A 144,179-nucleotide genomic window follows, 5' to 3' on the forward strand; every position below is an offset into this window, starting at 1 on the left:
GAGTAGTTTGTTATATTTTGATGATTTCAAAAGGAAATATAAAAAGAAGGAAGGAAGGAGTACACTAGAGAAAAGAGGAGAAGGGTGTGGAAAATTGTTTCACTAAACTGGCATATGCAAGTAGAAGATTGTATAGACAAGGAAGGAGAGGTATGGGGTGTGAGCAATGGTCAAACTTCATTTTTATCTAAAGTGATCAAAAGTGGGAATAATATTAACATACAGTTGGGTGCAGAAATATATTTCACTCAACAGAGAAACAAGAAGGAAAATAATGAAGGGATAAGAAAGAATAAGAGAGGGTAGAGACTGGAAGGTATTAGTTGTATGAAAATAAAACAAAAACAAATTCTAAACACAGCAGATGGATCATGCAGGGGGGAATAAAAGGAAACCAAGAACATTTTGTTAAAAATAAATAAATAAAGCAAGAAAAAGTAAGTACCTGCTATTGGATTCTGGGTGAGGGAAAGAAAAGAGTCCTGGGAGGAAAAGCACATCATATCAACCCAAGACTACTGCTACTGAAGATAATCCTTTTCATTCACCACTCCCTTCTTTGTAAAGAGGGAATGAGAAACAGAGAGGAAAAAGTAAGGGACAATAGTATATGAAAATACACAACTAACCCTAATAACTTGTATGTGAATGGGATATATTTGTTTAAAATGGAAGAGGATAATTTAAGACAGACACATAAATGCATTCTATTCCTGATTTGAGCCCAAGTGCAAATGCTGGCTCCAAATTCTTTGCTGACTAGCTATATGACTTTAAGCAAGTCACTTTGTGGCTCTGGTTGTCAATTTCCTCTCATGAAGAATAACACGATTGTACTCAATGATTTCTGAGATTTTTCCAGCATCATATGCATGACTAGCATCTCTCATATATTTTGGTAAATCTAATGCTGCTTTATCCTTCCTTTTCTTTTTCCTAACAATCACTGGTGCCATTAACAAAGCTCTGACATTTTCTTGTCCTTGAAGAACCATGGATAAAACAAAGAGAAACCATTCTCTGAGCACTCAGGCTGGAATGACTTTGTGAAGTGCTCATTTACCCCTCCCTTCTTCAGGTCTTTTTTCCCCTTTGGTGTTTAAATCCTTTCCCAAGTTGCCTACTGTTTAATCAACAGTATAATGTGGCAACTCAGCCACAACACTGGTTTCTAGCTTCTCAGACTGTCTGGAGCCTCCTCCCATCAAGCATAACTTTGTACTTAACACCTTAATGGTCTTAACAAAAAGCTGCGCAGAAAAAGAGAGATGTTCTGAAATGGGGATAATTAAAGACAGACACACAAATGCATTTGGTGCCAGATTTGGTTACCTCAAATGAGCAAAATTAAAGTAAGCATTTTATCTTCTACAATTACACAGAGTGTGTCTCTTGAGGAGAATTAGGACAAATGACTAGAAGGCATTAAAGGGAAAATTCTTTTTTTTTTTCCAGCCCTAGCAAATAGCTCACAATTCAGCTAACAGTAAGGATGATTCATGCTTACTCCATTCTTTCATTATTGTGGGATAAGTTGAAAGGTCATCCTTCCTACTTTTCCCCAAGTCTAACTTTATTTCAGGACTCAAGCTATGGTCCCAGATTTTCCCTTATATCTTCAATGAAACCATCTACACTTTAGTTAATTAGTATGTCAACAGCATTACTTAAATTACATTTGATAAGTATTACTAAATACTCATGTGTCAGTCCTTGTGCTAAGTGCTAAGTTTACAAATAAAGCAAAAAAAAAATAGTCCTGGTTTCAAGGCATATCATTTTAATATTCTAATAGGGGGACAGCATGACTATTCCCTTCCCAAGTTCATATTTATTTTTGGATAGGCAGCATTTTGTAGTGAAAGAGCAATTCTTAAGTATTTTGTGTGTGTGTGTGTGCGTGTGTGTGAGAGAGTACGTGTGTGTATGTATGATGTCATTGCCCATCAGGAGAAGCCTGTGGACTCCTCAGAATAATGTTTTAAATTTATAAAATAAAATACACAGCATTATGAAAGAAAACAGTTACATTGAAATAGTTATAAATATATTACAATAAATATAAATAAATATTTTACAAATAAATGAACAAATAAACAACCAAGTTCCGGGGCCCTCCCTCCCCCTCCCCCTTTAAAAAATCCTAGCTCAGTGGAAAGATTTGGTTAGGAGAATGGTATTCAGTTATTAGTTCTGACAATTACTAACCTTCAAAAATTATTGTTGTGTCTTGTCTTGTCTGACTTATAACCCCATTCATAACCCCAGTTAGGCTTTTCATGGGAAAGATACTGGAGTGGTTTGCTATTTCTTTCTGCAGCTCATTTGACAAATGAGGAAACTGAGGCAAAAAGGATTAAGTGACTTGACCAGGGTCAGATAGCTACTAAGTGTCCCAGGCTGGATTTGAATTCTGGAAGATTAGTCTTCCTGACTCCAGGCCTGGCACTCTATCCATTGTGCCACCTACCTGCCCCATAGGAAATTAGCTCTTAAACTATCTACATTCCCCAAGTCTCCACTAAAAGTCTTATAGCTCCAAATCTATGATATTACAGGATGTTTAGGGCTGCGGTTGGGGCCTTCCAACTTCACAGATGATGTAACAGGCCCAAAGAATTACATGGTTTTGCTAAGTTCTTAAGCTATTGCTTTGCTACAATTTGGGAAGTATAGCTCCAGCAGAGTTGAAAACAGAATGAGTTGTCAAATGGAGCCAGCAGCCTGAGAAAGCAAAACAACTTCTGGCTTTCACAGGGAGGACTGATTCTTTGGTTTGAAATCTTATAAATTCCTAGGTCAGAAATGTTTGTATTTTTGATGTGGGATGTTTTTTTGTAGTTGCGCTAGGATTTTCTTCTTTCGTATTCTACTCTCTTACTGAGGAACATTAAGATAAAATCAGATATCAAAATCTTCATCCACGCGTCTCAAATATCTATTCACTTTTTATTCATTTAGAGGTTATAATAAATATTATAAAATAATCATAGTTTTATTAATCCATATTTACTATAGGACTTCACAGTTTAGAAAGCATCTAGAGATAACATTTCAGCAATCATGAAGGTAGTACAGTTTACAGATGAGGAGCCCGAGCCTTAGGGAAACTAAAAGACTTGCCTATAGTCCCACAGTCAGTAAGGGTGGAGAGCCTAGGTAGGACCAGAGATCTTCTTATGCCAAATACAGGGCATTTTCCACTACTATATTAATGAATCAACACTTATGCCTGTGATTCTTAAATTGCACTGTTTTCACATCAAAGAGTCAATCGTGTAATTCATTATTCAGTGTCTCAGTTCATTGGTTTATTCATTCATTCCAATCACATGTTTTGAAGAAATGTGTGAAGACAGTTAGGACACCCAGTGTATTGCTAGATGGTTTATTGAGGTTTAAGAAAAACACATGCATTGTAGTGTTTCTAGGGGAATTGTCTCTCTCTCTCTCTCTCTTTTTCTCTCTCATAATACATATACATAGTATGTATGCATATATACATATACACACATATACATACATATATACATACATACAAATATACTTATGAACTTTTAGTTCTGCCTTAGTACTAGCACCCAGCATTCTAAACTTGGTATAGATAGATAGATAGATAGATAGATAGATAGATAGATAGATACCATTTCAGAGACAGACAAGTCAAAAAGGAGGACAATAGCACAACGGAATCTCCAAGGTAATCATGTTACTGTTGGGGAGCTAAAGAAATTTTCAAAGGGAGGAGCAGATTCATGATTTGTAATTTGTAAGTAGACCTGGGCATCTCATGAAATTGTGGTTTGGGTCAGAAAATGAGCTTCAGTAGTTTCACCCAAAAATGAGGAGACTAGACAGCATCACCTCTAAGGTCTCTTCTAGCTCTAAAATTTATCATCTATGTTTCCTGTTACGTATCTGGTAAGAACTAGACCAAAGTTCAGTTTTGAAGTGGACAAAATTATTCTTGGGCACTTTGAATTCGCTTTTGTGATTCTTCCCTTCATCTCCTATTATTCAACATGCAAGGGACCTAGAACTCACTTTATAGATAAGTTGCTCTAAGAGAAGGAGCCCATGTCCTCTCCCTGTTTCCATTAGTGTTGGCTGGCTTAAATGTCAATCAGCATCAATTGCCACGTCAACCTATTAAATCCATTGATGGCTGGCCTGATGCTGACTGAGAGCCCTGTAAACAACTGATATTTGAAGGAGCACCGAAGGACACTAGAATTGTTTTTTTTTTTTTCTGTTGCTCCACTGATTCAACAAAAGAAAGTGCTGGGCAATGACCTGCAGACTGCAAAAATGCCTGCTCTTCCAGAAAATCTGTAGCAACAGCTCACAAATCAGAATGATCAGACTGCTGCTCATTTTCCCACAGTAGCATATCATTGGATGTGAGGGTTTTGTGCTAGTGTCTGTAAGTTCCCAAATAAGGAAATACCTCCCCTCCCTCCATTGTGCTTATGGTTTATATATGTCTCATTTCCTCCTTCAGGGTTTAGCTCTAAACTCCTGCTAAAAAACCCTTCCTAATGGTAATCATATTCATATTTTCTTAACCCTTCCAAGTTTTGCCAGATGCTTGCCTCATAACAAAGCAGTGAAGTCCATAGTTCAATTTTTTTATGGTTCCCATTTTACAGATAAAGAAACTGTCATTTAGAAAGGTTAAGCAACTTGCCCTATACATAGAGCTGGGGCCAAGGATAACTTGGGTATTTAGACTTTAATTCCAATAAGCTATTGTTAGAGCAAACCAAACCTAAAGTATGAAATAGTTTTAGAAAGAAATTTATTAGGTCATTTGGTAGAGAAGAGAGCCTGAAAGGAGGTGTGGCTACTAAATAGGATTTAAACAAAGGTACCCACACATAAACCACATACAGTAAAGCAATTTTGCCTACAGGGTAGCCCGAAATCAAGGTAGATTGAGATAGATATGAGTAACTGTAATTCAAAACAGAAAGTTGGGGTGGACTTCTAAGGAATCCCTGGGTTTGGTAACCCAAAATAAGAATGTTTTGAGTGGATTTGGAGTCTGGGGGAATCAGGTGAGGGTATGGAGTTTGGTAGCTATTTCTGGAATTCCTAAAGAGTCACTGGGGTCAAGCGATATTCTGGTTGTGGACAACCTTCAATTACATAAGGTTGGATTTAAACAATATAAGGATTTTTTCCCCAAACAATATAACACATAATTTTTCCTTCACCACTATACCACATTCAATTAATAAACCAATCAATAAACATTTATTAAGCATCTACTATGTGACAGGCACTGTGCTAAGTGTAAGGATACAAAAAGAAGCAAAAATTAGTGTCTTAAAGGAGCTTACAATCTTTGGTTCAATGTTCTTACCTTCAAAGTTTACCTTTCAGTTTTAAGCAAAAGTATTCACTTATATAGCATCTCTCACGAATTTCCAATACTCATCCACAGATCCACACAAATGCAATCTCATTAGACTCTGAAAGTGTAGGGTTATTCTCTAATATTGAATAAACAGTAATGACTTCAGCTTTCCTAACAGAGATGTTCTGTGAATACATTTTATTGGCAGGGCCCCTCTTCCTTTGTCCAAATAGATTTCAACATGTATGTATAACTGGGCCTAGAGAAACCTCCATGTAAGCTCATATTCCCTACCTCCTAATCCTTAGGTTACTCAAAGGGATCTCACTAAACCTCAGTTTCTGGGCATTGTTCAATGGTCTTACAGTTTGTGCAAGGGATTCATGATCTTTCGTAATAATGTGTACTCAAAGGGGCATTTCTCTTGCTGTGAGATCTGTCTAGGAATCCTGAATCCAACAATTACCAACAAGTCTTTTAACTTCACTGAACTGTTTCCTCATTTATAAAATGAAGATAAGTATACTTATGCTACCTAACTTTCAAGTTCATTGACAGGAATGTGCTTTGTACTATTAAAGCATTAGAAAAAAGTGAATGATCACTATCATTTCCCCCTTAAATTGACCAAACAGAAACCAAAACAGTGAATGTATGCCTTCCAAATCCATTCCCTCTTGGGATCAAAACAGACAGACAGTTCACCTCACTACTGTGAGGACTAGGGGGGAAAAAGAGAATGGATCACATAGCGCCTTGACATTTGGGTGAGAACACTCTGTGGCATGTGGCATATGTCTCTCTCTAAGTGAAAGGCATAGCACAAGCTGGTTGTTCAGCTGCAGTACAGCTCAGAGCCCAGACTGAGTCTTTCCTCTCGCAAGCTGGCAGACAAACTCACATGTCCTCCTTTGTTTCAGGGCTCCTGCACTTTTGCTGGTGTTCTCTCAGAAACACACACACACACACACACACACACACACACACACACACACACATACACACACACACATATTGGGTGATATTCACACCTGATAAAATGTTGGTGGCTGCCACAGTTGGGACATTTGGATCCCACTGGTTTTGTAGTTTAGGAATTCTAGGCTGCATCTGGGGAAGGGGAGTGAAAGGAAGGGTTCTGTCCATTGACCTACCTACTTGTTAGCATGTAGGCTGTTTGTAGAAAATCATTATGACTTTTAAGGCTGGAGCTCCTGGTGGCCTTTCAATAAGAGCATGTAGGCTATTTGGGGTAAAAGGTGTACTGAGGTAGCTCCATTTAGAAACAATGGGCTGTTCTTGGAAAAATTTGCTGAAAATCCCAAAGAATTCTCATATACAGCAAGAGTCCTCCATCCCCCCATACATGTACTGGGGGGTGTTGCATGTGTCTCAAAGGGAGGCAGAAAAATTTAACCTTTTCTCCTCCTAGAAGGAGAAGCCAGAAATTGAGGCACAAAAGCTTGGGCACTCTGCTGTCCTCAGAGACAGGGGCTACCATGCTACAAGTATATCTATCTGATCTCTTAAATATTATTAGTTTAGGGGATGTACTTTTCAAGTTCAAGCAAAACTTCTGATCATTTTTCCTTAATGGGGAAAGGAGGAGCCAAGCTTTATATCCAGGGTCTAACTCCCTCCCCATCCATAACCAGCTCCACAATGAATACATATAGTAAATAGCAAAGAAACTTATTTATCCAAGTCAATAGGAAAACAGAAATCAAAGGAAGTATGTGTAGGACAGTATATGCCAGGCAATACAGAGGGAAGGAATTCACCCATTGGGCATAAGGCAATTAAAATCAACAAAGAACAAAAGAATAGCAGATCTCACCAAAGAAGAAATTCCACAAAGTCTTTAGTATAAAAACAAAGGGATGGGGCATATTGGAGACTGCTAGGTTCTCTCATGTTCTTCCCATAGTTTTCCTTCAGTAATATGAAGTGGGGTTAGTACCATCTATATTTTCACTGGAAGATAGAAACCAGAAGCACTTGAAGAGACTGCAGAGACCAAAGATTCTCAAAGTTAAGAGATGAAAGGTACTGAAGAAACTGAAGAGACAAGAGTTCTCCTATCTCTTGCTCTATAACTCCACCCCATCCCTCACGCAAGTGCTGGAAAATCATCTCCAGTAATGAGGAGACAGTCCTTTACCAGTGAGTTTTAAGACCTAGGCTACTTAGAAGTATGTAAATTATCCAAAGACACATTAGCTATTGATAAACCTGGCACTCAAAGTCATGTGTTTGAACCAAAGTGCAGTGCATTTTTCATTATATTATGAAAAGCAACCCATGGATTCAAAGGAGAGGGATGAAAAATCAGTTATTTGGAGTATGCAAAAAAGTTAGGCTTTTTCCATAGACTTTTCATTTTATAAATAGAATTTGCTTTAATGTTGGGTAGGCATAATCTAGGAGTAAACAGAATACAGATTTGCCACTACTAACTCAAATCTTAGTGCATATCAATTGATTAAGCATCTCCTATGTGCCAGGCATATCCATAAGACAAATTAGAAAATAACTAAATACACAAGTGAAATTAACAGAGAAGATAATGGATGAAAGCAAGGTATCATCATTTCTTGTTGGAGCTTCTTCAAAGACTTTATAGAGGAGAAAGCATCTCCTCCTAAGCTGGACATTGGAAAAAGAGAAGGATTTCAAGAAGCAGAGTTATAGGAACATATTTTTCAGAGACAGAGGGCTTGTATAAATGTAGAGAAATCAGTGACGACAAGAAGAAATTGGGGAATGGCAAGGAATGGAGTGTGCCTATAATCTGTACTGTGTGAAAGGGAATACTGTACAATAAACACAATGAAACAAGGCTGGGAAGGGAGGTGAATGATTATACCAGGCTAAGTAGGTTAAAAGCCATAGACTAGCCTTGGTAAATAGCATACAAAAGTGGTTTTTAAAGTTTGAGCTTTGCTTCTTCTTTGTTCCATTTAAACTCAGTTCATTTCAACAAATATTACAGAGTGTGTCTTTCATGTAGAATGCTGAATATTGGAGGAGATACAAGGTTTGGATGAAAAACAGTTACTGTTTTCATAGTTTCCAGTCTAGTAAGGTTAGAAGGCAAACAAACCTATAGATTAACATTATGTAACCCACCTTTTGGAACTCGAAAAGGCTTGGATATGGTGTAAGGTAAAATGAGAACAGAGCTGCCTGATGGCAATCCCATTTTCAGAGTTCTCTAAATGTAAGGGGATTGCAGTCTTAGCCCAGGGGTAAACTACCCAGAGTAAGTTTTGACTCTGATATTAGGAGGGATGTGTAGGTAAAAAGCCAAACCAAATCAACCAAGTTAGATTCAAAGGAGTAAGAAATTTTCACATTTGCTTACAGTGGAGAATGGTAGAGTTGAAGACAAAAGAACATTCTAGCTAACATCTACACATCAAATTTTTTTAAATTCCATTTTCTCATAGAGCAGGTAACCCTATCTAGGCCTACTAGGTAGAATAAACTCCCATTAGGGTATTATTTCCTCTTTCTTGACTTTTTCTCCACCCTCAACTATGGCCTGCTCAGACCCATCAGGGCTTCTGAATGTGAAAAGCAATATGGCTATTCATTCCACTTTAATAAGTTCGGACTCATCAAGTACCAGTTTTCCAGTGAGATAGAAGCCTTACCACTTGCCCTGCCATTGCATTCTAAATTCCTCTTGACCCTACTTCTGCTCTGCCTCAATGATCTCTAGACCCTTGGGCACTGTCATGTAACATATTGGTACACTCTGTCCCTAACCTACCACTGTACTCCTAGGAATTCTAGGCCTTTCCATCTGCCCTGCAGCTACTCTATTTTATATGTGTTATTTCTCCCAATTAGTGTGTGATCTCCTTGAGTAGGGACTCCCAATCTCTCTTTCTCTCTCTTACAATTTGAATCTCTAGCACTTAGCACAATATGGGGCATATCATAAGTAATTAAATGTTTTTTTTTCCCTTCATTTATTATGGGTCATGCTAAGCAAATTATATATCATTACTCCACAAGGGTTGAAATCAAATGACTCTTAATTTCCTCTAAGATACAAACTTCTTTGTTTGACTTTTAAATCTCTGCATAATCTGACCCTAAACAATTGTTTTTAGTTTCATTAAATATTACTTCCCTTCTTGCTTTTTGAATTCTAGCCAAACTGGCCTTCTTGCTATTCCTCACACAAGAACTCCACCTGGTTTCTACATACCTTTCAGTGGTTGTCACCCATTCCTAGAATGCATTCACTCTTCTTCTCCAGCTAAGAGAATTCCTCACTTCCTTCAAGCATTGCTTTCTACATGACACTTTCTTGATATCTCCAAATCTCTCCCTCCCTAAGTATCTTGTGTTTATTCTTTATATATATTTTTGTGTGTATATAATTATGTATGTGCAAGTTGTTTACACTTATAAGCACCTTGAGGGCAGGGGCTATTTCTTTTGTTTTTTTGCCTTTGTATCCTAAGTGCCTAAGACAGTGTCTGACATTAGGAGCTTAATAAATATTTATTGATTAATTGATTGAAGCTAAGTTCTCTGTTATTTAACCTAATATCCTTTCCACTGGAACAAATATCATGCTGCTTCATAGCCAATTTCAATTCCATATTTCAAATTAATGCCATTATAATTAATGAGCTTTTACTAAGCACTCAAAAATAATAGTCAACAAGTTGTATCATTTAAATAGTCATTATGTCTTTAATTATTTAAAGAGTTAACACATCCTCTGTGGAATATTGTGGAGTAAACAATGTGAATTCCAATTGTACCTACAATGCTTACTACAAAATGAAAAAAATATATGTAAAGTGTTGTCCAAACCTTAAGGTGCTATGTAAATGTCAGATGATCTATTTTTAATATCAATATTATTACTACTTGTGTAACATTTGGGCAAGTCATATAATCTTCTTAAGCCTGACTTCCCAACTCCATCGAATGAGGGTGTTGGACCCAATGGACCCTGAGGTCCCTTACACTTCCAGATCTGTGATCCTATATAGTATGACAAATGACAAGTTCAAGGGTCATAATTTTGGGGTAAATGATCATTTTATTAATTATTGCTAGAGAATAATTAATAAAAAGATGGCCATTTGACCATCTCTCATAAACCAAAAACCCATCCAGGAGTCCTCTTCATGCTTACATATCCTTAGAAAAGTGGGTGTTCCCGACAAGCAACAATCAGCTCTAATTAGTTAGCAATTAATGAGAAATGAATATTATTCTAATGAAGGACTGGGGGACAGTGACTCTGATCAATCAGTATTGAACAAAGAGATTCCTCTCTACTCAAACCATTCCTGCTGAGGGTTGTCTAGGCCAAAAGGGTAGACCTCCATTCAGACCTGTCCGACCAGAAAGCAATAATCTGGGACTTGCCTAGACTATAATCTCTTTACCTTTTGATCAGATCTAAGCTTTCCTAGTTGGGTAAATATTGCCCAAAATTTCATATCATCATCAGCCCTGCTCTTCAGAGAACTAAGCTTTGACTTAATCTTCAAAAGAGGAAATAGGAAGGGAAAAAACACCCCTGCATTTTCCTAATATTAACAATAGATTATTTAATAATCATTTAATATTTAAAATCATTTCTTTCAGTATAATCACTCATTAAATGTTTCTGTAATACAATCAGGAATATAAAGGAGATGCCACTGGCCAATAGATGAAGGTGCACACTTGCATTGGTTTCTCAAGTTTCTAATTTCTTGCTTTAGGAACTATTCCTCTTAAGCAACTAAGTCTGTACACAGAATAGAGCATAGGACTTCAAGCCAGAAAGATTTGAGTTTGAATCCTGCCCGAGATACTCACTTATCTGTGTGGCCCTCAGCAAATCTCTTGACGTTTGTTTCCTTCAGTTTTCTCAACTGTTGTTGCTATTCAGTTGTTTTTGGGTTACGTCCAACTCTTTGTGACACCGTTTGCGGTTTTCTTGGCAAAGAAAAAGGAGTGGTTTGCTATTTCTTTCTCCAGCTCATTTTACAGATGAGGAAATTGGGGGAAACATGGTTAAGTGACTTGCCCAGGGTCACACAGCTAGTAAGTGTCTGCAGCCAGATTTAAACTCAGGAAGATAATTTTTCTTGACTCTAGCCCTAGCACTCTATTCACTGCATCACCAAGCTTCCTTATTAATCTGTAATTTTTAGTTATAAAGTCAAGATAATAGTACCTATGTCCTAGGATTGCTGTGAAGATCACACGAGTTAAAATATATAGAATGCTGTTCAAACTTTAAAGCACTCCTTAAATACTAGCTGTTGTTACTTCCCCTTCTGCCGGAAAGATATAAGTATGTTAGGGAAGGTATACAGGTACAAGAGTGTTAGGGAAGATGAAAGTATAACTTCAGTACTCTAGCAGCAGCATCCTTATTTAAGCACAGTTCTGATAATTGCCTCCCAAGAACTCCTGTGTTATTTGGGGAAGCCAGATTTGAACAAAGCTCTGAAAGGCCTCTGATTGATTCCTAAACCCCAAGTGACCTTACTCTGACGCCTAGGTCTCAAGTGACTGTGACCTACAAGCTCACAGAGTAGAGGGCAAAAGGAGTGAGGTTTTCTTAAGGACCATTTAACTGATGGTTATGTCAGGTGTGGTGCGCTCTGGGAAGAGTACTAGGGAAAGCGCTAATGGACCTTTCCAGGCCCTGGGGGCTGGGGTTTCCTTTCAGCCATTTGGAGAAAGGGAAAAATAGCCTGTATACCATCCCCTTTGGGGAAACAACAACAGAACTAGGCTCCAGTAAACAATTTCTACCCTCTAGAATATGTTCTTTATCTGAACAGTAAATTTCCAAACTTCCACATGACACATGATGTTATTTACACTTCTATTATTCAATCCATGCCTATTACTGATAATAATAAACATAACAGTCTTTGATCATATTACATCTCTGATTCTACTTAATCCCCTACTCTGAGTGGCTTTGTGCTGGGCAAACTGACCATATAAATAGGATCAAGGATGGGTGAGAGGGATTCATAGATCAATAAAGAGTATTTACTATCTCAAAGATAATTATAGTGTTCTAGGACAGCCTATCTATTGATGCCACTAATCAATTGAATTCAGGAAAGTTTATTAGGTGACTAATATATGTAAGACCCTCTGTGAGGTTGTGATTAAGATATAAATACAGATATACACAGATATGCACACACATATGTATATATACAAAAAAGAATGTATATATATTATATATATGCATATGTACAGCTAATATACATATGTATGTTTATATATAATTGTCTTTGTATTAAGGTGCTCAGAATATACATATGTAAACATATTTGTAGTAGATTTAGAAACTGCTAGACAACACAGTGGATTGAGCACTTGGAAAACAGGGTAATGATGAGACAGACAAAAGGATCTTGCAATTGATCAGACATTAACCAATTATTACGTGATGATGAAAGTAATGTTACACTCATTTTACAGATGTGCAAACTAAGTCTTAAGGGAGATAAGAACTATGTTTAATATTACACATCTAGTAAGTATTTCAGGTGAAATTCAAATCCAGATTTCCTAATTCACAGATTTATACTCTTTTCACTTCAATATATTGTCTCTCTTGAAGATGACTCTACAGTCTCTATCATGGTTAACTAGAAATATAATGATGCCATCAGAAGAAACAGGAATGATGAAAAAGATTTCCTCTCCTCCACTCTGCCCTGGGAAGATGATTAGTTCAATTTTGAAAATAAAGACTTGTTAGTGGGACATTCTGGGAGTGGCATATTGTTGGTAGTTGTAAACAGAAGATTGGAGCATAGAAAGAGATGATAATGGTAACATAGGTAAAAGATGAAATAATCAATGCAGAAAAGGAGTGGGGTGTGTTCAGACATTGGATAAACATCATGATTAGAGGTCAGGGGGAGAAAAAGGAAAACTCCCTCATTTAATAGAAGAATAAACTGAGGCTCAGAGACATCATGTCTTACTTATTCAAATGCTAATAAGCTGAATAGCCAAGAGCTGATCCTAGGGTCCTCCAACAGCTCTTTTGACTCTTCCACATTTCCTTTTTGGAAAAAAAGAGAGTAATCAGAAGTGTCAAATACCGCAAAAAAAAGATCATAAGATTGAGCACTGCAAAGAAGACTTTTGATTAGACAATTACTGAGGACACTGATAACAACAGTTTCAGGAGAGTGGCAGGGAAATAAACCATATTGAGAGGGCTGAGAAATGATTGATTTGTGAGGAAGCAGGTGTAGTTCATGTAGACTATTTAATCTTTCTAATATTTTGTTTGTGCAGGAGAGGAATATGCAGGACTTTGGTATGAGGAGATAATATTAAACTAAAGATTTTATTTTTTATTTTATTTTTTTTTAGGAGAGGGGAAACCTGAGTAAGTTTTTAGGCACAGAAAAGACAGCCCTCTGATTTGGCCATGAGCAGGGCCATTCCTTCTCATTTCCTCTAGGATCTTTCTCCATCCCTCTTTTATCTCTCACTGGAGAAAGGTCTTGGAGGAAACAGAAGGGGATGAACTTATAGTCATGAGAATCAAAAGGTTTTGTCAATCACTGAAACAACAAGCACTTTTTAATCACAGGTTTAGCTTTGGCAAAGAGGAGGCTCAATTTGTTCTCTGATATCAAATGGAAGATTAATAAATAAGCAAAGGAAAAAACAGATGGTCATCTTGCTTGCATGGTAGGAGGTAAAATAATTTTCTAATAGAGAGGTTTAGTAATGAGGAATAGAGGGCTTGAAGAAGGTTGTTTTTTTTCAGCTTATAGAAGTTTTCCCTCATTTCTTTATGTTCTGCATATCATAATCTCTTGTGCACCCCCACCCCCAGTAATACTCCATTGCATTCATATAACATTCCTTGTTTGGCCATTTTCCTATCAATCTATCAGGAACTAACTAACACAATTAATAACTTCAATAAAAGTTATACAAAATAAACAGTATACAAAATAAACCCATGGAAAAATCAACTCCATTTTAATAACAAAAACCCAAGAGAAAATAATAAAAAGGGAAGTCTCACTTAAAATACCTACCATGTGCATAAAATACTTGAGGAAATTTTCAAGTTAGATACTATAAATTTATAATGGAGGCTTTTACAATGGTTTCTGACTCTCTCCAGCATTGGTCATCTGGAAGTAGGACAGAGAAGGCATATATATTGGGAGTTATCAAGGCTCCCAATATATTAATTAGATGGGAATAGCAGAAGGCCAAGGTGATATCTAAAACATTTATGGAAGAAAGTGAGTCATTGCAAAGTATAACCATAGGTTCAAGACTTTGAATGGAAGCAAGTAAGGCCAGAACAGATACACAAGATTGGGAGAACAGAGACAAAGTGAAGACCTCTCAGTCACTGTAAGGGCAAAGAACACATCCAGAAATGAGACATCAGGTTAAGAGGAAAGATAGAGGATTTTGATCACAGGGATGAATTTTGGAGCTCAGGACTGTGAAGGTATAGTGGTTTTAAGTGCTTATTGATACTAATGCATGGTTTTGGAGTTCCCCTAAGTTAGAAAAGCAGTGCTATTTATGGGGAAAATGTTGGATTCAGAATTAGGAAGATTTGAGTTCAAATCTGGCCTCCTACTCTTCCATTTTGATAGTTATTAAACTGGTCACTCAGAGCAAGATCCTAGACATAGTTCACCTACATTTTAGCAAAATATTTAATAATCTATTTCCTGCTCTTTCTGAGGTGGAGTGGGTGGGAAGAAATACAAAGATACAAGAGCTAGCTATTAGTACAATTAGATGGATTTGTAATTGGTTGAATAATTGGAATGATTTGGTGTCAGTTTGGACAGGTGTCTCCAGCGGAGTGCTGTGGGGATCTGTGTTTGGTTCTATACTTTTTAATATTGAAATAGAAAAAAAAAACCAATGACATATAAAGGCATAGATGGCATATTCATCTAATTTTCAGATGACGCAAAGCCAAGAGGGTTTGCTCGTTAACACGCTGGATGACGATAATGATCCAAATAGATCTCAATAGATTAGCTTTTGGCTCAAACCTAAAAAAAAATGAAGTGAAATAACAAATCATGTAAAGTTTTACACTTAGCTTCCCCAAAAATAATCTTTAGAAGTTGAGGAAGATACGGCGGGAAGGCCACTTTGAAAATGATCTTTGAAAACGATCCTTTGAAAATGTGTTTTAGTGAAGAGAAAACCTGATGTTACACAGTATTCCAGTCAAAAAACTTATGTCATCATGGGTTCCATAGTATTCAGGACTTTGTTGTTGTTATTTGGTCATTTTCAGTCATGTTCAACTCTTTCTGACCCCATCTGGAATTTTCTTGGCAAAGATACTGGAGTTATTTGTCATTTCCTTCTCCAGCCCATTTTACAGATGACTAAATGAGACAAACAGGACTAAGTGTCTTGCCTTGGATCACACATCTAGTAAGTGTCTGATGCCCAATTTGAACTCAGGAATATGAGTCTTCCTGACTCCAAGTATGTCACTCTATGCACTGTGCTACCTAGCTGCTCGGTGTACAGGATAATAGAGATGAAAATACTAATACCTTACTCATATCATATCTGGAGTACTATGTTCATTTTGTGGCCACTGCATTTCAAATAGGATGACTTGTCCAAATCATGCCATAACCAAGGTGGTGAAGAGCCATGCAGTTGAAGAAACTAAAGGCTTTTAGCATAGACATCAGAGTGTTAGGAAGAGGCTTATCTTAGTCTACAAGTATTGGAAGGCCATTCTGTGGAAAAGGAATTAGAAATTTTCAGCTTGGCCCTAGAGATCAGAATTAAGAGTACTGAGCTTAAGTGTTAGAGAGACAAATTTGGGCTTTATGAAGCCATGTGGGAGACTTCCTAGCAATTATGTCTATATAAAAACAGTGAGAGACAGGAAGCTAGTAGGACATCCCCTATTACTCCCACTCTACGCCCCCGCCCCGCCCCGCAAAATCATTAATCTAAGGGGAAGGTTGATCATTGTGGGGGGAGGGGGTTTGTTTTAGAGGACATTGTTTTTCAGATGTTGGTTAAATCAGATGCTGGGCTTCCAAGAGATGATTGTTAAATTTTTATTATGAGCATCTACACCTTACAAATTGGCAAAAGCTGCAAAGAAGTGAGATAGTTTTCTTGTTTGTATTGACTTAAAAAAGTGATGCAGAAAGTGTTAATAATGTAGATTAAACTTAAAAATGTGTCATGAGTTTTCAGAGAACTGGGTGTTAATATACCACCAGAGAAATGAGTGTTAATATTCCACCAGAGAGCCGGATGTTAATATAACACCATTCTACTGAGACATGCTTTCTGAGTTCCCTTTGATCTCTGAGATTTTATGATTTTCTCTTTCTACATCATTTTTTGTACCTACAAAAATCTCCATGTCTCTTGCCTTTTGTTCCTGTTTTTCTTACTTCTTACCTTAACTAAAGGAAATTATTTTCATCTTAAATGTGTTTAGATCTTAGAATATTTCCTCCTCTTGGCCTTTGTGCAGGAAATAGATTTTATTGCTAGGATGATTCACCAAAGAAACAACATATTCTCTCTCTCTCTCTCCCTGTCTCTCTCTCTCTGTCTCTCCTTCTCTCTCTCTCTCTCTCACTCCCTCTCTCTCTCTCTCTCTCTCACACACACACACACACACACACACACACACGTCTTTGACTTCAAGTTCTGATTTTTACATTTGTACTTGTCACCATCGAAGGTTTAAACTTTCTCCTTGCCTTATGTATCAGATGTGCTGCCAGACAGAGAGATGGACATAGGATCTATGAGATATATAGTCTTAATTATACAAAGAAGCCTCACCCGGCCCAAGTAGAAGCCACTGCTGGGCTTTAAAAAGTGCTATGGAAGATTTAAGCCATAATAAACAATTTTATATGCAATTTCCACAAACATATTTTCATTTGCCATAAAACAGTGAACACTAAGGGAGGAGAAATGTACACAAAGAAGGCCAAAAAGCCCAAACTCTCTACCTGTGCAGCTAAAACAAAATTATAGTCTATATCAAAATATGTTTATCTAATGGTTGTTTAAAGGGAAGTAAATATTTTCAGATAGTCTACATTCTGGTGTGAGGTAAAAATACCTGCTTTTTTTTTGTCCTCAGAAAGGTAGCATTTCAGACAGTTTAAGGTGAATAATAGTCTCTTGTCTCAGATATTGATTCCTAGCCATGTAAATCATGCAGGGCCATATAGGCATTACAGTGGTTTCTGAAGGAATTTTCACTAAATGTGTTTCTTTTAAAGTGAAATGATGGTGTCTGAAGAGAAAAGTAGTGCTGAAACTTTAAAATGAAATGCTATTGTTACACTCTTTATAGAAAAAGACAGTTAACTTCATCTAGCTCCCTTCCCAGTAGGAGAATTCAAGCGCTACTTGACAGGGCATTATATCTGAACAATTATATTTACTGATGGAAATTCGAACATATACCCAAGGTCTCCAAGAAGTTTTGATTGGGGTTAATTGCTCAAGCCTCAGTGATCTCCTGTGAGGTGAAGAAAGTTTTGTTTTATTTTTTTTCCTTAATGTTTTATTAAAACCTTAACAAGGATGGTCAATACAAACAACTGAACTTGCTAAGTAACTACATTTAAATTATCTAATTTCAATACAAATTGTATTGTAACACTTTCAGCCATTCCCTCTAAGTCCTCATTAAATTTTTTGTCCATTTGTAGCAATAGAGTAGGCCCCACATGTGTAGGGAGGCTCCATGTGTGCCTAAAGTCCTGTCTTTTTGTATGCCAAAACAAGGCAGAATAAACATCTATAGCCTCTTCTCCCTGCCTCCACCCTTCCCCAAGGAGATTTTCACTCCTGCCAGGAGGGGAAGCAGAAATGGGGGCCAGAGTCCATTCTGCTCTACTGAAAGAGGTCGGGTACTGATAGAGGTATATCTATCTGTTCCCTTAAGTATCATTTGTCTAGGGGATTTAACTTGAGTTCAATATAACTATTTATTGTTTTGTCATTTGAGGGGGTAGGGGAACCCCAAGTTTACTCTCTTCCTCAACAAGCATGCATATATAGATACGGATATATAGGTATAATTATATGTCTATGTGGATAAGTAGGTGGACAGACATAGATAGATAGATAAATGGATGGATGGATAGATTATATTCAGCATATATATTTCTCCATGAGTATAAAAAAAAGAAAAATAAAAAAAGTAGTTTAACAAAATCAACATATCAAGCCAAGATGGCTGCATGAAAACATGGACTTGCTTGAGCTCTCCCCCAAATCCCTCCAAACACCTGTAAAAATGACTATAAACAATTTCTAGGGCTATAGAACCCATAAAATGACAGAGTGAAAGAAGTCTCCAGCCCCAGATGGCCTGGATGGTCACTGGGAAGGGTTTATCACACAGTGCTGGCAGCAGAGTGCAGCCCAGCTTGGGCCATACCGGAAGAGACCAGGCCAGAGTAGACTGGGCACAGCAGTCCTGAAAGCCCTGAATCACTGTGGCAGTTTCCAGACTTCTCAACCCACAAACACCAAAGACAACAGCAAGTCAGTGGAAAAACTGTTGGACCTGGGTGAGAGAAGTATGGGGTCTGGGCCCAGCCCTGGGGTGGCCGAGGTGGTTGCAGTGTCTGTGACTGCTGCAGTGGCTTTGGCTTCTTGAGGGCTTCATGTCCACAGACAGTTGTGGGGAGGGTGTGGGGGGGCAGAATCAGGCAGCTGATCAGAGCAGGAGTACAGGGATCTCTTTGCTGGCTCTGAAGCAGCATTCTCTTGTTTTGCCCTGCTTGGATCTGGGTCACAATCCTAGTTGGATTGGCGGTCCTTGGGGGAGGAGGAGCACTGGTGTGGCAGAGCTTGTGGTAGCTGTGGAGAGGGTATCCTTCAGCTAGTTATGTGGCAGAAAGGAGTGCTTGCACTCCCAGACTGGAGCACAGGTCAGGAGACGAGTATCATACCACCTCAGAATAGAAGTAGCTCTGAAAACAGCAGTGCAAAACTCCTGAACCCTGGGACAGAGCAGTCTCCACTCTGGATGCAGTCATACCTTGACAAAGAACTCAAAAATCAAGTAATTGGCTGGGAAAATGAGCAGGCAGTATAAAAGGACTCAGAGTATAGAATCATTCTTTTGTGACAAATAAGATCAAAACATATAGCCAGAAGAAGTCAACAAAATCAAAGCTTCTACATCCAAAGCCTCCAAGAAAGATATTAATTGATCTCAGGCCATGAAAGAGCTCAAAATGGACTTGAAAAAGCAAGTTAGAGAAGTAGAGGAAAAATTGGGAAGAGAAATGAGAGTGATGGAAGAAAATAGTAAAAAATAAGTCAATGACTTGCTAAAGGAGACCCAAAAAATACTGAAGAAAATAACACCTTAAAAAATATACTAACCCAAATAGCAAAAGAGCTCCAAAAAGCCAATGAGGAGAAGGATGCCTTAAAAGGCAGAATTAGCCAAATGGAAAAGGAGGTCCAAAAGATCACTGAAGAAAATACTGCCTTAGAAATTAGAATGGAACAAGTAAAAGCTAGTAACTTTATGAGAAATCAAGAAATTATAAAATAGAACCAAAAAAATGAAAAAAATAGAAGACAATGTGAAATATTTTGTTAGAAAACCATTGACCTGGAGAATAGATCCAGGAGAGATAATTTAAAAATTACTGGACTACCTGAAAGACATGTTCAAAAAAGGACCTAGACATCATTTTCAAGAAATTATCAAGGAAAAGTGCCCTGATATTTACCAGAGGGTAAAATAGAAATTGAAAGAATCCACTGATTTCCTCTTGAAAAAGATCCCAAAAGGAAAACTCCTAGAAATATTGTAGCCAAATTCCAGAGTTCCTAGGTCAAGGAGAAAATATTGCAAGCAGCCAGAAAGAAACAATTGGAGTATTGAGGAAACACAATTAGGATAATACAAGATCTAGCAGCTTCTACATTAAGGGATCAAAGGGCTTGGAATATGATATTCCAGAGGTCAAAGGAGCTAGATTAAAACCAAGAATCACCTGTACCTAGCAAAATTGTGTATAATACTTCAGGGCAAAATATGGATTTTCAATGAAATAGAGGACTTTCAAGCATTCTTGATGAAAAAATCAGAAAAAATCACACACACACACATATGCAGAGAGAGAGAGAGAGAGGGAGGGATAGAGAGAGAGAGAGAGAGAGAGAGAGAGAGAGAGAGAGAGAGAGAGAGAGAGGGCACAGTGTGCGTTGAATAAGAAGGGACAATATATAAAAAAATAAAATTAAGGGGTGAGAGAGGAATATATTGGGAGGAGGAGAAAGGGAGAGATAGAATGCGGTAAATTATCTCTCATAAAAGTGGCAAGAAAAAGCTGTTACAATGGAAGGGAAGAGGGGGCATGTGAAAGGGAATGAGTGAATCTTGCTCTGATTGGATTTGGCTTAAAGAGGGAATAACCTACACACTCAGTTGGATATCTTACCCTACAGGAAAGTAGAGGAGAAGGGGATAAGGGAGGGGGGAGATGATAGAAGGGAGGGCAGATTGGGGGAGGAGGTAGTCAAAAGGAAACACTTTTGAAAAGAGACAGAGTCAAAGGAGAAAATTGAATAAAGGGTGACAGGATAGGATGGAGGGAAATATAGTTAGTCTTTCACAACATGACTATTACGAAAGTGTTTTGCATAATGATACATGTATAACCTATATTGAGTTGTTTGCCTTCTCAAGGAGGGTGGGTGTAGAGGGAAGAAGAGAGAGAATTTGGAATTCAAAGCAAATGTTAAAATGTTTTTACTTGCAACTGGGAAATAAGATATACAGGCAATGGGGTAGAGAAATCTATCCTGCCCTACAAGAAAGTAAAGGGAAAAGGGATGGAGGTGGAGTGGGGTGATACAATGGAGGGCAGACTGGGGAAAGGGGCAGTCAGAGTACATGACATCTTTGGGTGGGAGGAGGGTAGAGATGGGGAGAAAATTTCTAAAACAAAATCTTGTGGAAATGAATGTTGAAAACCAAAAATAAATTAAAAAAAAAGATAAAACAAAAACGAAAACAGAAACAAAATCAACATACCAACAGAATTTGAAAGAATATGCAATGTTCCACCCTTATCATCCCCTACCTTTGCATCACCTCACCCCAGCCCCAACCTATCTCTTCATAGGGAGAGAGGTATATTTTTTCAGCACTTCTCCAGGGCTAAAACTGGTCATTAAAATTACGTAACATTCATGTAATTATTATTTTTTATTTGTTTGCTTTATTTTGTTTTGTGACTGTTCTTTCCATTTACACTTTTAAATTTGTTGTGTATGTTGTTTTCCTGGTTCTCTTTACAGCATTCTTTACAAGTTCATATAAGTCTTTCCATGCAATATGAATTCTTCATATTTACCATATATTATGACTAAGTGATATTTCCTTTATTCATAAAACCATGGGATTTTTTAGTTATTCCCCAATCACTGACTGGATATTTATTTTGTTTCTAATTCTTTCTTAACTAACACACACACACACACACACACAGAGAGAGAGAGAGAGAGAGAGAGAGAGAGAGAGAGAGACATTCTACTTTTAATAATTTGGTTTATGTATTAGCTTTTCTCCTCTATTTAACCTCCTTGAAACACATGCCTAGGAGTGGAAACTCTGGTTCAAAGTGTATTTTCATCTTAGTTACATTCTTAGCAAAATTAAAATTACTTTTCTAGACAAGCCGAACCAGTTCATATCTCTACCACTAATGTATTAATGTTCTTGTCTTTCCATACCACCTCTAGGATTGATTGTTTCCATCTTTTGTCATTTTTTGCCAATTTGTTCCATGTTGGTTGAAGCCACAAAGATGTTTTTATTTGCATTTGTCTTATTATCAGTGATTTGTAGCAATCTTTCACATGGTTAATAATCTGTGAATATTTTGACAATTATATATATATTCTCTGATCACTTTGGGGAAATATTTTTTCTTATATTTGTGTTATTTTTCTTAAGTCTCCAAATATCTTGGACAGAAGCTGCAATGACACAATGGTGATTGAAGTGACCTCACAAGCAGGAAGATCAGGGTTCACTTATGGATCTGCCACATATTGGCTGCATAACCTTGAATAAGTCATTTCTCACTGCCCTCTAGGAAGCTGTTTAAGACTAGAGGGTATCCCAAAAGTCTTAGTGCAATTTTAACCTATTCAACCTTAAAATTATGGATGTCATTTCTTAGTGCTCTAGGAAACTCTTTAAGACTAAAGGGTGTCCCAAAAGTCTTAGTGAAATCTTAACCTATTCAACCTTAAAATGCACTAAGACTTTTGGGACACACTGTATAAATTATTGAGAAGGTACCAATCTACTTTGCTAGAGAGAATTTTCTCCCTTAAGAACTCCCTATGCTAATGAAATTGCAGGATCAGTCCCTATTCCCATATCTTGGCTATCAGATACTTATTAGACATATTTGATGCATTTTCCCCCAAGTACTGTTTATCCATCTTTTAATATTTTCAAAGCTTTTTGATTTCATGTGACACTGGATTTGTATTAAATAGCAATGTAGTGATTATAGATCACTCCTACAAAAATGACTTCTGTTCTCAGGATAGTGTAATACATTGGCCCTTCTGGCTCTAAATCCAAGATTCTGCAATCCAGTGATCTGTCATTCACAATGGCATAAATATGTCAGAAATGTTTAGGCCCTTATCCTCTCTCATTTGTACTCTTGCAATTGTCTAATTAGTCTTCCTCCCACAGGTCTGTCCCCTTTCCAATCCATACTAATAATCATGGCTGCCAAAGTGATTTTCCTAAAGTGAAGGTCTGTTAATTTCACTCCCCTGTTCAAGAATCTCCAGTGGCTCCATATTGCTTTTCTAATAAAATACAAATTCATCCATTTGGCAATTAAAGTCCTTAACAGTCTGACCCTATCTTAACTTCCCACATGTATTACATGTTATTCCTTTTTCATACACTCTTCAGTCCAACCAAACTTGTAGTATTGCACAGACATGTACCATTTGCCTCGCCACCCCCACCCCCAAAAGTACACTTTCCCCTCTACCTCTTAGAATCTCTACTTCCCCTTGGGCATCAGCTTAAGATCCATCCCTTAAATAAGGCCTTTACTTATCATCCCCTATAGTATACATATACATTGTACACATATATACATATCACATACTCGCATGTACATATACTTATACACAGAGGATGACTGGCAACAGCCTGGGATGCAGTGAATGACCTGTGGTGCCTTCAATGTCTTACCAGGCTCTAAGCATTCCATATTGTTTGCTTCAGGGCCTTCCTCTGAGATAAGTCTTCACATGCTTGGGGTTTGCATTGTCCTATAACACCAATGGGTTTAAAGCCTATCAGCTACCCTCAACCAGTTTTAGCTCATCTTACAAGATGGTTTACCAAGGTGTACCACTGCGTATGCTACAGCTTCTTGGAGCTACAGGTGAAAGTTGGGTGACAGGTAAGTGTTAAAGCAGCCCTGAAAAGGGTTCATCAAGCTCTCTCACCAGAGGTGCTAGTACTCCCTGAACACTCCATAAACCCACCTAGCTGCCTCTTGTTTTACAGATGAGTTAATTGAAAATAGAGAGATCAAGTGACTTGTCAAGTCTCCCAAAAAGAAATAGTAGAGCTGGGATTTGAAGGAAGGTCTTCTAACTCCAAACCCAAAACCTTTCCATTGTTCCATTCTGCTTCCTCTATCATCTAGATCAGGAATTTTTTTCACATATTTTCTTAAGTTTGTGTTTTATTTTACAATGTCCAAAAGGATGGAGTATAGAACAACAGAAGCACTGCTGGAAGGACATAGTACTGTCTTCTAGATATAAGGGCTAGGACCCTAATGAAGAACTGCACCAGCTGGGACTGGTCTCTTGTTCTTCCTACTAGAGCTTGGGAGCCACAATATGTCTTTGGAAACAAACAAAAAAAAAGAATATAAAAATCAAGACCAAACTACCTCAACAGCTCCCCTCACAGAGCCTTACGCATAAAATACACTTAATAAATGTTAGTTGAATGAATGAATGAATAAATAAATGAATGAATGAATTTACAGCTAAAGAAAGTGTGGCAGGGCTTTCCCCACTGCCTCTCTTCCAATTTCTGGCTCATTCAGTCTCTATATCTAAAGTGAACTAGATCCAGTTCAAGTTCAGGTAATGGAAACTGCTCTAGAAAATGATGGCCAAAGTAGCATTTTAGTAGCTACCTAACCTAATCCCTTCATTTTACAGATAAGAAAACTGAGGTCCAAAGAAATAGAGTGAAAGGTAGTGCTCAGACTACAGTCTAAGTGATCTGGCACCCATTCTATGTGTGCCCTTTTCTTCTGAAACATCTTCACCACTGGAAGAACCCAAAGTGCAGAGGCATCCAACCTCTCTGAGGTTCAGCTGGGGAGGTCCTGGCCAGCTGGGGTTTGCAATGAGGAAGTTTCATTCATTAGGGGTTGTGCTGGCTTTCCCGGTGGTACTGGAGGTCTACCTTGCACTGGAAGCCCTTGGCACCGAGGTCATGGCCAAAGGGTTTGAAGCCCCTGTGTTTGTGACTGTGGGTGATCAGGTTGGAGCTCTGGCTGAAAGCCTTCCCACACACCTGACACTTCAGAGGTTTCTCTACAGTGTGAATATAGGTGTGCTTCTTCATGTCCAACTTCTGGTGGAAGCACTTGCCACAGTACTGGTAGGGGTAAGGCCTTGTGTCTGAATGGATGAAGAGATGGGTGGAGAGGGTAGAGGAGCCCCTGAAAGCTTTGCCACACATCTCCCCTGCTGGAGGAAATGGGGTTCCAGGGGTTCAAGTGCATGAGGGATCTCAGGGTCATTTATTGTGAACATTGGAGCAGGACTGGACCTAGCTGGGATCCCCTGGGAATGTATATGAGCATGCTGCTCAAGGCTAACTGAGTGGCCAAATGTTTTGTAAAGTCCCACTGTGGGTTCTCCAGACATGAGCCTCCATCCTATGGCAGGGTAGGAAAAACTTTATTGCATTTGACATAGTGATAGACTTCCATGCCAGGGGAGTAATGTAGACTGTAGTCCAAGGGAGGGGCAGAGCTGGGCAAGCTTACTGAGTTCTCTAGGAAGGCAGATTGCATGGTGGAGGTAATCTGTCCATAGCCATAAGGGGAAGAAAAGGTATCCCAAGAGAAACTGGGTTTGTAGTAGGGGGGTGAGGCAGGAGATAAGCCACAGTGTTGGGCCTGGAGAGTCAAGATGGAAGTCTCTGGAACTGACATTGTTCTGATCAGACATTGGTCCTTTTTACAATCTCTTTTGGAGTCATCACACTCTGGACATTCATTTGGGCTATTAAAGGTTGGGGTGTCCCCCAGGACCTGATTAGTGGTAAGTGAGGAGGGATGTGAGCCCAAAGTAGATCATCATTCTAGGCCTGATGATCTAGACTTATATTTTGATAATTGTATTTTGGTATAATTAATTTTATTTGTAGTACTATGCATTTTATTTGGTATATTTTGAAACATTTTGAGAAGGAATCCAGAGGCTTTACCAGATTTTCATTGGGATAGGTGACACAAAAAAGCAAAAAACCCTCAATATAATTGACACATTCCCTTTTACACATGAGAATTCCTTCATTTTTTAAGATGAGGAAACTGGGGCTGAGTGAAGTAATTTTCTCATATTCATATACAAGTAATAAACAATTCTTTTTACATAAAAGCTCTTTTGTGGTGTCAAAGACCAAGAAACTAAGGAAGGACCCATCAATTGGGAAGTGGATGAACAAAATATGGTATATAAATGTGATAGGATACTATGGATATTGGTAAGAGGTTAGAGAAAACTGATGCTTGTGCTTATTTGTTCTTCATTTTTGAAGATCAGTGATATCATGAAGTGATGTCTTCTTGACTTGTATGTATGCATTGGATTTAAGTGAGACAGAGTCACACAGTTATCAACCTCACTCTCTCTTCCAGAGAGAATCCAAGGGCAGAACAAAAGTCAAGATGACTGATGAATGGCTCCACTTGCAATAGATGACCTTGGAGTCTTTGATGTCTGACCATGCTCTAAGCTCTCCACAGCACCTGCTCCAGCTGCCTTCACGGCCATTGGAACAAATTGTTCCTATATGCCCATTCTGCAGGAGGACTTTTTCACATGCTTTGGGTAGACATGGTTTAGCCCATCTGAAAGAGACAGTTTTATTTCAGTGGGCCTGCCGTACATGTTAGAAGTTCTTGGAGCCACAGGTGAGAGTTGAGTGCCAGGTGGACACTAAATGTGGGTGAATATCCCTGGAAAGAGCTTGGCAAGCCCTCACATCAGAAGTTCTAGTTTTCCCTAATTACCCCACAAATTCCTGTGAAACCTGGTATGGCTTTTATGATGTTGAATGTAGTGAGCGGAGCCAAAAGAGGACCATTGATGAAGCATGCTATCTACCTTCTGATGATGAAGTGATAAACTCAATACGTAGAATAAGACATACATTTATGGACATGGTCAATGTGGGAATTTGTTTTGCTTTACTATGTCTGTTGAAAGTTTTTTTTTTTTTCTTTCTTTCTCAATAATGGTGAGGATGGGAGGAAGAGAAAATAAATGTTAATTGGAAAGAAAAAATAAATGTAAAGAAATTAATAGTGCTACAGCCAGGATTTAAACCCAGATATTTTGAAATCATGCCTAGATGTTTCATATCCTATTTCCAGAATAATTCCCCTGCTGATATCAAGCTAATTCTGCAAAATCTTTTCCAGTGGGAAAAAAGAAAAATGAAATCAACACTTAAATTCCTGGAAATGAAAATTTTCATGAGTAAATGTCATCCAAATGTACTATATTGTTTGGATATTTACTTTCAGAGAAAGAAATGGAAGACCCCTCTTCTATGAGTCATATTTCAGAATTTGAGATTCCGGCTTGATTTTTATATTGTCCTGGCTATCTATCTCATAGTCTTAGGCAGGATGCCCTTGGCAAGGGCATCAAATGCTGCCTTCAATTACTTATTTTAAAGTGATCTTATCTCTTGCAGAAATATTTGGGGTGGGGAAACAACATTCACATTTTACAGTTACAACGTACTTCCTGAACAGTTTTTCTTTCTCCTCTCTCATTTGAGCCTCATAACAATCCTCCTTGGTAGAAAACGACAATTCATATTTATCTAAATGTGTTGTTTTAAAGTTGGCAAAGAATTTTCCTGACAGTCTCTGAGAAAGGTGTTTTAAGTGACAATGTGCCCACTTTACAGATGAGGATGCAAAGAATTGAAGAGTTCAAGTGGATGATCAGAGGTCAGCAGGCTGTCAAGTGCCAGAGCTGGGACTTTGGGTCAAGATTTTTAGATCCTCTAGAGATTCTTTCTTCTCCTATTCCACACATTTTCATCACTTTCCAACAAGACTGTAAGTCTCTAAAAGGCATAGAACAGATCTTAGCTACTATAGATACTAGCAATCAATAATAATTTTTAAAGTTAATGATTGGATTGATTATCTAAAACAGTTTGTTTATCCCTTTCAACTTTGCCAGGAATTCTAGTACAGCCTAGATTTTAAATGTCTCCAACATTTACCCCAGCAAAGTTGGTCTTTTTAAATATGGTGTTACAGACTCCCTGTTTTTTCCCCTCTTTTTTATGGGACAGATTTACTACAACATTAGTTTTAATGGTTTCCTCAGAGTTGGTGTGTTTTTTGTTTCAGGGTTGCCCATCCCTCGATTGGGTTTCATAGCTCGGCAGTTATCACCCCCTAATTTATCGTCCTAGAAGTTATAGTTTGGAGACTTGTTTCCAATCCATTATTTTTTCTCCCTTAAAATCTGTTACAACCTGTCATTATGATAAACAGAAGATGGAAGGTGGAGATAGCTTCCTTTTCTTTGATATTTTTTTGGCTTGTCTATCTGCATCTTAAAAAGTAAAATAAAATAAATAAAATAAAATAAACCAATTAAGTTGCAGGGACTCTGAATATTTATGACAGGAGAATAGATTTTGGAGGAGGTATGTAGTCAGAGCATTTTGCCTTATTTCCAAGTCAGAGACTCAGCAAGGATCATCAGTTAAAAATATTTAAATCAAATGCACACTGCTGGGAAGGTGGAGATCTGGTGTTTAGCCCCTAACCCACCACTAATTCACAAAATCATACCTCCAGAGTTAGAAGGGATGTCAGATGCCAAGCAATAGCAGACCAAGAGAGTGCCCCCCATGGTATTACATAAAAGGAGCTGTGCTTGAAGTCCTTCATTAAGTGGGGAGCCCAACGAAACTCATACCACTTCCAGAAAACTTTCATATTTAGCAAAATTTTCCTTATACTAAATCCTAAATGTTCCTCTCTTCAGTAATATGTTGTTATTCATTGATGAAAAATTTGCTAAGAATTTCTTATGGGCAGAGCCCTATGCTAAAAGCTCAAAAAGAAGAAAGGTCTTGTCCTCACAGACTTCATAATCCAAGCAGTGGATAAAGCGTAATAACAGATAATTTGAATCCACCAGGGAGGAACAAAGTATGATGCAAGGAAATCAATGAATGAAAGAATCAACATTAACTAAGCACCTATCATGTCCTAGTCTGCAAATTAGGGAAACAAAGACAAATCAGAATGAAAGATTTGGAGTGAGGCTTAAAGAAGCTCAGGGAAGCCATGAGATAGAGATGAGGGAGGAGAGCACTCCAAACATGGTGCACAGGTGGAGTAAATGTTGAGTCAGAAGATAGAATATCATATTTGAGAAATAGTGAGAAAGCTGGTATTGCTACATCATAGAGCATGTGGAGTAAAGTATAAGAATCATGGAGATGTAAGAAAAGTTTGTGAATGGCTTTAAGTGCCAAACACAGCACATTATATTTGGTACTGGAGTTAAAAGGAAGTCAACAGAATTTATTGAGTACCAGGGTGTCACGGCTAGACATGTGCTTTAGGAATATCATGTAACGAAGAGAAGAATAAACTGAAATGAGATGATATTTGAAGCAGTGAGACCAACATGGAGGTTGCTTCAATGGTGTAGGTGAGAGATGATAAGCGGCAGCAACAAGGTAGCCACATATATGTTGTAGAGGTAGTAATAATTTGAATTGCAACATATTAGATTTGTGGAGTGAAATGTGAAAGAGGAGTTGAGAATGAAATAGAAGTTACGAGGCTGGATGACAGGGAGAATGGTGGTGTCTTTGATAGTAATAGGAAGTTTGGGAGAGTGGAGGATTTAGAAGAAAAAAAATAATGAGTTTTGTTTGAGATGGTAATTGAACTTCAACTTTTAACTTGAAGTTAAGAAAGTTGATGATATCACTAAGAAAGATAGCATAAAGGGAAAAGAGAAGAGGGTCCAAGATAGAGCCTTGGAGAGCACCTCTAATTAGTGGACATAACCTAGATGAAGATTCAGCAAAGGTTATAGAGAAGGAACAATGACACAGGTAGGAGGAAAATCAGGAAAGAACAGTTTTGTTAAAACTTAGGGCAGAATATCCAAGAGAAGAAGGTGATTAATAATGTAAAAGGTTGCACAGAGGTCAAAAAAGAATTTAAAAAAAAAAAACTTTTTTTTTTTTGTGGAGTGGGGAGACAATTAGAATTGAAGGGACCAGGAAATACCTCAAGTAGAGGCATTTGAGTTCAGTATTTAAGGAAAGTGGGCATTATAAGATGTGGAGTTGAGAAACAAATGCATTTTAGGAATAATGGCTAGCCTTGGCAAAGTCATTGCAATGGGAGATGTAATGCTATATGTGAGAAAAAGCAACAAGGCTGGTTTTGGCTGCTTTGTAAAGTAAATCAATGGAATAAATATATAAGATTGGGAATGGTAGATTGGAGCAATGTAGTGAAGGATTTTAGATGTTAAATGGAGGAATGTGGTTTTGATCCTAGAAGTAATAGGGGGTTACTGGAGTTTTTTAAAGCATGGGTCAGATGTATGATTCATAGTTGTATGGAGTATGGATTAGAATAGAAGAGAGATGATCTGGGGAGACCAATTAGGAAACTCTGGTAATGATCCTGCCAAGAGCTGATGATGGTTTGATTTGTTTCTTTTTTATATATAATTCTAAGTTTTATCCTTCTAATTAACAAATCTAATTAGTTTGTGTGTTATAGGGATTATTAGAATTTCAAAGAATTAAGAGAGATTCTATACTGCTATAATAGCAAGCACCCTAGCATACCCAGGATGGCCTGCTAGCACAGGTTCTTTGATCTGCTGTCAAAGAAAAAATAGCTTTCAAAGGGGTCAACAATCTTGCTTTAATCAAGCATATATATATATATATATATATATATATATATATATGTATGTGTATATGTGTGTGTGCATATGTGTATGTATATATATGTATGTGTATATATCAGTGTATATGTGTGTATGTATATATATATGTATATATGTGTATACACACACACATACACACACACACACACACACACACACACACATACCATTCACTTAATGCAGAGGAAAGGTCAGCACCGTGAGCCCAGAGACAAACAGAGCTAATCCAAACAAAGAAAATAGCGCAGATCAACAGACAGATCCAACTGTCTGATGAAAGCAATACATACATAGTTATCAGAGAGAGAAGGACCAACACCTGGGTTTTCAGAGCTGAGAACATTCTTCCAATGAATGAGTCCCCAAAGCAAAACCTCACCTCAGAGTATATATACCCTTCTCAGAGACAGAGGGCATCACAACCCTCTACTCAGTGCCTAATTAGAAATTAGCAAAAGGTATGAGCTTTCCTGCAAATAAGCTTCCCCCTAAGCAAGTCCCTCCCCCAATGGCCTCCATGCAAGGCCTATTCATGGGCAGGGAAGATCTTCAAATCCCATTAACATTACAACTGCATAGATTCTTTCCTAGTCACTTGGCTCTACCTGGAATCCTCAGCTTCATAGGTGAAATTTTCTACTCTTGGATTGGACCACTCTAAACTGACTCACTGCTATTTTAAATATAGATTAATTGTCTGTTACTGACCAGTTAGTTAATAAAATCAGTTTATCCAATGACAGAGATTTATGCCTCAAAAAGAGATCACAGGATATAAACCATCTTTTCACAGCCTGTTTCATTGATTGATTATGAAATTCCACCCTTTCCAAAGATTTAGATTCCTATAATATGGAATGGCTGCTTTGGTTGTATGTTAAGAGTTGTATTTCATATTAATTAGAATGGAATCCATGGAAACAACATAGGAAATCCCATGTTACATGGGCTAGTTTTTCTCTAAGAAGCGAATGAACCTATCATCAAGACTTCATTAACACAGGGGATTAAGGCTACAACCATTAACAAAATTCTCCAGTTACCTAGGGCATAAAACCTCAGGCCAAGGACTAAGTTACACTCATACTTGACAGGCATCCCACTGTCAATAGACCCTTTTCACTGGGCAACATCAAAACAAATGCAGAGGTGAGGGAGCTGCACCTGAATTAGCAAATAATATTTGTCAGTTTGTCAGTCAATATGCATTATTAAGTACTTATTAAGCATTTATTAAGCACTCACCTTCATCATCATCAACATTTATTAAGTGCTTACTATGCCAGGCATCATGCTAAGTCCTGCTGATACAAAGAAGGGAAAAAACAGCATCTGCCCTCAAGGATCTCAAATTCTAATGGAAGAAACACAATTGCAGCAATGACGTACATACACGACATATGCAGTATAAATGGGAAGTTATCTCAGAGGGAAGGACAGCAATGGAGAGACTGGGAAGGGCTGGTTGCATAGAATGGGATTTGACCCAAGTCTTAAAGGAAGTCAGAAAATTCAGGACAGAGAGGGGAGGAGGGGGCACATTCCAGGAATGGGGAGGGGATGTCATGATATGGAGGAGCAGGAGAATGCCAGAACATGTAATTTGAGTGCTAATTACATTAGATTTCTAATTTTCCTTCCATCTATAGGACTCTGCATTTGGATTTTTGGGGGTGGATTGGTACTTTTTAATCTATCTATCTTACTGACTCTAATCATCAAAACAGTTATTGATATGTGCATTTGTGTAGACACAGACTACCAAGCATACTAGATAGATATTAAATAAAAATGCCTCAGGAAGATCCAAGGGCAGCTGAATGTCTTTTCAATAGATACCACTGGCAGCTTAGGAAAAGTTATTGCCTTATTGTGCTTTGTAATGTAGGTGGCAAAGTGGTTTGCACACAGTGCTTTATTGGCAAATAAACTGACTGTAAAAACCCTTCCTTGTGTAGGTGGGCCAAAAATAGTAACATAGACCTCACTAAGGTGACTTTCACAGGGTCATCCACAGAGACAATGGCACTGCAGTACATTTCCTCTGAATTTCCTTGTCCCATGTTATCTAATGTTGTCCACTTCATGAAAGCTCCTGTTTTCTGCCTTACCAGTTTCTGTGATTCAAAGATATTTGATGGTTGCTATTTCAGCGGCAGCAACAGAAATGCCCTGATTGCTACGTAATCTTTCCCCTAGGTAAGCAGAAGGAGGCTCCTTGATGACTTGTCGTCTCTTTAACAAAGGTCTAGGAGAAACAACCAAGCTTTTCTGACTAAAGAAAACACTTCGGGAGGCAAAGAGTTTGTCTTTTTTCTTCAGGGGCATGCTCAAAGCTGTAATTGCATGTGTTTTACTCCCCACGAACCTCAGTAAACAGGCAGCAGATTTATTTTTTTATTAACACCCCATTACCTTACACGGTAAATTTCCTTTAAAAAAATGTATGTGCACTGACTGTTAACGGGAACACACATAACTGCAACATAAAGGGACATAATTGCAAAGCAGAAACTGCAGGAGTTGACACATTCTGTAATGTTCTCTTCTTGGATGCAAATTCCTCTTAATGTTATTCTTTCCGGAGAAAGAGGTGGATATTTCCTCAGTGATGCTGCAGTAGAAAAAGCAATCAGAAGACTTTGGCTATAGTTTTGCTCTGCCACTAACTCATTGTTTGACCTTGGGCAAGCTCCGTGAACCTCAGTTTCCCCAGCTGTAAAATGAAGGGGTTTAGACTCAATGATCTCCAAGGTGAAAAGATTCTATTTTCAAATGTTTTATATTTTAAGGTTCCTTCTGGCTTGTATATGCTTTTATGTTTTAAAATTACATGCTTTAAAGTCCTTTCAAGCTCTCTCTATGTTCTATGTTTTATTTTCTAATCCTCTGCATTCTGTGTTTTATGTTCTAATACTCTGTCTTATAAGGTGCCTTCCAGCTCCAACATTCTGCTTTATCTTTTTCACACAAATGCTAATAGTATAGAGAAGTAGCCAGGTGGCTCAATGGATAGACCACTGGGCCTAGAGTCAAAAAGACCTGACTTCAAATCTAGCCTCAGACACTCACTGTTTGTGTGACCCTGAGCAAGTCACTTAATTTCTGTTTGCCTTAAGAAGGAAATGGCAAACCATTCTAGTATCCTTTTCTGCCCCCTCCCCCCCCCCAAAAAAAAGCATGGACAATGTTCATGAGGTCACGGAGAGTTGGACTAAATGACTAAACAACAACAAAAATAAATATAATATAGAGAGCATATACTTTCCAGGAATGTTTTGATTTGAGTATGCAATAGTTTGATAGATGAGACTACAGTTACAATTAAAATAAGGGGTGCTCATTCTCCATAAGTTTCTCCCTGGCTGGGTTTCATTAAGTAGACAAACCTTATACCACATTTCTGACCCACATCCATTTATCCCAGCCATCTAGTATTTTCCCTGCCTCTGGATCTATTCCTGTCTGGATCCACATTCTTCCAACCATAGCTTCAGGAATGATTGCCCCCTTCAGCTTTATCACTTTACTTGTGGGCTGAGCTCTTACCAATAAGAAGTGAGTGAACGAGCACAAATTTAACTAGCCCACAAAATCTAGCTGTCCTCAGATGAATTATATCCATCTAGTCTAGACATATTATAAACTGCCCTGCTGCATTATTTGCTGCAACCCTCAATCTCCAACCCTTTCCACCTTATGTTCTCTGAAGAGGAGTCAAATTAATACAGTTGTTGTTTCTAGAAGTAGAAATGGTTTGACCTATGGCTCCACTCACCATTCCTGTGACTCGCCAGAACAAAACTTTCTCAAATAGCTGAACATTCAAGCTTCTTATGCATATGGCCAACCCTCTTACAAACGAAGAAGAAGAAGAAGAAGAAGAAGAAGAAGAAGAAGAAGAAGAAGAAGAAGAAGAAGAAGAAGGAGGAGGAGGAGGAGGAGGAGGAGGAGGAGGAGGAGGAGGAGGAGGAGGAGGAGGAGGAGGAGGAGGAGGAGGAGGAGGAGGAGGAGGAGGAGAAGAAGAAGAAGAAGACAAACAACAAGAAAAATAACAAGAACAAGAATGATAACAAGAACACCAACATTTCATCAGTATAGAGATTTCCAGAGTTTATGTTTAGCCCCAGGTTGGCTTCTAGCCTGTAGGTTATAGTCAAGTGAAGTCAACAAGAAGAAGAAGAACAGAAACAAGAAGAACAAGAAGAAAAAGAACAACCAGAACCACAAGAGGAACAAGAAAAACAAGGAGAATAACAACATGAAGGAGAACAAAGAGAAGAACAAGAACAAAAACAAGAAAAAGAGGAACTTATTTTTCACTTTAACTTTCACAAGCTAGAGAAGTCAAAAGAAAAGCTTTGTAGAGAAAGAACACCAGTTGAATTCAATTCAATTCAATTGAACCTCCTATATCTTAACCTCTGGATGTAGCAATAGTTGATCAATTTATACAAACTGATCTGACATATCTATCTACATATCCATCTATCTATCTATCTATCTATATCCCTATCCATCTATCTATCTATCTATCTATCTAACCATCCATCTATCTCTCTCTCTATCTATCCATCCATCCATCTATCCATCCATCCATCTATCTATCTATCTATCTATCTATCTATCTAACCATCCATCTCTCTCTATCTATCCATCCATCCATCTATCCATCCATCCATCTATCTATCTATCTATCTATCTATCTATCTAATCTCTCTGAATAGGACTGGTCCCTTGATTTCATTAGTATAGAGAACTCCTGGTTGAAGAAAGTTACTTTCCCCATGAAGGTCAATAGCTTCTCTTCAGTTTAATAGTCCTTTTAGATTAATGAGTTGCCTAGATCACTGAAAGTTTACATAAATTGTCCAGGGTCACAGAGCAAGTACTTTTCAGAGGGTAGACTTGAATACCTGGTCTTCCTCACTTTGAGGCCAGCTCTCTATCCACTACTCCATGCAGCACTCTGTTCATACATATATACATTCTGAATTTATTATTTTTTTTTCAGCTAAGGAGTGGCGAAGTGGAAATAGTGGATTCAAATCTTGGCTCTGACAATACATTTATGAACTTGGGCAATTAAGTTTCTTTGTACCTCAGTGTCTGCATCTATAAATTATCATAATATCTAAGGTCCCTTCCAGCTCTGAATACTATAAAAATCAGTTTGTACTTCTAAAAGAAAAGAACTTTAAAAATTCAAATCTTGAATTAGAAATTAAATGTGAAGTGAAAAGAAATAGCATTAACTCGACTGAAAATGTTTAGTCTAAGAGAAGTAATACATTAATAATCTTTAAAAAGAAGTACATTTAACAACTGAATAGGGTCCATGAATATGTGATATTACCATTACTTAATGGGTCTGGGGTTTTTGAGACTATGTCTATATGGTATAATTATTTTCCCTCAAGTCCTACGTTTATAATTCAGTTACAGGGTCATACTCCCTTGAGACAAGATTAAAAAAAACTCAACTAGCTAATTGGTTTTTTTTGTTATTATTATTTCCAGACTTGGATAACTGAAAACAAAGAAGCATGTGTTTGGGTCAATTCAGCTTTTTTTTCTATTAATGGCTTAACAAGGCTTCAAGTAATTAAAATACCTAAGTAGGATTTCTACTAGAGTTTTCTTGTGATGTTAATTTAGAGTATGCAACTTTTACATCTCAAAAACTTGACCTTGGGAACCTAAGATCTGGCAAGTCATGCCAAGTTCCAAAAACTTTGAATGTGAGTCTCATGAAGGACTGTGTGTTTGCTGTCCATGGCCTAGACTTTGGACTCTCAGAGAAGCTTGTGAATAGAAAGCTTGCTAAATGGTGATGGGTTTTTTGGCCATGAAAATCTGGCAAAAATCTACTTATGCAAAGAGGGGGTATCATCTAAAATAACATTGAGCAAGCCTACATAAATAAAATCAGAGGATTTGACAATCTCTCAATTGCTTATTTTTTTTCCTTAAGGCGATAGGGAAGACAACCTTCTCTTCCTCCAAATCTGCTCTTACAGCTTGGAGATTTCCAGATTATATGTTTAGCTCCAGGTTGGCTTCTAGCCTGTAGGTTATAGTCAAGCAAAGTCAACAAGCATTTAGTAAGTGCTTAATATGTGCCAGGACCTTTGATAAGTACAGAGAATATTAATACAAACAAAAAGAAAGAATAGTTCCTGCCATCAAGAGATTGCTCTCTGGAAGGGGGAGGGGGAAAGATACTGGGAGAAATTGTGATGATGTTTCAAAATAAAATCACTAAAATCTCGATTAAATAAAACAAACAAACAGACAGGCAGACAGACAGACAAATAGAAACAAGCATGAGGACAATGAAGTAGGACCAGGACAGCAGCAGGGGCTGGAGTATAAATTTGCTATATCACTAATTTTTTTTGAAGCACTAAGGAAACTTACTATAGAGCTACAGATCATGTCAGTTGAGTCAACTGCCCTTTTGGCTACAGCAAATTAAGTCTATTTGCCTAAGATCACTGAACTTGAATGTTCTTTCTGGATTTAAGAGAACTTTCTGATTTCTAACCCAACAACTGTTTTGTTTAAAAAAAAAAACCTCTGATAGGCACACTTTCTTCAGACTGAGAAGGGGACCCCAAGAACTATCCAAATATCTTGGGTTTCTAGATCTGGACTCTCAGCTTCTTCTTTCCTTTTACACTACTGCTTAATACCTATGTGTCACTTGGCAAATCATTTCCCCTCTTGGGGCCTCGGTTTCCTTATCTGTAAAAGAAGGTGTTTGAATGAATACGCTATAAATTTCTTCTCAGCTATTATCCTGAATGTGGGTCCACTTTTCAGCCATATCCATTATTATAACATTGTGGGAGGTAATTGTCTCCTAAACAAAAAAAATATGAGTCTTGACTGAAGCTTCTTTTACCTGATCAAGCCTGCTGAATATGAATTCTGAGCAAATATCTAATGAAACAGAAAACAAAACAAAACAAAACAAAAGCATTTAAATAAGGTATTAACAACTCTCATTCCCATTTCCAAATACTGCCATGATCTTACATGTCTTTGGGGTAGTACTTGGTCACAGATCTTGAGGCATCTAGGGGGTGTTACAGTAGATAGAGCCTTGGGCCTGGAGTCAGGTGCTACATAACTCAATAGTACGAACAAAATAGAGAAAATTAACAAATGTTTACAGGATTAATTTGAGCTTTAGTTAGCTCATATAGATTTAATCCAAGATTTTTTAAAGTTCTATAAGATTTGGGTAATAAAGACAAACATTCTATCTCAAACAGTTGTCTGATTCATACTTCCTGTGCCTTTCCTATAGCCTTCCTGTCTCCAGCAGGAAATTACGATAAAATGAATTATCCCATTGATCTGCTACTTGAACTAAGAGGAAGTGTAATAGAAAATGAAAAAGCTATATAGATGAGTGCCATTTCTTTTGTAAACCACTGTCTACTAAGGATAATTTTCACATACGTATAGCTGCTTTTATCTAAAAGGAATCTGACATGGCTTACAAAAACAGCACCAGGCACCATAGATTCAATTATTTTAGCTACCTACGGCTTAATGTTATACAAAATTGATAAGAATTCAAAGTATAGATTGCCATTTTTTTCTTATTGAAATTTTATATATATTTATGAAAAATACTTTGGCTCTTCATTTATCTCTTTGCATAACATGTCTGTATGACAAAAACATTAAAAAAAAAACTTCTAAGAACCATTGGTGGCAATAAGGTTTGGGGGTACAAACCATAGGAAGGCAGGTATTATTCCAGCTTAATGTTATTTTTCAAGATGGTTAAACGACCATAACATGGAAGACCAACTGTCTCAGACTTTCAGAGGAGTTTAGGGAATAGAATGCACGAAAGAACCCTAGGGAAGCATGATAAAATTACAGTAGGCAATTACCATAAGCAAAAAACAATGTGGAACTTTTATAATTATCATTATATTGCCTGTGTATATCTACTTAGGCTAAAATGACTAATTCATAGATCTCAGGATGTTAAAACCAGAAGAAATTTAAGAGGAAATTTAGTCTAACCCTCACATTATATGAGAGTAGAAATTGACCCTCAGAAAGGGGAAATAACTTGCTCCAATAAGGAACAGTTAGGACTGCAACCCAAGTCTTCAGTCTCTCAGCCCAGTCTAATGGAGTAGCATCAATATTACTAGTGAAAGTGAAAGACCTGAGTTCAAATCTTATAATGAGGGATAAGTATCAGATCTGATAGAATCAAAGTCACTTAATTCTCTCTGAATCTGAATTTCGTAGTATGAAAAGGAAATAAAGGAGGAAGGAAGGAAGGGAGGAAGGAAGGCAGAAAGAAAGGAAGGAAGGAAGGGAGGGTGGGAGGGAGGAAGGAAGGGAGGGTGGGAGGGAGGGAAGAAGGAAAGAAGGAAGGGAGGGAGGAAGGGAGGAAGAGAGAAAGAAAGGAAAGAAGGGAGGAAGGGAGGGTGGGAGGGAGGGAGGAAGGAAGGGAGGGTGGGAGGGAGGGAGGAAGGAAGGAAGGAAAGAAGGAAGGAAGGAAGGAAGGAAGGGAGGAAGGAAGGGAGGAAGGAAGGGAGGAAGGGAGAGTGGGAGGGAGGATGGGAGGGAGGGAGGGAAGATGGGAGGGAGGGAGGGAGGAAGGAAGGAAGGAAGGAAGGGAGGGAGGAAGGGAGGAAGGAAGGGAGGGAGGAAGGAAGGAAAGGAGGAAGGAAGGCAGAAAGAAAGGAAGGAAGGAAGGGAGGGTGGGAGGGAGGGAGGGAGGATGGGAGGGAGGGAGGGAGGAAGGAAGGAAGGAAGGAAGGGAGGAAGGAAGGGAGGAAGGGAGGAAGGGAGGGTGGGAGGGAGGATGGGAGGAAGGAAGGAAAGAAGGAAAAAAATAAAAATGAAAGGAAGGGAATGGAGATGGAGGAAGTAAGCATTTTTTAAGCAACTACTATATATCAGACACTGAGTGTCCAGCACTAAGTGCTTTACAAATCTCCTTTTATCCTCACAACAATTCTGTAACGTAGGTGCTATTGTTACCCCTGTTTTATATTTGTGGAAACTGAGGCAGACAGAAGTTAAATGACTTGCTCAGGGTCACATAACTATTAAGTTTCTGAGGTCATATTTGACCTCAGGTTTTCCTGTCTTCAGGCCTAATGCTAGATTAGTCCAATGCTAGATTAATCAGGGTTTAGGAACCTGCAGCCTCCAGTCCACATGTGACCTTCTAGGTCCTTGAATGCAGCCTTTTGACTGAGTCCAAGTTTTACAGAACAAATCCTTTTATTAAGGGGATTTGTTCTGTGAAGCTTGGATTCAGTCAAAGGGGGTCACTTGAGGACCTGGAGGGCCCCAAGTGAACTTGAGGCTACAGGTCTCCCACCTCTGGATTAGGTATATTCTAATCCTACTTCAGACTCTAAATTCTATGATTCTAGTAGCCTAAAATACTTCCCTTATTCAAACTTTTGCAGTAGGATATCAGGACCTGCCCAAACAGAGATAACTGAACCATCAGAAACTGGAGGAGGTGTGGTCATTTTGTAATCCTGCCAAGGCAAAAGGAGTGTTCAAAACTCATAGCCTTGTCATGGAAATATTAATCTTGATTATGACAGTAGAACAATATTCACAATGATTGCTATAATCCAAAATAAAACAACACTAAATGGCCTTTAAGATCTGATTAATCAGTCTCTGTCTCTGAGAACTGAAGATGAAACACATATCGCAGGATTGATCTCATTCCATCTCATCTCCTCCAGCAGATTCCCCCCTCTATTTTCCTCACTTCTCACTTATTTTCAGTGTCTCATGATATCATCCTTCACGACCTCTGCAGGTCTGTTGATGAGCCTCTTCTCAATGGTACTCTCTTCTCTCCAGTTTTTTTGGTTTTGTTTTGTTTTGTTTTGTGTGAAAACAATTCTCTTCTACTTCTCTTCTTACCTCTTTGACAAGTGCTTCTCAGATTCCCTTGTTGGATCTTCATTGAGTTCATGCCCACTAACCATGAATCTCCCACAAGATCTTTCCTGGATCCTCTTCTCTTCTTCTGTGCTGTTTCACTTGCTGATCTCAGTTCTCATGGAGTCAATTATTATCTGTGTGGTAAAGATTCTAAAACCTTCTTTCCTGGCCCTAATCTTTCTGCTCACCTTTGGTCTCCTGCTTTATTGGACATGTTAAATCAGATGTCTTATAGACATCTTAAATTCAACATCTTAAATATGGAACTCATTATCTTTCACCTCAAACCCTGCTCTCTTCCTAATGTCTCTTACACTTGAGGGTCCCACTATTCTCCCAGTCATTCAGTCTTACAATCTCAAGTTAACTAACCACTCTGTCATTCTCTTGCTGCATATAGAATCTGTTGCCAAATCCTTTGATTTTACTTTCTCAAAAGCTCTTGTACAAAAGCCTCTTCTTTCCTCTGATGCTGACACCATCCTAGTGTAGGCCCTTATCACCTGATGATTAGACCATGGCAATAGCCCACTGTTTATTGTCTTTGTCTCAAGTTTCACCCCACTCCTGTCCATTCTCCACAAAAATATCAAAATGAGATTTCTAAATCGCACATCCCACCAAAGAAGTCTTTGTTCAATAAACTCCAATGGTCACCTATAACCTCCAGGATCAAGTGTAAAATCTTCCTTTTGGCAATCAAAATCCTTCATAACTTTCCCCAGCCCATTCCTTTCCAGTCTCCTTACATCTACTCACCCCCCATATCCTCTTTAATCCATTGACACTGGCCTTCTAAAATAAGACAATCTATTTTCCTACTCCAGAGTTTCACTGGCTATCTTCTAATTCTGGATTTTCTCCTTCCTCATCTCCAGTGAACTCTTCCCTGATTTCAGTCAAAACTCCTGAGTGCAGTTGAACTAGATTAAAATGTAATTGAGAAATGTTTAACAAAATAAGTAAAAAAAAAATGTATAAGGCAACATAGATAGTGCTAATATGTGGTCTTCTAAGCCAATATGCTGCCTCAGGGATCTGTTTCTATTTGAGTCTGACACCACTGTTCTGCAAAAAGCCTTTCCTAATATCCCTTAGTTGTAGGGCCTTCCCTCTATTAATTATTTCAGTCTTTTTCTTGTATGTAGCTTATTTATCCTAAGTTTTTTCATGTTGTCTCTCCCATTAGACTATAAACTTTTTGAGAACAAGGACTGTCTTTTGCATTTTTTTGTATCCCCAGTGTCTAGCACAGTGCCTTTGATATAGTGGGTACAAAATAAATGTTTATTGACTGAATGAATGACAACCTTGGGAGGTGGTGCTATTTTTATCACCTTTTTACAGATTAGGGAAGTGAGGCAGGTAGAGATTAAGTGATGGCCAGTATCATATCACTAATAAATGTCTGAGGTGGTTATTGAGATCAGGTCTAACTGACTCCAAGCCCAGAGCTATAACCATTGCATACACACACATAATATACACATACATGTATGTATATATGTATGTATATATATGCATGCATATACATATATGTATGTATATATGCATATGTATGTGTATATATTATGTATATAGACACATGTAATATATGTATGGATGCATGCATGCCTATATGTATGCATGTATGTGTGTATGTATATATTAAATAAAATGGTGTCAAGATATTAGGAGACACCCTGTTTTCCAGAGCTCAGGACCAGCAAGCAAACTGTGTCCTGAGCTTGGCACAACAACACTACTTTGTCTTCACTCTCTGAATGATCTTAGCCCCAGCAAAATCTCAAAATTGTTCACACCAGCATCAGGTGGTCTCTTAGCTTGGAAAAAGCACCTGGAGTACTTATGTTCCAGTTATGAAGTCCTGCTATGAATCAAACTTGTCATATTGTTGTGGTTACCCCTCATCTTTGGGCCTTATAGCTCACTGCACAGCCATCGGTTTAAATATTGAGATCTCCCCACACTGCCTCAGGTCCCTCCCACTAGGAATGGGGCCTCAGTATATGTGTCCTTGCTTGCAAACCATTTTCCTCACTTAAAAATTTAACTTCTGTTTGATTCCTGACTCTCCTGTCTCTTTCCTGCTTTTTTTGGCTCCAACCACCCACGGGTTTGAGACCAGTTCTAGTCTGGTTGACAGTGCTGAACCATAGACAAGAAGAATAACCCTTTGCATGGGCACTTTTCTTTATAGTTAACTATACCATACTATATGCATGTCCTCTGGCCTTTCAGGAGTTTGATACCATACTGAAAGAATTAAAGATACTGTATTTAAGCTGAAGAAAAGAATATTTAGGGGAACATGAGGACTGTCCAAGTACTTTAAAAGTCATCATATGTTAGAGGAAATAGAGAAAAGATGAAGAAGCGGTAGAAATTGCAGAGACAGGTGTTTCCTTCCCCCAAATAACAACCCTGTCACTATGAGCTCCCTGCTTCTGGAAAATCAAATGATGAACATACATATATACTCATATTCATATATTTCTATAAATATATGCATAGATGTATATCAAATATACACGTATATGTTTTTATGTATGTGTGTGTGTGGGAGCTACAGCTAGATGGTGCTGTGAATAGAGCACTAAGCCTGGAGTCAGGAAGACCTGAATTCAAATGTGACCTCAGACACTTACTATCTATGTGACTCTGGGCAAGTCACTTAACCACACTTAACTCTGTTTACCTCAGTTTCCTTATATGTAAAATGAGCTGAAGAAGGAAATGGCAAACCAGACCAGTATCTTTGCCAGGAAAACCCCAAATGGGGTCATGAAGAGTTGTAGAGAACTGAAATCACTGAACAACAACAAAGTATGTGAATGTAGGAAGGAAGGTAGCAGTCAAATGTGGTGTCCCCAAAGTCAGTTCAGTTTTGATCTAATAGCACTAAACTACACTAAGACTTTAGGTATACTCTGTACATATGTATATACCAAATATATGCAAAATGTATCTTTTGTTAATGAGCATTTGATGGCCATGCCAAGATCAGATGGGATGCCTGGTAAGATGTGGATTAAGATAGAATTCAGAACAGGAAGAATAATACCTTCAATGAGTCATAAAAGGAGACTTTAAAAAATAGGATAGTATTATGAATAAAAGTTCTCTCAGGAAATGTTATTTTTATGTTTACTCTAGTTGTTCAATACTAAGGCTCATTTATGCTGTGACATTTATTTCTATGAGACATAATCTCTGGACAATTAGTCATTTTATTAACAACGCTAGCATTTTAATACAAGAGTTCAGTGGCACTCTTGAATACCAAGCTGAGGGCTCAAGGGCTACATGGCCTTGGAAATGTGGGCATTTGTTTTAAGAATCTGGCTAGCAGCTTCTGTGGGGGTGTAAAATCCACCCACAGCCAGCACCCAGAAAGCTGCCGGCACACCGGGGAAGCACAGGTTCTTTTGATCTGCTTAACCAAGGAAAGCAAAGTGAAGGGGTTGACAAGCTTACTTTAATCCAGCATACAGACAGTATTCAGTTAGTTCAGGGGAGCATACAGACAGCATTCAGTTAGTTCAGGGGAAAAAACAGAACCCTGAACTTCAGAATAAAACACAAACAAATTACAAATATTAACAGACAGACTCCAACACAATTCATAGTTACCAACATCTAGGTTCAGCCCGAGAGCTCTGAACAAGGACTGGCCCAGAGTCACGCTCGCCGCCACTGCTGCTCCAACCGAAAAGGGATCTTCAAGCTGTCTTCTCTCCTCTTATAGAGTTTTTGACATCATCAAGTGTCACCTGAATGACCAGAGCCGATTGGTTCTTGAGTTGGCCCCTCCCCCTAGGACCCTGGGAGGTTCACATCCACATAGACTAGGTTAACATCCAATAGGGTATGGCTCTGGAGTCAACACCTCCCCTCAGCCAGCCCCATGAATCGTCACAAAGAGGCAGACCTAAACCCACGTGGTCTAAAAGCCTCTGCTGTCCCAGACATGTAAACTAGGCCCTCCCTGGAGTTAGCCCTACCTTGGGCCCCACCAAGGTTCCACACCTAACAGGGCTCTGGGCCTGGGGCCCAGCACCCAGCAAGGCTCAATGAGATAAACTGAGTCACTCAAAGAAAACAAAGGCCATTCTGCTTACAGCATTCCAGAGTGTGGCAATCATATTGGCTAACAAAAAATGAGAGAGAATGAATATCACAATGAGGGTCTGGACCTATTCTAATGAACTTTGATTATGTCATTTACTTCTAAACTGTCCCCAGCCTTGGGCAATCTAAATAAAGAATCTATAGTCCCCATTTCAGCCTGGGCAGAAGACAATGGGCCTGGAGTTTCCCTTTAGATTAGAAGTCAGATATAGTTGGGTGGAGTTGTAATATCTATAATGAGGACAATGTTAATCCTCTCTTCCATCAGCCTTGTCCTTGAGAAATTGAATCAGGAAATGGGGAGGGGGGGGAAAGCTTGGGTCTCCCCAATTTTAATAATTAGCTATTAATGTTAGAGAGAAATAATCATTTCTCTCAATACCATTCTTATAATATTTCACAGAATAAGATTGCAGCCTCATGCAGCCTCAAATGATTTTAACTAAGGAAACAAAATGGGTGATGTGGGTCTCATGGACATCCAAAATGTATGAATTAAAAATTGAGATTTTAGTCAGTCATATTAAGTCAGTCAGTCATATCTGATTAGGTTTTGTGTGTTCATTTTCCCCTCTAGTCTAGCCTCCTAGGTTTTTCTTCCCTGAAGGCTAGAACTGATGAGTAAGTGTGGCAAAGCCAGGAGAGGGCTTTCTGTAAAGAAAATTGATGGCTATGTAAATAAAGAGATTATAGATAAACATCCTTAATGCAGTCAATGATTAACTGTAAGAAGCCTTGGGTGTTGTGGCAGCTTTCATAATTTATTCAGAGCCCAGGGAACACTCCTCTTGACTTCAAGGTTTTCAGCCGGTAGATGGGCCCACCCAGGAGCATATTCTTTTATCCTTGAAAATGATTGATTTTCTATTATGTAGACAGATGGAATAGGTTTTTGGACAAAACATTTGAATCAGAGGTTTTTTGTGGTGAAATTGCAATCTACATTAATGATAGGTAGAGGAGGCAGTTGGGCATAGTGAATAGAGTGTCCTGGAAGGGATGCCAATGTGGTTTCAAGTACCTTAACACATAATTGTGTGGCCATGGGAAAAATTACTTAATTTCTGAATCCCTTTTGAAAGTAGCTAAGCTCTTTATAACCTGTCCAGTTCTACCTTTACAATCTTCTTGTACCTTTTCTACTTACTCTGCTATCCAGTGATACAAGTCTCCTTACTATTCCTCACATAGGATGCTCCAACTCCTTGGAATGGTAATTTATACCAACTGTTCCCCTATGCCTGGAGTATTCTCCCTTCTTGTCTCTACCTCCTAGACTCCCTAATTCTTTCAAGTCTTACCATCACTGTCATTTTCTACTCTAAGGTCCCTTCCAGCTCTGACATTCTACCTTCTGTGTCCTAACTTTCTCCGATGTAAGGTCTTTTTAATATTCTAAGGACCTTAGCCTAAAAGGGCCAGGGTCTCCCATTGCATCCTGGGCCACCTCCAGTCATCTGATGAATATCAGGCCACTGGGCCCAGATGGCTCTAGAGGAGAAAGTGAGACTGGTGACCTTGCACAGCCCTCCCTCATTCAAATCCAAGTCAACTTCAAGTCATGTCATCATTTCCCTGATGTCATGGTCCTCTTTGAGAACAAAGGACAAACACAATAGCAACAACAGAATTCTACCTCATGCATTAGGAAACTTTGCTGGTCTTTTTTTAAAATTAATTAATTAATTAATTTTAGAATGTAGTTTACAACATTCAGTTCCTCAAGTTTTTGAGTTTCAAATTTTCTCCCCTTACCTTTCCTTCCCCCAAGGCAGCATGCAGTCAAATATAGGTTCTACATATACCTTCACACTGAATATATTTTCATAATAGTCAAGTTGTAAAGAAAGAGAGCAAAGGGTTTGCTTCAATTTGCATTCAAACTCCATAATTCTTTCTCTGGATGTGAATTGCTTTTTCCATCATGAGTCTTTTAGAGTTGTCTTAGAACCTTGCATTGCTGAGAAAAGCCAAATCTATCAAAGTTAGTTATCAGAGAAACTATGTGTCTGTAATCATGTATAATATTCTCTTGGTTCTGCTCCCCTCACTCAGTTTCAGATCATATAATTCTTTCCAGGTTATTATGAAGTCTGTATGCTCCTCATTTCTTATAGCACAATAGTATTCCATCACATCCATATACCACAACTTATTTAACCTTTCCCCTATTGATGGGCATGCCCTTGATTTCTAACTCCTTGCCATCACAAAAAGAGCTACCATAAATATTTTTGAACACATGGGTCCTTTTCCCACTTGTATGATTTCTTTGGGATACAGCCTTACAAGTGGTATTGCTGGGTCAAAGGGCATGTACCTTTTTATAGCCCTTTGGGCAAAGTTCCAAATTGCTCTACAGAATGGTTGAATCAGTTCACAACTCCACCAACAATGTAACAGTGTTTCAATTTTCCCACATCCTCTCCAGCATTTATGATTTTTCTGTTTTGTCATGTCAGCCAATCTGACAGGTGAGATGTGGTACCTAAGAGTTGTTTTGATTTGCATTACTCCGATCAATAGTGATTTAGAGCATTTTTCATATGACTATAGATATCTTTAATTTCTTCCTCTGAAAACTGCCTGTTCATATCCTTTGACCATTTCTCAAGTGGGGAATGACTTGTATTCTGACAATTTTGACTCAGTTCTCTGTATATTTCAGAAGTGACACCTTTATCAGAGACACTGGTTGTAAAAATTCTTTCCCAATTTTCTGCTTCCCTCCTAATCTTGGTTGCATTGGCTTTGTATAAAACCTTTGCAATTGAATGTAATCAACATCATCCACTTTGCATTCCATAACACTCTCTATCTCTTGTTTGGTTATAAATTCCTCTCCGTAAATCTGACAGATAATCTATTCCTTGCTCTCTCAAATTGCTTATAGTATCAGCCTTAATATCTAAATTGTGAACCCATTTTGACTTTATTTTGGTATATGGTGTGTGGTCTTCTTAATGCTAGTGTCTTCCCTCTGAGATTATTTACAAATAACTTTATGTACATCTTGTTTGTACATAGTTGTTGGCATGTTGTCCTTACAATGTGAGCTTTTTGAGGGCAGAGACTATTTTTGCCTTTCTTTGTATCCCCAGTGTTTAGCACAATGCCTGGCACAAAGTAGATATTTAATAAAGGCTTGCTGATTTGACTTAAAGTCAGAACTTGGTCTTCCTCAGGTACCTATGCTGATAAAATCAAATGTTGGGGCAAGAAGAAAGGTGACAAACAAACAATAACAACAACAAAACACAAAGGCTGTTGCTAAACATTAAAGTTTTTGCTCTAACAATGATTTTCTATGTCTTTGTGCAAATATAAATTCAGGGTGCACATCTTTGAAACTGAGCGAGGGAAACCTAGTGATTCATGGGCTCAAATCTTCAAGTCAGCATCTTTGTTAATTAAGGTTTTTATGTGGAACTCCTTCAAAGACCACATCCTGGTTCCCCTTCTTTCCACTTCTACCTTACTCTACCTGCACACACACACACACACACACACACACACACACACACACACACATCAGGTATTTGAGGGTTACATTTCCCAATTTCTCTCTAAAATCAAGGCCGCTTAGTAGGTAAAGATTCTCACCGTTGAGAAGAACATGAGAATACCTCTACCTTACCCTGGATATAAAGAAATAGGGAGAACTGGCATGCACCTTTCACATGTAGAATAACTCACATTGTATGAGGGAAAAAGTGACCTTCAGGGAGAGAGACTCTTAGACATGATCCTGGTGCACCCAGGAGATAATTCTCATTAGGGAGAATATTCCCAAAATGTCATACCCAAGAATCCCCTCTATTGCATTCCTACCTTCCTAGTCTTCTTACCTCTTTCTCTTCCATCCCACGTACTCTTCCCACCAGTGACTATGGCCTTTTTTTCTGTTTCTTGCATAAGATATTCCATACCTCACTATTTCTGTCCCCCTTGTCTGAATTTTCTCCTTCCTCACTTTGACTTTCTGGCTTCTATGGCTTTCCTCCAGTCTTATCTGAAATCTCCATTCTGCAAGAACTCTTTCCTGGTCTGTGTTAAAGCTAGCATCTTTCCTCTAAGATTTTCTCCAATTTATCTCATCTATAAATTTGTTTGTCCACAGTTACATGTATGTTGTCTCTCCCGTTAGACTGTGATGTCCTTTGAGATCAGGAACTGTTTTGTGGTTAGTTTTTTGCCCCTTTTTGTATCTCAGTCCAGTGTTTGGCACATAGTAGGTACTTAACAAATTATTGTTGACTAACATACTGTTCCGTGTTACCTTCTATACTAGTGTAGGGTTGGGGCCTAGTGAGAGGTAGGGTGGTTTTCATTCACTCCTTTCTATATACTACTTATAGTTTTATCTTCTTAAAAAACAAGTGACAAGCTCCATCATGTTCATAAAGACTTCATTACCTGAAATGAGACTTGAAAAAAGGTATAAACATAATACTTAATAAGACAGAGTTGAAAGGTATGTGTGGGGAAGAGGATAAATTTCAGGTGATGGGAAATGGCATGAACAAATTCATACAACTTGATGTTGTACCTGCAATTATTGATTTGATGAGGGGAAGTAGGATGGTAGAGCAAAGAGTACTTCACTGGGAATCAGGAGTTCTGGGTTTAAATTCTAGCTCTGTTGTTTCTCATCTGAGTAACTTTGGGTAAGTTAGTCTATTTCATTAGTCCAGCTTCAGTTTCCTTACCTGTAAAACAAGGGATGACTTTAAAGATCCTTTCCAGTTCAGACAATCTGAGTCTGTGTTCTATTTGGGTGTCTTCCCCATATTTCAGTCAATAGGATCAAAAGTGAACTCAGCCCCTTCTTCCCGAACTCTTTCCTAGTCCCAGACACAACTACTCCTAGTTATAATGACTATATGGGCATCACCTTTGATGCTTTTTTTTCTTTATACCTCTTTCCCACCACCTACTTTCCAAGATGCTACCTCCATGTTATCTCTGGTATGTATCCCTTTGACTCTATTCTTGTTATCAAACTCTAGTTTAAGCCATATTTTTTTCTGAAATATATTAATAACTCTCTAACTGGTATCCCTATTCCCAGTACCTCCCTTCTCCAACTCTCCAATCTGTCATTTACCATCTCAAACATTCTTTCTAAAGCACTTTTCTAATTGTATCGCTCATATTCACAAAGGTTCAGTAGTTCCTAACTTCCTTTCAAATACAGTAGGAACACTAAATCTTGGCAATCAAGACTTCAAAAAAAAATGGATACGACCTAGAATTCTGGCTTTATCTCATCAAATTTGTAGTGTAGCCAACCAGGCTACCCTAAATCCTTCTTTCATGATTTTCCATAAATTTGCTTATTCCATCTCCCACACCTAAAATTTATCCCCTCCACACATAATTTTCAACTCTATCTTATTAAGTATAAAGTTTATATATTTTAAAATTTCATTCCAGGAAATAAAAGCAATGAAGCCTTCCCTGACACCCCAGATAAAAGTTATTTTTTTCCTCCTCAAATTTCTCCATAGCACTTTGGCCTTTAGACTATTCTTATCTTGCTATACCATATGAGATAACTATGGGCATATCACATTATGGGGTTGAAATTTCTTTGACAACAGGCCCTGTGTAATGTATATTTTTTCATATCCTCATTTAATATCTTGCATGAAATAAGCAACAAATTTAAATGGATCATAGAGTTATAGGAAAACATCAAAGGTTTAAAGATGGAAGGGACACTAGAAATTGAGCCTCTTTCACTTCATAGATGAGGAAACAAAGGCCTGTGGACGTTAAGTGAATTGTTCAAGGGACACAATTAGTGAGCAATAGAGTTGGACCTCAAGTCAAGTTCCTCTGCCTCAAAAGTTACTGCTCTTTTCATAACATTGATTGATAGCCCCTCATTTTATGTGGGTTCAAATAAGTTTCCTCTTCCTGATATTCAAAACTATTTACAATTGCACCTTATATTATTGACCAAATTTAATTTCCCATTAGTCCTCAAATATAAATCGTGCAAATCAGACCAGTCTTCTCACTTTCTGTGAATATCTGCCTGAATGGTTTTGTCCCTGTTCTATACTTCAACCAGAGTTCCCTTCTTTCCCCTTTCTAATTTTCAGTATTCTGATTTTCAGGTAATTAGGTGGTAAAGTAGAGTACCTGATTTGGAGTCAGAAAGGCCTGAGTTCAAATCCAGCTTCAAACACATAACCTAACTATGTGACCCATGGCAATTCACTCAACCTCAGTTCACCTTAGTTTCCTCAACTGTAAATTTGAGAAAATAGCAGGACCTCCCTTACAGGTTGCTGTTGTTGTTGTTGTGAGGATCAAATGAGATAATACTTGTAAAGTATTTAGTACAGTGCCTGGCAAATAGTAGGTGATATATAAATGCCTATCCTACCAACCACACCTTCTATGGAGGCTTCACTCTAATAAATCATATAGCTCTGTTAATAAAAAGGGTCACATTTCAACAATGCTTTAGGTTTGCAGAGCACTTTCTTCAAAATAAACCTGTAAGTTAAGGAGTAATGCTTGTTATTCTCATATTACATAGAGAAAGAATAAAGGTATAGAAAAGTGCAATGACTTGCTAAAGGTCACATAGTCATGAAGGTTAGAGTGGGGATTCAAACCCATCTTTTGACTCTAAGTCTGTTATTTTTTTTTCTACTACACCATGCTGCCTCTCTTTGTCACACTCCTGCAGCACTAAGGATACATAACATTGCTTTTAGAACATGGTATAGTCTAGAGGATAGAGGACTAGTCTCTAACTCCTGGGTTCAAGTCTTGCCTCAGACTTGTTTTTAATTTTTAATTTTTAAAAAAGATTATTGCACATGAAACTGCAAATCTATTATGCTATTCCTTTTAAATATATAATAAAATTGTCTTGTAAATTTTTTTCCCTTTTTTTTTCTTTCCCCCTGCCCCACTTTAGAGATGACTACCATTAGACACAAATAAACACACATCTTTGTGTGTGTGTGTGTGTGTGTATGTGTAAAATTTTTTCTGTATTAGCTGTGTGATGCAGGGCAAGTCACTTAACTTCTCAGTGCTCTAGGCAACTATCTAAGATTATAAGTTGCAAAGAAGATGCTGCCCTGAATTTGTAGAAAGATTTTCCTCACTTGGGAGTTCCTTATGCCAATAAAATCACAAAACCAACTCTTGTCTTATTAACTATTTATTATTATTTTACTGTTCTCTGCCTTTTTATGTATGGATATGTTGTTTCCTCATTGAAATGGTAGGATTCATGAATTTGTGGAATGTGCCAAATACTTCTTTTTACATACTCGAGGTATGATGGTTGGCATTCAACAAGGATTTAATATTGTAAATAAATTCTGAGCCAGAAAGAAATAGCTTAATGTCTAAATTCTTCCAGATGCTTGCCGTGTGATCCTGGGTAAGTCATTCTCTCAGTGCTCCAGGGAAATATCTACAGCTAGGTGTAGAGAAGGGGCAGAATTACTTTGGTAGGGAGTAATTCCACACTAAGAAGTTCCCTATACCAATGAAATCACAGGTCCTCTCCCTTTTCTTTCATTTCGCAGATGATCCACAGTAACTTTGTGAGTCAGTGGCAAAGATGGGGACTGAACTCAGGTCTCTATATGCTAAATAAAAATATCTTTTCAATTATCTCGAGAAGTAAATGTTTTGTGAAACAAAAAAATCGTAACTGTTAAGGGAGCCTACTTTTTACAAGGGTCATAGTGGTGAACTCCTTTGACAAATGTGAGAAATAATTTGAAACTGTGAGTAATCATTCTCTAATTTATTATTCTGCCATTTCAATTTTTAGAATGTTAGAGGAGCATCAATTTATTTTTAGACATTTTGACAACGCAGTAAGTTTGAAGCTGAAAAAGCCTTCAGAATTAAATGCACTAGCTTTCATTCCAGGCAGGTCAAACTTCCTGGGGTCACTGACATTTGGGCCCCTTCCATCTCCCCTTTAATGATTACTCTTTAGTGCTGCTTCCATGAAATCTATTGAATTTAAAGTCCGACATTCACACTGTCTCCTCAGCCTCGATCTTGTAATTTAAAGGAAAGTCATTTATTCTCCAGTGAGTCTTCTGTCAGAACCTTGTGAAAGCTTTCAAAGGCATCATTTAAACAGGGCATCCATCACTGGCAGCCAGGCTCCTTCTTGGCTGAAGATTTTCACACAGTTGTGACTGGGATGTAAACAGTGATAATGCATTTGATTTTTGTATTGATCTTTCAAGGTCTAAGAGCCTGATCATACAAAGACCCCCTTCCAAACCAACTGCCTGTCATTTAGCTCTGACTCAGGGCATCTGGTGCCTCTTTTAGATCCTTTCCTTTTTCAGTGCAAGATTTTCTCTAGAGCTTACTCCAGTCCTGGCTCCCATTCAAACCCAATGACGTACTCCCTCTCTTTTTCTCTACCCTAATAATAGCTGATACTTGTACAACACTTTTAGCTTGGTAAATCACTTTGCATATGTAGATCAAGAACTGGAAGGGACACCAGAGACCATTTAGCTCAACCATCTCATTTACAGATGATGAAAATGAGGCCCAGGGAGTTTAAGTGACTTATCCATCATCACTTAGATAGTAAGTAGAAGAACCAGGATTTGAAGGTAAGTTTTCTGACTCTAAATCCAGTACGTTTTACACCACATCATGAAATTATTTTTGTACCTATTTTTTTTTGCAGATAAATAGATTGAGATTAAGTGAATTGTTCAGAGTGGCTTAGCCAATCAGGTGTTTGAGGATAGGTATGAGCTCAAGTCAAATGCCATGGAATAGTGGAATGAGTGGGCAGATAGGTGGTGCAGCAGACAGAGCAACAGGCTTGGAGTCAGGAGGACCTGAGTTCAAATCCAACCTCAGTTTCCTCATCTGTAAAATGAGCTACAGAAAGAAATTGCAAACCACTCCACTATTTTTGCCAAGAAAACTCTAAATGGGGTCACAAAGATTTGGACATAACTGAAGATGACTGAACAACAACAATGAAGTGGGATGAGCATGGGCTTTGGTATCAGAGAACCTCACTTCAAATCTCTTCTTTGATGCTTATGATGTTGGGCTAATCACTAAACCTCACTGAGCCTCAGTTTCCTCATATATGAAATGAAGTAGGTAGATTAGATGGACCATATGTTTCTTACCATTACAGATCCAGGATCATTGAACTCTATCTACTTACTACTGTTATCTATCTACTGGAATCTTGCTCCTCAGTTCTCCAGTCCCTCCTAAGTTTATTTCCTTTACACTGTTGAGTTTACAAAGCTTTTTCATTATCCCATTTGGTACTCACAACTTCTCTGGGATGAAGGGAGATTAGGGTGGTTATTTTACAGATTGAGGATTCAGTGACATAAAATGATTTACTCAAATTCAAACATAGGTTGATGGTGATCAAGAATACTCTGGTGGCTCCTTATTGCCTCTAAAACTTGGAGTCTAAGAGACTCTCAAACTAAAGATGAAACACATGTTTCTCTCTTTGGAATTTAAATACCTTCACAAAATAGCTTTATTCTGTCTTTCCATGCCTGTTAGTCAGTCAATAAGCTTCTCGCTGTAAGCAGCAAGCAAGTGCCTACTATGTGTCAAAGCTTGTGCTAAGTGCTAGAAATACAAAAGCACTCTGATTCTTTTCTTCATGCCTTTGCACTGGCTGTTCCCCCATTCTCAAATGTAATCATTCCTCATCTCAGCCCCACAGAATCCCTTGTTTATTTCAAGACTTGGGATAAATATTACCTTTTTATTAAAAATTTTCCAATGTCTCCAGCTTTTTGTGTCCTACCTCTAAAATATATATATTTTTGGTATATACTCCATATTGAAGCTGCCTGGCATAATGAGTGGAGTGTTGGTCTTGGAATGAAAGGCACTTGAGAGCAAATGTTTCCTCTGACAAAGACTGGCTGCATGACTCCCGTCAACTCACTGAATTTTGCAGTGCTTGACAGTCTCTTAGACCCCCAAGCTGCAGGAAAAGGTGAAGATCTAATTTATTAGAGGATGTTTTCCCAAAACAGCAAAGTTACAGGTCTCTATTTCTACATTTTGTGAATGTAGGGGTAGGTCATACATTTTGGGGTAGGTCATACATTTTTGTGCCTCAATTTACCCATGTTTATAATTATGGGGTGTGGGACTAGGAAATCTCTTTTTTTAAGCTGTTCTTGAGAGTACAATGCTATGACTCCCCATCCAAACTTCTTTCCACTCAGTCTTACTGCCTCTTCTATACTATAACTTCTTATTTTGTTTTTAATCAAATACACTTCTAAGCATCTAAAATGTCTCTAGAGAGATGCAAACTTTAGATAAGAAATGTTCTCTATGTACACAGACTTTACATTTTAACAGAAAAGAACAGATTCAGATAATGATAATACAAAATAATAAATGATAAATGCATTATAAGGGAGTATAATAATAGGATTTTAAATCATATTCAACAGAAACATTCAAAAACCTAGGAGTAGAATTCAGATTTGAATGGAAGACATTAAAGTTATGCTTTAAAAGCTATATCATAGAAGAAATGAGGAAAGAAATATATCCAAAGCTCTGGGGACAGTGTGAACAAAGGCACAGAGGTAGTAAACTATGGGGAAGGTTAGAAGAATGGAAAATAATCTTGGCTGAGTCATATAGCACATGGAATAATATAATGTCAGACTAGAAAGGAAAGATGATGGGCAGCTAGGTGGCGCAGTGAGTAGAGCACCGGCCCTGGAGTCAGGGGGACCTGAGTTCAAATCCACCCTCAGACGCTTGACACATGTACTAGCTGTGTGACCTTGGGCAAATCACTTAACCCCAATTGCCCTGCCCCCCAAAAAAAAGTTAAAAAAAAGAAAGGAAAGATGATGCCAGATTGTGGAGAATCTGGGATTCCAAAATAGTGTAACCTCACTTGGACATTTCTGAGCATGTGAGTGAGATGACCACATCTACAAATAGAATAGATTAATCTTGAAAAAAGTATGAATGCCTTCTGAGGAGTGATTGTAATAATGTACACAGGTGGTGCTCAGGGTGCTGACAGTGGCAAGAGGGAAGATATAACAGATGGAAGATATGGCTTAGAGATACAAAGAAATTGATCAATAAATCGACATTTGCAAATTTCTTGCAATGTGCTGGACACTGGTTATACAAAGAAAAAGCAAGCAAAAATGCCCTTAAGGATATTTCATTCAAATATGGGATACAACATGCTCATAAAAAAATACATATGAAAAATTTGTTTGTTGCTGTTGAGTCATTCAGTCGTGTTCGACTCTTTATGACTCCATGGATCATAGTATACCAGACCCTTCAATCCTCCATTATTCATATTGGCTGTTTCATCTTCTCCTGTACCCTTTTCCTTTTGCCTTAAGTTTTTTCCAACATCAGGTTCTTTTCCAATGAGTCTCATGTTTTCATTTTGGGGCAAGAGTATTTAAGGTCCAGTGAATAGCCTGAATTAATTTCTTTTCTTTTGTAAATTAAAAGAAATAAATTTCTTTTAATTTAACTGATTGGACCTCCTTGCTTTCCAAAGGACTCTTAAATGTCTTCTTCAGCACCACAATTTGGAAGTGTGAATTCTATAGAGTGAAGCTTTCCTTATAATCTAACTCTCACAGTCATGCATTACAACTGGAAAAATCATAGCTTTGACTATTCTGACCTTTGTTGGTAAGGTTTAGATCTGGTATATAGAATGCCTGAAGAACTATGGACAGAGGTTCACAATATTGTATAGGAGGCAGCAACAAAAACATTGCAAAGAAAAAGAAGAGCAAGAAAGCAAAATGACTTTCTGATGTGGCTTTACAAATAATTGAGGAAAGAACTAAAAGTAAAGGAGAAAGTGAAAGATATACCCAACTGAATGCAGAATTCCAGAAAACAGTAAGGAGAAGTAAGAAGGTTTTCTTAAATGTGCAATGCAAAAAAATAGAAGAAAATAATAGAATAGCAAAGACAAGAAATCTCTCCAGTTAATCAAGGAAAAGTCTGATGCAAAAATGAGTATTATGAAAATTCATAGGACTTGGAAATTTAAAAGTTATTCACATTGAGGGAGAAACATGAGCCCAGTAATCCAAAAAAAAATGTTGAATAGCAGAGGCTGGATGAATGATATTGTCTCTGGTAGAAAAAGTCATTGAAAAAGAGGCAGAAATTCCAGAAAAAATAAAATAAGTTTTGTTTCAGCCATGTCAAATTTGAAGTTTGTCAGCACTACGGACAGGGATAGTAGGTAGCCAGTAAGAATGATAGTCAGGAAGGAGAACTGGAAGCTACTCACAGGAGAGCTTCACCACATCATCAACTTTATGTGTTTGTTTTTGTTTTGTTTTTTCATGGGCAGATCATATATAAATGGAAAGATTAAAGATTAACTGTATAGCCTGTTTTCCATAGTATTATGTAACTTACTTGTTTACTAAAGTAAGCAGTAGGAATTTGTTCAGGGTGTTTCTGCATTGTGGGGGATTTCTGGAACCCTCAGCTGCTGTAGTTACTCCTTTATGAGTTTCTCCTGAAAGGCCAGAAAAGGTGGCAAAAAGAGAAATGAACTATATGTTTTTTCCTCTTCTCTTTGGTTTATTTTTTGGGGGGGGAGTTAGGTAAGGGTGGAAAACGGGGATAACCTTTGCATATTGGTGAGTTTATAATTATATAAATTTCCTGAGACAGTCTAGGCTCAATATTTGGTTTCAGGACAGTCTAGGATTATTGCCAGGAATGCATGAAACCCCACAAATTACCAGGTGTGATACAACATCTAAGTAAGGCTATCCATTGTATAATTAGAAATGGGACTATGAAGCTCAGAACAGAAGAATCTATACGTACCATCAGAATTACTCAAACCCATTCCTGAATGAGAACACCCTCTACAACATATATTTACAATTGGTAATATAACATTTCTTTGAATACTTTAACTGAGAGAGCACCTAGTTAACACCCTCTGCCTTTTTATATCGTTGATGCATTGTTTCTAGTTATGTCCTCTGGGACCAAATAGAACAATTTCAAATCTTCCTTGAAAGAACAGGCCTTAAAATAGTTTAAAGTAACATACTTCTCTGACCCACACATATTTCCCTCCAAGACAGTTAAGTGGCACATTTGTTAGAGTGCTGTACCTGGAGTAAGGAAGACTTGAGTTTCTATCCTGCCTCAGACAATAGCTGTGTGACCCTGGCCACGTAATTTAATCTCTTTCTGCTTTAGGTCTCTCATCTGTAAAATGAGGTTTGGTCCCTGGGAAGAGTAAACACCTCTAGGCTATGTTCCCTTTTGACCACAAACTCAAGCTCCTTAAACAACAAGCAGCAAGTCCTGGGATTAATTGGTTTGAGAGACTGCTTTGGCCTGAGCCACAGAAACTTTTCACCCTGGGATAGTGAGGGGAGTTGGACATTGGAGCCCAGGAAGATTGAGGGAATCTCTGCTGATGAGGCATGCCAGATGCAGTTGTTCTGTGAAGGGTGAAAAGTGGGGGGGGGAGGTGAGAAGTAACCATAACAGGCTGCCAGGTGAGTGCAGATGCAGTGGGACAGAAAGTCCCTGGGTGGGCACTTACAGGAGGTTGGAGGTTTGGCTTTGGTTCCAGGCTAGAGGGGAGAACTGAGGATCTGGGGCAAGAGGCACCATTTTCCATGTCCCAGGACTGGAGATGATTACAAAAATCAAGCTATCACCACAAAAAATGCACAGGCAAAGGAGAAAGAACCCAAACATGCTATTCTGGGAATAGAGATTACCAGGGTTCCTCTTCAGAGGAGGAAATAGAAATAAAGAAACCCCTAAAGAGTAACCTAAAGTGGTCACCAGTCCAAAAATAATTTATAGAAGATCTTAAAAAGACTTTAAAAATCAAATGACAGAGATGCAGGAAAAAACAAAAAACTAAAAAAAAAAAAAGAATAATACAAGAAAAAGAAGAAGGCTATGAAAGGAAAGTCAACAAATTAGAAAGGAGATGCAGAATCTTAAGGAAGAAAATTACACCTTGAAAATTAGAATTGGGCAAAGTGAAGCCAATGAAATTTTAAGAGATCAGGAAATAATTAAAATATGAATAAGGAAAAAAATAGAAGAGAAAGAGAAACATAAGAAAACAACAGATTTGGAGAATAGATCAAGAAGAGAAATATAAAAATAATCAGAACTGGGGCAGCTAGGTGGCGCAGTGAGTAGAGCACCGGCCCTGGAGTCAGGAGGACCTGAGTTCAAATCCGGCCTCAGACACTTGACACTTGTACTAGCTGTGTGACCTTGGGCAAGTCACTTAACCCCAATTGCCCTGCCCCCCCAATAAATAATCAGAACAACTGAAAATTATGATAAAAAAAGAATCTTGACACAATAATACAAGAAATAAAGAAAATTTTCATGAAGCATTAGAACAAGGGTGGGGGAGGGGGGGCGAGGAAGTAGAAATAGAAAAAAAAATTCATTGATTACCACTTTAAAAAGATCATATGAAGAAAACTCATAGGAATATCATAGTCAAATTCAGAAACCTCTAGCTCAAGGATAAAATATTAAAAGCATCAAGATTAAAACAATTTTAAAATGATGGTGCCATAGTTAGAATTACACAAGACCTAGTGGCAGCGATATTAAAGGACTGCAGGTCTTGGAACACAATGTATCGAAGAGCAGCAGAACTGGGGCTTTGGCCAAAAATATCACGCCCTGCAAAGTTAAGCATTATCCTGAATGAAGAAAAAATGGATATTTGATAAACTCCCAGACTTTCAAGACCGTGTTTAAAAAAATCCTGAATTTAATAGATTCAACATACAAGAACCAAGAGAACTATAAGGTAAATACCAAAGACTGATTACAAGGGATTCATAAGGACAGACTGTTTACCTTTTATATATATAAAATATATGTTTAAGATTCTTATTAATAATTGGGTAGCTCATAAGAAAAATTGGGATAAACCTGACTATGATATGAATTTAAAAAGTAAAACCATTTAGGAACAGCTAAAAAGAGTAATTATTTTATACAAATGAGATTCAGGAGGAAGAATGGATACAGAGGAATTAGCTGGGGGAGGAGGGTTGGTAGGTCTGGTAACCTACTTTCATCGGGAATGGGTTTAAGAGGGAACAATACCTGTATATTTAGAAGAGCATAAAAGTCTCTTGAATTCAGAAGAAATAAAATAATAGGGTCATAGGGAGAGGAGAGAGGATAAGAGAGGAATTTTTAGAGGGGATAATGAGGGAATAAGTAATAAGGGGGGTATTTAGATTTATGGGAATGGGAGGATAGGGGAGGGATCCTTAGAGTGGGGTAGGCTAGTAATAGGAGGGAAAGGTAGTGGGTAGAAGTAAAGTAGAGGAGGCAGGAGGGATAGGAAACATGAGATATGCACAAACATAAAACAAAGATCAGGAATATAATTTGTTTGGGAAAGAATATGTCTATATATGTATGTATATGTGTATATGTGTATGTATATATCTATAGCTGTAGAGAAACATATGTAAACTTTATTGTAGCCTTGGGGAGGTGGGGGAGGGAAAAAAGAACAAAGTAAAAAAAAACGTGCACAGCAGAGAAGTAAAGAAAACTCATAAGGAAGCAAAGAAACAATGGATAATTCTCAATACGATGTGTATTATTTATCATACAGCCTTTCTTGAAAATTTGTATATTGTTACATATTTTGAATCCTCTCATGTTCTGCTATGCACATGACATGCCTTTTCTTTCTTTCTTACTTTGTATTTGTTTCAATATTTAAGTTTATGACATGATTTTGTTTCTTTTCTCTATTCTGTATTTGTGTTGTGGTCCTTGAGTTTAAAATAAATTTTTTAAGAAGACACCAATATAAGGTCCCTGAAGGTCCACATAGTTTCGTTTTGTAATAGAACTATGTGCTTTACGGAATTATTTTTAGATAAAATGTTAAAATTACAATCACAATAATCCTGAGCCTCCAGTTAAGAAAATTCCTAACATTTAGGCAAAGTTTTGACTCTAATTTAAAATGATGTCTATCTCTTTTTTATTCCTGGCTTTTTTGTGAATGAGACAATAATAGGTTATTAGACTAAAGTGGTGGATTTTTAAAATTGCCTTCAGATAAACAGGCACTGAGAGCAGAAAGTGGGGGAAAAGTGCACCTCTTTCTCAGAACTCTTTTCAGTCCTTGAGTTAGTGAGTACTACTGGAATATACATTACCTGAGTCTCCTGGTAGCCTATAGGACTGACCTTTTCTGGCATAGTTTGATCACTGCCTTAGCCTAGTCCTACCTTCTTTTCCTCCTTTCTCTGTCCCAGGATTGCAGTCCTTTCTAGCTCAGCTCCTGTTGAACCCAATCCTTCCTCTCTGCTGCCGGATCATAAAAATTCATCTTGGAGATTCTCAGATCAATATTCCTCACAATATAATTGTATCTCTCACCCAATGACTTTGATTCAAGGAGGTGTGATAACCCAATTTTTACTCAGTTCTAATTGGGAACTGTGATGAGCTAACAAAGATGATTATTTTAGGTGTTTGTTTAATCAATGAAACCCTAAACTGGCACTTGGAATATATCCACTTTTCCCTTTCATTTCATAGAATACCCTTCTTTCTTTTGCTATGCATTAACTTCTTCAGGAAGTTTTCCCAAGTTCCCCTTCTTTTGCCCCAACAGCCAGAATACTTCTTCCCAAGCTACCTTGTCTTTTACTGATTTGTATACATTTACTTTATACTTGTGAGTTATGAATGTATATAGGCACATGTTGTTTCCTCCATTAGAATGTAAATTCCTTCCAAGAAAGTATTACTTCATAAGACATGCTTTTACAGACAGAGTTTAGCACCATGGGCTAGGCACAGGGTAGTTATTTAATAAATGTTTATCGATTGATTGTTGTGACACGCTCAAGCTTAATTTTGAAAGGAGCATATCCAGCAATAATCAGATACCATTAAACCAAAAAGTAAAAATATTAGTCTTTGGACTGAGCCATTGCCCTAAGGTTACTTTTCAGGCTAATTTAATCAATGAAGCCCAAAACTTGTAACGTTCATTTAGATGTTTCAATGTTATGGAAAAAAGTTACATGCCAAGAATGCTTCTTCTAGTCTCAGGAAGAGTGGCAGCAACTAAGCATTTTCATTATTATTCTTCATAAACTACTCTGCCAGACTTAATAGTTACTTGAAGCACAACTGGAAAAGCTCAAGTTATTTTTGCTATGAAATAATCTCTTCCTAATGCTTCATGACTATGATGATACTTCCATGCTTGCGATTGGGTATACATAAGCACTGCTGCATAATTATCCACAGAATACAAATTGCCAAACAAAGACATTGTAGTTCACATATTTAGCTTCTGAAGACAGTGTTTTGCACAGTTTATGTTAGGATATACTGAATAGGGCCATAATACCCAGCGTGAACTTGGGTAATACCATCCAAAGTGAATTTATCATTCCTTGCAAATTTAGAAACATACATCCTAACATCAGAGTATAAAATTTTTATCCATTAGAACTTAAGATGACATGTCAGATTTACAACAGAATGGTTGCGTAGTCTCATGGTTTGTTCTGTCACATAGAATTATTGGTGCATGCTTTTTGTATGGAATATTTTACTGATAAATCATTATCCAAATTTATGCCATTACTATAGAAGAATGTATTCTAATACATCTCCTTAGAACCAGGGTTTTTAACCTGGGGTCCATAACACATACATATATTCTGTCTGTCTGTCTGTCTGTCTGTCTGTCTGTCTGTCTGTCTCTCTCTCTCTCTCTTAGTTTTTACCAGACTGCCATAGGGGTCTATGACAGAATAGAAGTTAGGAGCTCCTTTCTTAGAGGATCACAATGTGCCACAATTTAGGATTAAAATTTCCTATAAAAATTTAAAAATTAAAATGAAAAATTAAAATATAATAAAATAAAAATTAAAAATAAATTGAAAATTAAATTAAAATTAAAAATTAAAACATTATCTTTTATAAAATATGGTTAAATATCTTTTCTGGCCTGGAGCTTATTAAAGGTTTTTTTTTTTTAATTTGATGGGCTCCTTTGGCAATTTGGTGAAGCTTATGGGTTATTTCTTAGAATCCTATTTTTACCTATATAAAATTGATAGGATTTCAAATTAAACCAAATTATTGAAATATAATTACTATTAGGAGAAAAAAAAGTTCATGGACCCTAGGTTAAGAAGCTTTACAATAAATGGAATCAGAAATCTCTTCAAGTTTTATCATGCTATGCCTATATCATCCTTAGATTGTAATCTCCTAAGCAATGCAAGTTCCTTATACTTATTTTTATTCATAATGCATATCAAAATTCTAGTCACACAGTAGGCATTCAATAAATGCTTGATTATCCTTACAATACTCAAGGTAAGAGTATCACTATGATTTTGATGACACTACATAATTGAGAATTGTGAACCAAGCCAAGTCATCAAAAAAATGAAGTTGTAGGTGATCAAAAACGGCAATGGAGAGCTACAAAGAGGGTCTGTGTTGTCTGTAACATGTAATCAATGGAAAGCTGCCCACAGGAAGTGTCGTTATAAGATGATGGTAGAGAGATGCATGATTAAAGAAGGTAGGACAATCACATAAAAACATTCCTCAATAACCAATGGACAACATGTGCGCTTCATTGTCATCCACAAAATATCAAGGTATCTAAGTCAGAGCCTTTCATATGTTAAATAGATTCCCTGTGGTCAATTTATCATAGGACAAAGGAGCCACATAGGATGAAAAGGCAATAATAGATTGATATTGTGACTACTGAGAGAGTACTAACAATGATGAGATCACAGATCCATTGGAACAGAACATTCATACATTATTTAGCATAAGTATGTGAAAATGAATTGCTTTCTTTGTATCTTTTTGGGATATTTTTGTTTGATCTGACAGATCCCAAGAAATAAAGAGGCTCTGTAGGGAGTATGTTGCCCCAAATAGCTAAGCAAAACACATGAAGCAGTGGTCATATTTAGTGGTACATTATTTTTGTTTTTTGGTAATCTACCATTTAACGGAAAAGAAGGCTCTGTACCTGACTTTAAGAAGTTGCATCTAAGTTGTCCATTGTGTTTGACATGAGTTTGTTTCCATTTTAGATTATCTTTACTTACACTGTATTGTTTATCACATAGCTTCTTTGATAGGCTATACTTTTCTTCCTTCTGAATAACTTCACAATGTCTTCTAAAGTTTCTCTAAATTCATCATATTTGTTATTCCTTATGGCATAAGTGAAGTTTAACCTAAGTATCTACAAAATAAATAAAAACTAATCTTTGGGGAAAGGTGCAAATATTTGGGAAGATGAAGAGAGGCCTGTGTTTATGAAAGTCAGGATGGGATCTATACAAAGCATGCTATGAGAAGTGACAAAATGATGTGGCAAATAACATATAACAGAGAAAGTATATGTTTTCTTGGAAGACCCTATTCTAGAAGGAAGATAAATATTATTATTTATCTTTTTAGTATTCTTGTGAAACAAGAGGAGGATGTTCCCTTCAAATCATTCTCTTTTTCACCTTATGACAGAATTATAGCATTTGGGCGTACTCAAATATATTTTTTTGCACACCCTACCATCTACTCTGCACTTCAAGGAAATTAATCTGCTTGCTCCTTTCAAATACTTCACAGGGAGTGGGTTTCTACCTCAGTGCCTTTGCACACACTATTACTAATGCTTGTAATATGTTCTCTCCAGCTCTGCCTGTGGTCAACCTCTCTACCCTGAAAGGCAAGATCAGGTTCTATTTTTTTTTTTATAAAAACTTTCCATCATACTGGACTCCCTACCTGAAATGACCTTTTAAGCCTCTGAACTCTTGTAGTACTTTTATACTTTCCTTTTTAATTTGTCACAGGCTGTTTTGTATCAGTTAATTTTGACTATTTTTTTCTCCCTTTTAGTAGAGTATTTCAGTAGAAAAACCAGTACTTCTAGTATTCCTATTTTATCTCTAATGGCTACTATTCGTGTTACTTTGGGCAAGTCATTGGCCTCTATTTTCTCATCTATAAAGCAAAGTAGTTGGACTAGATATCCTCTTTTTCTCCTTCTAGATCTAGAGCTGTGGTCCTATGGCTTTGTTTTTCTCTTTCTGAACAAAAAAGGGGGTAGTGAGATTCATAGCTTACAGAACCGAGTTGATGATGGTACCTCAGTACTTTTCCCTGTCCATAAAACACCTGTTGCATGATGATGTCAAGTCCCAACATTTTATGAAGGACAAAGATGACATCTAGGACAATGAACTGGAGGATATGATATACAAGGATTGTTTGCAAGAACTGGAGATTTAGCCTAGGGAAGAGATGACTTGGGTTGGGGATCAGGTATAATAATTGTTTCAAGTATAGAATGTAAACTGAAAATTAGAGATACATTCATTATTTGTATTTGCATCCCCACCAACTATCGCAATGAGTGAAACACAATGTTTAATAAACAAATACTTGTTGATTGATTGGTTATTGTATATAAGAGGAATTTGTAATTGTTTGGTGTGGCCCTACTTGATAGAACTAGAGGGATGAATGGGAGTTGGAGAGAGGGTGGATCTGAGAAAAACAAACCCCTTAAGCAGCTAGGAGGCAGGATAGAAAGAAGGCTCAACTTGAAGTCAGAGAAACCTAAGTCAAATCTGGCTTAAGGCATGAGGCCAAGGTCATAAAAATATAGAGGAATATCATCATTCATTACAGCAAAAAGCAGTTGTCCCAAACATTAATAAATTTACTTTTAATTTAGGGGTTAATAACCTGGGATCCTGAGGATTCCTCCCCCCATTGTACCCCCCCCAAAAAAACAAAAAAACCCTTTGGATAGATTTCAGAATGTCTTTGAACTTGGCTATAGAATTATTTTCACTAACCTCTAATAGATATTTAGCATTTCCCATTATTTTGAAAAAGGGTTCAAAATCTTCACCAGATTACCAAAGGGATCTTTAACGTTGTATCACAACTAAAAAAAAAATAAAATGTAAAGGGCACAAGGACTTAGGAAGACCATGTATTATAATGTTGAATAGTAATAAAGGTAGGAAAGAGTGGCGACAGAATCCCAAGGCACTTAATTTAAGAATGATATACAAGTAATTCTGGATCATTGAGACACAGATTATCAATCATTATAGATTATTCTAAACAAATCTTAATTATCGTTGAGCTAGACATCATCACCTTCTCTGCTAAATATAGGTTTTGCTGACTAATTTCCTACCCTATCAATACTGAAAATTAGCTTAGTTTACAGCCGCATTGTCTCCAGTTGAATTGCCAGAGTGGGGTGTGAGCAGAAGATATTGGCCTGCTTTACAAGCTACTTCCAAAAAATGTTGCTCCAAAGAGCTAATTCTTTTAAATTAAATTTTATTTTTTTCTAATTGGAAAGTATTTATTTTATCTTCCTTCTATTTCTATCCTTGCTGCTTCCCTTGCCCCCACCCCCCCGGAAAGAGAGGAAAGAGAAAAAAAAAGAAAATTAAAACAACTATACATAATCAAGCAACAGAAGTTTCCACATTGGCCATATCCCCAAATATGTGTTTTATTCTGTATCTTTAGTCTATCACTTTTCTCTCAGAAGGTGGGCACTATTTTCCATCATTGGTTCTCTGGAATCATGGTTCATAACTACAAAGATTAGAGTTCTTTAGTCTTTCAAAACTGTTCATTTTTATAATATTAATATACTCCATGAATATAGTATAAGTAAAGGTTTTTCTTTTTGCATTTTTCTTTAAATTTTAAATTTATGGAATAAAGCAAACATTTCTATAACATAGTACAATAAAAAAGATGATTGCACATGAAACTGCAAATCTGCCATGTACAATTTGCTATTTCTTCTAAACACACAATAAAGTTATCATAAATTTTACCTTTTTTTCTTCACTTATCCCCCTTGCACTCTAGAGATGGCTACCAATATATGTGTGTGTGTGTGTGTGTGTGTGTATTTGTGTGTGCGTATGTAAAATTATTCCATACATTCTTCTATTTATCAGTTTTTTCTCAGAATGCAAATAACATCTATCTTCATATGTCCTTTATTTTTAATGTGTGTTTATAGTAGTCAAAATCACTTAGTCCCTCAAAGTTTCTCATAATACTGTATTGTTGTGACTGTATACAATGATCTGTTGGTTCTCCTGACTTCACTCTTCACCAATTCACATAAGTCTTTCCATGTCTTTCTAAGGTCACTGAGCTCATTATTTCTTATAACACAGTAGTATTCCATCACAACCATATGCCATAACTTGTTTAGCAGTTCCCCAGTTGATGGGGATCCCTGCAATTTACACTTCTTTGCTACCACAAGGAGAGCTGCTATAAACATCCTATTTACATTCAAAGTTATAATTACTATTTGTGAATTTCTTTCCATCTTATTTTACTCACTATTTTCTTTATCAGCCTCTCTTTTTACCCTATCCCTGTTACCTACTATCCTGCTCCCTATCCTGTCTATCCCTTCAAGAGTACCCCTACTTTCTTCCCCTACCTTCCCAATCAACACATACAACCCCAAAGTTCCTCCCCACCCTGTGCCCCAATTTTCTCATTCAGAAGGCTTATACACCCTTCTGGATGTATACATTGTTTCCTCTTCAACCCAAATGAGGGTAAGGTTCCAACATTAGCAGCCCTCCACCCCATCTGCTTGCTCTCTATTAGTTCTTTCTTTCAAGTCCCATTTTAATAATATAATTGCCCTACCTTTCACCTTTTTTTCCTACCCAATTTCATTTTTAGAATCACCCCATCATATACAACTCAGCCCCAATCTTTCCTTCAAACTACCTTAGTAATTATGACAGTTTTAAGATAACTGATAACATTTTCTCATACATGTAGGTATGCATATGTGTTGGTAAGCAAAATGGATTCTTAGTACTTAGTTCAACCAAGTGCCCTTGAAGAGTTTGGCTTTTGTTTCCTTTGAGTAATTCAGTGTATTTCATTGAGTCTTACTAAGTGCTAAGCCCCAGGCTCTAACCCCTATTAGGTGTTAACCTAACCTATGTGGATATGAACCTCCCAGGGTCCTAAGGGGAGGGGTTAACTCAAGAGACAATCATAGGAGCCTAAGTTCTGGTCATTTAGATGACGTTTGATGATGTTCAAAATCCTATAAGAACAGAAGACAGAGCCATTTGCGCAGGGCTCTCACTCGCGATGGTGTTGATGGAGACTCCGGGCAGCTGTAGCTAAGAGCCCTCCAGCCTGAAACCTGGATGCTGAGACTTTGTTAAACTCTGGTACCTATGCATTGGGATTTGAATCAGACAAGGTCTGTCTGTTGATGTTTGTACTTTGTTTGTATTTTGCTCTGAAGTTCAGGGTGCTGGTTTTTTTCCCTGAACTAAGTGAATGATATTTATATGCTGAATTAAAGTAAGCTTGTCAACCCCTTAACATTGCTTTCCTTACTAAAGCAGATCAAAAGAACCTATGCTTTTGCAGTGTGTTGGCAGCTTTCTGGGTGCTGGTTGCTGGTGGATCTCACACCCCCACAGAAGCTGCTAGCTGGATTGTTGAAACAGCATGCATGTATGTGCATGTATGTATACACACATATATACACGCATTCATATTCATACATACATGTAAGGGCAAGTGAAGTGGGACTTTTTTTGTCTTTGAGTGCTTCTCAGCATCAAGGCAATCTAATGCCTTTGATTGAGTCTTGCCTTTGTTTTTAGAAAGGCCCACCCCCTTTTGCTAGTTAAGTCATGAGAGGTGTGAAGTGCTCGGGAGTGTGAAGCTCTCTGACCCTGAAATAGTATGTAAATACTCTGAGGTTAGCATTTTATTTGGGGGCACATTCATCTAAACAATGTTGGTGATGAGAATCTGGATAGCTGTTGAAAAAGCCCCCCTGGCTTTGAAAACCCAGATGGTGATGCTTTTCTCTCTGGTAACTATGCATATATTGCTACGATCAGACAAAAGCCAGTTTGTTGATCTGTTTATATTTTCTGTTTGTAATTTCTGTTTGTATTTGCTCAGAAGTTCAGTGTGCTGACTTTTTCCCCTGAACTAAGTGAATAATATATGTATGTTTAAAGTGAGATTGTTAACCCCTTAAAGTTGCTTTCCTTAGAAAAGCGGATAAAAGAATCTGTGCTAGCAGCCCTACTGTGTGCTCTTATTGTTGATCTTTTACCTCCACAGCAGCTGCTAGCAACATTGTTTTCATAGTATACCCACACACACACACACACACACACACACACACACACACAGAGTTTGTCCTTAATGAATACCTTATCATTAGTCAGTAATGTTCTCCTTATACTTCTTCTGGATCTTTTATATTGAATTTTCCATTGAGTTCTGGTCTTTTTGTTACAAATACCTGAAAGTCTTTCAGTTTTACAAATGTCTATTCTTTTTTCATTCAGGATTATGCTCAAATATAGATGAGTGTAGTATATGTATGAAGCAAATTGTTATTAGTCAAGCTCCCATAATTTTCCTTCTGTGTTCTTTTCTTGGTTTTGCTCTTTGCAACTACTTACCCCCTTCTTTGTGACACCCACCCAATACACATAACCTTCCAAAATAGTTTTGAAGCCATACATCACTAACTCAAACCATATATTCTTGCTTATCCTCCTGGACCTGTTACTTCATAAATTGCCGGCTTTGATCTCCGTCTTGGTTACTATTAACTCTATTTGATCCTTAGACTGGACCATGGATTTGTATGGTCTTGCAAATCTTAAGAGGAACTGTCATGTAGGAAGGGCATTGGAGTTAGGGAAAAGGGTTTAAATCCCAGCTCAGATATTTAGTAGTTTTAGGACCCTGGGCAAATCATCTCCTCTCTCTGAGTCTGTTTCCTCCTTTAAAATTAATGGTATTTGCGCTTTTTTTGTAAAGAGTTTGAAAACAGATAATTACAATTCTTTATCATGCCTTATATCTAAGGCCCTAGTCCTGGGTTATTCTGTGAAGTGGTTGAGGCTCCAGGCAACAGGGTTAGCTCTAGGCCTTTCACAGTGGTCCTAATCATTCTTTCTCAAATAGACAACCCAGGACAAAAATAACCAAACTATAGCTCTTTGAAAGAAATATATGGTTAAGTTTTTCTGTGGATTGTTTATTTTTTTCCTTTTAAAAGTCACGAAGTTTTCATGGTGTTATATTTAACTTTAAGCTAACACCTTCCAGTCTTTGAAAAGGCCTGCGCAATGTGATATGGCAAGGAGTTTAGGAGGCAAGCAAAAACACTCCCAGTGAAATCAAAACACATGAGCTGAATGGGGGGAACTTTTATTCCTTCAGGAGGACCAATTATGTCAATATACCTGGAATTTGTAAAGATCCTTATTTACTAAGGCAATTTCCCTGCCCTCAAAATATTGGAAATGAAATCACAGCAAGAAAAGCTGTCAGATCCTGTGCATTTCAACTGACCTCACTTATGCCCTCTCTCTCTCTTCCTAGCTTCTCATAAGACTTTTCTTCTCTTTTTAATGTCATAGTGAGGGAAAATAAATATTTCAAATGCTTCATACTTCCAAAAATCTGTGATTTTTCTCAGTATTGGCATTCTTTTTAGCTATGCAATAGATGACAGATCTAGGCCTGAAAAGACTGGGATGTGAAACAAAGCCTTTGATTCCCTAGTTGGGCTGCACTGAGCCTAGTATAATGGCTTGTGCCTAACAAGGGTTTAATAAATATTTGTTTAATTGCACTGAATTAATGCAGATCCCATGAGCTTATCCTATGTCTTAGACTGTCTACACAAATTCCTCAATATGGCAAATTTCTATACTTGTAACCTTCTATGAATTTTATTGGATTAAGTATCAGATAAGAAATGCATAAAATATTATAAGGCCCATTTCCAAAGCCTTTCCTGATTAGGGAAAAAAAAATGCCAGAGTTTTAATTTGACGGCATAGCCTAGTGAATAATGACTCATGATTTGCCATGTCACAAAGCTAAAAGGGAAACTTGTCTGACAGAATAAGTATACCAAAATATTTCCACAGATTAGAATGATAAGTTGAATATAATAAGGTGGAATTTAAAGTCTTATGAATATGGTCCAAAAATTCATGATTAGGATAGGGGTGATGTGACTAGACAAAGTTTCCTTTGAAAAGGATTATGGTTATTTTAATGAACTGCAAAATCATTGAGAGTTAGCTAAAATGATTGCTGCTATCTTACCTGGTAGTAAATAAGGAATTATGCCTTGTTAAAGGAGATGATTGTCCCAATTTATTATATTATGACCAAATTGCATAGGAAGTATTGTGTTTGTTTCTGGGCACAACATTTAATTTCAAGTAGGGCAGGTATCTTTGCAAAGAAGACAATAATGTAGAGTAAATATCACCAGTCATCCTCCCACCCCCACCCCATCCTTGCTAAGTGCCAATGTAAAGATTATCAAAGTCTCAAACTGAATATATGACAGTCACCATCTTCTAGGAAACGTTATGGGAGTAAAAAACAAAACAAATATTTATCCATCTTGGATTTAGATCAGGAACACTTTTGGTGGGGGGGGGGCGGTGGAGTATTAACAGCCTCTTGAGTGACTCTCTTGTCTTGTATATCAACTGGCTGGGATGAAGCCTTTCTAATACAAGCTAAAAAATACTGATTCTTAATATGCTCCACCTCCTTGCACATAATAGCAGAAAGAGAGAATTGTCACACACATGACACACAAATACACACACACACAATACACACAAATGAAGAATAACAGTTTCTCACCTAAACCCAAAGAAGACAACTCCACAATGACAGGCAATAGCTTTAGCAGATGGCACCAACTGTAGGTAAAAAGGTATAGCAAGGCAATGGTGGCTAGCAGAGCTCCAGGACACTATGAAGGGAGTTTTGAGAGACATGTCATAAGCAATGACATGCTTATGTCAAGATGCGATCTTTTATCACTTCAAGTATATATTGTCAAGAGAACATTAGTTTCTGAAATGTGGGTAATTATATTGATTAATTGTTTAAGGGGGTCTTGGATGGGAAAAAAGATGTTATCAAAGTGTTCTCTGTGGCTGATTTGATGGTCTGTCTTAGTTAAATCTTTACTATTTGGTTAACAAAGCCTGAAATCCTTTGGTAGAAAACTCACTATTTTCACAAGTAAGAAGTTGTTATGATTACCCAAAGCACTCCACAATGAACCATAGGTAGTAATGAGATACTACCAATACAACATTAGGAAGGACTGATAAAGTGGAATAATTCCAGAAAAGAGTGACCAAGATGATCAGAAGACTAGAACCCAAACTATATGAGGATTGTTCAAAGGAAATAAGGATACTTAGCCTAGAGAAGAAAAGACTTGGTGGTACGGGGATGGGTGGGTGGGTATGATAATTTTCTTCAAATATTTGACTACTATTTTATTTCAAACAGAGGAGGTAAGTTTTGCCCAGTTACGGAGAATTGTAAAAGAAACAACGACTGAAAGATACAGAGAAGCAGATTTCATCTTGATGAAGGAAAAACTTCCCCTAATAATTAGAACTATCCAAAAATAAAATGGTCTGCCTTGAAAAGAGGTGTACTACCTGTATCACTGGACTATTACATTCTCTAGTTTGATGATCACTTATCAGTGATATTGTTGGATGGGAACCTGACCAAGAGGTCAGGGAAGATTTAGAGTAAATGATCCCTGAAATTCTTTTCAACTGTGTGATTCTCAGCTTCATAGAGACAACCTTAATGGAGAATTTCTAACCTTGCAAGCCCAAGTCCTTTGCTATAATATGGTAGTGATTTTCAAACTAGTGCCTAGGATTCAGGAAACCCATCTATCACATCAATTCAAGTCAGCAAGCAATTATTAAGTGCTAACTCGGTTCCAGACACTCTGCTCAGCATTTTAAATGTGAATTCAAGTAAGAGGAAAGATCTCCCCTTATATGTTGTGAGAAGAGTCTGTGTAATTACAGAGGAATGGAGGAAAAGGGAAAATTTGGGGAATGATTGCTGTGGGGAGTGTGAGCAGAGTCTATCAGAAAATAAAAGTATTGACATGCACCAGGGAAGGTATAATTAAGATTAAATAACATAAATATGTACTAGAAACAGTAAGCCCAATCATGTAGCTTTCTCTAGTGACATTCAGTGATTCACTTTAAGTAGTGAATGTAGATGTTGGTGTGACCTAGGGTTGAGACTTAGAAGTTTGTGAATGAATGAAGAATAAGGGTGCATGGGGTTTAACAGTGGGACACATTACAAGCAAAGGAAACATGAAGAAGAGTGGGTGGGAAGAGCAGAGGAGAATGAAGGAGACCAGTAGTCATGATAAGTAGCATTGCATAAGTCAGCCAACAAGCATTTATTAAATACTTACTCTGTGTCAGGCACCATGCTAAGGGCTAGGCATAAAAGGAAAGGCAAAAATACTGTCCCTGCCTTCAAGCTTACATTCTAATGAGGGAAGACTACATATAAATGGTGGGGGAACTATGGGTGCTATCTCAAAGTACATAGACCCTGTACGGAGAACAGATACATAGAGAAGTTTACAGAGGGAAAAAATACAAATAAATACCATCTAGTCATGAAGGGAAGGCACTGGCAATAGATTGAGTTCAGGAAAGGCTTAATGTAGAAGATGGTCTTTTAACTGTATATTAAAGAAAGAGAGAGTTTTGTTTCAAAGTGGAGGTGAGGAGGGAGTATATTTCATGCACGGATGACAGCCATTGAAAAGATTGACTCAAGTTGAAAGACAAAAAAGAGAAGGAAAGATTGGCTGCAGCACAGTGGACAGAAAGATAAGTAACATACAGCAAGATTGGAAAGAAAAGTTGTTCCATGTTGTGATGAGCTTTAAATATTAACCTGAATAATTTATATTTTCCTCAGAGGTTATAGAAAGCCACCAGAGTTGGTTAAGTAGGAGAATCTCATGGTTAGATCCATGCTTAAGACAAATTACTTTGGCACTTTAAGATTTGAGTGGGGTGAGATTTGGGGCAGGGAGCCCAATTAGGAGTTTAGTGCGATAATCTAGTTTAATTTAGGTGAGACATCAAGAGGACCTGAGTTAAAGTGGTATATATAAATGTGTGTGTGTGTGTGTGTGTGTGTGTGTGTGTGTATAAACAGACATTTGATGCAAGAAAAGAAATGGCAAGAATCAGCAACTTAGACACGCTACCATAAGTTTCTGTGTGTAATATAAAAAGAACTAAAGCTTCATTAGAGGAGGAGATATAGGTTCTGTCACATATTCAAATGGAGGCAGCTAGAGATAATTACAGCGAGGAAAAAAATGAGAAAAACATGAGTGGAATTGTCAAAAGTACATTTTTTTGTCACTACTCTGTTGTGCTTTGAGATTCATTAATTAATGTTTTTAAATGTTTTGAAGAAACACAGAATAATGTTGCAAAATATTGTGAGGGAAGAACACGAAGCTTTTGTTTTCCATTCTATGAATTTTCTGTGACATGCTAAATGTAAAATTATATGGTTATATCTACAGTGGTCACATATCTGAGAGTTTTTTAATCTATCAAGTGGTGAAATGGACCAGTAGTTAGAGCACTGGGCCTGGAATCAGAAAGACCTGAATTAGAATTCTGCCTCAGATACTTACTAGCTGTGTGATAGTAGGCAAGTCATTTAACCTCTGCCCTAGTTTCCTTACCTAAAAATGTAAAATAGCATTTGCCTCCCAGAGTTGTAATGAAGATCAAATAAGATAATATTTGTAAAGTGTTTTATAAATGTTAAAGCAGTATATAAATACTAGCAGTTATTAATATGCCTTTGAGGATTAGGCTTGACCATGCCAAGATATGAATTAATGATTAACCTATCAAAAGTCTAGAACAATGACGTTTTGTTACCTTTGTTGTCTGTATATAACAAATATTTCTCTAACATTTTGAAAATTACTATATATTTTCCTCACCACAACCCTATGAGGTAAGTATGACAAGTATCATCATGTCTGTTTCACATATGGAAAATTGAAGTTCATAGAAATTAATTAGTTGTATAAGGATGCACAACTGTCAGATATGAATTGAGGCCTTATAGCATCATGTCTCCTTTCTTAAACAAAAAAAGTATTTTCAACACTTATTTAAAAAATTGAGCTCCAAATTCTTTTACCCCTCCCCCACTCATTAAAAGGCATGTTCTATGATATCAACTATACACATAAAGTCATGACCAACATGTTTTCATATTATCCATGTTGCAAAAAACAAACAAAACAATGAAAAGCAAGAAGCATAAAGTAAAACCAAAAATATGCTTCATTTTTCACTCAGACTTCATCAGTTCTCTCTGGAGGCAGAAAGCATTTTTCATCACATGTCCTTTGGAATTGTCTTGGATCATTGTATTGATCTGAGTACCTAAGTGTTCTGTTGTTGAACATCATTATAATATTGCTGTTATTTTCTGGTTCTGCTTACTTCACTTTGCATGAGTTCACATACATCTTCCTAGGTTTTTCTGAAACTATCCTGCTCCTTATTCCTATCACAATCATATATTACAACTTGTTTAGCCATTCCCCAATTGATGGACATCCCCTCAATTTCTATTTCTTTGCCACCACAAAAACAGCTGCTATAAATAATTTTTATACAAATAGGTCCTTTTTCTTTTTCTTTATCTCTTTGGAATACAGACATAGTAGTGGTGTTGCCAGGTCAAAGGGTATATACAGTTTTATAGCCCTTTGGACATAGCTCCAAATTGTTCTCCAGAATGACTGGACCAGTTCACAACTCTAGTGGATTTCCTTTATACCATATTGCTTCTCCACCTTGTCCATATTCTCACTGACCATGTCTACCTGATGGCATTTTTGTCCAACTATCTTTCCGCTGCCTAAATATCTGGGACAGGATTTATACAGACACTTTTTTTCCCCAAAGGCAAGATGTTATTGATTACTTTTTTTTCAAATTGTTTCATCATCATTTCATGACTGAGCTAATAAATATCATTTTTTTCCAGGCAAATATTTTAGGTTGCTATGCCCTATAGAAATAACTGCCATTAGAAGGGCTGATGTTTAGTCCCTGCCAGGTAAATCAGGATTTTTTTTGTTAGATCTTGAAGCCTTTCCTGGTAGCTGTCAAGAAAGTTGCATTTACCAAACTTTTCTTTGTGATCTCTATAGCTTGTTAGCAATGCCTCTTCTACTATTAAACCAAGACCTCATTGACATTCAATAAACATTTTGAAAGTGTGTACTATGTGGCAGACACCCTGCTAAGCACCGGGTATACAAACTGAGGCAAAAATAGTTACTGCCCTCAATGAATTCATACTCTAATGTGAGAAATAAAATATAAATAGGTACATACAATATATCTGCAGAGTAAATATATGGAAATCTTAGATTGGGAGGCACTAGCTGGAAGAGTTTTGGGAAAAGCTTCTTACAGGAAGTGATGGTTGGGTTAAATCTTGAAACTAGGGAATATAAGAGTTGACATTGGGATGGTAGAACATTCCAGGAATCAGGTAAAGGCAGGGCAAAGGCATAGATGAAATGCAATATTGTAGAAAGAACAAGTTGACTCATATAGCTGGAACAAAATATGAATGGAGGTGAGGTAAAATATAAAAAAAAAGCTGAAAAGGTAGTATAAGGGAAAATGTCAAGAGTTTTAAATGGCAAATAGAGGACTTTATATTTGATCCCATAAGTAATATAAAACTACTAAAGCTCATTGAGTGAAAGTGAAGACAAATCTAGGATAATACCTGCTGGGATAGTCTTTAAGGTACAGGAGCAAAATATGTCATTAGGCATATATATGTTAGGAACAGAAGATGGGTTGATGATATATTGAGGGCAAAGGAAAACATGTGGGCAGCTTGAACATTCCCTTGATATATCCATGATATCAGGGAAAATTGGGCCAGGGTGAGCCCCAGTGATAAAGATATGGAAGAGCATGGACAAGAATCATAGAAGATATGTCAGCAAGGAATGACTGTGATCTCTTTCACTGGAATATCCTAAATGAGGAGATGCAGATGTATTTAAGTATTTTGAGTAAGTGAAGAATACTTTACTGGGAGCTGGAAATATAGAAACAACATGAAAAACTAGAACTTGCTTAAAGGAGCTTATTTCTACCTGTCAGAGAGTGTTATGGTCAAAATAAGATAAATTGATACACATGATTCTGAGCATGATCAATTTACTATTAAACATGAATTTGCCAATAAATAGAATCTCAGCTTCCTTAGCAAAGCTAAGATACCAAACTAGGGAGACAGCTGTCTATTATAGCTTTGGGAAATACAAAACAAAGAACAGGACTTTGTAGGGAAGGAAAAAGTTATGATTGGTTAAAAGAGCTCAGCAAGACAAACGAAATATTATTGGTTACAGAGCTGAGGTGTGGGGGGCAATATTATTGGTTGGAAATTAGAAATGAGGGGCTAGCAACACCCTCATCCTTTCCTCCTGTGAATAAGAAATGTTCATTGTTTGAATCCACCTGCAAGATTAGAGACAGTGGATCAGACTTCTTTGGACAACAAAACCAGACATCCTTGAAGGATAGCATGGTAGTATAAAGATATCAGACCAGACTGTCTGGTGTACATCCACAGCCCTCAAGTATAGCAAATTTCCTTGGGGCAAGAATAGAACAGTAATTAGTAGGAGAACTGACTTTCTAAACAACTCGTTACAGGCCAGCTGAATTTCTGGGCTAAGTTCAGAGACAAAAAGCCAAACTTAGGCAACAACAGGACAAAATAAACTAGCTGTAAATATGACCAATTTTAAAAGATGATATAAAATCAATCTGATTATTTCAGTCAGGAATCATTTTCTTTAATCAGTCTTCTAATGACAAACTTTTCAAAAGTTAGAATATGACAGTTTTTTGATGCCACACATCTTTCATTGCCAGACTATACTTGAAGTCTTTCCAGCTTGGTGTAATATTTGTCATAGCTAAGAATCTACTGTGTGAACCTTCAAGAAGCCAATGTCACTTTCACAGAAGAAGGCATTCAAGTAAGTTTTAAGTGGAGTATGTATAGCACTGGCATTGTACCACTATTAATTCCCCAATCAGTTAGCAAAATATTTAAGTTATAATAATGGGATCCTAATTAATATTAGCTTACCATTTATATAGCATTTTAAATTTCACCCAGTGATATCTCCAACTCTACTCAGTATGAATTATGTAATATAACTATCATTATGCCCATCTTACAGTTGAGGAAATAGTGTCAGAGAGATTAATTGTTCCAGTTAAAACCAATGTAGTTTCACAGGTAGAAAGTGTCGGAAGCAGGATTTGAACCTAGATCCTCTGCCTACTACTCCATCACTCTTTCTACCACATCATCCGGTCTCTTAAAAACAAAAACAAATTAATTAAGCACATATTGGTTTCAAAACATTTTGGATCAGTAATTGGAACTAAGAGATTGATTTGTTGATATTAGCATTATAAAGGTTGCTGTCAGAAATCTGAGGTGCCTCCAGAAACTTATATGTACCATGCAAACCTACGCAGTAGTTGTGTCTGAAACTTCACTCTAGAGAAACGGTTGGCAGTCTGTAGCATTTATTCTGAAGAGCACATACAGAAAGAAGTTTAGCATCACATGGGCTACTGCCTGACCCTCATCCCCACCCCCTGAAACTTTCAGATTAGTAGTAAAAACCCTTTTTCCAACACATTTTTAACAGTTGGCTCTTACCACTCCAGCAAAGTAAAGTCACACTTAGTATGTTTGCAAGCCATTTGTAAAACATTGTCAGCCTCTTCTTTGGAGATTGGTGTTTTTCATTCTTAAACTAATTTTCAAGAGCACAATAAGGGTAATAGTTGAGAACTTTCATTTCCTTTCCCCCTTTCCTACCTTATTCATAATGAAATGAATTTTGTTAAGTAAACACCTGATATAGAGCAAACGGTTTGTTTCCTGATGACATCCCTTTGTACCTCTGTGACAGATTACAATTAACTTCATGTTCTAAAGCCTTAATTTCTTCATCTGCAAAATGGGTGAGGTTTGGCATCTTTGAAGACTTTTTCAACAGGAGATAAGGAGACAGGAATAGATGTTATGGAATTAGGGTAAACAAAGCATGGGGACAGTAGAAAGAACAATGGATCAGTGTGAGGTGACTCAACTCAGATCATGACTCTATTACTAACAACTGGTAGAATTTACACAAATCTTTCTGTGAGACAATGATTATCATTATAAGAAAATCATTCTTTTTTTCATCCTATGGTGTTCAGATAAAAAAAAATTCCTAGGTAAGTCACTATTATTCTTATATCTTTAATATTGTCTGGATATTTTCCCCAATGGAAAACTGTTATTATTATAACTGTTGCCTCTATTATTGTAATTGTTGCTCCTATTTGGGATTTTTTATGTTAAAATGTGCTTGTTTCAATGCCTTTTTCAGAAAATAAATTATTTGCATTTTTTTCTGAAAATTTTCAAAGCTTTCTTTTGTTTAACAAATAATTATCATTTAGATAGAATTTATGATTCATACTATGTTCTCTTCTTCCTCTGAATTATAGCGTGTCTCTCATTGTATAGGCATAATTATCTCTATTTTACAGATTAGGAAACTGAGACTCAGAAATGTTATATGACAAGTAATAATTACAAAGTATCATACATACAGACTAAGTGTCAAAGGCAGGATTTGCATTTAGATAGCTCTGACTCCAGCCCCAAGACTTTAATTATTAGACCACAGATTTTCGTAGATGGGGGACAAGGTAGTTGTGAAGAAATTACCATCTGTAGCAAAGCTGTCCATTACTTCCCAATCTGTTGGCCACTCATTCTTTAGATATAAGTATCATATATAGTTGCTGAGGCAGGTATATATTACAAACTGTTTTGAGTTATTTAACTGGAAAAGTAAAATGGAAAATCTAGGAATTATTCATCAAAGTTGATGTAGACAAACAATGAGAAAAAACAAGAAAGAAGTATTCAACTTTTCCTTGCATGGTGTGAATTGTATTGATTCTCTACTTTAGTCAATGAATTCATAAATAAATTAAGTAATGGATTTTTTAGGGGTAAGGAGAGGAAAGGGTGACTAGAAGAACCCAAGACTGTAGTCTTGCAGTATATTACTGATTCCCTTAAAATGTGTTATGTTTATAAGGAGGATCCCTGTAGTATTAGGACACCAGGGCAGAGACAGTCCAAAAGGACTATCTCATTTAAGAGCATCTTAGAGACTCCAGAGTTAAAGAAGCAGCTTAGGAAGCTCTGTAATCTGTAAGGAAGAAAAATTGAACCACTGAGACAACGTGGCTCAAGGTTGATGGTTAAAATAGTGATAAAACATACAGTTTGGCCACTAGAGACATGAGGGAAATTAATGAATTTTCAGATCGATCCTGGTCTTTGCTCAAAATTTGGGTGCTTCAAAAACATCCTTTAAATCAATTAAGTCATTTATTTCCTGGTATTCTCATCCTTCTCTTATACTTGATGATTCTGTCTCTGTTGAATAACTGCAGATTGCAAATCATTTTAATGTTTATTCCCCCAATTGACTTTCTTTTCAGATGTGAATAATTCATCTACACTTTTTTTCCTAGAGTCCCTAGTGCCAGATCCTATTGTATGAAATGCTAATGTAATCTTGATCATGTTTTGTAGTCAAAAGAACAGAGAGCAAAGCAAATTCAAGTCTTTTTGAAAACATGACCTTAGTTGAATGATGTTTTTTTTCTGTAAAAGAGAAAAAAACAATGATGAATCTAAAAAGACCTAAGTTGTTCAATAGTTCCTACTTTATTGAAAAGCTACCTAGCATATTTCAGGGAGGGGAGAAGGAAAAACATTATTACTATGTAAAAGGATGTGAATATAAATGATGATTATTTGTTAAAAGAAAACTTTTGAAAATCTTCAGAAAAACGTAAATAACTTATTTTCTGAAAAAGGCACTGAAACAGGCACATTTTAACATGAAAAATCCCAAATAAAAGCAGCAATTACAATAGTAGGGGCAATAGTTATAATAATAAAAATAATGACATTTTTTTCCATTGGGGAAAACATCCATAGAAAATTAAAGATAAAAGAATAATAGTGACTTATCCTAGGACCCTTTTTTATCTGAATGCCATAGAATGAAAAAAATTATTTTCTTATAATAATAATCATTATCTCACAGAAAGATTTGTCCAAGTTCTACCAACTGTTAGTAATAGAGTCATGATCCGTGCTGAGTCTCCTCACACTAAACCATTGTTCTTTCTACTGTCACCATGTTTTGTAGACCTCATTCCACAATGTCTATTTCTATCTCCTTATCTCTGTTCCCCTAATTTATAGTCGATTTGGAGGGTCTCTATAGCATCTTGTTTGGAATATTCCATTAGGTACCACTAGTCTTCCAACTTCAAATTTTTCCCGTCTTCAGTCCATGTTTCACACAGTTGCCAAAGCAATTTTTCCTAAATGTCAATCCCTAAAAATCATGTCCCTCATATCTACCTACGTGATATGATTTAAGAAAGACTTCTATGAAATCTCTCTTGTTCAAATATGTTCTTTATTCTCTCAACCTGATATTCTTCACTTTGGTATGTCACACGGCATGACATTATTTGAGTTGATTTAATTTGACTCAATAATCTACTAAATATAAAGCAATGCATTATTCCTGGAGAAGATAAAAAAAAGTTACACAAGAAGCTTCTGCCCTCATGGTGCTTCCAGGCAAGTAAGAGAGATGTCATTTATATAAGTGTATATATAAATTCTAATATTGATATCAATAATATTCTACATATTAGACTCATCTACCAGAAATATATATTTTTAAGTTCAATGTTAAATTAATATGCAAACATTTCTAGCTTGGGAAGAGAGATATCCAAATTGGCATAGTCCAGATGCCTCCTGATATGACTTGGGTAACATATATAGGAATCTTTAATGGGGAAAAGATCCTGATATGTAAAAGTATAGTTTAGATTTACATTCCAGAATTGCTGAACAACAATTCTATTCCCTTCTGGACCATTGTATTCACTCTTGAAGTGAGAAACCCTTTCCTTGGGACTGGCAGCTAGTTGGTACAGTGTATAGAGCATTGGACCTGGAGTCAAGAGGACCTAAGTTCAAATCTATTCTCAGATAATAGCTAGATATGTGACCCTAGACAAGTTACTAAACTTTTTTTCTTGGGGGGGGATTCATTTTTTCATCAGTAAGGTTATAGCTCCTACCACCCATGGTTGTTGTGAGGATTAAATGCGATAATATCATAAAACACTTTTTTTCTTCAAATCTTAAAGCCCTATATTAATGATTTTGTCGTTGTTACTTGTTAATAGTAAGAATGTAGAGAAAGACACCTCTTCCTCTGAATGGAACAATGGAGAAGCAAGTAGGGATATTGGGATGATTTGAAGTGTGTAACTGGTTAGATAATCTGGGAAACAGAAAATCTCCAGTTTCAGCATCTTTAGAATCTAATGTTCTCCAATAAAATTCTCCAGTTTTGTGAATGTTAGGTTGGCTGGTTTATCATCTAGGAACACTAGCTCAAATAGTGCATTGCTGTTGCTGTTTGTGTATTTTCAATGGTGTCTGACTATGACCCTATTTGGGGTTTTCTTGGCAAAATACTGAAGTGATTTGCCATTCCCTTCTCCAGTTCATCATTTTACAGAAGAGGAAACTGAGGGAAACAGGGTTAAGTGACTTGGCCAGAGTCACACATCAAGTAATTATCTAAGGCCAGATTTAAACACAGGAAGGTGAGTCTTCCTGATTCCAGGCTCAGAACTCTATCCACTGCTCCACTTACCTGTTCCAATGCGCCAATGCATTGTACTTGGATTTAGAAAACCTGGATTGGAGTTCTAGCTTGGTTCCTTGCTAGCTGTGGGTGAGTCACTTTCACTTTCTGAGGCTTCATTTACTCACCAGCAAAATGGGGATCATATAGTCATGAATTTAGAGCTATAAAGGACCTTAGTTTTCACCCAATCCAGCCTCCTTTTTTGTGGAAGAGTAAACTAAGATCTAGAATGGGGAAGTGATTTTTTCAAGGTCACACAAATAACAAGAGAGTAACTATTCTAAATCCAGCCCTCTCCACACTAACAACCTGAAAACAATTTTGCTACCTACCTCATAGGCTTGTGTGAAATTCAAATATAAGCATGTAAAGTTTTCTGTAAACTTTAAATTGTTATAAGCATATATGTTTTTTGTTATTGTGCAGACACAAAATAATATATTCTACTGTCATTAAGAAAGTAATGATTCTATTGAAATTTTAGGAAGAGTCTCTCAGCTTCTCCAAAACAGAGCTCTTCTATTCTCTAACATTTGCTATTTATTATTATTTTTGAAGTTACAATTGTTGATTCAAGAAACACTTAATTGCATTTCAAATAAGAAATCCCCCAGAAGCTCTGTGATAAGAAAAGGCCTAGCTGGTTTCCATAGAAATGTATTTGTATTTGTTTTCTTCTTGGCTTCTATTATTTACTGGGAGATATCGACAGAGATAAGTTTGTGTTCCACTACATGGAGCTGCACACACAGTAATGACCAGACAGAAAATATCTGCACAGAAAATGTCCATTTCAGAAACCACAATTAGAAAGCAACATTAATCTTTGTGTCTATCCGAGGAAAGTGGTATCCATTATAATGTGGTGCATGTCCCAGGATGCTTTTTGTTCATTTTCTTGGCATTGTACATAATGGCTTCCATTCAGGTGGAGAAAGTGGGAAAACATTTGGCATGTGCAGCTTTTTTTTTCATATATGGAACCAGCAGGGGCAAGAGGAAGGGAATAACCATTTATTTAGGTTAAGTGACTTGCCCAGGATCACAGAGCTAGTAGTGTTTGAGGCTACATTTGAACTCAGGTCTTCTTGACATCAGACTCAGCACTCTATCTACAATGCCATTCAACCACCTCTAGAATATGCCATCATATGCTAATATTAGTGGTGGCAGTCCTCTGACCACAGAGAAATATTTGAAATGGATGTTAAGAGAACTAGTTTTAAGTCCTGGTTACAGCATTTCCTAGCTCTATGACCTTCAATAAGTTACTTGGCTTTTTTTGAGTGGCTATTTTCCACTTGGTAAAATCTGTCCTATTCATTCTAATTCCATATCATCTGAATCTGTCTCTTATCTCAGTTCTCTGTCATAGTTCTAGTTCAGGTCCTCATCATCTCTCATGTGGATTCTTGCATTCCAGTAGATTTCCTCATCTCTAGTGTATACTTACTCTAGTTCACCCTTCCCATAGCTATCAAAATAATCTTCCTCCCTCCCTCTCTCCCTTCATCTGTTTTTCCCTCTCTTCTCCCATTATTTCCTTTTTTCTCCCTTCTTCCTTCCCTGCCTCCCTTCCTTCTTCCTTTCCTCTTTCCCTCTTCCTTTCTTATTCCCTAATTCCCTTTCTTCCTCCTTCTCTCCTTTTCTCCCTTTCCTTTTCTATTTCCTTCTTTCTTCTCTCTCTTTCTCCCTCCTTACTTCCCATTCTCCTTCATTCCCTCTTTCCTTCCTCCCTCCTTCCCTTTCTTTTTGCTCTCTTTCATTCTCTCCTCCTTGCCTCCCTCCCTCCCTTCCTTCCTTGCTTCTTTCCTTCCTTGCTTCCTTCTTTCTTAACTGAATTCCTTGTTGATAATAAGCTTTTAGAAATAGACTTATCAAGTAGAAGCCATATAACTACTTGTCAAGATATTATAAAATGGATTCATAGGTGGGGAAAATAATTGCACTGGACGACTCTTAAGTCTAGCTTTGAGATATATATTGGAAAACTTGGTATTTGAATAGTTGGGACAGAGGGACAAAGTCTTGTCCATCGTAATGCTCCAAGGTATACATTCATTCTTTCCTTTGTGGTGAGGTTTATATTGAGGTTATGGTAAAAATGGATATTTTATGAAAGTTTTCCAAGTTTAGCAAGGATTTGGAATCTTGAAATAGATTCTGTTTAAATATAAAGGGGAGAAAGTATGTTTGGGGCCCTTCTTCATAATTAGAGCACTTTAAAAATAACTGCGATTTAATTGAGCTCTTGTGCCACTTTAAATTGTGTTAATAATAATCTTGTCAGCTACATTAATGGAAGCAACAGATAGACAGCTGCAAGAGCAAAATATGTGTAAACTTGAAAATTTCAGTCCGAAGTTTTGAGTGAAATGGAACAAAAGCCATAGTTTATTTGCATAAAGAGAAGGGTTTTGAAGGCCTTTTCAGAATATAGCTGTCCATACTTAGTAAAACATGAAGAAGAGAAGGAAAGAGGCAGAAGTAGAGGCAAAGGTGGAGAGTTAGGTTGGGTTTGAGATGAGGACCCAGGCATTCAATTGCATGTTAAAGAAATCAGGTGACCTCTTAGAGAGCCTAGTATGATAGCAATAGAAATATTGTTCTTGAGGATGCGAACTTCACCTTATCAAATGAATTAGACCCTGTGACCATTCAGTAAGGGCAGAGAGGAAGACCAATTTAATGTTTATGAAGCACTTTCCTAATACTGGGGCAACTAACTGGTGCAGTGTATAGAGGTCTGGGCCTTCTGTGAGAAATACTTGAGCTCAAGTCCAGTCTCAGACATAAGCTTTGTGACACGGAGTAAATCACTTAACTCTATTTACCTCAGTTTTCTCATCTGTAAAATGGAATGATAAAAATAACATGTATGTTGCAGGGCTATTTTGAGGATCAAATGAGATAATGGTAAAGCACTTAGCACAATGCCTAGTACATAGTATGCATCCTAGAACTATTATTTGCTGTTTTTATTATTTCAACCTTATAAAGTAGAGAATACAAGAAACATTGTTTCCATTTTTTGGATGAAGTTAAGACTCAGATTTTAAGTGATTTTTTTTCTTTCTAAGCATCACAGAAAATGACAGTGAAAAATCAAACTATGGGTCCTCTGCTACCAAATCTGGTGTCATTCTTCCAAAATATGCTGCTAAAAGAGAAGAGATCAATATATAATGAAGGAATAAGAGCTATGGTGGGCAGAATGGGGCAGTTTGCACCATGTTCAACATCATCCATGGATATAAGCATAGTCTTGACAAAGAATTGGGCTGCTCACTATTCTATTCTCTCAATTACTCATAGGAAGAAAGTGGGGAGAGCAATTTCTCTCCAGCTGAATCTTTTTCAATACATAGAACATATTAATTTCAAACAATGGTAATTGTATTTGGCTGGGTCATGTGTTCTAATGTGTGATTTACTTTGGTGTACTTTTTATGAAGTACTTACTGTGCTAGGCAAAGAGGACACAAATTAAAACGGGAAGCAATTGCTTGCCTTAAGGCACTTGCCCTCTATAGAAGGGATGCAACATAGATACAATTCAATACAAAATAATTTCAGAAAGGAGAGAGTACTGACAACTGGAAGGATCCAGAATTATTCAATCAACAAACATTTATTACGTGCCTACTTATGCTAGGCGCTATGCTAAGTGCTGAGAATGTAAAAAGAGAGAATAGTCCCTAATCTCAGGGAGCTCACAATCTAATGTGAAATCACATAGCTAAGTAGTAGCAACTTCAGTGGATATAATGATGCACCTATCTTTCCAGTCTTGCTTACACAAGACACTCTACCTCAAGAAAGGAAGAGAAGGAGGGAGGGAGGAAAAGACAAGGAAGGAGAATGGGAGGGAAGGAGGGAGAAAGAGAGGGAAGGATGAAGGAAAGAGAAAAGGAAAGAGTGTGGAAGGAAGAAATTTGATTTTGAGGTTTTTATGACTTAATACATGGTGAGTTTTTGTGTAGGTGTCATGTTCTGCTGAGAAAATGGTATATTCTTTTTTATTTCCATTCAGCTTTCTCCAAAGAGCTGTCATATTTTTTTCTAAAGATCATTCTTATCTTTTTAAAAACAACTTTAGCTCCCCTTATCTCCTTCTTCCACTCTTCATCCTTCCCCAGTTCTCGACTTCCTTGTCCCCTCCAGTCCTTTCCCCTCCTATCCCTTCCCTTCCTTCCCCCACCCCCATCTTTCCCTCTATCCTTTCTCCTTCCTCCCTTCCCCAGCCTAGATGATGCCGTGGTGGAGATGGTCAAGGAGGCCATGGAGCCTGCCAAGGTGGACATCTTGGGACTGTGCCAGAACATGTTTTCCAAAATGGCCAAGTACCTGACAGGTGATCTGACAGCCACCAGTGAGGACTATAAACTTCTGGAAAATATGAACAAACTGACTAACTTGAAGTATTTAGGAGTGAAAGATATTGCATTAAACATAAATAGAAACCCAAAGGACTTAAAAAAGAAATTTGAAGCACTTCAGCCTTATCTGGATCAGATCACTTTAATTGAGGAGTAAGTAGCAGCTCTTGAGTGGGTAGCTTACAAATTGGATGCATATTCAAAGAAACTAGAAGCAAAGTACAAGAAGTTAGAGAGGAGATGAAAGAATACTTTAGCACAAAGACTTTAACTACAAGAATGTTTCATATGAGTTGAAATAAGTAGGATGGAGCTTATCACTATGCTTCAATTCCTAAAAGGAAGGGGTGCTGCTGATCCAAGGAGAATCTCAGCCCCACCTCTGGTTGGATGGGTAATTTTGGCCACCTTCTGATGTTTTCCTAAATGTGTATCCCCTGGAATCCCATCTTATCACATGCTTCGTTGTGTGCCCTGGACCAAGGCTCAGAAACCAGGATCAACCCCATCTAGAGCAGACACAGATGAGAGGCTCTTGTTGTCCTTTCTTCCCTCTCCCCTAGGGCCCTACTCCTACCCTCTGCATTACCTGTTCTTGAGCTTAAAAAAATGCTGACTTATTAAAAAAAAAACTTCCATTGTAATCACATACCACAACTTGTTCAGCCATGTCCCAAATGATGGGAATCCCCTCAATTTCTAATTCTAATCCTTTACCCCCAGAGAAGAGCTGCTATGAATATTTTTGTAGACATAAGTCCTTTTCTGTTTTGATTTTTATCTCTTTTGGGATACAGACCTATTAGTTGTATTGTTAGGTTACAGGGTATGAATGATTTTATAGCCCTTTGGGAACAGTTCCAAATTGCTCTAGAGAATGGTTGAATCAGTTCACAATTCCACTAATAGGCAATTATTGTCTTGTTTTCCCCACATTCCAACCAACATTTGTAAATACCTTTTCTGTCCTGTTAGCCAATTTAATAGCTAGGAGGTAGTACCCCAGAATTGTTTGAATTTGCATTTGTCCAATCAATATTGAGTTATGTTTAAATATGGCTATAGATAACTTTGATTACTTCATCGGAAAACTGATAATATCTTTTGATACTTTGTCAATTGGGGAATGGCTTTATTTTTGTAAATTTGACTCAGTTCTCTATATGTTTGAGAAATGAGGCTTTTATGAGAGAAACTTGCTTCAAAATTTTTTTCACACTTACTATTGCTAACAGTATTTCCCTCCATCCTATTCCTCTACTCCATTCATTCTATTCTCTCACTCCTTTCACCCTGTTCCTCCTCAAAGGTGTTTTGCTCCTGACTACCCCCTCTTCCAATCTGCCCTCCCTTCTTTCATGCCCCTTTCTCTTATCATCTTCTCCTCCTACTTTCCAGTAGGGTAAAATAGATTTTATGCCCAGTTGAATGTGTGTGTTATTGCCTCTTTGAAACAATTCTGATGAGAATAAGGTTTATTTTCTTCCCCCTTGCCTCCCCCCGTTCCTCTTCACTGTAAAAGCTTTTACTGGCCTCTTTTATGTCAGATAATTTACCAGATTCTACCTATTCCTTTCTCTTTCCCCCCTGTATATTCCTTTCTCACCCCTTAATGTTTTTTATATATTATCCCTTCATATGCAACTCACACCTGTGCCCTCTGTCTATATATACTCCTAATTACCTTAATAATGAGAAAGGTCTTATGAGTTACAAATACCATCTTCCCATGTAGTAATGTTAACTGTTAAACCTTATTAAGTCTCTTATGATTTCCCTTTCCTGTTTACCTTTGTATGCTTCTGTTGAACCTTGTATTTCAAAGTCAAATTTTCTATTCAGCTCTGGTCTTTTCATCAAGAACGTTTGATACTCCTCTATCTCTTTGAATGTTCATTTTCCCCTGAAGGATTATACTAAGTTTTTCTTGGTAGCTGATTCTTGGTTGTAATCCTAGTTCCTTTATCCTTTGAAATATCATATCCAAAAGTCTCTGATCCTTTAATGTAGAAGCTGACAAATCTTGTATTATCCTGACTGTGGCTCCACCATACTTGAACTGTTTCTTTCTGGCTGATTGCAATATTTTCTCCTTGACCTGGGAACTCTGGAATTTGGGTACAATAGTCCTGGCTGATTTCATTTAGGGATCATTTTTAGGAAGTGATTGGTGTATTCTTTCATTTTCTGTTTTATGCTCTGACTCTAGAATATCAGAGGAGTTTTCCTTGATAATTTCTTGAAAGATGATTTCTAGGCTCTTTTTTTGATCATGGCTTAAGGTAATCCAATACTTTAAAAATGATCTCTTCTGGATCTATTTCCTAGGTCACTTGTTTTTCCAATGAGATATTTCAGATAATCTTCCATTTTTTTCATTCTTTTGATTTTGTTTTATTGTACCTATATATCTCATAGAGTCAGCTTCCATTTGCTCCATTCTAATTTTTAAGGAATTATTTTCTTCAGTGAGCTTTTGGACCTCCTTTTCCATTTGGCCAATTATGCTTTTTCAAATATGCTTCTGATCAGCTTCTTGGGCATCTTCTATCATTTGACCTAGCTGTTTTTTAAGATTTTTTCCATCAGTATTTTTTGTGTGTGTATCTCCTTTACCAAGCTGTTGACTCATTTTTCATGATTTTCATGCATCCCTCTCATTTCCCTTCCCAATTTTTCCTATCCCTCTTTTATTTGATTTTTAAAATCCTTTTAGAGTTCTTCCATGGCCTGTGACTAATTCATGTTTTTTCTTGGAGGCTTTGGATGAAGGAGTTTTGACTTTGTCATCTTCTTCTTAGTGTGTCTTTTGATCTTCCTTTTCACCAGAATAATTTTCAATAGTCAGAGGGTTTTTGTTGTCTTTTTTATTTTCATTTATTTGTTTGCTCATTTTCCCAGCCTATTACTTGACTTTTAACTCTTTGTTAAAGTAGGGATCTGCTTTCAGGATGGAGGGCACACTGTTCCAAGCTTCAGAGATGTTGTGCAGCTGTTTTCAGAGATACTCTTAAGGACCTGTAAATTTTCAGTTCTTCTGAAGTGGAATAATCTAAGGAGAGCTGTTTACTGCTCTCCTGGCCTGTGCTCTGGTCTGTCAGTGACCACAATCATTCTTTTTCTGCCATGGAACTGTGAGGAGGGTCCTCCTTCCACTGTGGCCACAAGCTCTGCTCTGTTAGTACTCCCCCTTGCCCTGGAACTGACACCCAGGACTGTGACTGGATCTGAGTATGGGCAAAACTACATGATCCTGACTCAGTGTTAGCAAAAAAAAAAAAAAAAAAAAACCAAAAAAAAAAAAAACCAAAACCCTGTCATCTCCTTCTGACCAGTTGTTCAACCCCCTTGCCATCTGGGCTGAGAACTCCATGTGCAGCACTGCCACTGCTGATTCAGTAACTCTCAAGGCCAGCTCCTGGTTTGCTATGTCCAAGGCTATGCTGGTGAAGCCTGTGCTGGTCTGTGCTCTTCTTTCACCCTGACGCATCAGACATTTCTTGCCAATCTTCCAACTTGTCATGGCCTGGAAAATTATTTCACTCCATCTTTTTGAGGCTGCTGGTGCTCTAAAATTTCTTTATAGTCATTTTTAAAGTCCCTTCTTTTATTCTGCCATCTTGGCTCTGACTCCAGATCTTACATACCTAATTTTTCTAATATTCTATTCACCTCTTTTTTCTTTCTTGTTTATTTTTTTGTTGGATTTATAGAGTTCTGAGGGGACAGTTGAGGTTCCTCCCCACTACTATAGTTTTGCTGCCTATTTCTTCCTGTAACTCACTTAACATCTTTTTTAAAGAATATGGATGCTATACCACTTGGTGGTATATATGTTTAGTATTTATATTACCTTTTTAGCAAGTTGTAGCTTCTTTTCTTATCTCTTTTAATTAGGTCTATTTTTACTTTCATTTTTTTTTGACATCAGGATTGCTACTCCTTTTTTTTTCTTCAACTGAAACATAATAGATTCTGCTCCAGCTTCTGACCTTTACTCTCTGTGTGTCTCTTTCTTTCAAGTGTGTTTCTTATAAAAACAAAAATTATATTGTAGGATTCTGGTTTTCGATTCACCCTGCTATCCTCTTCCATTTTATGGGAGAGTTCATCCCATTCACATTCACAGTTATGATTACTACATATTTCTCTCCACCCTATTTTTCCTCTTGTTTGTCTTCTATTTCCTTTTACCCTTTCCTTCCTCACCATGTTTTGCTCCTGCCTACCACCTTCCCTGATCTGCACTCTTATGTCAATCCCCCCCCTTTAGTTAATCTCCTTCCCTCTTACTTTCCTGTTAAGTAAGAGAGATTTCTATATTCAACTGATTGTGTATATTATTCTCTCTTTGAGCTGATATTAATGAGAGTAATGTAATCACCCAACCTCCTATCTTTCCCTCCACTATAATAAATCTTTCATGCCTGTTCATGTGAAACAATTTACTCCATTCCACCTCTCCCTTCTTTCTGCACCCAGTGTAATCCTCTTTCTCATCCCTTAAATATTTCTTAAAATTATTCCCTCAATTTCACCTTATGCCTATACACTCTGTCAATGTATATTTTTTCTGGCTATACTATTAGTGGTACAATTTTAAAGAATCATAAGTATCATCTTCCCATGCAGGGATGTAAACAGTTTCATTCTATTGAATCCTTATATTTTCTTTCCCCCTTTTCCCTTTTGAGGCTTCTCTTGAGTTTTGTTATTGGAGGTCAATTTTTTTTTGTTCATTTCTGGTCTTTTTCTTATGAAAGCTTGGAATCCTTCAATTTCACTGAATGACCATTTTTTCCCCCTGAAGAATTAAGGTTATTTTTTCCAGGTAGGTCATTCTTGGTTGTAGTCCTTGCTCCTTTGCCTTCCAGAATATCATGTTCTATGACCTCCAGTCTTTTGATGTTATAGCTGCTAAGTCCTGTGTAATCCTGGTTGTCCCTGATATTTGAATTGTTCCTTTCTGGCATCTTGCAGTATTTTTTCCATGAACTGATAATTCTGAAATTTGGCTATAATGTTTCCTGGGGTTTTATTTTGGGATCTCTTTCCTGAGGTGATCAGTGGATTTTTAAATGCTTATTTTGCCCTACAGTTCCAGGATATCAGGGCAGTTTTCCTTGATGGTTTCTTGAAAGATGCTGTCCAGGTCCTCCTTTTGATTATGCCTTTCAGGTAGTCCAGTGATTCTGACATTGTCTCTCTTAGGCCTCTTTTCCATGTCAATTGTTTTTCCCATAAGGTGTTTTACATTTCCTTCTATATTTTTCTTGCTGTCTCACAGCATCATTAGTTTCCACTTGCCTGATTCTAACCTTTAAGGTGTTGTTTTCCTCAATTAGCTTTTGCACCTTCTTTTCCATTTGGCCAGTTATATACTCTCTAAGGAGTCATTTTCTTCAGTAGATTTTTGTATCTCCTTTTCCATTTGGCCAATTTAACCTTTTGAGCAATTATTTTCATTTTCCAGTCCATTGACATTTTTTTTCCTTAATTCTCTTGTATTACTCTTTTTTTTCAAATTTTTATTCTACCCCTCTTATTTGCTTTTTAAGCTCCTTTTTTATCTATTCCATGAGTTCTTTCTAGGCTTGATTCCACTTCCCATTTTTCTTTGTGGTTTTGCTTATAGGTGTTTTGACATTGTTGTCCTCTTCTGAGTTTGTGCCTTCTTCTTCCCTGTCACTATAATCCATTTGTATGAACAAATTATTTTTGTTGTTGTTTTTTGCTTATCATTTTCAGGCTGTTTTACCCTTTCTTTTAAATTTGAGCTCTGCTTCTAAGGTGGAAGGGTCACTTTCTCAGGTTTCTTGTTACAGAGGCTGTAGCCTCTAGCTGTTTACCTGGTGCTGCATTGAATTTTCCCTGAGGCCCATAGGTGATCCTTGTGTCTGGTGCTATGGGGGTAGGGGGTGGGGGGAAGTGAGATGGAGTGTTGTTGGTGCTGCTGGACGATGTCAGGGTCTGGCAGCTTATTGGTGCTGGGCTGGAGTCACTGGTGGCATCTGTTGTGTTTAGAGGCTGGTGGGGTGTTCATACATTGGTTTCTGCCTGTTTCCCCAGAGCTACACTGAAGCATGCTGTCCTATGCTGGCAATTACCTCTTTGCCTGTCTATGCTGGGTTATTTGTGGGGTCCAGGTGCTGGTGTCTGCTCATTTGCTTAGGCACCTGTAGGGTTGGTGTCTACCTGTTTGTTTGGGGCTATGGTGAAGCAAATGGCAGTTCTTCCTGGCTCTTCTGAGGCATATGGTGGGTCTTGGTGTTGGTATATGCTTGCTCCACTGCATTGAGGCTCAGGGTCTACCACTGGTTTGACGAGGCAGTGCTTGCTGCTGGCTTGCTTGGATGGTTCCTGTCCTGGACAGCCCCCACCCCCACCCCCACGCCCTTTTACCTGATTGAGAACATTCTTTCCTGCCTATCTTTCAAGTTTCTTGGGCTAGAGGATTGTTTCACCCTGGTCTTTTTCCTTGTTCTGCTTTTCCAGGATTTGCTTTGGAGCACTGTTTTATGGTTGGAAGTAAATATATGAGAGTTATGGTGATTTTCTGCTTATTCCACTATCTTGGCTCCCCAGTTTTCCTTTATAATTTCTTAAAATATGATGGCTAGGCTCTCTTTTCAGGGAGTCTAATAATTTTAAAATTATTTCTCTTTGCTTTATTTTTCAGATCAATTGTTTTTCCAATTAAATATTTCATATTTTCCTCCTTTTTCATTCTTTTGACTTTGTTATATTGTTCCTTAAAGTCTCATGGAGTCATAAATTTGCACTTGCCCAATTCTAATTTTTAAGGAATTATTTCTTTAGTGAACTTTTGTATCTCTTTTTCCATGTGGCCAAGTCTGCTTTATAAGTAGTTCGTTACTTCAGTGAACTTTTGCACATCTTTTTTCCATTTGGCCTGTTTTGCTTTCAAAGCAGTTTTTTATTTAGCAATTTTTTGTGTCTTTTTTACCATTAAACTAATTCTTCTTTTTAAAGTGATATTTTCTTCAGTATCTTTTTTGTGCCTCTTTTGGCAAGCTGTTAATTTTCTTTTCAGGATTACCTTTAATCATTCTTCATTTCTTTTCCCAATTTTTCACGACCACTCTTATCTTTTTCTTTAACTCTTCCAAAATTCTTGCTGGATTTGGGTCCAATTAGCATTTTTTGACGCCTTGCTTATAGTTTTTTCGCCTTGTTGTCTTTTTCTAAGTTTATGTCTTGGTCTTCCCTGCCACCATAGTAGCTTTTTATGGTGAAGTTCTTTTGTAGGAGTTGTTGTTTGCTCATTTTCCCAGTTTATTTCTTCACTTCAAACATGATATTCACATTGGAATCTGCTCTCCTGGGAATGATAAGACACTGTGCCAGGCTTTAGGGTTTTTTTTTTTTGGCTGTTGTTTTCAGAGCCAGTTTTGGGAGTTTGCAAGTTTTTGGTGTTTCTAAGGAGATGTACTGAAAGAGGTATGGTTCCTGTTCTTCTGGAATTTACCCAGGCAGGCCCCTGCTCCCTGCAGCTACAAGTACTTGAGTTCCTCTTGGTCCTAGAATTGTGACCAGGGCTTGGGCTCCCTTATGACCAATCACAGGCACTCTTTTCTCTCCTGAAACTGTGACCCAGAATTGTTTATGGGCAAAAGAGTTTCTAGTAGTCACCAGCTGCCCCCAGTGCCAGCAAAGATTCATCTATTATCTCTTTCTTTTTAAAATTTATTTTTGATTTGTGGATTAAAAGAAGCATTTCCATAGCAGTATAATAAAAAAGAGATTATTATGCATGAGATGGCAAATCTACTGTGTACAACTTGCTATTCCTTTCAAATATGCAACAAAAAATATCACATAAATATCTTATTTTTCTTTTTTTTCCCTTCTTCCCCCCCACCCTAGAGATGTATACCATTAAGTTCTGTAATCAGTAACAGCAGTATCATTTCAGATAATCTCTTTTTGACTAGTTGTCTGATCCCCTTGCAGTCTCCTGGCTGAAAGCTCTTGAGTTACTGCTGTTGCTGCTGCTGTCATTGCTGCCTCCAAGACCCACTGCTAATGCTCTTGCCACAGGGCATCTACTGGCCCCAGTATTACAGACATTTTCTAAGTTGTCTTAGGTTAAAAAAATGCCTCCTTCTGATTTTGGGTTTTTGTTGTTGTGGTTGTTGGCTTTGTTGCTCCAAACTTTCATTTGAGTTGTTAATTTAAAGTTGTTTCGAAAGGAATGTTGGGAGAGTTCAGCTGGGTCCTGGCCAACACTCTACCTTCTTGGCTGTGTCCTGCCCGCTCTTCAATCTCATTACTGCATAATAGCCTCTAACTGTAGGTGTCCCAGAGGGTTCTGTCCTGGGTCCTCTTCTATTCTTCCTTTATATTACTCCACTTAGTGATCTCAACAACTCCCATAGATTTAATGACCATATCTATATTGATTGTTCTCAAATCTATCTATCTTGCTCTAACCTCTGTGTATGTATGTGGATATATATGCAGAGAAATACATACACATATTTACATTTATTCAAATACGTACATAGATATGTATATACATATACACATATATTTTTATAGATTTTTTTTTATTTCCAGTGGACTTTCAAGTCTATTTCCCATTGAGAAGATAATGAGTTCTCATAAATATATTGATATCACAAGAATTTGAATTGTTCTAGGATTTCAGAAATTCCCAGTTGGTGATGAATACTGCAACATGACCTTGTACTATACCACAAATTATAACAGGTTAAAAAATTAATGGAGGAATATAAACATACTTTAATAACCTAGAAACTTATCTAATTTAAATCTAATTAAAAAACTGAGTTATACCACAAGGCTAGACTTGGAAACATGGATTGTTCATCAGAGGTATACTTAATGGCTTATGTGCTAAAAGGGTAGTTTCTTGATAAAAAATTAAAGAATTTCTGTTAATTTTTTTTCTGTGAACTCAATGCTAAACTACATAAAACAAGTGATTATACCAAAAGACATAATAATATTCTTTTTAAAGATTTAAAAAAAGATATGACTTATTGTATTTATTTTACTTTGACTCAAATATTTTACAAAAGGTTACATGAAAAGTAGGATTTGAATCTAGGTTGTTTCACTCCAAAGCCTCTACCAAGGAGGGAAGAGAAGAAATATAATTTTGAAGTAGAAAGATTAGAAGATCTGCTTCAGATTATATGATAGGGAAGAATAAAAGAAAACATTGTCATTCATCATTGAGGGCTCAGAAGGGATTGGATCACATATATTTGTAAAGAATCCATTCAAATGACTGAATTTTTCTGTCAGTGTTCAACAGAGGAGAATGACTAAGGAAGGTAGTCTAGAGTTTGGCAAGGCATGAATAGTCAGCATTTATACTGTCAAAACACAAAGGAAATAAGATGAAATTAGAATAGGGAGTAATAAACAGGCAGGGATAAAGAAATGGGAGGTAGAGAATGAAGAAAGCATCTCTTTCAATCAACTTATTTTACAAATGAGGAAACTGAGACCTGTTGAGGGGAAAAAAATTGGTAACTACTCACAGAGCTAAGATTAGAAGCTATAGCTCTTGGTTCACAAGTCTATTTATTTGTAATTTTCCCTTCTGCTGTGTTATGCTACCTTCTGTCTATCTCCCTAGTGTTATCTTTGTGGCCAATGGAGTGAAATCATGGATTATTGAAGCTCTGCCAAGATAACATTTTAGTTAACACTTCAAAATTTTCAGGGAACCTTCTTTACTATGTATTAAATCAAACCACTAGAGTCATAAAATTGCAGAATCTCTGGATTGTAAATGACCTTAGAGTTTAACAGGTACCTGAATAATAGTAACAATAATAATAATAATAATAATAATGTAGTATTTATATAGTGATCAATGGTTTTCAAAATACTTCAGAAGTATCATCCTCACAACAAACTTTAAATGTAGGTGATATTATTTTAATTTTATAAGTAAAGAAACTGAGTAAAAGAACTCAAGTGACTTAAAGAGGGTTACATAGTATATGTCAGAGACCAGATTTGGACTTAGGTCTTCTTGCCTCTAGATTCAGCGTTGTATCCTATACTCGGGCCACCTAGCTACCTCCAAAAATGCCTTCCAGACAAGAGAATTTCTAGCCTATGTTGGAAGATATTCACAGGTCTATTTATTTGTAATTTTTTCTCCTGCTGTGTTATGCAACCTTCTATTTCTCTGGTGTTAGCCTTGTGGCCAATGGAGTGCAATCATAGATTATTGAAACTCTGCCAAGAGGAAACTTGCTACCTACTGTTGTACTTCATGCCCTCCCCAACCCCCACCTCTTATTTATAGCTCTTCAAACTAATAGGTCTAGTACCTCTCTGCAGAACTTGCCTGGAACAGACTCCATGCCCAGGAGGAATTATTCATGTCAATTCCAGAACTCCCTTCTTGAGGCATTGCTATGCTATCCAGATTGTTGTGTGCCTCATGTAGTCCACTGTATCTAACGAGGTTTCAGTCTTGCTTTGCTTAATCCCCAATCATCTTCTTGACAGTCCAAATACCACCATGTGCAAGACTTCCCTCTTCACCTTCCCCTCCTCTGATTTTCAGTTCAATTTCTGATAAGAAAATCAATACTATCAATTACTACTCAAACAGTATGTCAATCATTTACCTTGTGGCTATCCTCACCATCCATGAAACTTTTCTGAACCAAATTACACCTAGATATCTACTTATCCTCTATGTGTTGTTTCCCCCACAATCTCTGTGAAGGCATAGACTGTCTTAGCTTTTCTCTTTGTACTCCCAAGGCTTGTTGATAATGTTTAGCACATAGTACTTAATACACATTTTGTTCATTAATATACTTTTAATGTTCCCTTATCTTCAACTGAACTACAATTATCCTAATTCAAAACCTATTATTTCTAACAGGGAGTGCTATAAATTACTCCTCGCTGGGTTTCTTGACTTTCGTTTCTAATCTAATTTGGGTTACCAAAGAGAAATTTTTTTAAAACACAGATTTCATCTTGGCACTCTCAACTCTAAAACTTTCAATCCCTCACTTGCATATATGATAAAAATGATATCGCTTAGTGTGTCATCCACTGCTCCTTTCCATGTACCTCGCATTCCAGCCAAATTGGTTTACTTTTTGTTATCTGAACATGATCCATGATTAATTTCCATAGTACTTCTGCTTGTGTTCTTCTCCATAAATACAATTTCCTTTCTTTCAGCTCCTATATCTGGCATATAATATTCTAGCCATTCTTCAAGGTGGCATAAGACTTATACTAGTTATTTATCTTTTGAGAGTTTAGTTTTCTCTACTATTATTATTGAGTATGGATGATAATAATACTTGCCCTACAATATCGTAAGGGTCCAGTGAAATAACATAAGTGAATTTCTTCGTAGTAGTATAGTGCTACCCAAATGTCACCTGTTCTATCATTAGGATAAAGCCTTAAATCAAGGAGAAAAAGAAAAAAAAAACATTTCTAACTCCATGCCAATGTCATACAAAAAACCAGGGCAAGCCAATCCTTAACTAAGTAACTGGAAAGTGTTATTTCATGACTTCATGATATTATCTCTGCCTCTCTTCCTCAAAGAATACCTCACTTTAATGTGCATTGGCCAGCTTTCTGCTTGCGAAGCTTCCTAGTTCTTGAGACATCCAGATGGTACAGTACATAGAATGTTGGGCCTAGAATCAAGACCTGAGTTTAAATCTGGCTTCAGACACTTACTAGCTGTGTGATCATGGGCAACTCACTTAATCTTCATCTGCCTCAGTGTCCTCAACTTTAAAATGGGGATAATAACACTTTTCAGGGTTGTTAGGATTCAGTGAGATATTTATGATGAACTTTGCAAACCACAAAGCAGTAAATAATTTCTTTTTCTCTCTTTCACTTTCTTAGTCTCTCTATATTCATTTTAATGTTTGTATTTATACTCACAGTATCTCAAAAATGAGAGAACTGATTCTTATATTTAATTCAGGGTTTTTTGTTTCTTTTTAAATGTTAATCAAAAAATCTTGGAATATGTGAAAACATTTCTTCTTTGCTCAATTAAATCCTACAAATATTTATTAAGTATCTATTTGGTATTACATATTTTACCAGATGCTAGAGATTTAAAACTAAAACTAAAACAAACACAACTCTGTACTTGAGGAACTAGCATTCTATAGGGTGTAACGTATTGGATGCTTTCATTAAGTGTTGGATATGTAAGAACAATCTTGCTTTAAAAATGTAACAAGTACTTCCTATAATTTTAGATGAGGAGAGTTTACTTTTCACAAATTTTAAACATATAGAAAGTTTGAAATACCTGAGAGCAGGAGAGAAGTGTGCTGCTGATGAAGACAGTAGTGACTTCAAGGTCAACCATCAATCAGAAACTATCTTCTAGAATTTAGAAGGTTATGATATAGAAGACAGGTTATACTAGCTGTGCTTCAGCAGAACTAAGATCAGTGAAAAGAAGTGAGCAGAGTCAGAATTCTGCAGGGAATGATAAACTTAACAATGGGAGCTGTCCAAATGTGGAATGGGATTCCTCAATAGGGAGTAATTCCTCAACATTAAACATCTTCAAAAGAAAACAAGATAACCCCTTAGAGATTTTGTAGTTGTATTTTATTCAGGTACAGGTTGGACTAGTCAACCTCCAGTGGCCCTTCTATAAGAAATTATGCAACATTTCCCAAATAGATAGGTAAGGTGACTAAACACAGAGGAAAACTTTCCTGCATAAAATGCATTCATAGTATTGGGTTTCTTGTACACTGCTTGAAGACAGCCAAAATGACATCACTATGTCAGGATCAAAATAATGTGTGTCCAACTGTAGTTGATCAGACCAATATGAATTCAGAATGCCTTATGACAAGTTGGGCACAAATAGTCCATATGAACATTTGGGTGGAAATATTTCCAAATTTATATATCTCATGTTTCTTTTGAGCTACTGTAATTCTGCTTTGCTCATAGAACACACATTTAATGTGGCCAATGCATTGGAGTTGTTCTCTCTGCAATAGAGTTTGAATGCCTAGGCATTTCAGCTCAAGAAAGGACCTCAGTTTCTGGTACATTATCTTGCCAGGTGATCTTCAGAATCTTCCTAAGACAATTCAAATGGAAGTGATTTACTTTCCTAGAATGGGGCACTAGTAGACTGTCCAGGTTTCACAGACATATTACAATGAGGTCAGCACAATGGCTCTGTTCAGTTTATTAGGTAGCCTTCTCATCCTTTGGAGCCTCTCAAACACTGAGCTAGTTGTGGCAATGCATGTGTCAACCTCATGATTTATGTGTATTTCCCTGGAAATTATATTGCCAAGGTAAGCAAACTTATCCACAGCATTCAAGATTTCTCCATTTGCTATAATTCCACACTTCTTACACTCTGGGTTGTGACCTGATATGGGGTCATATATCTGTACGTGGGGGTAGTGAAAAATTTGGAAACAGTAAAAGGTTTCTGAATATGCAATGACCAAAAATTAATTCAAAATCAAACACATAATGAATCTGAGGTGTTTCTGGCAGCACTCGCCTGTGTTGCATCATACAACTTCACTGCAGCCTTGGTTCTGAACATACAACACGCACACTTTGCACTGTACATACTGTCACACCACTCATCGCCAATGAACGCTGCCAGGAACACGTTGGCTCAGATTCGAGACTATTACATATTATGAATTGCAGTGTTTTTACTGTATATACAAAATAGTTAAATGAATTTTGGCTTGGCATTAGGACAGGATTTCCAAAAATTTCTGAAATGGCTCTAAACATGCTGCTGGCATTTTATACTATGTATTTATGTGAAGTTGCATACTCAGCATTGATGATTATAAAATCAAAATATCCATCAACTCTAAAAAATGTTGAAGATGCTCTATGTTCTACAGTATCAAATATTCTACCAAGATTTAATTCTTTATGTAAGAATAAATAAGTACATCTGTCTCATTAGTATGCAAATTTACTTTCTTCTTTAATAAATGGTAAAATTATACGTATACCAAAGAATCATTTTAAAATAAATTTCTTTATGATTTATTACCAGTAAATGTTTGACTTGTATATTTATTTTATATGCCTGGGGTGGCATAAAATTGTCTTGGGTGAAAGAGGGTCATGAGTGGAAAGAGCTTAAGAAACCCTTCTGTTGATAGCTCCATGTATGGATGGTGTGGTGCTGACTAGTATAAAACCTGCGTTTTCTGGGTGTCAATTGTTAGACCAAAGTTAGCACACGCAGCAGGAAATTGATCCATACTCTTTTGAATCTCAGCCTCAGAGGTTGCATTGAGTGCATCATCATCTACAAACAAAAATTCATACACCAACATTCCTTCCACTTTAGTCTTAACTTGTAGTCTTTTCAACTTATAATTTCCCTTCAGTGCAGTAGCCGACCTTGATACTGTTTTTGTCATCGTTGAAGGCATCTGACAACATCATTGAAAACATCACACTAAAAAGCATGGGAGCAAGCACACAGCCTTGATTCACCCCATTGGTGGTGACTAGGAAAGCATGAGAGCATCATGCATTATCCAGAATCCATGGAAACGTATCATGGTGGAACTATTTTTCTCCCATGCTGATTGTTAGACCAATATCTTTTGTGTGGTTGTTGATCTCATTGAGTAACCTCAGAAATTTCCTGTGGCTTAATGAAATCTAGAAAATGCCAGATGCAAAGGGAATATGTGTAGAATCTCATCATCTATAGGGGATCCCAATCAGGTAAGCAACAGGTATTTATTGTGTGCAATGCACTGTTATGTGCAGGGGACACAAACAGAAAACCTAAGTAATCCCTACTCTCAGGGAACTTTTATTGTATTAGGGAGACAACAATTGACAGGTCTATACAAAATTGATACAAGGTGATTTTCAGGGGGAGTGTGCTAAGAACCGAAAATGAGATTGATAAAGGTTTCACACTGAAGGTTGTGCTACATTGAGTCTTCTAGGAGAAAAAATATTCTAAGACAGATACCATTTAGTTTGTTTGTCTGATGTCCTCTAATACAGTAGCAAAAATTTTTGTGAGCATGTCTTCCTATTTTATTTCTCAGGTCTTTTATAGAGGTTAATTAAATCAAATTGCCTCTGTGATTGCATCTATCATAGAAACTTTTATGAATTTAAATACTAAAAACAATTAGATCCTTTGTGGTCTGCAACTTTTCATCAAATGTCTGAATGTTTTCAACTATAGAAAATCTATTTTCATTTACTACGCCATTCAGAAACATATAGCTTATTTTCACAAAGTTTTTTTTAGAAGTGTTACAGTGACATGTTGGTCACTAATTATTGCTTTCCTTTCCAACTCCTTTTTATTTTTTGGGAATAGAGCTAAAATCCCTTATTTGATTTTTTTTTACCCTAGTTTTTTAAATTTTCTTTGAGATCATGTGGAAATTCATCACTCAGAATTTCCAAAATTATGTTACTACTAGCACTTTTTTTCATTATTTGTAGCACTATTTCAGCTTCCAAATGCGATCACCACTTTTACAGTACCTTTTCTCAAGTATGGTATATACTCACAAGAATTGTCTCTGGAACTTATTTTGGATTTATCTGTACATGTTTTGTGTTTAGATTTTTATTGTACCTGTTATATCAATCAGTTGTATCCCATAGTAGTTGAATGTAAGCCTTAAGGAATCAGGAATTGCTCTGTATGTATGTGTGTGTATGCACATGTGCACATATGTGTGCATGTGCGTGTATGTGTGCATGTGTCCTACACATAGTACAATGTCTTTTACCAGAACAATTGGTTGATAATTGGTGAATTGAAATGACGATGCGTCATCAGAGATGAAAAGTTTGTCATGCACATGCTGACAAAGTCTGTTCCATTATATCACTGGATCTTCACAAAAACCATGTGAGGTAGGTCCTATTATTATCATCATTTTTAGAGATGAAGAAATTGAGAAAAACAGAGGTTATAAGTGAATTAACCAAGGTGAAACAGCCAATAAGTGTCTGTGGCTAGATTGGAAATCAGTTCTTCCTGACTTCATGCCCAGTGATGTATCTACCGCACCACTGACCTGCAATTGTCTGCATTTCCTCCTCTTCCACCCTAAAAAGTGGAAGAGAATGGAGTCTGCAAACAAGGTCAATGCACTTAAGTTTAATTCCTTGAACAATTTTAGGGCACCTTATTAAGGGGATGTTTATGGGTACCAAGAAAGGGAAATATAGAGATCACTAAAAACTAGCATGGCTTCATGAAGAACAGGACATGCCATATCAGACTAATATAATTCCAGCTTTTGATGGAATAATTAGAGTCAAAATATGGGCATGTTTAAAATGCATATTTGGATTTCAGCAAAGCAATTAATAAGATGTTTCATGCTGTGCTTCAGATGTGTTGGGATTACATAATTTAGATTATAAATTAGTAAAACAGATTTGGAATTGGTTGAATGACCAGACCTAAAGACCAATTATACATGATTCAATGTCAACCTTGAAGTAGATCTCTAGTGGGGCCCCAAGTATGTACACTTGATACTTTTCTAATCTATGATATGATGAATAACTTGGATAAAAAGCTGGATGGTATGCTTGTCAAATTAGGGCATGACATTAGCCTTGGAGGAGTATTAGCATGTTGGGTGGTTATCGAGTTTGATATAAAAATAGGAAGCCTTGACAAGCTAGAACAATGAGCTGAATTCTCTAAGTAGGTGACAACTAACAGGGATAAATTGTACTTGGCTTCCAGTAAAAAACAACTTTACAAATGTAGGATAGGAAAAGTATGGCTAGAAATCAGTTTCTATAAAATGATTTGGGGATGGTAGTAAATTCTAAGTTCTGTACATATTGCACGATAATATGGAAGTATAACAGGGAAGCCAAAAAACTAATGTTATGTTATGCCACCTTAAAAAAATGTCATTGTGTCTAGAATGGGAAAGGTAATAGTTCTGTTTTACCTTAACTTAAACAGAATGCATCTGTAAAATAAGCATTAAGCTACCACATTTTACGTACTGTCTCCTACATTAAAATATAATATCCTTAAGGTCAGGTACTTTTATTTTCTTTGTATGCTCAGTGCTTAGCACAGGATCTGGCATATAGTAAAGACTTAAATGTTTGATGATTAATTAATTGAAGGCATAGATAAATAAGCTTGAGTAAATCCAGAAAAGCCTGATTAGGAGGATAACAGCAGTGAAGAACATGTCATATGGAGAGCAGTTGAGAGAATTAGGGATGTATGTCTTAGGGAAAAGAGGGCATAGAGAGGATGTGGCAACAGGCTTCCAGAATGTGAAGGGCTTTCATAAGACCCTCAAGGACAGAAGGAGCAATGAGCATAAAGGTATGACAAATTTGGGCTTAATGTAAAAGTTTAGAGCTATTCAGAAGTAGAATGGGCTGCTTTGGGCTATAGTAGATTCATGCTCATTGAGTATTTTCAAGTCACTGAATACTCAGGAGGCTGAATATCCATTTGTTTGAGATCTTGTAGAAGATAAATATAAGCTGTGCCTCTGAGGTTCATTTCTGTCTTTAAGTTCTGCACTTCTGTTTGTTGTCCTTCTAGTTTCATTTACCAATGATTTTAGCATGGTTTATCTTGATTAGGATGACTGTTGTCCAGACTATAATATGCAGTTGGATAAACAGCCCATTGAGTTTTCTTTCATCACGTATCTAGGAAATATAATGCATATGGATGGTAAGTTGGGTCTAAAATAGGAGAAGGGTTTTTGAATAAGAGAAGATGTCTTGGATTTCTTTGGGGAAATTATGCCTCAGATGCTATGGTTTCAAGTCATTCCTTTACACAAGAAACCATCTTTTTGATATCAGCATTCTCATGGTGGCAGCTAGGTGGCATAGCAGATAGAGTACTGGGATTAGACTCAGGAAGAATAAAACTGAAATCCAGCCTAAGGCATTTAATAACTATGTAGCTCTGGGAAAGTCCCTTAACCCCTGCCTCCCTCAGTTTCCTCAATTGTAAAATGGAGATAATTATAGCATGTACATTACAGGGTTGTTTGTAGTGATTGAAAGAGATATTTATGAAGTGTTTAACATAGTGCTTGACAGATAGTAGGAACTATGGAGATCCTTATTCTCTTCCCTTCTTCTCCCCTTCATAATGATGACCATGAATCATGGACCGTAATCTTTATAAAAGTCAAATGGTTGGTGACCCAAAAGGCAATGGATATACATATGGTGGGCCTATATAGGCCATAATATTTTATCAGTGATGATTTATGTGTAAAAAATTATGTGAAAGATGCTACCCTATCACTGTATAATTTGAAAAGGAGGTGGGATGCTCACAAAACAAAAATAAGGGGTAGTAGTTGGACAGCCTTAGTGATACCCTGGGAAAATTAGAACAGTAAAAGTGCCAAAAGAAAGTTTCTTTGGCCTATAAATGATTTATCAAGGACTTATGGAAAGACAATCACATGAATCACATGAAAGGAGGAGGTATGGTTGCAATCTGTATTGTTGGAGTGAGTAGCTGCATTGATGAGCTCATGGGTCCATTGCAGTATTGAAGATCACTACTGGACATAAAGTTAACTGAATGAAAGGGTATGGATGACTAAGAGAAAATCAATAGAGCTACTGAAAACAGAATGAAGACCTCTGATTACTATTAAGTGGGCCAATAACACTTCACAGCAGAAACTTATTTTGAAAAAAAAAATTGTCCCAATGAAGCTAAAGAACCACTTGCTTGAGTTAAAACTAAAATTTGAAAAAAAAAATGATCTTATATCCTACCTAACTAAACATAAGATTGATTGTCTTCTCTGCAGTGTTCAGAAAGATCCAAAAGAGGGAGAGGGAAAGCAATGAACAGATGTAAACATGGGCCAACCACCCACTCTTCTGAAATTATTTTAGTCAGACACAGATTCCTCTAAAAATAAAACTAGTCCCGAACAGATTCTGTGTAGGTGGAGTACAACCCATTAGGCCATAACTGGGTCCCTAATTTGAAGACTTAAAGCCAGGGATCCCTCCAGAGGAGCTCTTCATTGCTTAGCAAAGTGATACATAGTGTGATTTTGTAGAATAGAAAAGGAAAAGAAAAACATCATGGCAGGAAAAGGAAACCTTAAATATTTAATGAAGGGCAAGATGCATATAAGCAAGGTACTTCACTGTAAAATGAATGGTATGGGGAGGGAGACAAGATGATCTCTAAGGTTCCTTCTCACTCTAAACTCTATGACCCTACATTATGACAGGCCAGTTTAAAAAAGCTGTCTTAAGAAGCATATCAATGAAGCATCAGTGTTAAGTATAATGAAAGTGATAATCCCAGAGAACTCTGCCTTTCTCAAAGCACATCAAGGATATTGACTTCAGTTTTCTAAACTGCATTCTAGAAGTAGCATTAATAAGCTGAGGTGTGAAACTGTGTCATGGAGAATAGCTGAAGAAATCATGTCTGCCCTCAGGAGAAGAGAAAACCCAGAGGGGGGCATGATAACTGTTTTCAAGGTTTAAGGCTTATCAGAGGCAAGAGGGATTAGAATTGCTCTCCTTAACTCCCAAGCAGAACCAAGACCAATGTATAGGAGTGGTTTGAGGAACAGAGGGCACCATATAAGAATATTCTAAAACAGCTGTGTAAAAGTTAAATTGCCTACCTTAAAAGGTAGTGAGTTCCCTGCCACTAAAACTATTCAAGCAGAGGATGGATAGTCACTTGTTAGAGATGATATGACAGGAAAGCATTTCATGAGAAGTTGCAGTACCTGAAATATGAGGTCCCTTTTAACTGAAATTCTATGATTTTATGAACCATTGGTCACAAGGGAACTGGGTGAGAGCGGGCTCAATCCAGCCCATCACCACTGTTGAAAAATGCAATGGCCATAGGCTTTTGGCAAGAGATAAGAGAGGATATTTCACTCAATAATAGAATTATGTTGCAAGAGATTCCAGTGACCATTCAGTCTAACTCAAATCTGTAAAAGAGCATGCAATATGATAAACATTGCAAATGGTCATCTAGCCTAAAATTAAAAGCCAACAATGAGAGGATATTAAGACTATGCTACATATTTATGAATACAGGATTCCTTGTAAAACCTCTATAGCCATCATGAAGCAGTGAGGTGAAATAGTGGAGAGTGTCCTAGATCTGAAGTGAGAAAGCCTTGAGTTCAAATCCACCTTCTTACATTGACTGTGTTATCCTGTGTAAATCACTTTTCCTCTGTTAGTTTCTCATCTGTAAAATGGGGCAAATAATAGCATCTACTTCCAAGAGTTGTTAAAATCAAATGATGTATTTATAAAGTGCTTTGAAAACCTTAAAGTGATAGCATTATTATCATCATTATAATCATTACCATTATAGATTTATTTCTTTATGTTTGTTTTATCACTGCACCAGGGTGATGAATTTTCGTGAAAATATAACACAAAAATCTCACCACTTCTTTCTAGAAAGAAAATTATTCTCTCTGAAGTGAATCTTTAGATCCCTCTGTTAATCTTTTCTTTTCTTTTTCTTTTTACTATTATAGCAATGGAGAGGCTCCACTGTCACAAAAAGTAATATGTTCAACTTCCATTCTGGCCCACATATTTTACTCCTTTCAACTTACAGATTCAAGAAATTAAGATCAATGTCTGCTTTGCAGCTAACTAGTAAATACATTTTCTTTGGTTCCAGCACCACTGATTTTAGCAATAAATATTACATCAACAGAGTTTTTTTCCCTCTTGTCTTCATAGTGTGAGAAATCCAAATTAGAGAAACAGTTTGGTGCACTAAATAAATATACATTAGACTCCGCAGAGTTCCAAATCAGATAATTCTATGGTTGGAATGGAGCTTGGAGGCAATTTTGTCTAATTTCTACTTAAGCAGTAATCCCATCCATAGAATTCCCAACAAGGGATCAATGAAACCTTGAGATTCAGAACTGAGGATATTGAGGATCAGTGGAGCATCTATAAAAGAATTGATAGGGCTGGTCAGTGATTGGTCCCCTGAGGCTTAGATGTGAGAGTGCCTAGGAGAGAGGAAGAGGAGGTTAGGCGTTCTCAGAGTTCTGAAGTTGAGAAGACTAGGTAGATTTTCTCAAGAGAACTGTGTGGTTCTTATATCCAGGACTTAGAGACCTGAGGCTAATAATCTTTTCTCTTCCTTACAGTATCCTTCTAAGAACTTTTACCTCTTCCCCCCACTACAACCCACTTTAAATCTTTTCCCTTTCAGTGACCTGACTTACATACAAAATAAAAAAAGAAACGCAACAACAGAAAATAAAATGTTATGTCAGAGCAATTTGAACACTCTGCTCAGCTTATATAAAATGTTATTCCTTCTCTAGGAAACTAGAAAAAAAACATAGGTTCATTTATTTATTTCTTCAGCAAAATTTTATTAGAGGAAAATTATGTACAAAATCACATTTTAACTTATTTTGTGGTTTGACTTTTTATTGGCTTTTTTCTATTTTAATAAATTATATTTTATTTTTCCTGATACATGTAAAAACATTTTTAAACATTAGTTTTTTTTAAATGTTGAGTTCTAAATCCTCACCCTCTCTATCTCCTCACCCCTCCTTGAGACAGCAAGCAATATGAAATAGGTTACAATTGTGCAATCATGCAAAACATATTTCTATGTTGGTCATATTGTGAAAGAAAACACAGAACAAAATGACATAAAAATTAAGACAATGGAAAATGGTGTGCTTGGATCTGTGTTCAAATTCCATCAGTTTTTTCTCTGAAGGTGGGTAACATTTTTTGCCATGAGTCCTTTGGATCAATGGATTGCTTAGAATAGCTAAGTAATTCACAGTTGATTGCAGAAAAATATTGCAGTTATTGTGTATAATGTTACCCTGGTTCTGCTCACTTCACTTTGCTTCAGTTCATATAAGTCTTTCCAGTTTTTTTTTCTGAAATCATCATACTTGTCATTTCATATAGCACAATAATATTCCATCACAATCTTTCACCACAATTTGTTTAGTCATTTCCCAATTGATAGGAATCCCTAAATTTCCAGTTCTTTGCTACCACAAAAAAAGCTGCTATGAATATTTTTATACAAATAGGTCCTTTTTCCTTTTTAAAATATCTTTGGGATTTAGATTTTGTAGTGTTGTTGCTGGATCAAAGTGTATGTATAATTTTATAGCCCTTTGGGCATAGTTCCAAACTGCTCTCTAGAAAGTTTAGATCAGTTTACAACTCTACCAATAGTGGATTACTGTTCCAATTCTGTGCCCGCTCCTGCCAACATTTATAATTTATTTATTTATAATTTTACTTTTTATAGAAAGCACTTTGCAAACCTCAACAACTCTGCAAATAGTTGTCATCATGTTGTTATCATCATCACTATCATTATCATCATTGTGTTAGCATTTTCTATGTACCATGCACTACTCACTGTTTTAGAGGATTACTTTTAAAAGTTCTTTGGTGGGGCAGAGCCAAGAGGGTGGCAGAAAAGCAGGGACTCGCCTAGGCTCTCCCCAAACCCCTCTAAACACCTGTAAAAATGGCTCTGAACAAATTCTAAAGCTATAGAACCCACAAAATAACAGAGATAAGCAGGTCTCCAGCCCAAGATGGCCTGGATGGTAACTGGAAAGGATCTATTCCACTGTCCTGGAAGCAGAGCACAACCCAGCGTGGGTCACACCAGGACAGACCAGGTGCTGAGGAGATTGGGCAGAACAGGCCTTAGGGTCCTTAACCGCTGAGCTGTAGCAGTTACCAAACTTCTCAACCCACAAAACCCAAAGACAACTTAGCGGGTCAGTGGGAAAACTTCTGGAGCAGGGGGAGAAAAATGCATGGTAAGCCCCAGTCCTAGGGGCAATGGAGGTGGTGCAGCTAGGTGGCTGCAGCAGCAGAAAGCTTCTGCAGCTGCTTCCAGAGCTCCAGCTGCAGTTTCTTCTGTCCCCAGGTCCAGAGGGAGGAATTAAGTGTCTGATCAGAGTGGGAGTGCAGGGAGCACTTTGCTGGAGCAGAGGCAGGGTTGTCTTGCTTTGCCCTGCTTGGATCTGGGTCATGGTCCTGGTGGGTAGTTTTTTGGGGAGGAGAAACACTGGTGTGGCAGAGCTTGACATGTAGAAGTAGTTCTGAAAACAGCAGTGCAATGCCCTGAAGCTTGGGACAAAGCACTTGCCATTCTGAAGCCAGTCATACACTGAAGAAAACCTCAAGGGTCAAGTAGTTGGCTGGGAACATGGCCAGGCAGTGAAAGACTCAGACTATTGAATCATTTTCTGGTGACAAAGAAGATCAAAACATACAGCCAGAAGTCAACAAAGTCAGAAACCACACCAAAAGCCTCCAATAAAAATATGAATTGGTCTCAGGCCATGGAAGAGTTCAAAAATGATTTGGAAAGGCAAGTAAGAGAAGTAAGGAAAAATTGGGAAGAGAAATGAAAGTGATGCAAGAAAATTATGAAAAACAAGTCAACAACTTGCTAAAGGAGACCCAAAAAATACTGAATAAAATAACACCTTAAAAATAGACTAACACAAATGACAAAAGAGCTCCAAAAAGCCAATGAGGAGAAGAATGGCTTAAAAGACAGAATTAGCCAAATGGAAAAAGAGGTCCAAAAGACCACTGAATACATACTACCTTAAAAATTACAATGGAATAAGTGGAAGTTAATGATTTTACGAGAAATCAAGAAATTATAAAACAGAACCAAAAAATGAAAAAAATGGAAGACATTGTGAAATATCTCATTGGAAAAACCACTGACCTGGAGAATAGATCCAGGAGAGATAATTTAAAAATTATTGGGCTACCTAAAAACCATGATAAAAAAAAGAGCCCAGACATCATCTATCAAGAAATTATCAAGGAAAACTGCCCTTATATTCTAGAACCAGAGGGTAAAATAGAAATTGAAAGAATCCACTGATTACCTCTTGAAAAAGATCCCAAGAAGAAAACTAAAAAATATTACAGCCAAATTCCAGAGTTCCCAGGTCAAGGAGAAAACATTGCAAACATCCAGAAAGAAACAATTTGAGTATTGTGGAAACACAATCAGGATAATACAAGATCTAACAGCTTCTACGTTAAGGGATCAAAGGGCTTGGAATATGATATTCTGGAGTTCAAAGGAGGTAGGATTAAAACCAAGAATCACCTACACAGAAAAAATGAGTATAACACTTGAGGACAACATATGGATTTTCAATAAAATAGAGTACTTCCAAGCATTCTTGAAAAAGAAAAGACCAGAGCTGAAGAGAAAATTTGATTTTCAAATACCTGAATCACAAGAAGCATGAAAAGATAAACAGTAAAGCAAAATCATAAGAGACTTACTAAAGTTGAACTGTTTTGGTTACATTTCTACATGGAAAGATGATATTTGTAACTCATGAAACCTTTCTAAGTATAAGGTTTAGTTGAAGAGAATACACATTTATAGGTATATAGACAAAGGGCTAAGGGTAAGTTGAATTTGAAGGAATGATATCCAGAAATAGATAAGTAAATGCAATTAAGGGGTGAGAGAGAAATATATTGGGAGAAGGAGAAAGGGAGAGATAGAATGGACTAAGTTATCTCACGTAAAAGTGGCAAGAAAAAGCAGTTCTCTTGGAAGGGAAGAGGGGGCAGGTGAAAGGGAATGAATGAATCTTGTTCTCATCAGCTTGACTTAAGGAGGGAGTAACAAACACACTCAACAGTATCTTACCCTATAGGAAAGTAGGGGGAAAGGGGATAAGAAAGAGGAGGTGATAGAAAGGAGGGTAGAGCAGGGAAGGAGGTAATCAAAAGCCAACACTCTTGAAAAGGGCCAGGGTCAAGGGGATAAAATTGAATAAAGGGGAACAGGGTAGGATGGAGGGAAGTATAGATAGTCTTTCACAACATGACTGTTATGGAAGTGTTTTGCATAATGATACATGTGTGGCCCATGTTGAATTGCTTGCCTCCTCAAGGAGGGTGGGTAGGGAGGGAAGAAGGGAGAAAATTTGAAACTCAAAGTTCTAAAAACAAAAGCTCAAAAAAAGTTGTAGTTTTTTTTTTTTTTTTACATGCAACTGGGAAATAAGATATACAAGCAATTCAGTATAGAAATCTACTTTGCCCTACAAGCAAGTAAGGAAAAAGGGCATGGGGGGGGAGTGGGGTGACAGAAAGGAGGGCAGACTGGGGAAAAGCGTAATCAGAATATATGCCAGATTGGGGTGGGGGAAGGGTAGAAATGGGGAGAAAATTTGTAATTCAAAATATTGTGGAAATAAATGTTGAAAACTAAAAAAAAAATTAAACAAAGAAATAGAAAGACAAAACATTTTCTTTGGGTAATGTGGTATTCTATGACTCATAGACATACAATAACAGTGTTATACTATTAGCATAAAAAGATGGACCTTTGCTTCAGGGAAAAATTTGGGGCCACTAAAATGGGTGAAATTTTCCAAAGACAACTCAATACATTTTCTTCCTATTTAAAGAGCCTGGGTGTACTGTCATGTCTTTTTACTGGTCATTCTCTATTCCTGGAAAGCTCTATCTCCTCTCTGCCACTTTTGCCATCTTCCCTTAAACTTTACATACATCTTTTTTTTTTTGTGTGTGTAGTTATTTATACATCTTTCCCATTAAAATATGAGCTCCTTAACACCAGGATACTGATTTGCCATTCCTTTTATCACCAGCATTTAGAAAAGTCCCTAGTGTGTAGTTTACACATAGACTGACTAGAATTCTGGGCCTAAGTTATTATTTATTTGCAGCATCTAAGCTAGACCCATATTGCTATAGAGAAATATCTATATCTTTATGATCATTTACCTCTTGCTTAGTCATTAATTCTTTCCATATTCACAAATCTAACAGGCAAAAATTTATGATACCTAGTCTCTGCCAAATTGCTTTTTACTTCAAGAAATTTGCAGCATATAAAATAAATCTACATATATTATAAGAGTTTCTATATATTACCAACAAAGTCCAGCAGGAAGAGAAAAAAAATTCCATTCTAAATAACTGTAGACAATATGAAATACTTGGGCATCTACCTACCAAGACAAACTGAGGAACTATGTGAACACAATTACCAAACCATTTTCACACAAATAATGTCAGATCTAACCAATTGGGAAAATATTAATTGCTCGTGGATGGGCTGAGTCAATATAATAAAAATGACAATTCCATCTAAATAAACTGACTTATTCAGTGTCATACCAATCAAACTACCAAAAAATATTTTATAGAGCTAGAAAAATAATAACAAAACTTCAGGAATATCAAAGAAAACAGTTTTGAAAAGGTAAAGTAAGGTAGCCTAGCAGTACCAGATTTCAAACTGAATTACAAAATAGTAGTCATGAAAAGCATCCTGTACTGGCTAAGAAATACGATAGTGGATCAGTGGAATATATTAGGCATACAATACATACTAATAAATGACCACAGTAATCTAATATTTGATAAACCCCAAGATTCACAAACATTTGGTACTAGAACTTCACTATTTGACCAAAAAAAATGCCAGGAGAAGTAAAAAGATATTTGGCAGAGATTAGGTATCAACTAATATCTCACACTGTTTAGCAAGTTAATGTAAAAATTTATATATGATTTATACATAAAGGGTGATACAAGCAAATTAGAGGAGCATGGTAAATTTTTATCTGTCAGATTTATGGATAAGGTAAGAGTTAATGATTAAGCAGGAAGTATATGATCAGAGAATCAAAAATGGATAATTTTGATTACATTAAACAGGTTTTGTATAAAAAACACCAATGCAGACAAGATTTTAAGGAAAGCAGGAAAATTGGAAAAAATTATAGCAACTTTTTCTGACATAGATGTTATTTCTCAAATATATAGAGAACTGAGTCAAATATATATAAAAAACTGAGTCACACCCCAATTAATAAATGGTCAAAGCATGTGAACACAGGTTATTTTCTAAAGAAGAAATCAAAACTATCTCTAGTCATATAAAAATCACTATTAAATAGAGCTTTGAAAATTAAAACAACTCTGAAATAACACTACACACCCATTGGATTGGCTAATATAGCAGAAAAAGCATATGTGAATTGTCAGAGGAGATGTGGAAAAATTTTGACACTAATGCATTGCTGATGGATTTGCAAAATGATCTAAGTATTCTGGAGAACAATTCGGAACTATTCCTAAAGGGCTATAACACTGCATCTGTTTCATCCAGCAATATCACAACTATGTCTATATTCCAAAGAGATCAAAGAAAAATAAAAAAAGAACTACGTAGAGAGGAATATTTATATATGTGGGTATATATATATATATATATATATATATATACATATATATGTATATATATACATATATACCCACATATATATACATATATATACATGTATATATATATATATATACATATATATATATACGTACACACACATACACACAGTTATATAATGATAGCAAAGAATTGGAAATTGAGTATGATTGCTATGGAATATTATTGTTCTATAAGTAATAATTAGCAGATGGCTTTCAGAACAACCTGGGAAGGCTTATATGAACTGATGCAAAATGAAGTGAGCAGAACTAGGAGAACATAACATACAGTAACAGTAAAACTGTATAATGATAAACTGTGAAAGACTTAGTTACCCTTATTAATATAATGATCCAAGACAATTCTGAAAGACTCATGATAAAATATGCTATCCATGACTAGAAAGAGAATTGATTGAGTTTGAGTGCAGATTGAAGTATAATTTTTCACTTTGGTGTTTTCCTCTTTTTGCCAATATTTCTAATATGGGAATGCTTTACATGATTTCATACATATAATTAATATAGCATTTTTGCTTTCTTAATGACTGGGGGGAGAGGAGAGAGGGAGAGAACTTAGAATCTGAAAACATTTGTTTTTAGAAAAGAATGAAGCAATGTTAAAAAAAAAATTTTAATTAGGGGAAAAAACAAACAAAAAACTTAAGGATCTATTATGAGCCAGGAACTATGCTAAATACTACAAAGTTTTCTCATTTGATAAAAAAAGTATTTTCTTGTCTGATCCTCACAAAACCCAACTTGGTAGGTGCTACTACTGTCTCCATTTTTCCATTGAGGAAACTGAGATAGACAGAGGTTAAGTGGTTTACCCAGTGTCGCATACTTAATAAGTATCTGAGACTGGATTTGACTAAGATTTTTTTTTTTTTTTACTCTAGGTATAGTATTTAATCCACTGTTCCACTTAGTTGTGCTTTTAAAACATATGTATTAATAACACTTTCACTATCTATTTAAGGTTGTTATGTTTTTGGTAAAGATTAAATCTTTATATAACTGTCATCATTTTAACTGAATAATTGATTTATTTCCTTTAGAATTCAGTATCTCAGAATCATGGGCTCTAAGAACTGCAGAGACAGGAAGGATCTATGAGGTCATTTAGTCACATTCATCTGATCTGTAGCAAATGATGCACCCACAACATACCTGACAAGAAATAATGTGGATTTTACCTAAAGGCCTCAAGTAATGTGGAACTTAGTAGCTATCAAGACAGGCCATTTCACTTTTGAATTTTGTGATAATTTAGTTACTCAGCTAAGCTTATAAAATTAAAAAAAAAGTCCATGTGTTAGTTCCTCAATCTACTTATTTTCCATTATAGTATAATGCAAGGTGTCCCCACAAAATCCTTGGACTCTGACCACAAGGAAATTTCAAGTCAGAATTTGTGCTTATAGCTTGTATCTTCCTAAAAGTCACCAAGGAGCAGCCAAGATAAGGGGAGAAGAGGAAGAGAAAGGCAATGAGTGGATTAAAAAAGGGAAAGACAAAAGATAGAGTTAAGCTAGTGAAATTAAGTAGAAGTCTGTTGTAACAGGCCAGATTGGAGGTGATAAGGGACTACACTAAGAGGGTAGATATGTCAGTAGAGAAAAGAGAGCATATATCAAAGATGTTGTTAATGTAGAAGAGACAATAGTCAGCAACAGATTTGATACAATGAGTGATCATGAGTGAGGAATCAGGAATGATACCAACTTTACAAACTTGAGTGACAGGGAGGATGTTTAAGGTTTCCGGAAGAGAGAATCAGATCTGCTTTGGATAGATTGAGATTGAGATGTCTGAAGGTTATCCAGTTTAAGATGGATTAGAAGCTGTTGATGATACACAAGAAAAGGCCTCAGGCTGTGATGTCTGATGGTATACTTAAGAAGGGGAATTTCTAACTGAAATCCAGGCACATTTCCTAAGGGCAATGCCTCAACATTTCACTATGTGATCATGACCTTATGCTATGCATATAGCAGATCTGATTGCCTTTAGAGGTGATGTTTAGTAAAAACACATTCCTAAATAGGAATCCTTTCTAAAATGTCCTTTCATGAGGGTGAAACTGGGGAAAAAAATACCAGTAACCAATGCATAAACTTTCTCATTAGCGTTTCTCAACTTATATTTTGGCCTTCATCCACATCATTCTGCTAAAATTACTTTCTCAAAAGTCACGACTGACTTCTTAATTAACAAATCCCATAGCCCTTTATAATCTCTGCAGTTTTTGACATGTGGCCATCTTTTCTTTCTTGGTATTTTTCCTCCCTTATCTTTATTTTTTTAAATAAATTTTATTTTTTCCAATTAAGCATTTATTCTCTTTTTCTCACCTCTTTCCTCTAGCTCTCTTGGAGAAGGGAGCAACTTTTAACAAATGTGTAGTCAAGAAAAAATGAATTTCCTCATTGGCCATGATAAAAAGAGTATGCCTCTGAATATTTAATTCATCACTTTTCTTAAGAAGTGGGTAGTATGCTTCACCATCAGTACTATGGAATCAAGGTCAGCCATTGCATTGATCAGATTTCTTTAAGACTTCCAAAGGTGTTCATTTTACAATGTTATATTTATAGTATAAACACCACACTCCTCTAATTCTCCTCGTGTCCTCTATTTCTTTCTTTCTAAACAATTTCTTCCAGCCTCTGTTGAAGGCTTTCAGCAGCAATGAACTTGTCAAGGGTAATTATTTAATCGTTGGGAACCTTTAGTCATCACAAACCATTTTCCTTCCATGGATCTTTAAATCTACTTTTATGGCACTTCCCCCTGATGCTCTCAGATCTGCCCTTTAGAACTAGAGACAATGAGTCTCTGAGGTTAAGGATAAGAAGAGAGTGGCATATTTGAATAAAAGCACAAAATATAACTATAATATGCATCGCATTTCCCTTCAACAATTCTGTCTTATTTTAAGCAGTTTTTTCCATATTTTGTTTTTGTTTTTTGCTTTTGTTTTCCTTCTACTCCTTAGCTGTAGTGTGGTGTTATCTCTCTAGAAGAAAAACAAAGAGAAAAAATCCTTAGAGATTTAGTAGGAAGCAATAAATAGTGAATTCCAGACCTTTATGGATTCTGTGTAATCAGTTTGGAGGCCTAATATATAGCCTATATCTGTGTCTCTCTACCTCTCTCTTAAGTAGAAGAATACTTTTATCTTCTGGGTAAGAAGTGAAAGCCTTGAAAGTGACTCATTCCATTTCAGAGTGAGTCAGTGAGGTTGGAAGATGTACAAGTTTTATTTTTCCTAGGGGCTCTACCAAATAACTACAAATCCCTGAGAATAGTTAATGAGAGAATATATAAATTTCCAAAGAGTTTAATTCAATTTAATGCATATTATTAAACATCTAGGATCAGCTAGGTAGTGCAGTGAGTACAGCATCAGTCCTAGAGTCAGGAGGGCCTGAGTTCAAATCTGGCCTCAGACACTTGACATATGTATTAGCTGTGTGACCTTGGGCAAGTCACTTAACCCCAATTGCCCTGCCAAAATCAAAACAAAACAAAAACATCTATTGCATGCAAAGCTATTTCTGTTTATCAAGTAAGAGATTTATCCTTTTAAACTTTGTTCTTTGCAGGAAATAGGATTCACTGGAAGGAGATAAGTAAAAGCAGGATGACCAAAGGTCAGAGATATATAACAAGGCTTCTAATTCATGTACAGGAAGGTTGGGTTACATAACCTCTCATGTCCATCCCAATGTTGAGATTCTGGAATTCTGCCTATGTTTCCTCACCCTCATGCCAATAAATTTCCATGTTTATTTTTTCACTTTGGGTTATAGATACTTGATACCACTCAAGTCTTTTCAATTAGGTCTTTTCCCCTTTTGTCCAGGCCTACTTCTATATCTGCTTAATTGGCATTTCCAACTTTATGTCCTCCTTATCACCCTACTCTTGAAACTGGTGACAAGAAAGTAGTTTCTAGTCTAACTACTGGTCATTTTCTCTTTAATAACTCCCACTCCAACCTTTACCCAAGGTTATGTAGCTGTCACATATGGGATAGGAACTGTCAATAATTTCTATGCCAAAGACTGGTGTTGATGTATATGGGCAGCAGTCTTTGAAAAGATCATCTCTTTTTCCTTTAACCTATATGAAAGGGGGATATATGAAATTTTCTGAAGAATGGGGAGGTGAGCAACAAAGTAGAGAGAGAACAAAAGACCTCTAAGAATCAAGGGAAAGGAAGAAAGAGTGTACTCTCATCTATTAAATCTCATTCTCTTCTGGCTGTGCCACAGATGTCTCTCCTTATTTGAGTGCCTTGTTCACTTCTAGATACTGGGAGATTTCAGCACCACCCTGACCCCCTGACTTTCTCTCTAGGATGAAGGGAACAAAAAATTCTATTTTCAGACAGTCATAACTCCTTAAACCTTGAAATAGAAAACATGAAGATTCCCATTCTATCCTGAAAGAATCTATCTCAGTTATATTTGAACACCTTTTGGCAAAAGGGAGCTATATTTTTCTTGGGTCCCTTTGAGGAAGTAGCTCAACTAGGATTTACTTTCTATCCTGTACCTACTCCAATATCAACCTAGAGGATCTAGTATTCCTCATGACAAATACGCTTCTGTCTAACCCCTGTCCCCACTCCTTTTCAATTGTTATACTGCTTTATTTTTCCTAAATGAACAAATATTCTCCACTTTCGCCTCTGTTCTGTCTCCACTTCCTTTTCTGGTTATTTTATATATATATATATATATATATATATATAGCTTCAGTAGTCACTTCCGTATTGCTATAGTAACTCTAACCCTGACCTCTCCCTGATCTACAGCCTTGAAACTCCAAATACATAATAGTTATCTCAAACTGGATACCTAAAACTCAAAATAAACTGGTCATCCCCTCACCAATCATGCACAAAACAAAACAAAGCAAAATCTCTATCTATCATTCCAATCTTCCTATTTTTTGTTAATGGCACCACCACATTTTCAGTTAAAATTGACATGATACCCAAATATATTTGTAGACTCTCTTTTCTTAATATTGTTTTCTCTTGACATTATGCCCACTGTCTCTAGAATCTGCTTTTCTTTTTGACTCCCATTGCTCCTATACAAGTTTTTCTTTATTGCTTCTCTCTTCATCCTCCTCACTGCCTTTTGAACCTCTATTATCTTCCCTTCTATACCACAACTCTTGCTAGGTCAATTTTCTAAAAGTACACATTTAATTATATGACAGCTGAAAATGTTTAATAGTCCCTCACTTGCCTACCAAATAAAATAAAATCTCCTAACCTTCTTTTGAGAGTTCTCCATGATCCATCACTGATTTATCCCTTTTCCTTTGTATGTCATTGTTATAATGATCATTTATCTCATACTTTTAGAAATGACCCAAATTTTGAGAAGAGTATAAAAATACATTTAATAAAAACGTGTAGTGTATTTAAAAACAAATAAAGAACAACAACAAAAAAACCAGAGTTGGGGCAGAACGGTGGTCCTTCTGGGATGGCCAGAGAACATCCAAAGAAAGATCCTAGGATGGTTCAGCTTGAGTGAAGTGTGAACACCTCCAGAATGGCTCTATTGAAATAGAAAGTAGGGAAAGCTCTGGGGCAGCTAGGTTGGGAAGTATCCTTGACCTCAGCCAAAGGAATTTTTACCTTCTGGACAATGTGGGGAGTTGGGCATCTGAGCCAGGGAAGATTGAGGGACTCTCTGCCAACAAGGAATGCCAAGCCTAGCTGTGCTGCTGAGATTAAATCCTGTGTGAGAAGGAACCAGCAGAAACACAGTGAGTGCAGAAGCAGTGGGGTAGGACACTGTTTGCTTATGGGCACTTATGGGAGAGCTGAGTTCTTGGTCTGGGTTCCACATCAGAGGGGAGAACTGAAAGTCATATCCACTGGAGGGTTCTCAGGGAGCAAGAGCATTTTCTTGTGTGCTAGGGGGGCCCTAGCTGTGACTTGGAGGGGGAAAGGAGTACAGAGGTTGGGCCCAGGACAAAGCTCAAAAAAATAACAGCAAGAAGGACCTGAGGGCAGAGGTACCATCCCTCACACCCAAAGATTAGAGGTGATTATAACAAGATGCTAAAAATTCTTTAAAAGAACAGGCCAAGGAGAAAGAACTCAACCATAGACTGGTGCTATGGGAATAGACAAGATCAGGGTTCATCTTCAAAGGAAGATACAGAAGGGAAAAAAAAAGCCTCCCCTACCCCAAAGAATACCATCAAAGGGTCACCTATCCCACAAGGATTCATAGAACTCAAAAATAAAACTTCAAAAATCAAATGATAGAGAATGAGGGAAAAAAAGTAAGAACAATCCAAGCAAAAAACAAGAAGATTATGAAAAGAAAGTCAACCAACTGGAAAAGGAGATCCTGAATCACAAGGAAGAAAATGACTACTTGAAAATTAGAACTGGTCGAGGAGAAGCCAGTGAAGTTATAAGATATCAAGAAATAATAAAAACAACATATAAAGAATGGAAAAAAATTGAAGAGAATGTGAAACATCTTATAAAAGAAACACCTGATCTGGAGAACAGATCAAGAAGAGAAAACATGAGAATAATCTGACTACCTGAAAGCTACAATCAATAAATGGATCTTGATATGATGATATAAGAAATAAAGAAAATTGTCCTGAAGTGTTAGAAAAAGAGGGGGAAGTAAAAATAGAGAAAAATCCACTGATCACCATGTGAAAGAGATCCTTAGAGGAAAACCTACAGGAATATCATAGCCAAATTCCAAAACTCCCAGCTCAAGGTAAAAATATTATGAACAACAAGAAAAAAAATTTCAAATATGGTAGGCCCATGATTAAAACTACACAAGACCTAGGAGTGGCTACATTAAAAAATCACAGGTCTAGGAACGCTATATATCAAAGAGCAAAAGAAAAGAACTGGTGTTATGGCCATGAATACCATATCCAGCAAAGTTAAGTACAATCCTGAACAAAAAATGATATAGACATTTACTGAATTGAAAGACTTTCAGGATTTTATTGCCCAAAGACCAGAATTTAATAGAAAATTTGACATACAAGACTGGAAATGTAAGGTAAAAATCAAAGACTAATTATATGGGACTCAATAAGGACAAATTGTTTACTTTTTATATGTCGAAATGCAAACCTTATGTCTAAGTTCTCATTTGTAATTGGGTAATTCAAAAGAAAAAGTGGGATAGAGCTGAGTATGATGTGATTCTAAAAATCAAAATGATACAAGAAATGGTAAAAATATTAATTATCTCATAGAAATGAGGTGTGAGAGGAAGAACTAATAGAGAGGAATTAAATGGGGGAGGAGGGTAGGTAGTTCTGGAACTCTATTCTCATTTGGAATGGGTTAAAGAGGAACAACACATATATGTCTAAAGGGGTATAAAAGTCTGCTAAACTTAGGGGGAAATTAAAGGGTAAGGGGATGGGGGGGAGAAGATAAGGGATGGATAAGGCTAGAATAAGGGAGTGGGGTATAGAAGAGTGTGCAGATTAATGGGAAGGAAATAAAAAGAAAGTAACCTATATATTTGGAAGGGTATAAAAATCTTAATTCAGAAAGAAATAAAAGTTTAAGGGGATAGGGTGGAGGGAGAGGATAAGGGAGGGATTCTTGGAGGGGGGTAGCTTAAGGAATAGGATGGCAAGGTAATATGTAGAAGTAGAGGAGTGAGGAAAGATAGGAATAAGATGAGGATGATAGTGAGGAAAATAGAAAGGAGGAAAATATATAACAAGTAATTATAGTTTAGAATGTGAATTGGCTGAATTTGCCTATAAAATGGGAACTGATAGAAGATTCAAAATTTGAATTCAACAATATGTTGCTTTAAGGAAATGCTATGAAAAAATATACACAAACATAAAGATATTATGTAAAAAAGGAGGGAGAGTAACCATGATCTCTGACAAGGTTAAAGTTAAAATTAGATTTAATCAAAAGAAAAAAAAACACTTCAGCAAATTCATATATTTCTGTACCTTAGGAAAAGCTTTCCAGGATGAGAGGGTAGTGAAATTTATTTCTTACCAGGGGTAGTATGGTGCTTGGAAGTGGCATAAGGGGAAAAATATGTTCATCATCACCCTGGCTATAACTTCCCCACCTGATTTGGTCCTTTTCCAGTATCTACTTTTAGAAAAGAGAAAGAAAGAAAAGAAGGAAGAAAGAAAGAAAGAAAGGAAGGAAGGAAGGAAGAAAGAAAGAAAGAAAGAAAGAAAGAAAGAAAGAAAGAAAGAAAGAAAGAAAGAAAGAAAAAGAAAGGAAAGAAAGGAAGGAAGGAAGGACGGAAGGAAGGAAGGAAGGAAGGACGGAAGGAAGGAAGGAAGGAAGGAAGGAGGGAAGGAAGGAAGGAAGGAGGGAAGGAAGCCAGTAAATCCAAGTTAAGTGGGCAGCTTCCAGCCATCAAAATTTACCTTTCTTTGTAGAGGAGAGGGAGAGGGAGAGGATGAGCTGTGTTACCTTATTGGCTAGGTCCCCACAGAGGCAGCTTAGACTACTCACAGGTTGTGTTTGTCCTTAGTTTTCAAAGAGGACCATAACATCAGGGAAATGATGACATAACTTGCAGTTGACTTTGATTTGAGTGAGGGAGGGCTGTGCAAGGTCACCAGTCTCACTTTGTCCTCCAGAGTCATCTGGGTGCAGTGACCAGATATTCATCCAGGTGACTGGAGATAGCCTAGACTGCAATGGGAGACCCTGGCTATTTTCTTCCTACCTTCCTTCCTTCCTTCCTTCCTTCCTTCCTTCCTTCCTTCCTTCCTTCCTTCCTTCCTTCCTTTCTCTTTCTTTCTTCCTTCCTTTCTTTCTTTCTTTCTTTCTTTCTTTCTTTCTTTCTTTCTTTCTTTCTTTCTTTCTTTCTTTCTTTCTTTCTTTCTTTCTTTCTTTCTTTCTCCCCCCCCCTCCCTTCTTTGTTTCTGTCTCTTTTCCCAAAGTCCAAACTTTAACCCCATTTCACTCTGGAGCTCATAGATTGAACCACAATAGGTCCCTGCCCAAGCTCCACTTAATGGCTATGTTTTGGGCCCTCCTGGCTTAAAGCGAATATCATAGTAACTATTTCTCTTTTAACCAGCAACCCTGAGGGTCTTCCCTTCCCAGTTTGAATTTTTTTTTTTAATTAAAAGGGCCATTCCTTGACTCACTTCTTAAAGAGGACTATTCACTGAATGGGCATTACCTTACCCGAAGTGAGAACTTGAAAATGCCTTAGCCCAAAAGGGCCAGGGTCTCCCAATACATCCTAGGCCATCTCCAGTCATCCGGATGAATATTTGGCCACTGGATCCAGATGGCTCTGGAGGAGAAAGTGAGGCTGGTGACCTTGCACAGCCCTCCCTCACTCAAATCAAAGTCAACTGCAAGTCATGTCATCATTTCCCTGATGTTATAGTCTTAAAAAATGAAGGACAAACACAACTTTTAGGATTGTATCTAATCATGTTGTGAATTTCCAAATAAATCAACTGGTTTAGGATGATTTTGCTTCCACTTTTTGGCAAAGATCTTTCTGATAATGAACATCCTGTGGGACAACATGCCAAAACACAGATTCTAGTGGCAAAGAAAATGAAAAATTCTGGGTTTTTTTGACATCTTACATTTAGGATATCCTCTCTAACACTCCTAAAATAGTTCTCTCCAAATGGATAAATCCAGTGGTCCCTTTTCAGTTCTTAAATCTAGCCTTCTCAGTAGCAATGTAATACTTTGTCACCCCTTCCTTTTATATAGTCTCTTGTTTCTGGGCTTTATAAACACAAGGTTCCCTGGGCCTTCCTCTTATCTCTGTAACCACCCCTTATCTACCTTTAAGGAGGAGAGAACTTGTTTCTATTCTTAGTGTTGCTTTCTCCATGGGAGGCAGTATTATGGAGTGGAAACAGTGCAGGATTATTATTATTACTACTACTACAGCAACTACTACTACTAGTAGTTGTACTATTACAATATTTCACTATCATCATTAAAACACATTTATATGGTTATTTAAAGTGCAAAACAAAAATTACCCAAAATATCTCATTTGGTCTTACCACAGCCCTATCTAGTAGGTGCTATAGTTATTCTTATTTTATAGATAGGAAAGGAAGGCTGATAAGACAGGTGACTTGCCCAGGGCCAAATAGCTATTAAATGTCTGAGGCAGAATTTGAATGCAGATTTATCTGATTCTAAACCCAGTATTCTACCCACTGTACCACCCATCTACATTTTTTTTTCCTTTGGAATAAAAAGGTCTCTAGTTCTATTTTTACATCAGTTACTAGATATGTGACCCTGAGGACATCATCTCTCTGGGCCTCAGTTTCCTTATCTGTAAGACACCTAAAACATATAGGTTTTAAATCTATGACTCTTTGATCTAGTTCACTCTACTCATAATCTTTTAATCCTGTTCATTTACAATTCATTTAATCAATAATCTACTTCCAACATTTCAACTTTCAATTTGACTGAAACAAATTCCAAATTTGTATCTCTACCCTTCACCATTCTCCCTTGTCTTCCTTGGGCAGGGAACTGACACAGGCCATTAACCAAATTCGAATTTTATCTTATACTCCAGGCCTAATTCTATCCCTCCCCTCCCCTCCCCCCCCCATTGTACCCACCCTGTGCAGAAGTTATTGTTGTCCTAGGTCCCTTGAATACTGTTACATATAATGTAAGAATAAAAAGTAGAATGTTTTTTGAAAAGTTTGATATGATATCTGTCAACATGGAAAGGTTAAAATGACAGATACCTGTGTGCAACCAGCTGATATGATGATAATGCTATAATAATTTTTCTTAACAAAAAAAGGGATTTGAAGATCTGGCTTGCACTAATATACCCATTAATAATCCTTTTAATGAAAAGAATGTCCTTTTGTGAATACTGTCTATGAATTATGTGTTGGGTTAAATTTTGATTCATAAGCTTATAGAATTATTTTTATTTGTCTCTGTTTTTCTTTTATTTTCTTTCCTTAGCTATGGAGTAGATGAAGGGAGATAGTGGGAATATAATGAAATCTTCAAAAATTCCCATCAGAAGGAATCCTGATCAGCTGAGCATAAACCCTAAACTCCAGAATGAAAAATGTGCTTGAAGCAGCATCCAGGGGAGTAAATCCAAAATATACCTGGTACCTAGTGTGAGTAGGCACTATTCTTGGCATAACAATTAACAATTATATTGTACATCAAGAGAAATGATTATTAATTACCAATGATTTGGAGAGATCCAGCATTCTCCCCTTTTTCTAAAGTCCTGATTTTTAAAAAAAGTTCAGTCTCTTGAAGGACATTGATGATAATGAGATTGGACTAACTTTCTTGTTCAGACTCCATCCCAGTGAGGTAGCCATTGTGTTCTGCTCAGGCCTGTGTGGGGCATAAATTCTTTGAATAGATTGCCCAAGGTGGGGGTCATCTGGGTGTAGAGACAGCCTCTCTGTCTAAGGGTGACATGATGTCACTCTCAGCCCCTTATTGTAATATTCTTTCTCTCATTAATTGTTAACTAAGTAGAATTGATTGCCACTCCTCTTCCAAAAGAACAAATAAACCCTGAGCCTGCCACCATGATTGTCTTTGGTCTAAGAGAGCTGGGCAAATAACCATCCTTTTATTAATAACAGTGCTGGCCTTATAAATAAAATGATTAAATGACCCAGAAACTCTGTCTCTCAAACTTTTTTTAATTGCCACAACATGAAGGTTTACAAAATGATTTCCAAATAATAGTCATGAAAATGAATTAGTACAAGAATTATTATATCCAAACAATTAAGTAACACAAGCCCAGAAGAAGTGATAGCTGTATGTCAGGTACTAGGTCCTGGGAACAGAAACAAAATTAACAAATCCTTGCCTTAAAGTGGCTATACAGAAGTGGGATGGGGAGGAGAGAAGCACTATGTGCAGTAATAAATAGTTACAGATTATGTGTGCATGTGTTTGTGTGTGTGTGTGTGTATTTGTGCACATGGAGTATATCTTAAGGCAATTTCAGGGGTTGGGAATATCTAACAACTTGGTAGGAGTGAGGGGAGGAATCAGAAAAAGGCTTCATGTAGGAAGAAGCATTTGAGCTGACCTTTATAGGAATCTAGGGAATCTAAGAGACGAAAGTCAGAATGAGAAATCTCTGCCAAGGCACATTGGTAGGAGATGGAATGTTATCTATAGGGGTTAGCCAACTTGATTAGATCATAGAGTGAATGTGGCAAAGTTTAACACAATTATCCTAGAAAGTTATGCTAAAGCCAGACTGTAGAAGGCTTTGTATTTCATGTTGAGGGATTTATATTTTCTACTCGACCCAATAAGGAGCCACAAAAGTATTTCTTGATGCTTCCTTCTCCTTTGGCTCTTTTAGAGCTAGGTCCCAATTTGTACAAATAAGAATCCCCTTAAGTGGTTGCATTATTTTAATTTGCATTGCCTACTTTCTTTGGGCTAGAACCAATTACCACATTTTATGAATTCATAACTTTGAATGTGTAAATTCAGACACATAGCACCATTTCAGGGGATTCATTCATTTTTTCCACACTAATTGTGGCCTAGCTTTTCTCATTTTTGAAGTTCTCCTCTATCTCCGACTACACCCACTCTTCCTCTGTCCCTTTTCCTGCTTCTTCAATTTCCTCTAAACTCTTCTCTGTCACCTTTATTAATTCTCATTTTACAGTCCTTAAGAGGCTATACCCTTCAAAGCTTTGTCCTCAGCCCTCTCCTCTACTCTCTTTACCATCTCTATCATTTTTGTTAGCCAGGTGGAAGAAGGAAAAGTGCCCTGGCCTGGAATCATGAAAATCTGAGTTCAAATCTAGGTTCAGATATTTGTTAACTCTGTTACCATTTCCTCAGTTTCCTTCTCTGTGAAATGGGAATGATAACAACTATCTCCCAAGGTTCCTGCAAGGATCAAATAATATAATATTTGTAAATACTGAGCATTGTTCCTGGAAGATAGTAGGCACTATATAGGTGATTGTTTCCTTCCCTCTTATTTCATTCTTCTGACTTCACTTATCAACTCTGTCCAGATGATTCCTAAATCTCCAGTCCCACCATTGCCTCAACTATCTTCTGCATGTTTGCAAATAAATGTTTTGCAAGCATATTAAATTCAACATGTGCAGAACTGACAATCTGTCAGTATCCTCTACCCTGAAGTCTGCCCTCTCGCAAACAAGGGTCCCAATTAGGGTTTTAGCATTGGAAATTTTGGGGATTTAGATTGGGCTTAGAACATTCAGTCCTTTAGCAGCATATTAACAACAGAGCTAAGGATCTATTTAGAAAGAAGACTTATGTGGGGTATATGTGATATATCCAACACTATGTGTTATGGTACACTTGTTAGAAAGAGGCCAGTCTTTGAATATCAATCAATCAGTCAGTTAACATATATTAAGTACTTATTATATGTTAGGCACTAAGGCTACAAAAAGATACAAAAGACAGTCCCTGCATTCAAAGAAATAATCTAACCTGGGAGACAAAAAACAAATATATACAGACAGGCCACATACAAGATAAGTAAGAAAAAATTAGCAGAGGGAAGGCACTAGAATTATCAATAGTTAGCATACACACACAAAAATATGTACACATATACATATGTACATGTGTATATATGTATATGCATATATTTATATATATGCATGTATATGTACATATACATGTATATATTTATATATCTAATAATAATAATAGTAGCATTTATATAATGATTATCACATATGTGAAGCACTGTGCTATGGGATTTACAAATGTTATCTCATTTGTTCCTCATGACAACCCTGGGCAGTAGGTGATATGATTATCACCATTTTACGGTTGGGAAAACTAAGGTAAATAGAGGTTAAATGACTTGCCCAAGGTCACACAGCTAAAAATTGTATGATGCTGAATTAGAATTTAGATCTTCCTGAATCCAGGGATCTCTCTCTAATCTTACTTTCCTCTAGAAGGGAGATTTTTATTCCTGCTTAAAATTGAGCTACAGAAGGTACCATGAGGCTGGATGCTCTGCAACTCAGAGAGGGGGTGTCCAAACAGAAATATAGCTACTTGTCTTCCTAAACATTGTTAGTCTAGGGAAAATAATTTTTAGGTTTGAATTTTAACCCTGGTCACTGTCCCCTAGAGAGGAAGGGTACAGTTTATTGTCTCTAGGATCAAAGATGAAATACTCTGCTTGGCATTCAGAGCTCTTTATAACCAAAGATCTTCCTACCTCTCCATTTTTCTTATACCTTACTCCCTGACATATTCTCTTATTTTCTGTGACACTGGCCTTTTGGCTATTCCATGAACAAGACACTATATCTGTGACCAGAATGGCCTCTGTTTTCTTTGAGTGACTCAGCTTACCTCACTGAGCCTTGCTGGGTGCTGGGGCTTCTCTTCTGGGGCAGGAAGCCCAGAGAGCATGCCAGGAAGCAGAGAACTTCCTGTGTGATGAGTCATGGGGCTGGCTGAGGGGAGGTGTTAACTCCAGAGCCATGCCCTATTGGGTGTTAACCTAGTCTACACTAGGGGCAGGGGCCAACTCAAGGACCAATCAGCCCTGGTCATTCAGGCAGCTCTTGATGATGTCAAAAACTCCATAAGAGGGGAGAGGACAGCTTGAAGAGCTCTCTCCTTTTCCGGTTGGTGTGGGAGCAGTGGCAAGCGTGACTCTGGGCCAGCCCTTGCTCTTGGGCCAAGCCCAGATGTTGGTAACTATGAATTGTATTGGGTCTGTCTGTTGATATTTGTAATTTGTTTGTATTTTGGATTTGAGGGTCAGGCTGCTGGTTCGTTTCCCCCGAACTAAATGAAAGTTCTGAACCTCTGGGTGCTGGCTTTTTCCCCTGAAGTAAGTGAATGAACCTGTATTTGGTCTGTCTCTTGATGCTTTTCTCTTTGCTCCCCTGAACTAACTGAATGCTAACTGAATGCTGGCATTTTCCCCTGAACTAAATTAATGTTGTCTGTATGCTAACTGAATGCTGGATTAAAGTAAGCTGGTCAACCCCTTCACCGTGCTTTCCTTGTTTAAGCAGATAAAAAGAACCTGTGCTTTCCCGGCATGCCAGCAGCCTCCTGGGTGCTGGCTGTGGGGGGATCTTACACCCCCACAGGAGCTGCTAGCTGGGTTGTTAAAACAATATCTCTCACCTCTGGACATTTTCTCTGGAAGTTCCCCAAGGCTAAAATAATCTCCCTCCTCCACTCTGCTAACCAGTCTGGTTTCTTTAAGTCTGAACCAAAAACTCATCTTCTACAGAAAGACTTTCCCTAGCTTATCCCTTTTAATTCTAGTGTCTTCTCTCTGTTAATTTTTTTCCCTATTTATCCTGTATATGGCCTGTTTGTATATATTTGTTTTTTTGTCTCCCGGCTTAGATTATGATTTCCTTGAGAGGGGGGATTGTCTTTAGTATCTTTTTGTAGCCTTAATGATAAGTACAGTGCCTAACATATAATAAGTATTAATAAATGTTTACTGACTGATTAATTGATATTCAAAGACTGGCCTGCTTCTAACAAATGTGCTATAACACATAGTGAATATTAGGTAATCCAGTTTAAGCAGAGAGTAAAAAAAAACAACATAGAAGTTATATATATATATATATTAGAATATACCTGAGAAAATACTGAATGGATCAGCTCATGGACTCTGCATCTCTGTATGAGATATCTTGGAGTAAGTGAGAGAGGCTGGGAGAGGGAGAGGGAAAGAAAGAGAGAGAGAAGAGAGAGGAGAGAGGGGAGAGAGACAGAGAGAGAGAGAGAGAGAGAGAGAGAGAGAGAGAGAGAGAACCTCTAGTCACACTGTTACAATCAAGGGAAAATTCTTTGAAGTCTCTTTGTTTTTTCATGTTTCTCCCTTTTCCACATCTGTACTTATTTTCTCTCTAGGAAGAAGAATTTGTCTCTCATCACAAAGTCTCACACCAACTCTACTTCCTGCAGGCGATCTGTATTGAGTCATCATTCTCTCAACTAATGAGGGTCTTGTCTAAATAGCAATTGCCAAAGTGCCTCAGGCTTTTAAAAGTGAGCTATACTTAGTTTCAATTGAAGCTATCAGGTGGCAGGCAAGGATCACTTCCTCTATCCTACCCAAATTCCCTCTCACCCCCTGCGGGAAGTGTTTAAGAGCAGCCTTATGACTGTGTCCTGGGGTTTTTCTCTTGGAGTGGGGTGAGGTGGGAGCACTTGCTCTACATGAAAAAAAAAAAAGACTGGAATAGGATTCAGTAGGAACAACTGGTAGACTGTGAAACTGAGAGCCAGAATGTAATCCATGACCTGGGTTATAAATTGAATGGTGAAACCCAAAAGGAAAAATAGATTGAACTTCTATCCTTCATCCAAAATGCACACAGCCCCTAACTGCTGTGCTTATACTTTATAACCAGCATTCTAGTAGCAATTTCCCCGGATTACATTGTATATAAAATGCTTTTTGTCTTATTTTCCCCTCAAACTCAAACATACAAAAAAATTATCTCTGAAGTTGGATACATTAACTGAAAATATTTCTATTTGCTGTTCCCATGGTACCATAACACTCACCCAGAAACCAGAAAAGAGATTTAGCTAAACCCAAAAGGAATCATATCATATCATTGGTAACTATAGTGGAAAAAAAAACCAAACTTTGGGAATACTTGAATTTAACCCTTTATTTGGAATCACTCAGCATTTGGCTGAATAATTATCCTTTAGAATACTTGATCTATCTGGGATCAAGGGAGTCTGGATTTTTTTTTTAATAATTAAGCATAGTGCATTAGAGACAGTGTAGTGTTTAAGAAAGAGATGTGGGATCTGGAAAACTGGGCTTGAATCCACTAGCTGTGTGGTTTTGGCTAAGTCATTTATAATTTCTGTACTTATTTCATTGTTAATAAAACGGGAATCAAAACTATAGTACTCCCTTAGGAAGATGATGGGAGAATCCAATGATAGAGGGGATATAAAGGTCTCTGAAAATTATAAAGCACTACATAAAATATCAGCTATTATTAAAATATATTGGACTAGTTATCAGAAGACTGGTGTTCATATCCTGACCAACCCTCACAGTGGCTGAGGAAGAGATACTTAACCTCGCTGTTTTCTCATTTTTCAAAATGAAATAATTTTTATCCTACTTGTCTCATTAGGTGGTAATTGAAATGAGAAAAGCCAACATACTAAAAATACTTTGTGAAGCTCGAAGTATTTATAAATGTCAGGTACGTAACACTTTTGTGGAATCTGAAAACTGTATGTGGGTGCTCATCATTGGGGAGTAACTGAACAAATTGTAGTATATGAGTGCAATGACATTTACTATGTTGCAAGAAATAATATATATAAACAAATATGAGAAATATGGGAAGATGTCTTAAGTAATATGTATTTGAAAAATAAAAGCAATAGGAAGAGATCTGAATATACAATGACTTTAAGAACCTAAACGAAATTGACGTTAAGTGCAATGGATGAATTGTAAAAACAGATCTTGTTAGTGGAAAACAGAGGATGAAATTTGTCACCTTCCTTTCAATAGAGAAGTGATAGTCTCTGAGCATAGAATGCTTACTGATTATCAGATGAGAATGTTGATTTGGTTGGTTTTACTTAACTGTTTTTCTTTGTTACAAGGGAAATTTCAGTGGAGAAGTACATAGGACAATGGCTGGTAAAAAAAAAGACATGGATGAAACTTAAAAATTAATTAACTGTCAGCTATAGATAAAATAACAATGAACTTGATGAAGATAAGTATCAGAAAACCATATGTGTATAATCTACAGGATTTCCAATTTCAGTATCTTAATGAAGAAAAATGTACTTTTTCAGAGCCAAATAGACCAATATGACCCTTGGTCATATGTAGCCAGTAATTTCAGAGAATTGCTACCTATAGTCTTCTCAGTTTGAATGTGTTAATTTATCTAAATATATCTTAAGAATATTTCTGGTGTAGATGAAGAAATGAAGCTGCAAAGAGGTGAGAAATAACATTTAAGATGACAAATGAGTAAAGAAGATATTTAAACCCAGAGGTTCTCACTTCAAATCCAGTGTTCTTTCGACTATATTACAGTCACCTTTCTGCATTGAGAACTGAATTCATTCTCAGTTATCAGTAATGTAAAGAAAGAAGCACTGTTCTTTTCTCACACCCTAGCCTCCTGACATTATATACTCCCTAGTTCTGAATTTTCCCAGGCCATAGCACCTAGACTTTCTGGCTTCCTGATTTCACTTGCTGTAAACTCTATCTACCCTGTTTAATTTCTTTCCTTATTCCCCATTTTATTTTACTATTTCAAACCTAAACACCAAATAAAATTAATATTTTCATATACACTGTGGAAAAGAAGGTAAAGATTGTAACATGAAAATGTGTCTCTCTGTGTGGTCCTGATTGGAAAAAAGCCATAAAACATAATAACAAGTGAAAAGCCATAAAAACTTAATTAGATACTGAATTATCATATTATATATATATATATATATATATATATATTTGAGTTATATACTGTTATAACTTAAGATACTATGACCTATGAAAGCCAAAACAAGAATATCATGACTTATATGTGACTGGGACATGATCAATACACAGTTATGTTTGGGCATAATAGTAGCTTAACTCCCAAGTTCATTACTGAGCAGAAAACCAAAAATATCCACCAATCACTAATGATGCACTCTCTAGATCCTCCTTCCTTTGTCTGATTTTCTATAATTACCACAGGAATTTTGGGGGCACTTTAGTGGGGATACATTGAACTGTCTTGTTGTCACTCCAATAGAAGATTGCCTATTTCTAAGTATTCATAATGATTGATTAAACTACTACCTAAAATCAACCTAGAGCTCCATGGATCTAGTATCAAAAGAACACCCCATAGTTATGGGGGAGGTATAGGGTCCCCCAGCCAGGGGAATTCTGGACCTTGCACTCTCTCTTATGTAAAACTTCTTTCTTCTTTATTCTCAAGTACCTCAGTGGATCAGTGACCTTATCATGTGGACAATGCAGTGATGCATTCCTATCTATCTTGTCCTACTGTTGTATCCCACCTGCTATAGGTTTTGAAGAGGGGCTTCATGTGGTAGGTGAGGGGACAATATGATAAATATATAGTTGTGATATATAAATACATATTTGATATTTATAAATTTAATTTTGGAATTCTCATATATATGTGTGTACACACACATATGCACATATATATATATATATATATATATATATATATGCACATATATATATATATATTTTTTCATTTTTTAATTCTCTCCCTCCCTTACACCCCTTGCTTACCCATTGAGATGGTAGGAAATTATTTCAAGCCATAATAGATCTTAAATTATATTATAAAGTGGCAATCATCAAAACTATCTGGTATGGTTACTAAGAAATATAGTGATGGATCAGTGGAATAGATTAGGCACACGAGACATAGTAGTAAATGACCATAGCAATCTAGTGTTTGATAAATCTGAAGACTTTAGCTTCTTTGATAATAACTCACTATTTGACAGAAACTTCTGTGGAAACTGGAAAACATTATGGCAAAAACTAGGTATAGACCAACATCTTCTACTATGTACCAATACAAGATAAAAATGGGTACATGTTTTAAACACAAAGGGTGATACCATAAGCAAAACAGGAGAGCAAGGAATTGTTTGTCTTTCAAATTTTTGAAGAAGGGAAGGATTTATGACCAAAGAAAAAAGAGAACATTATGAAATGCAAAATGGATAATTTTGAAAAAAAAGAAAATAATGGATAATTTTGATCACATTGAATTAAAGTTTTTGCACAAACAAAACCAATGCAACCAAGCTTAGAAGGAAAGCAGAAAGCTGAGAAATAGTTTTTATGGCAAATGTCTCTATCAGACCTCATTTCTCAAATATATAGAGAACTGAGTCAAATTTATAAGAATACAAATCATTCCCCCACACACAAAGTGTATAAACAGGCAGTTTTCAGATGAAGCAATCAAAACTACCTCCAGTCATATGAAAAATTCTCTATATCACTATTGATTAAAAAAATGCAAATTAAAACAACTCTAAGGTATTACTTCACACCTATCAGATTGGCTGATATGAAGGAAGAAGAAAATGATAAATGTTGGAAAAATTATGGTGAAATTGAGACACTAATGTACAGTTGTTGTTATGAACTGATCCATTCTGGAGAACAATTTGGAATTATGCCCAGGGGGCAACAAATTGTGCACCCTCTTTGATCCAGCAATGTCACTATCAGGTCTCTATCCCAAAGAGGCCCTAAAAAAGGAAAAAATTATCTACATGTACAAAAATATTTATAGCAGCTCTTTATGTGGCAGCAAAGAATTGAAAATTGAGGTGATGCCCATCAACAGGGGAATGGCTGAACAAGGTGTAGTATATGAACTTAATGGGATACTATTATGGTATAAGAAATGAAAAGCAGATGAATTTCAGAAAAATAAAACTGCAAAGACTTACATGAACTGATATAAAATGAAGGAAGCAGAACCAGGAGACCATTGTACACAATTAACAGCAATATTGTGTGATGATCAACTGCAATTGACTTAGCTCTTCTCAGCAATACAATGATCCAAGATGATTTCAAAAGACTTACGCTGAAAAATGCTATTCACCTCCAGAGGAAGAATGGGTGGAATCTGAATGCAGATTGAAACAAACCTTTAATTTTTTTTAAAATTATTTTTCTTTCTTTGGCTTTTTGTTTGTGTTTTCTTTCATATAACATTACTAATATAGAAATGAGTTTTTCTTGACTGCACACAAATAAACTATATTAAATTCTTTGCCTTCTCAATGAGGCAGGAGGAGAAGGATAGAGGGAGAGAATAGGGAACTTGATTTAAAAAATGTTAAAAATTGTTTTTACATGTAATTTGAAAAAATAAAATATTAAAAAAAAAAGAAATGTAGTTCCTGTTTGTATCCTGTCAAGTAGATTATCAACTATATTGTACTGTCTACAGTTATGTTAAATTGATTTCTCTTTTTATCTCTTCCTGTGGTTATTTTTTGGTAATATATGGAAATGCTGATGATTTGTATGGGTTTATTTTATATCCTGCTGCTTTTTAAAGTTGTTAATTACTTTACCTACTTTTTTTTAGTTGATTCTCTATGATGCTTTAAGTATACCATCATATCATCTACAGAGAGTCACAATTTTATTTCCTCATTGCCTATTCTAATTTCTTCTTTTTATTTTTCTTTTCTAATTGTTATAGCTAGCATTTCTCATACAATATTGAACAGTGATAGTGATAATGGTTATCCTTGCTTAATTCATGATCTCACTGTAATGCTTCTAGTTTATCCCCATTAGAGATAACGATTACTTTTCAGTTTAGAGAGATAATACTTATAACTTTAAGAAAAGCTACATTTATTGCAGTACTTTCTAGTGTTTTGTTTCATCAAAAGTTTTTTCTGCATCTATTAATATAACAGTAGGTTTTTTGTTGTTTTTGTTACTGATATAGTCAATTATTCTGATAATTTTCCTAATGTTGAATCAACCTGACATTCCTGGTATAAATCTCACCTGGTCATAATGATATATTGCTCTAATCTCCTTGCTATGATTTTGCTTAAATTTTTTGCTTCAATATTCTTTAGGGAAATTGACTTGTAGTTTTCTTTCTCTCTTTTTGCTCTTATTACTTTAAGTATCAAAATCCTTATTGTGTCATAGAGGGATTTGGTAGGACTCTTTCTTTCCCTATTTTTCCAAACAGTTTACATAATATTGGAATTAATTTTTCCTTAAAAGTTTTGTAGAATTTACTTGTAAATCTAATTCTGTTTTCCCCTTTTAAGGATATTTTTTTTTGTTTAGATGTTTTATCTGCATGCTTCCAACCCTCTACCTATAAAGTCATATCAGCTTCTGAGTTTTACTTCTGTTTAATAATCTATCTTCATAGTCTTGGCCTATGATTGTATCCTCATTCCAATTACTTTGACCTTAGTCTCTTAAGAGGAATGATTCTTTCCATGTAATTTAGAGTAATGTAAAGAGGAATGAATTCATAGTCAGAGTACCTGAATCCCAGTTCTGTTTCTCTGCTTAGTAACCATGTGACTTTCATAAGCAACATCTACAAAATGGATTGATTCTGGTTCCATGTCTCTCTCAAAGTTATCAGGATCATATAAGTTACTCTAATGTTTTTAAAAAACCTATATCATGACCTGAATATTCTCTTCATTGGTGTATCTCACAATGCCTCCATTCTTGGCAAAGATGGTTTCATAAGTTTTAGTGTTTGCAGAAATTTATCATGTGGTTTTCATCCTCTGTGTTGAGCCTCTGCTTAGCAGTATATTTTTTTTCTTCATATAATAGGTGGATACATAGTCCATTGACAATGTCATTCTCAGGAGCCTTTAAAACCTTATGGTATCTACTAAAAATAGGATCACTTCCATGGCCCCATAAGGAATCAACACATTTTCCATAGAGCATCAAACAAGCTACTATCCATCAAAGTTCTTTTTAAGCTGTAAAATAGTATGTAATACATAATTTTCCAAACAGCATGTAAATAGTGGCACTCAACATCAATTGCAGTGAATTGCATTTTAGACTTTGCCTTCTTGTTTTCCCTTCAATTCAACAAATATTAAGGTTTTTTGTATTAGGATTAAACATTCATTAAATTTTATCTCTGCTCTTTTGGTGAATAGCTTCTCTTTATAGTATGTTACCAACACAACAAACTTTGATATATAATATCACTTAAAATATTCAGAACAGAAGTGTTATTTGACATGGCTTTACCTCCATCACAAATGTTCTTGATGCCTTCAAAATTCTCTTTCTTCTTTTGCTTGTTCAATAATTAGACTTTATATACTTTACCAAAGATTGTATCCTGATTACAGATATTTAACTTTAGTTGCTCAATAGGAGGGATTCTTTCCATTTAATCAACCTTTAACATAGTGTTGGGCATACAGTGGTCACTCAATAATGGTTTGTCGACTTGTTTCTTGGCTGTGTCTACAAGTTCTTTGTTCTCGTTTCTATCTCCTTATTTCAGATTCAATCAATTCACAGTTCTTTTATTGCATTGGATTTTACTTGATCTTCCTGCTTGTTGTCCTTCTTTCTCATGTGTCTTTAATGTAACTCCAAGATCAAACTGAATACTACTCTCTCCAATCATTTCTGTCATCAGGATTATTTCCAATTGCATCAAAAACCAAGTGGTTCTTGTCTTTGAAATGCTATAGAATCTGTTCCCATGCTACTTGTACCCCTTTAAGCATTTTCCTTTGACCTAACTCCCCTCTCCCACATACATGCATTCACATTCCCACTTACTTCACTAACTTTTGTCTAGTCCTTTTCTCTACTGGTCTCTGCACATGTCACTGTATCTACATCTATATCCATCTATATAGAGATAGATAGATAGATAGATAGATAGATAGATAGATAGATAGATAGATAGACAGAAGGACAGATAGATATAGACATTTCATTTCTGGTAAAGCTGGTTAACTCAATTCCTTCTGTTAGCTAACAAAGAACAGTATGATGTAGGTCAGTGCTGTCAAACTCACATAGGAATGAGAGCCACTGAACTATACATAAAGGATCACTCCAGATGTCACATTTATCTTTTAAAAATGTTAACATTATCTATGTTTTATAATATTTTTATTTATTTTGCCAAATATTCACCAATTATGTTTTAGGCTAGTTTGAGCTAGAACAGGAATATTGTGGGCCACATGTAGCCTGCTGGTCATGCGTTTGACAACTCTAGTGTAGGGGCAAAAGGTATGTATAACAGTGAATACTGTTTCTGCTAATTGCTATCTGAATTACTTTGGGCACATCCTTTTATTTTTGAATCTTAATTTCCTCTGTGCAAAATGAGAGAGTTTAACTAGCTGAATCCTATAATCCAAATTCACAATGTTTACTGTAATCAGTGTCCCATTGTGGTACCTTGGAGGAAAACAGAACAGTGGGGGTGCTCTCTGGAAGCATGGATTATCGAAGAGGAAATGAAAGATTCTCCATAGACAAATCATTTACTTTAGACAAAATATTCCACCACACAGGGTTTTCCACAGAGTCTGTACCTTCCAAAGTTCCTTGGTTAGTTCTCCCAGTCCTGCTCTCAGAAAAGGGGAAACGATTTGATAACATATTTCACAATAACAAAGCACAATACATTTTTTTTTGTTCTCCAGAACTGTCACTTACAAGCCAGTATAATTTTGTCTACAATATATCTACCACCCACCCAGGGCCATATTGCTGGTTAATTCTAATAGTTCACATTTATACAGCACTGGCCTCACAACAACCCTTTGAGGCAGGTAGTAAAGGACTATTATCCTCATTTAACAATGGTAACCTCTATATGCCTCTATTTCCTCATTTGCAAAATGGATAATGATTCTCACACCACTTTTGGCACAAAATGTTCTAGAAAATATTAAATGTTACATGGATATAGAGTTCTAGGTCAGTTGGGAAATGGGAAGGAAATAAGCATTTATATAATACCTATGGTGTGCTAGGCACTTTGCTAAGTGTATTCACACAGATTTTCAGGCAGGTCAAAGAAGGAAATAATTGGTGTGTAGAGAACCAGATGCCATTAGATCAGAGATTTATAGCTGTGAGGGACTCCAAAGGCCATCTAACCCATCCTCATACAGATAAGAGAATTTAGGCCAGAAAAGTGAAGAGGCTTAACAAACATCAAACACATTACACGTAGCTAAGCTGTGATATAAATTCAGGTTTTGTGATTCTAAAGCCAATGGTCATCATAGCATGCTGCTCAGACCGTTCCTTGTGACTCTATCTGCATTCAAGGCTAACCCTGGACTCACTAGTCTACTAAAGTTCCTAAACTCCAGACTGTTCATTAAATAAATATTTAATTATCTGTTAATTACTTTTTCAGAGGCATAGTTTATAGCTTGCCTGTTATGTGTATTCATGTCAGCACTGTACCCCCATCAGGAGTAGGCTTGTGGTTTAATAACAACTTTGGGATCGATTCTTTGAATAACTGATGAGGAATGAATGGCATCACCATCCATGACCTCTCATAAGTAGGAGATATATAGCAACAAAAAGAGAAATTTGTTCCTTCTGCGAAGCCTCAAAAAATGAGCAGTTCACAGGTCACTCAGAGCTACCAAAACCAAAAAACAGGGAACTGAGAATGTCAATAATAATCCTGGACTACATTTAAATAGGAATTTATTGTCAAAAAATAGTGGGTGAATCATTTATAGCATTCTAAGATTTTAAAGCATGTTCCCCACAACAGTACTACTATTTAACATGAGTTACATGTGAATTTTTTGTCCATGGCAACCACTACCACCACCACCAAAAGGAATGTTCAAGATAATCCTCAGTACTGCAAAGATTTCTTCTTCTCTAATGATGGAAGACAAAAAGGTGACAGCGGGCACTGGGAAATTTTTTAGATGATCTAAAAGCTTTAATGATAGAGACAGCTGTGGCTCAGTGGATAGAACACTGGGCCTGGAGTCAGAAAGACCTGAGCCCAAATCCAACTACAGAAACTTCCTAGCTATGTGACCCTAAGCAAGTCACTTAACCTCTGATGCTTGACAAAAGGATCCACTGGAAAAGGAAATGGCAAGCCACTCCAGTATCCCTGCCAAGAATACCCTATCAACATCTAAAGTCTGTAAGTTCATGTAGAGTCAGACATGACTGAATGACTGAAAAACAAAGCTTTAATTTAACTAATGATACTCTAAATGTGAAATCCCTGTCCAGTGATGGAATGAGAATATTACTAAAGAAAATAGTACTATCATTGTATGTGATATTTGTTTATCTGGTGGTTAGGTAGTGCTCCTGACAGGTATTTGCAAAAATACTACCATGAAAATAATTACACCTTATGTCCCAGGTTATGCTCCAGAAAATGAAGAGGTAAATTCTGTTAAGAACTCACAGGACTTAGCAATTTAAATCATTATATACTTGCATACTTGGTGACTCCAATGCAAAGGTGGGAATATATGAGGATGCTGAAAAATATGTTGAAAAATATGGGTTTAGAATAAGCGAGGACAGAGGCAAAGGATTTATAGACTATGTAGAGCCTTCATATCTAAATGTCATACATATCTTCTTGCAAAAAAAACATGTTATACATGTTAAAAGCAAAAAAGGAAACTGATTATATTTTAAAAGGCAAGAAATGACTCCTTACTACTATGAGTCATTCCTGAATCAGTAGCCCATATACTTTCAGAACCCTAAATTTTAGCATAAAGATAAAAATAAATACATGTGTAAAAAGAAAAATCAGGAAAATATTATTTATATTCAACTGTATCCTGATTTATTTATTGACAGTGAAAAACAGGATATGGATAGAAGAAAGGACATAGGAATTGCTTAGAATAATTTTACAAAAAAGTATAAAAAAAGTAAATCAAGTGCCATAACATGAAGGCTCATGGTACCTCCAAAGCTCTATATTTAGAAAACACAACTTATTTGTCAATTAGAAAGTTATGACATCAAAGAATAACAACAATTAAAAGTGTAAAAAATTGTAGATCTTAATAAGGATAATGGAAAATCATGAGAAGTTTTATCTTATAAATAAGAAAAGATGAAAACATTTTAAAGACCATCTGAAAAACACCTATATGAGTAAAGTCATCTTGATGGCATTTAAGAATAAAAATGGAAGGACAACAAACTTATGCAAGATACAAAAAACTTTTTTAAAGAATTTTAATCTCTTTTCATCACCAAGATCAATGAGACCACCTGATTTGGATACTAATATCATGATCCAGGATGTGGCTTTAAAAAATTAGAAGTATACTAAAGAGAATGAAAATAGAAAAAGCAGCTGGATTAAACTCAATCAAACAGCCAACAAACATTAATCACCAGGCACTTGCTAATTGTTGAGGATATACAAAGATGCAAAAGACAGTCACTGCCTTCAAGGAGCTCACAATTACATGTGATAACAAGCACATTGTATTGGGAAAAGTTTCCTGTAGAAGATAGGATTTTAGTTGGAACTTAAAGAACTTCAGGGAACCTAGCAGACAGAGTTAAGGAGGAAGAGCATTCCAGGAATGGGGGACTGCCAGTAAAAATGGTTTCCATGACAGTGAGAGCTGGCAGATGGATTGTCTTGTTTATGGAATAGCCTAGTAGCCAATGTCATTAGATTGAAGATTAGATTGTGAGGACTAAGATGAAAGAAGATTGGAAAGGTAGAAGCGGGCTAGGGTATGAAGGAATTTGAATACCAAGCAAAGGATGCTTTATCTAGATATGGAGAAGACAGGGAGCCATTGGCATTTATTGAGGAAGGATGTGTGCATGAAATAGTCGGACCTATGCCTTAAGAAAAAAAAAAACAACACTTTAGCGGCTGAATTGAGATTGGATTTGAAATGGAAGAGACTTGAGATAGGTATACACACCAGTACACTCTTGTAGCAGTTCATGAATTAGATGATAAGGACCTACACCAGAGTGGTAGTAATTTCAGCAGAGAGAAGGGGGTGCATTTTTTAAATTTTGTTAAACATTTTTATTTAAAGCTTGGAGTTCCAATTTCTATACCTCCCTCCCATCCTTCCCCTGTTCCTGATGCAATAAGAAATCAGATATAAGTTATACACATGCACTTATGTAAAATATTTCCATATTAGTCATTTTGTACAAGAAATATAGAATAAAAGAAAAAGAAATGAAAGAAAGAAAGAGAAAAATAGCATGCTTTACTGTTTTCAAACCACATCAGTTCTTTCTCTGGAGGCAGATAGGATGCTTCATCATTAGTCCTTTGGGATTGTCTTGGATCATTGTGTTGCTGAGAATAGCTAAGTCATTCATAGTTCTTCATCAAACAACATTGCTATTACTGTGTACAGTGTTCTTCTGGTTCTGTTCACTTTACTACATATCAGATCATGTAAATCTTTCCATATTTTTTTTTCTGAAATCATCCTGTTTGTCATTTCTTACAGCACAATAATATTCCATTACAATAATGTACCACAGCTTGTTGAACCATTCCCCAATTGATGGGCATCCCTTCAATTTTCAATTTTTAGCCACCATAAAAAGAGCTGATACAAATATCTTTGTACAAATGGGTCCTTTTCTCTTTCTTTTTTCTTTTGGATATAAACCCAACAGTGATATTGCTGGATCAAAGGGTATGCATAGTTTTATAGCCCTTTGGGCATAGTTTAAAATTTCTCTCCAGAATGGTTGGATCAGTTCATAACTCCACCAGCAGTGCATTAGTGTTCCAGATTTTCCACATCCCCTCCAATATCCAACATTTTCCTTCATTTTCATATTAGCCAATAGGTAAGAGATAGGACCTCAGAGTTGTTTTAATTTGCATTTCTCTATTCAATAGTGATTTAGAGCATTTCTTATATGACTATAGGTAGCTTATATTTCTTTGTCTGAAAATTGCCTATTCATATCCTTTCATTATTTGTCAATTAGGGAATGATTTGAATTCTTATCAATTTCACTCAGTTCTCTAAATATTTGAGAAATTAGGCCTTTATGAGAGATACTTCCTGCAAATTTTCCCCCAGTTTTATGCTTTCCTTATAATTTTGGTTGCATTGGTTGTGATTGTGCAATTTTTTTTTAAATTTTAGATAATCAAAGTTATCTATTTTATATTTTTAATACTCTATATTTTCTTTTGTCCTAAGTTCTTTCCTTATCCATGGGTCTAACAGATAAACTATTCCATGCTCTTTTATTTTGCTTATGGTATCACAGGATGTGCATTTAAGAGATGTGGCAGAAATGAAATTGGGAAGACATGGCAACAGATTGGATATGGAGTGGAGTGAAAGACACTGTGCGAAATTGAGGATAATTTGTAGGTTGAGAGTTTGAGGGATTGAGAGAATATTGTTCCCTTCTATAGAAATAGGGAAGGTAGAGGAAGAATGTTTAGGGTGAATGGGTAATGAATTCATTTTTGGACATATTGAGTTTAAGATGTGTAGAGGATATCCAGTTGTAGATGTCTGAAAGGCAGTTTGAGATGCCAGATTCAAAGTCAGCTGAAAGATTGGGATGCTATAGGTAGATTTGAGAATCATTAACATAATATAGTAACTAAATCTATGGAAGGTGATGAGATAACTAGGTGAAGTAAAGAGGAAAAAGAGAAGAGGGACCAGGACAAAATTCTTGGGACACCTATGGCTAGAGGTTGGAATTTGAATAACGATTCAGCAAAGGAAACTGAATGGGAGCAAACAGATAGGTAGGAGGAGATCCAGAAGAATATTGTCCTAAAAATCTATAGAGAGGAGAGAATTAAGGAGGAGAAGGTGTTTAACAGTCTCAAAGGCTACATGGAAGTCAAGAAGAATGTGGATTGAGAAAAGGCCATTGGATTTGGCAACTAAGAGATGATTGTTACTTTCAGAGAAAGAGGATTTTCAGTGGAATGAAGACATTGGATATAGGGGCTTAAGAGAGTTAGTGGAGACAAAGTGGAGGCATTTATTGTATGTGACCTTTTTCGAATTTATTTTTTATTTGTAGTTTACAACATTCAATTCTACAAGTTTTTGAGTTCCAAATTTTCTCCCCTTGCCTGTCCTCCCCGCTACCACCCAAGAGGGCACGTAATCTAAAATAGGTTGTACATATACCTTCATATTAAACTTATGTTCACAATAGTCAAGTTGTAAAGAAGAATT

General features: G+C 36.8%; 1 pseudogene; it reads right to left on the reverse strand.

Moving 5' to 3' along the window:
• Nucleotides 1-24,836: 24,836 nt before the first annotated feature.
• On the reverse strand, nucleotides 24,837-90,551 carry LOC118836715 (annotated as a pseudogene).
• Between the last annotated feature and the right edge of the window lie 53,628 nt (nucleotides 90,552-144,179).

The sequence above is a fragment of the Trichosurus vulpecula genome, chromosome 2 (assembly GCF_011100635.1).
Source record: "Trichosurus vulpecula isolate mTriVul1 chromosome 2, mTriVul1.pri, whole genome shotgun sequence".
Classification (NCBI taxonomy): domain Eukaryota; kingdom Metazoa; phylum Chordata; class Mammalia; order Diprotodontia; family Phalangeridae; genus Trichosurus; species Trichosurus vulpecula.